This window comes from Peromyscus maniculatus, chromosome 18 (assembly GCF_049852395.1).
Source record: "Peromyscus maniculatus bairdii isolate BWxNUB_F1_BW_parent chromosome 18, HU_Pman_BW_mat_3.1, whole genome shotgun sequence".
NCBI classification, from domain to species: Eukaryota; Metazoa; Chordata; class Mammalia; order Rodentia; family Cricetidae; genus Peromyscus; species Peromyscus maniculatus.
The window spans coordinates 3,559,016-3,703,194 of NC_134869.1; the positions used below are offsets into that span (position 1 = coordinate 3,559,016).

Below are 144,179 nucleotides of genomic sequence, written 5' to 3' on the forward strand. Positions count from 1 at the left end.
GTGAATGGAAGCTGGACAGAATCTGAGCTGTTCTAGGGCCTTGAGCAGCAACGATGGGGTCGAGGGTGGGGTCTGAGGGCAGGATCCAGAGGACGTGCCGTGTGGGCTGCCCAAGATGAGTAAGTGAACAGGATCCAAAGCCAGCTGGAGACACGGAAGTCAATCCATGGGGAGAGGGAGGGGCCAGGGATGCATGTCTGAACTGAGGATTACAGCAATATGAGCAAAATCTCCAAATTAGATAGGAAAGAGACAATACCCAAAGCACCACCAGACAGGGGTCACCGGTGAAGAGCTACCGTTAACCAGACAGGAGTCACCGGTAAAGAGCTGCTGCTAACCAGACAGGAGTCACCAGTAAAGAGCTGCTGTTAACCAGACAGGAGTCACTGGTAAAGAGCTACCGTTAACCAGGCAGAGGTCACCGGTGAAGAGCTGTTAACCAGACAGAGGTCACCGGTGAAGAGCTACCGTTAACCAGACAGGAGTCACCGGTGAAGAGCTACCGTTAACCAGACAGGAGTCACCGGTGAAGAGCTGCTGCTAACCAGACAGGAGTCACCGGTAAAGAGCTGCTGTTAACCAGACAGGAGTCACCAGTAAAGAGCTACCGTTAACCAGACAGGGGTCACCGGTGAAGAGCTACCGTTAACCAGACAGGGGTCACCGGTGAAGAGCTACAAGCCACCATTAACCACTCAGCTTCCTGCACTCCTGCTAGGTAGCCGTATCATGTCTTATTCCCCTCATTGTCCGCACCACAAGCCTAGGAGGAAAACCGATGAACATTTCATCCACCCTTTGCCTCCTGCAGCTGAGCTCTCTTTTTCTAGCAACATGTGACAGTTTGGGATTATTGAAATCCCAGGATGGGTTGGCCATATGAGCGAACGTAGCCAAGCCAAAGAACATCCCCAAAGCCCCTAGCCTGGTGACTGGCTGGGGAGTATCTGCAAGACCTCACGGGCTCAGTGGGCCCCGGGGAAACTTTGCTGGGAAAGCTGAGACGTGAGACAGACAAACTTGAGTTTAATCAGAGGGTCCCAGGGAGTGGAGCCAGTGCAGCCTTCTTACTGCCATTACATCTGACAGCGTGGAACAGAGAGGTCAGAACAAAGAGGAAGGGGAGCTGTGTGACTCCTAGTGACGGGGTTCACTGCCAAGCCTGTCAGCCCGACCTCTGTCTCTGAACCCGCGTGGTGAAGGAAGCCTGACTTCCATAATTTGTCAATTGACTACCACATAAGTAACATGGTGCCTGCTTGTTCACACATATTAAATCATAAATAAGTGTAAGAATATATAGTGTAAATAATATATAGTGTAAAAATAAAAACATTTAAAAGTCGAGAGGAAAACATCAGATTCAAGTGGAACTTTTGAGTCCTAAATCTACACATAGGATTAAAATGGGAGCCTTTCCGCTCACGTGAGCCAACAGTTCTGTTTAAGATGAACTTTCTAGCATTTGCAGCCACCTGATAGAGATGGTCCTCATTCTCCAGCGGAAGTAAAAGGGGCTTTGAGAAAATAACAGGCCAGGGCGCCGTGCCTGTGATTAACCCCAGCTGCCCGGGAGGCTGAGGCACAGATCACAAGTCCAAAACCCATCTTGGCCATACAGAGAGACACGGTCCAAAAATTAAAATTCGGGCTAGGTTTGTAGCTCAGTGGTAAGCTGCTTGCCCAAGAGCCCTGGGTTCTCTAGAGGAAGAGGAAGGGAAGGAGGAAGGGGAGGGAGGGACAGAGAGATGGAGGGAGGCAGGGAAAGGGGGAGTCCAGATTCATATATTGAGGGAAGTGGCTTCTTCGTTGCACTTAGTGAGCTGTCAGGGAAAGACAAACTGACCGTGACAGGTGTAAAAGAATTAAGACACAGCAGGAAGATGGCTGGAGCGGACAGAGCAAGAGAGGGCGCGGTGAGCTCCATGTGAGAATCCACTCTAGCACATGTGAGTGGCGTATGGCCAGTCAACTGTGATGGCGAAGGTTCCGCGTGGTGTGAGAAATTCTCTAGGGTGAAGAGGGGAGCTGAAGAAGGAGGTGGGGGGCGGGGCCCAACAGTCAGGTTGAAAACAACGTAAAACAAAATCACAAACTGGAGAGAGTTTCCCTGGTGACAGTGGCCAGGAGGTAGACATCTCAGTTGTACTTAAGGGTAAAAGGCAGCGATGGGTACTTAAAGGTGTAGAAAAATGCCTTCTCTTACTCAAGAGAAGAGAACCGAGAGAAGTGTCCTTCGGGAGAGCAGGACAAATCGAAAGGGACACCAGGATACTCGGCATGAAATAAAGAGTATTGACCACTTGTCTCTGGCTGGTCCTTTACTCCAACTGCCCAAAAGGATGTCTGGGTCCCACTGTGAAGTGACCTGCATGGTTTCAAGTCCCTTTTCTACTCAGGGACTGCGCTGGCATCAGGCTCCACATGTCCTGCAATCCCAAAGCTCTTCCTCTCTCAATTTCTCTCTGGATGGTTGCTCTTTAGTTGCAATCTGGCTTGTGTTTTCCCAGGGTTCTTCTCCAAGGCGCCCCAAAAGAGTGGAGCGGGAGGCCTGCTTCCATCAGAGAGCCTTCGTTTTTTCAGGCTCACCCTCGGGTAAACATGCGCTTTTTTTATTGAAAATGCCTGCTCTTTTTCTTGACCCTGCTTTATCATACCCACCCCCATAAAGGTTCTTTTTGCTGGTGCTGTCTACACTGCTTCAGAACACTGTCCTCTGGAATTCCTACGAACGCCTCATTCTGAAACGCGGAGTTCCGTTTAATTACTGTGAGGATGCTGCCCCCTGCAGGCCATGGCCACACACAGCCCTCTGAAAGAAGTCGGATGGCACTTAGCTTGTGATAGTCATCTTGTTGGTTGGACTCCTTTGGTTAAATTATCTCATCTCATTCCCACAACAACCCACGAAGTTAAGGACTGTTATTATCTTCTTTTTCCGGAGAATAAATCTGAGCCCCAGCAAGATTAGGTAACTTGTCCAAGGTCCTCCCACTAACAAGTGACAGAAACGCTTTGACCCAGGCCACCTCTCTCCAAAATGCACCCTACCAACCTATGCTCTGCTGTCTCCCAGGAGGAAGACAGCTAACAATTCTTGCACAGTTGTACTGTGGCAAGCATCTTTCATACATTCTCTCATTTAATCTGCCAGCTGAAGTAAATGAATTGGGAAAGGGAAGCTAGTTGACTGTCTTGTGGCCACGGGGCCTTTTCTGGGTCCATCCGCAGAACTGTCATTATTCCATGGTGTTCACCAGATGCTCAGATCTCCCTGGGAGAGCCTTGCAGGATGGTGTGGTTGACTGACGTTCAGATGCCCCACCCTCAGGACCTCAGCAGCATGTGCACCCACACCATGCCTTCCCTGGGCTTCTCTGCCATCAACTGGCCATGAGCCTTCTATGCCCAAGGGGGATCCTTTGCTTGGAGGCTCCAGGGGCCTTGTGGGGCTCTCTCAAAACCACATGGCAGCTCTGCCCCTCCCTCCCTTCACTTGGCAGATGTCAAATCCACACTATGATCTGAGGTCTTCCCAGGACACTTCTCTTCCCTCCATCTTTCCCGGGCAGTTTGGGTATCCATCCCGGTGAAGGGCACTGATAGGATGCTCGTGTTGCTTACATCCAGTTCAGCCAAAAGCATCAGCAACCCTGGGGAGGACAGCCAGAGACAGAAGGCGGCGATGTGAAGGCAGGGTGCGGAGTTACGTGCTGGTCAGAGGACTGCATGGCTCGGGAATTGACTCCTCATCCTGGCTAGTGCCGCACTGAGTTTAAATGCCCTTGGAAAACTCATGCAGGGAGGAGTGAGAAGACGGCTCAGTCAGCAGAGCAAGCGGCCACCATCTGAGCACTGGTAAGCACTCACAGTCCCGGTACCGAGGGGCACACACAGGCAGACCTCAGGGCACGCTGGCCAGCTAGGCTAGCCTATTCCAAGCCAGTGAGATACTGCGTCTCAAAAAGACATTTAAAGGCAAAACGTCTAAGAACACCACTCAAAGATGTCCTCTGGTTCACACACGCACACACACATACACATGCACACACACACACACACACATGCACACACACATACACATGCACACACACACACATGCACACACACATACACACACACACACACACACACACGCACGCACGCATGCACGCACGCACACATACACACTTTGCCCTGACATGTAGTTGCCACTGTTCAGAGCAAACTTTTATGACTAGGCCCTCATGAACAGAGTATCACTTTTAGCAAGCAAGTGGATTAGTAGTCACAGGAATGGGTTCTGATGAAAATCTAAGTCATCCCCATCCCCAGTCTCCTATCCCTGCCTTTTCCTGCCATCTGAAGCCTCTGCCTTGTTATTCTGCAGCTCAGAGACCCGGTGGACACTGGCACAGAGCTCTTAATTTCCCAGCCTCCTGCGTGGTGAACCGAACAGACCTGCTCTTTATAAATTGCTTGGCCTGTGGTTTTCTGTTACAGCGACACAGAATAAAGAGCTGGGTTTGCATCCCTAAAAGGTCAGAAGAGTCCTATATGCTCACCTCATGTGACATGGCTCATGGCTAAGAAAGAGCTGGAGTGCGTCCAGCTCCTGGCTGGAGAACCTTGAGCAAGAGATGCAGCTCTGCTGTGTGCCACTGCACATCTCGTGATGTCGCCAGGACAAGAGGGACCTTTTGAGAAGAGTGTGTTCACAGCATGGCACGCACAGCCACTTGCCACCAGAGCCTCTGAAAGAGCTTCACAAGGACGGTGGCCAGGCAGAGTCGGGTGCTGCTGCTCTCACACCTGTCAGGAGAGTGAATGGAATTAAGGGGCCGAGAGTCCAAAGGCTTGCGGGGCAAGTACTCTTACCCATGAAGCCATCTCACGGCCCTTTAAAGAAGTGTTTACAGTCACACGGAGAAACAGGACACACACCCAGCCGGTGGGCATAGCCGATGACAGCCATCGGGTGCCCTGGGAAGCAAGGAGAGTGAGACTGCAAAGCCTCAAGTGCACCCCAGGGTGGACTGGGGTAGAGGTGGCAGGCAGACCCCTTAGACAAGGGAGAAGGGGACTCATTGCAGACACAGGAGAGCAGCGGGCCGGAGGCGGCACAGTCCCAGCCCAGGCTTCTTCACCTGTGCGAGCACTTAGCCAACGCAGAGTCCATTTTCCCAACCACCTGCACTGGAGTGAGGCTCACCCCACACCCTCCCCACCAGTGGTGCCTGATAGTTGGGACAGAATCAAGGGATGAAGCTGTGACATTGATGCTCCAATGCAGGGACTCAGGAAGGCAGTCGCTCCTGCCAAGCCCTCATGCAGAGTTTTTCACACCTCCGTGCACAGGCCTGCACACTCCCCACCACAGACACACTCTAGTGCTCTCACTCTCTTTTCCTGAGGCTTTGAGCTCCGTGGAGCAAGCTCTGCATGAGGGAGACCATTTGCACACAGGATCTATAAATAAGTGACTAATGAAGAACTGAATGATGGTGGCTTGAATGACTTCTAGGGAGTCAGTGAAATTCATTCCCTTATCCACAGCTCCTGTGCTTGTGTGTCCATCTAAGAGGGGCATAGCACCAAGCAGGCAATAGAAAGACCCTCCCAGTTCACACTGTGGCCAGACCAAATGTTTGTCAAGGCAGAGCTCAGAGTATCTGACTGACTTACAGGCCTGAGATGAGGCTGACGGTGAGGGAAATCAGTGTGTGACAGCCACCCCGAGCACCACTAAGCTGAGACATTGCTGAGGTTCATAACATTTTGGAGGATACTTTTATCCCCCTGAAAGCCAGCCAGAGGGGGCACTGTGCCTGAGACTGATCTCATGGCGCTGATAAAAAGTCACATAAAGACAAGAAAATTAGCCACAAATGACAAGAGATTTTTGTCCCCAATTTGCAAAAGTTCTTGGTGAATGCTAACTTCCTGTTTTTCCTGATCGTAGAGGCTGCTGGAGCCTGAGGGAAGGGTTATTCTCAAAGGCAAGGGGGCTTCCCGGGACACTGTTTTTTTGGAAAGCAACAATCCCTGCTGACCTCTTGGTGTCCCTGAACCTGATGTAGAAAATCCAATCAAATGGCTCCAAACAATGTCCAGAGCCTCGTGCAATCAGCAAAACCACGCCTTCCATAGACTATGCTGCTGACCAGAGACCTCAGATTGTCCTTAGGGAAAGGGCAGACTCATACCAAGGTCCTTTCTATTCTGTGGGCAAGAGACTGGCCACGACCAGGAAAGCCCCTATGTGCAGCCCTTCCCTGCTGGCTCAAGTGTTTGTTCAAAATATCTAGAAGCCTGGTCCCCAGTGGGAATGCTAAGAGGTGGTCGCCCCTTCATGAGGTGGGCTCTCACCCCCAGAAGGTACTAATGAAGCTCACAAGAGTGAGCTACACAACAAAGCAAACACACACTCTCGGGGTGTTCTCCTTTCTGCTTCTCTGCTGTGCTGTGAGCCATCGAGGGGAACCCCAGACTAGACATTGGTGCCGTGATTCTAAATCTCCAAAACCGTGAGTTAAATAAACTGGGTGGCACTGTGCTCGCACAGAGTGCCCTGGACTGACAACTGAGGAGCCATGCTTGTGACGGAAGTGTCCCACAAAGCCCATCTCAGGGAGCAGAACAGGAAACCATCTGCAGGACGGGGACCTGGAGTGAGAGAAACTTTCCTGACAGCCACAAGAGTTGAAGACAGAGATGATGAAAAGGGCTGCTCCAGAGTCCAAGGGCTCTTATCAAATTAAACATTATTTGGAGACGTCAATTTGCCATGGGGCAAATTTTTAAAGGAACAGATCAAATTGAGTGAGGTATCTTTGGAAGTAATGACAAAATTCCACGGGCTAAGCTGTCTAGTGGGCTTCAGCATAATCATGTGAGCACTGAGTGTGTCAGAGACAGAACTCATGGAAGTCAGTGCAGACAAAACTACACTCAGTATCTCCATGCAAACCCCACCCTAAAGTGACTGGCAAGCATAAAAATGATGTGAGAAACATCCGCCTATGTTAAAGGCTTCCCAACTTGATGATGTAAGAGAATGACTACGGGGTAAAGGTCAGATGCTAAATATCCGGAGTAAGGGGTCAGTCTTAGCTGTAGTTAATCTGTGAAGAAGTCTGTGGAAACTTCCGGCCAGAAGCACAAAGACGCAAACCTGCCGATACTCTTTAAATACGACTTTGCAAAAAGAAGGAGGAGGAGGAAGAAGAGGAGGAGGAAGAGGAGAGAGAGAGGCAAAATGAGGCAGGATTAGGAGTTTGAACAAGAACACCAAGGCAGACCGTAAGTCAGGGAGCATGAGCTCTCTAAAAGGGAACACAGGACACTTACTGGAGGTTTGGAGTGACTTAGATGCCTAGGCACAAAGAAAAGGATTTACACACCCTTTTCTCAAATCACAGTGAAATAAAATAGATTGATGTTGTCAGAGAAGCAATGATTCCTTTGAAAGAAAAAGCTATGGATGCAGACAACAGTGACCCACATAAAGGACAGAGAAAATCATACAGGATCAGCAAGAATCCCTAAACAAGTGGAGGTCAGAGGTCGCAGACTTAAAGGAAACAAAACAGGGAGACCGAGCGGCCCATGGGGCAGCTGAAGAAGGAAGGAAGGAAGACAAGGTTTGTTGGGGGGCGGGGAGGGGAGCCCAGGGTGCAGGACCAAGGAAGGGAGTAAGGATGGAAGCCGCGGAGAAGCATGAGAAAAGAGAGAACGGTGCCAGAGTTTAACAAGCGACGTCTATTCACGTTAGTTAGATTTCAAGCTGTCCCGTGTCTTTGGAGGCTTTTAAAAAGAAAGGTGACTAGGTCCACCTGAGTGTCCACCTGCAGACAAGGGGAGCTTTTCAAATGGGCAGTTCTGTTTGTGTTCAGGTGACTCACCATGAAAAGAAAGACCTTCCTCTTAATTTAGATCATAATACCAGAATGTATCAGTACAGACATACATAAAAATAAGAATTAATTAAAAAAACAAAGTGGAAACAAATTGAGGAAGACATCTGACATCAACCTGTGACCTACACACTCATACACACAAAAAAACATACACAAACACACACATGAACACATGCACAAACATATACACACAAAAAATACACAAACACACACACCAACATACACACACAAACATACATATACACAAACATACACATACACAAATCCACACACAAACATATACACACACATATACTACAAAAACTAAAAAAAGCAAAAAAAACCTGTACATTTCAGACTGATTAAAATTGTGGGGAAAATGCTATACACATTTTACCACAACTTTTAAAGAGTTATGCATTTTATGGTTTGTGTGTGTGTGTGTGTGTGTGTGTGTGTGTGTGTGTGTGTGTACTAGCAAGACAGTAAAGGGAGCATTATAAATTGTTTGTTTTTAAAAGAAAATACTTATGAGAAGAAGAACAAGGTGTCTAGAGTTTTACACCCTTGGTCTTTTTACAGCGTCATTTATTTTGTCTGGAGACTTTCTGGCACCCCTTGGAATATGCACAGACACCTAGGCATTGCCGATGAGGGGCCGGGAGCCAAACAGAAGACCCGAGGGACTAAGAAAATGCGCGTACATTTGAGTCTGAGAGAAGCACTGCCTAGGAGTCGGTTTGACTTGGGTCTGCGCTAGAGTCTGGGACCACTAACATTTTATGTTTATGGCTTCTCAATGCTCTGTGTAGTAAATGGAGGGTACTGCGGTGGGTGGGGAGTCAGGGGTCAGCTTGGCACCATAGGGTCTGTCTGTGTGAGTTCAGGTAAATGTCTTCCCTTCTCTGAGCCCTTCACCATCCTGTCATCCACGAACAGTATCTGCCCACTTCTATCATGATACCTTTTTTATTACACACTTGTGATAGCCAGACACTTGGAACACACATGCTGCTTCAAGCATCATTCAGTCTTCACAAGTGTCCTGAGAGTCAGGCGTGACCCCTGTCACACAAATTAGGAAACCAAGGTGGATGCCACCCTGTCTGCTCTAGTTTTGTTTGTTTGTTTGTTTTTCTGTTGTTGTGATTTAAAATAATTAATTAATTGCAAAAAAATAAAAATAAACCGACAAGAAGCCACTTAGGGGTTTATTTGACCTCACAACTCCAGGCTGCGGTCCACCGCGGTGGGGAACCACAGCACAGGAGCTCTGTCCAGGAAGCTGGTCACATCATCTGCAGTCGAGAGCAGAGAGCAGTGAGTGCATGCTCGGGGCTCCAGGGCATACAGTTCAGGAACCGGCCCAGGAAATGGTGCCTTTCACAGTCAGGATGGATCTTCCCACGAAGATTAACTCAGTTAAAACCGTCCCTCCCAGATGTGCCCACAGGTCAGTGGCTCAGGAGACTCTCTTGCCAGGTGACAGTAGGTTGTGTCCCGTTGATAAAGGTCACCGCAGGTGCATAGCAACCCCCTCCTTACTCACTTATTTGACCGCCTGTGGCTACCTGGTGTTATTCACAGGCTGCTCCAAGTAGCTTGACCACATCAGGTACCCCGGAATGGCCAGGGAGTTACAGACCCCAGGAAGAACACTCAGCCAACAAGAGCTGAAAGCTGGTGAACACAGCCTGGACCTTCTCTGCAAGAAGACAACCCAGGATGTTGTGTGCACAATCTCAGTGGCCCTGTAGAGTCAAGATCTTGTCATCCACCCTCTTTGTTCTGCTTCCTTCTCTCTCCAACCTGAGAGTGGTCCCCCCAACCCTGCCCACTCCAGATGGCCTTCATGCACTCAAAAGCTCCTTGCTTTTGGGCAAATGCAAAGTATGATAGCAGCTGAGGGTGAGAAACCTGCTGTTAGTTATTTACCGGTGCTCTTACCCTGCGAGGAAATGTCACGAAACACAACAGAATCCACTAACAAGAGTTTTATTAAGATAAGAGAGAGAGACAGATGTGCACAAGCCTACAGAAAACACACGTGAATAAAGATGGAGTCGACAATATGGCACCAGCTTATAAAGACTGGGCCGCGCCTGCGCACACAGGCCCATATGGCTATTCCATGCATGCATGTAGATCACATGGTTGCACTGTGTGCTTTACACAACCACGCAAAGCCATGGGGTCCTGGTCACGTGAGACATTTTGAAATGGCTGGGCAGAAGTGACTAGGTCGGCCGGGCATGCTCAACCATGCCCAACCGTGGGGGCCTCTGCTGAGTCCCTGGGAAAGTTGCACTTCTTGTCCTGGACTGCTAGTTTGGTCTCCTGGATTTTCTACCTTGTAACTTGCCTGGTTGTTGGCGAACCAAGTGGCACAGTCCAAATGAACAGGGGGTTTCCCTGAAAAGCAAGTGGTCACAGCCCTGTCTCTGGATCTTTCCATCAGCCCTGTGCAGACAGGCAGGTGAATTTAGTGCCCATCTGGCAGGAAACTGAGGCTTAGGGCCTCGTGAAAACTGACTGCCTACCGAAGACCCTGACGGAATGATTCTCCGCTCCTTCAGGTCCGCTCCTCTGCCCTTTGGAGCACCTCTCAATGACACCACTCAGGTCCTCTTATCCCCTGGCCTGCTTTTGGGCTCAACCTATAGAAGACCTAGGCAGAAAAGGAGAGGAAGGGGGTCCTTAGAACCCACATGCCTCCTCAAATGGGATATAATTTTAGCATTAGCTACATTCCTTTTCCTGAGCTGCAGCCCTACATCTAACTACCTCAACTGAAACAAACAAACAAAACCCCTTGGACTTGCATAAGTTATAAGGATGATGGGAACAAATGCTCTCAGTTTACTAAAAAACCCCAGAGCCCTTTGCAAGCATTTCTGCCGCAACCCCTGGTTCATGGCTCCAGATTTTCCCAGGGGCACTGGGAGCTCATCCTGTCCTTGCCCTACAGTAGGACAGGCTACTTAAAGCCTCTGACTGTTGTAGGGACCAGAATGCTCCTCGTCCCCTGCCCACACCTCAGCAAATCACCCTTCCCTTCATTATGTCCTATTGAATCCTTTCTGTTAAAACCCAGACCTGCCTGGAGGTCCTTGCAACCAGTAAGAGGGCAGAAAATCAAATATTTATGGAGCAGATGCCATTTTCTGGGCCATGTGCTAAGCCTGCTCCTTCCGTAATGCTGTGAGGCGGGTATTCTCGGTTCACAAAATAAACAACTTGAGGCTGAGAAATGAAATGTGGACCCAGCTCCAGGTCACATAGATTTGGTAGGCCCCTTCCCTCCCCCTCACCACAAAGACCACACTGTTTGCTGCCTTAACTGGCCTTTAGCACAAATAACCATAGGGACCAGATCCCTCCAACCTTGTCCTGGGTATGTCAGAAAAAGAGAACACCCCTGCCTAGGGTGAGGGTGTAGCATCTTTGCCGCAAATGGGCTTTCCATGAATGGAAACTGCCTTTCCCTTCTGCTAGAAGAGGCGGGATTTCACATGAATGTGTGATGCCTGGCCAGGAGCCAAGAATAAGAAGAGGAAATGGGAGACCCAGTGAGATAACCACCCTGGACATGGTGGGGAGGGGCAAGACAAACAGAGGCCATTCAATTTTGCAGAGCATCAGAGAGACCAGTAGATTAGGGAAGGCCTCTGGGGAGACCCAGAGACATTAGGGAAAGGGGAGGCAGCCTTGGCAGAGAACAGACTAATCACTGGCAGAGCAATTAAAGGGTGGGGCAAATGGGTAGGAAACCACAAGATAATCCAAAACCCAAGAGCAGGTACTTGAAATGTTAAAAAATCACAGTAGTACATGTACACACTGAGGCCAGTATTTGTGCTTAGCTCTGGAACTGACACAAAGACTTGGAATGAGAAACATGTGGGGTCAGAGGCACTGGGTTTAGCAGACTGAGACATGGCGTGTCCCTGTGGGCATTTGGAAGAAGGACGAGTACTTAGGAGAGAGAGAGTTCAGAATTCTAAATGAAGACATGAGAGTGAAGGAGCCCAGCCGGCTCTCCCCCAATATTTGACAATTACAAAGAAAGTCAAAGTTCTAGTTGGATCATGAGACTCACTGGGATCATGCCAACCTACAACAAGGAATGCTATAAATTCTTGACAATTTCCAGCCACTTAACGCCCTCATTCCCACCACTTCCCACATGTTCTTTCTAATTCTACCAACCACTCTGCAAGTTAGTATTCTTGTCCCCCTCTGACAGATTTGGAAACTGAGGCACATAGAGTTTACTGTAACTTATCCATGGTCACATAAGTCACTGACAAGTAGCCAAGGAAGGAAGTCTACCCAGGTCACCCTTTTTCCCTCTCGTGGCAAATCCCAAAATGTAGGCTTTCAAAATGGTCCAATCTTTTTTGATTTCAGAAAAGAAAACAGGCATGGGTCAGGAACAAATGGTCCCTCCAGAAGAGGTGGCCTCGGACTTCAACATGAGTCCAGTCTAGAAGGAGAAACCTTGCCAGCTCCTCAGTTCAGCTCTTCCATCTCGATTCCACCTCGACGCTTCTAAGCCTTGGAACCCCAGGCAGAAGGGAAGCACATAGTTTTTCCAAGCCCAGTAGCACATATTCCAACCATCCATATATTCATTTGTTCATTCAACAGACATTTATCAAACCCCTATTTGCTGCCAAGGATTGTACACTATGAAAATATTTTTCCGATAAACAACCAAGAAGTGCCTGGTTTGTGGTCGCTTAGTGTTTGCTATTGTTTGGTCATTTCAGAACATTTCCACCTAATTTGCTGCATCGGGCCCTCACATGCCTCCCCCCCCCTCAAAGCCTCAGCTCAGCTAATAATCAACGCCCTGCTCTTTAAAACATTTATGATGGCCTAACAGCCCTGTCCTTTTCCCTGCGGTAATTGCGTTCTCTCCAGTCACTCTGGCAGCTGTGAAGGCCTTTTCTTTACAAATATGAACAGTGAAGGCTCTTTATAATCTGTTCTCCGAACTGAAGAAGGAAATTGAAAGAGTGCTTTGTAGAAAGCTCTGGAGGGGGAAAAACCAACAACACAGATTTGACTGGTTTTATTAGAAATCTAAAAACCTGGGTGAAGGGCATGAAATAAAATTGTCAAATGCCAAAACATTCTGACCAGATGGGTGAGACCAAGTGCCAGGTTCATGTTGACCAACTGATGTCTGCAGAGTGGCTGAACATGGGAAACAGTCATCATTTCCCATGGTCCTGTGTGCCTGCTGGTGGTATCCACATGCTCCTCTGCCAGGGCCTAGATGGTCCAGGATACCATATGTGCGTGTCTGAGGACTCACCTGGGATGAGTGGAGCCCCTCCTCCAAGGGGCTAACCTGGGCTTCTTCACACCATGAGAGAGATGTTACTAGCAAGGGAAGGTGTAGCACGAATCCTAATTGGTCTTAGTAATAAAAACCCGGAGTCAGATCAGCCAGCCACTAGAGTTCTCTACCGAATCCTCAGCCGGAAAGAAACTGAGCTCCTGTCTTCTCTGGCCTTATATTCCTCTCTCTGCCCAGCCATATCACTTCCTGTCTCAGCCTCCCTAGTGCTGGTGTAGGGAAAAGGAGCTGGCTAGAGAAACCCACCCTGAACCTGGAGCCCAGAATTAGGGAAGGATGGCTCAGATAAAGCCAGTGAGAGAAACACAGTTTAGCTCAGATCAAAGCCATCTCTGCTCCTGTCCAACTAACTTGTGAAATCAACCAATCACACAGCAGGACAGCAGAATCCTGGCCCTAGGGTCCAGGACCAGGGAAAGAAACACAGCCTGTATTTGGGACCTGGTCCAGAGAAATGAACCAAAGAAACATGCCCTGACTCTGAAACCAGGACCAAAGAAACACTCTTGGCCCCTAGAATCAGAGTCAGTGAAAGAAATGTGCCCTGGCCTTAGAGGTAGTATCAAAAAGCCAAGAAAGGCCAGTGAAAGAAACACAGTTTGGCCCTGAAATCAGGGCCATCTCTGCCCCTTGCTCACAAAACTTGCCAATCCCTGGGCAGAAAATAAACTAACCAATCACAGTTGACTCCACCCCCTAGACATCCTATATAAACTGCTCTGCACAGTCAGTTGTGAGCTGTTCTCTCCACCCTGGTAGAAGCAGCTACTCTCCTGGACTCCTCCTTCCCAAATAAACCTCTTTCTCAAAAGAGTATTGGGTGAAGACCTTCATTGACAGCTGAACAAAAGAACTTTGCTGGGACGTTCCATAGTGGACTGAGCGAGAAAGAGCTGGTAACACTGAGCCAGAGATTGTAGCTCTCTAGGAGAGGAGCAGGATTGCTGTGTCCTGCGGGGAACCATCCCCCATCATACCATCATACCAGGTATATCCTGACCTTCCTGAAGAGTCAGGATACCCTTCCTTGCTGAAGCAGTTCCAGGCCTGATTCTCCCGAGAAGTCAGAAAACCTTCCTTTCCAAGGTTGGGCTGTTTCTTTGCAGTCCCAGCCATCAGAGCTGTGCTAAACAGCTCCAGGTGTCTGGGACACCTTCAGGGCAGAGCTCTTGTCCTAAGTAGCTCGAGGTGTCCGGGATACCTCACCTTCTAGGGCTGAACTATCTCCTTGCAGTTTCAGCCATCAATTTACTAACATTTTGGTGCCGAAACCCAAGACACCAAACACAGAGTTTTTGCAATTTACTTACAGCTGGGATTAAAGGCTTGTGCGCCTCCCAAGTACTGGGAGAAAAGGCATGAGATCCCAAGTGCTGAAATTAAAGGTGTGGGCCACCGCTGCCTGGCCCGTACGGCTAACTAGTGGCTGTCTTTGCTCTCTTATCTTCAGGCAAGCTTTATTTGTTAGAGCACATGCAAAATATCACCACAGAAGGGCAAGCAACAATGCACAAACGCTTTTAGAGACTTTCTGCATAGCGGTGCCTCCTGTCCCTTTAGCCAGATCAAATGACACAGGCAGCAGTAATCAGGTGGTAAAACTAGCTCCTCATCTTCACTGCATAGATTTGTGCCAACTGATACCTTCAAGCTTCAGCCCTCTCCAGAAACTGCCTCTAACATTTCCCCTATCTCAGGGACACTTCCTCTTCCTGGGGACATCATGGAATGGTAAAGACTGTCTTGGCCTGTTCTGGAATAGGAATAATAGAGTGCTATAATGCTCAGTGTGGTAATACTTAGTTTGTGCTGAGATGTGGTGATATTTCATTTGTGCTTTAATAAAGTGTGTCTGGAGATCAGAGGAAATAGCAAGCCATTTTAAGTAAACACAAAAGTCAGGCAGTGGTAGCACACTCCCTTAATCCGATCACTTGGCAGGCAGGGTTTCTGTGTGTTCAAGGCCATACTAGGGAACAGAGCCAAGCATGGTGACACACGCCTTTAATTCCAGTACCAATCATAGAGACCTGGAGGTCTGTACAGACAGGCAGTGACAAGGAAGTGAGGTAGCTGGGCTAAGAGCCAATGAGAGGGCAGAACAGCAAGGCAATAAAGGCACAGGTAAGAAAGGTAGCTTGCATTTGGAAGCTGCAGAGCTAGAGAGGTAAGGTTGGCTGGTGGCTCTCACTATTTCCCTCATCTCTAAGGCTTTCACCCCTATGTTTGGCTCCATGTTTTTTATTTAATAAGACCATTTAGAAATTTGTCACAGCTCAGCTCACAATAGAATTTTTTTCTCACAGTTCTGGAGAGCATCTAGAAGTCCAAAGTCCTGAAGGCCCCCCCTCCTTTGGATCAAAATAGCCTGTTTTCTCGTGTGTGTGTGTGTGTGTGTGTGTGTGTGTGTGTGTGTGTGTGTGTGTGGTGTTTAGTTGGTGTTGATTTGTTTGGGGGGATTTTTTTTATTTATAAACGTGTGTAGTGTACACATGTTCCAATGTATGTGGGCATTGAGAGAGTGAGTGTATGTGAATATAAGAGGTTGACATTCCAGTGTCTTCTTCAATTGATCTCTGCCTTGCACACTGTGGCAGGATCTCCTGCTTGAAACCAGAGCCTACCAATCTGACTAGACTAGCCATTTGTTCTGGAGAGACCCATCTCCAGCCCCGGGGGATCAAAAGCAGGCAACCACACTTGCCTGACGGTGAGTTCTGGAGATCAGAATTCCATTCCTCAGGTTTTCACGGCAAACCCCCACCAATGAGCCATCCCCACAGCCCTGTTTGTCTGTTTCATTCTGAGGCAGGGTCTCCAAATGTTAGCCCAGGCTAACCCCCCACTATTGATCCTCCTGCCTCAGCCTCCTAAGTAGCTGAGATTACAAGGCTGCATTATCATGCCCAACTCACCTTCTCTATTTTAGCGACCCCCTCAAGGAAAGAGAGCAAGTTTGGATAGGTCTCTTTTATAACCTCATTCACAAGGACACCCCCTCAGGGCATGTTCACCTTCTACTCTATCTCCAAACACCGTCACACTTCAGGTTACAATTTTGACATATAAGTGAGGGTTGGGCTAGAATGGACAAACATGTCCTTATCAGTAAATGAATATAAAGGCCTGGTCTGTTACCAAACTCAGGGCAACTCCTTCCAGCTTCAGAGTCCCCCTGAGGCTTTTGTGGAAACCATGTGAACAGTTGGATCCCACTCTCTGCTGGGGTGTACTTCCCACCCTGCCCTGCAGGTGGCCATCTTAAGCACACCCCAGAGGACCCAGCTCTCTCTGCTGGGGTGTACTTCCCACCCTGCCCTGCAGGTGACCATCTTAAGCACACCCCAGAGGACCCATTCACTCTAATCTCTTCCCTGTCTGCTCCCTTGGAACAGTGGATAGATAGTGCATGAGTACTTAGAGAAAGTAAAGGCTAAGACAGAACCTGGAGCTGCTACTCAACAGCCAAATCAAGGAGAAGCCCATCCTGTTGGTACATGAAGTTAACATAGCCCCTGACCTAAGATGGAGGTGAAACTGGTTAAGCTTCCGCCAGTGGTAACATAAGATATAGGTGAGGAGAAAGGCAGGAGCAGGGAGGGTCAACCTATCAGGACAACCCAAAAAATAAGAAGTGGGGAAGTAGTCACCGTAATGAGGCCAGCAGGACTGAATGCTGAACAGCAGCATGCACTTTGGAAAAAACCTTGTCAGAAGACCGACTGATGAGCAGCCAACTACAAACAGGTGAGAGCGCAAGAGAGGCTTCAGTACCACACAGAAAAACTCATCTGCAGCAACAAAGAGGTTCACGTCTCAAGATCTGCTGTGCAAAGCCGAGGATGGACATCGGGAAAGCATGAGACGAGAACCGGGCCAATCCTCCTAGGACTGCCTCTACAGTGCTAGTGATAGAACCGTGTGAATGCTAGGCAAACGCTCTACCAACTCAGTGATGTTCATAATTCTTGCGATGCCCAATCACTGTGTGCTTCCTGGAAAGTGTGCAAAAGCTCTCTCACATGGAGAATGTATGTGCCCTCACTTCCCCCCGGCATCCAAACCAGGTATGTTCCAACACATGGCAGCCGGGGAAGCACTGAAGAAAAGAGCAGCTTGAAGGAGCTGCTGGAGCTGACTAACAGGTGCTGGCTGGAGCCCAGAAGGTCCAAATGGAACTGAACTCTAAGGACACTAGCTCCAGGGGCAAAGGAATTAGAAAATAACATTGGGTAAGAGAGTGTTTATTAATGTGGGGATACTTCCTCTTGGTGTAGGATTGAACACTGACAAGGACCCAGAGACCAGGGCAAAGGTGCTGTTAAGGTGATCCCTAGATGCTTGGAGAAATGGCCCATACTAACACAGGGAATGCCAGGGCTTTATGAAAGATGGTGGAGAAAGATCAATAGGCTAGGGGAAGTGAGCGTGCTAAAGTGAGATGTCCTGGTTTGCTTCCTGACGTTGGGATAAACCCCATGACCAAAAGCAACCTGGGGAGTAAAGGTTCCTTCTGGCTTATACTTTCAGTCCAACCATGAGGGAAGTCGGGACAGGAACTCAAGTCAGGAACCTAGAAGCAGAAGCCGAGACAGAGACCAGTGAAGAATGCTATTTACAGGCTTGCTCCTCAGAGCTCATGCAACCTGCTTTTTAAAACGCAGCCACCTGCCCAGGGGTAACAATGCCCACAGCTGACTAGGCTCTCTCACAGCAATCGCTAATCAAGAAAATGACAAATTTGCCTGCATGCCAGTCTGATAGAGCCGTTTTCTCAGCTGAGGTACTTTCCCTAGCCGGTTTGTGTCAAGCTGACAAAATAAACCCCTAATAAATACGTAGATATACTATGACAACCTGGGTGCTCACTTGACTAGTGACCTTGGTCTGATGGAAGAACCAGAAGGTCTCCCATTTGCTGAAGTAGGAAGAAACATCTGGCACAATAGTATCATATCACTGAGCAGCTCAGTGGACAGACCAGGGACAACACAGGATGCCTTTACAGAGAGGGGCTCATTCTATCGATGAGAATGAAGATTCCAAAACAGTGTCCACAGGGTAGTGGGACATGCTTATCAAAAGCAGAATTGGCACTTTTTAAAAAAGTAACAAGATCAAACTGACTTCCAGGGAGCCTGACCCAAAGACAGTTACAGAGAAAGCTGGTGGAATGCAGAGTTCCTAGAGAAAAGATAGAGGGCAGCCCACAAGGGGGTCGTTGAGTCTATACAGCCAGAACAAACCAAAGACGCGGTAAGGGAGCTGAGGACAACTGCTGTCCAGTCTGAGTCAGCTGTCCACCCCATGTCTCCTACAGTGAGGTCTGACATTTCAGCGCTGTAGTAAATGTGTGACCATGGCTCCTCCCACCTCCCCATAGACATTGATGCTCATTTATACTCAGGAAAGGAGCAAAGCCACACATTTTGGAGAAGGACACAGGGTCTGTATTGACATTAACACTGGAAGACCTCAAATCACTTTCCCTCATGGAAGGTATGAGTCATAGTAGGTCTTCAGCATCCCAAGAGCTAACCAGTAGGCATCTACTCTGTCCCTGAATTACACATTACACACACACACACACACACACACACACACACACACACACACACACACATGCCCCTTGGTTTGTAGGTAAGAGATCTCATGGTATAAAAAGCCAAATAGAATGGATGCCTCTGCTGCTGGTCTAACCCTGAGCAAAGAGCAAGAGTGATCCTCTATGAAGACAAGGGTAGTCCCTCATGGGTGATGGATCAGAACACATCACATACTTAATTCTATGCATTTCCAAATCCTTAGTGCTCCTTGTTGAAGGATGCCAATGAACTCCTTCTGTCTTTCTAACACTCAAGAGGAAAGGAAAAGAGTCAAGCATCTACTCTGCTTGTTTCTGTTGCTGGGTAACCAAATGGCAGCTGAGGTGAAGACTCCTTGCGTAGTCCAGCTCACAAGTGAGGAGACACTGTAGAACCCAAACTTAGCCACTCAGAGGGAGGGAATATGCTGGGTGAATTATCATTGAAAAGTTTAGACAATTGCCTTAGAACCAGGGCACAGCCCAAGAGCCAGCCATTGTATAAGCCCCCATAAATTAAGTATTTATTTTGCATTTTTATGTGTGAGTTCTTGTGCATGTGGGTGCTCTCAGAAGCCAGAAGAGGGTATCAGATACCCTGGAGCTAGTGTTACAGGCAGTTGTGAGCTGCCCAACCAACATGGGTGCTAGAAAACAAATTTGAGTCCTCTATAAGGGTAGCAAGCACTCCTAACCACTGAACTATCTCTCCAGTTCCCATGTCCTAATTAATTAATAAATTTCAGAACTGATCATTAATAGCTACTCTATCTACAAAAAAGGTGCAGCTAGGGTCTTAGGGTTCCTACTGCTGTGATGAAACACCATGACCAAAAGCAAGTTGGGGAGGAAAGAGTTTATTTGGTTTATGCTTCCACATCCATAGTCCATCACTGAAGGAAGTCAGGACAGGAACTCAAACAGGGCAGGAACCTGGAGGCAGGAGCTGATGCAGAGGCCATGGAGGGTGCTGCTGACTTGATTACTCCCCATGGCTTGCTCAGCCTGCTGCCTTATTTATAGAATGCAGGACCACCAGCCCAGGGATGGCACCACCCATAATGGGCTGGGCCCTCTCCCATCAATCACTAGTTAAGAAAATGCCCTGCAGGCTTCCCTACAGCCCGATCATATGGAGACATTTTCTCAGTTGAGGCTCTCTCCTCTCAGATGACTCTAACTCATGTCAAGTTGACATAGAATTGTCCGGCACAGCCAGGCGTGTAATATACCTGGTGGAAGAGCCCAGCACCACTTCTGAGGAGGGCCAGGCAGGGAAAACTAACTGGAAATACAGGCTGACACAGCCATGTCCCTCTGGCAACTCTGCAGAACTAAAGAGCCGACTTCACAAAGAAACAGATTACAAGGAAAACAGCCATACAGACAAAAACCTGGAGATGCCGTCAGCAAATCACAAAACTCAGATCTTATGTGGATACAGACTCAGATTGTTTAAGAAAAACAAAAAGGGAGTCTTTAAACCATTTCTAAGACAACTGGAAATACAAACACCAGCTGGAATATTTGGTGGTATGAAGCAATCATTGCTAATGTAGTTAGGTGCAATAATGGGATCATGCTGACATGAGGAACCAATAGTTCTAGGTTTTAGAAATACATACCGAAATAGTAACAATGATTCCATGTCTGAAATGTTTTGAAATGGTATTGGGGGTGGGGATTACGAGCAGTAGATAAGACAAGTTTGGTTTTTACTCGATCATTGTTGAAACTCAGAGATGGTTACACACACACACACACACACACACACACCATATGGTTCTGTATGTTGTGCTTGTAAATTGCCATAGTGAAAGTTTAAAAGCAGATATGCAAAGGGCCTAGTTGGACTGGGGGAGGGGTAGACGGGTTCTTCAGAGTGTGTCTGTGCCTTCACAGCTGTGTGTCAGCAATTAGAGAGGATTTGGTCAGCAGGTGGTTGGGGCCGTGGGGAGCAGGAAGGAAGAGAATGTGCTAGGCGGAAAGTCAGGCTCCCTGTAATGGGGTGTTAGAACCAGGGTCCAAACAACAAGGCATGAACACATCAGGAAGGTTGAGCATGGTGGACACATAAACACTTGCCCCCTCGGCCTGCCAGATGAGTTTCCAGCCCCACCCTCTGGCAGGCACCGGGCACTGGATGTACTGCCAATGCTGAGCAGACTGATTCCAGGACTGAGTCTGCTGGTGAAGGTACCATCCCTAAGCCCAGCACAGGAGTAGACAGGCAGACCAGACCACCTGAAGTGCTCTTCACCCTTTCCAGACCGAGACAATATGGGGATCTTAGGAAGGTTCTATGGGTGGTGGTTACTGTTCTCCTGCTGTGATAAGACACCACGACCCAGGCAAGTAGAGAAGAGTTTGTTTGGGGCTTATAGTTCTAGAGAGTTAGAATCCATGACCATCATCATGGGGAACACAGCAGCAGACAGGCGTGACACTGGAGAGCTTGGTCCACATGCACGCAGGGGGTTGATAGACACTGGGAATGGTGCAGGCTTTTGAAACCTCAAAGCCCACCCCCAGTGACTCGCCTTCTCCACCAAAGCCACACCTCCTAATGCTTCCCAAATAGTTCTACCAACTGAGGACCGAGCATCTTAATATATGAACCTATGGTGTTATTATCCAAACCACCACAATTGCCCAACTTCAGTTTCTAAGCAGAGCTCTCCAGCCCTTCATGGTTGAGATAACTATGTTGGAGCCGCATGGTCCCACCACTCTGGCCACAGGTGGATGAACTGAGGATCTCATCTAATCCAAGTAGAGAACTGTCTTTCCACTGACCTCAGCCCATCGTTCTCTTCGCCAAGATTGAGAGCTGTGAACAGCACCTTCAGGAGATTTGGGGGACATGTGACCCAGATAGGCAATGGGGTCCAACAGAGGCAGGGCTGGCTCTGGGTGACTCTGGATTAGGTACTATGCTTCCATCTATACCTCAATACTCAAGTGACTTTATGTCTTACCACAGAGATACTAGCATGTCATTCTGTTCACAATAGCTGCAATGGAACTACCCAGATGGCCATCAATGAATGAAGGGATAAAGATACTGTGGTATAAGCACACAGGAATTTTACCCTTCTGTAAAGAAAAAAATGAAATAACGTTCATTGGAAAATGGGTAGAGCCAGAAATTATTACTTTAAAGAAGTAATCCAGACTCTGAAAGACAGAGGGCTCATGTTTTCCCTTATACATGGATCCTAGAATTTAACTTGTATATATGTACATGTGTGTGGGGTTTGTGGGGGGAGGTGTGCATATGTGTACATGGTGTATGTGCAGAGTGTATGTTGGTGAGTGTGAGCGAGTTCTGTGTGTTTGTGTGCTTATGCGTGTGTTCAACAGCACATGTATGGATATGCATGAGAAGGGTAAAGCTGTTTCCGCCAATCTTTTCTCCATTTTTTTTTATAGAATCTCTCACTGACCACAGGACTCACTGATTCAGGTGGCTGGGTGGCCAACAATCCCCAGGGATCCCATTTATTGGTGAAAGTATTAAGGCAACTCCCCGTAGTTAAAAGGGAGGTTTATTTTGTGGGGTAACTTACAAGTAAAGGGATAGGTTACAGGGTCTGGGAAAGGTAGTGCAGTCCAACAGCGTTCTCTGGAAAACTCTGCTCGATCTACCTCCAGCATCCAGGATCCAGGAACAAAGAGAGCCCGCACATCCGGATCTCAGGTCTTAAGGGCTCCTGTCTCAGCCCTGCCTCGTAGGCGTAGGCGGGACAGTTACCGGAAACCTCAATGAGGGCAGCACTTCCAGGGCAAAGGGGAAACACCTACCCACCCGTCTCCGCTCCCCACAGGCATGAACTAACACAGCCAGGTTTGTATGTCGGATCCAAATGCAGGTCCTCAGGCTTGCACAACAAACACATGATTGGCAACTGAGCCATTGCCTCAGACCTGGCAGAGTGATCTTCAGGAATGTAAAAAGCAAGTGTTTCAGGGATGGCGGAATGGCTCCATTAGTAAAGAGCTTTCTGGGAAAGTATAGGACCTGAGTTTGGACCACACACAACCTAAGAATGACACACAAGGTTGGCCGCTGGCCTCCACACACTCACACATGTGTGCACCTGTACACCCATGAACATAAGCACACACACACAAAGGACATGTGGTAAAAGGTCATTGCCAGTGAGTTAAAGGTCATATGACTGTGTCTATGTTCAGACACCTGGAAACAAGGAGAAACAGTAACAAGAGACAAATGTCAGCACCAGGCCCTAAGCCAAGCCACAGAAGGCCACTAATCCACCTAATCGCACTCACAGCCACATTGAGAACTGGTGACACAATGGGACCAGAGGGACAAACTGAGTTGCTCACTGAAACTTCAGGACATGATGGGGAAGACAAACATCACTGTCCCATGATGCTTCTTTATGCAGATGAGGAGACTCAAGAAGGCAGAGAGTCCCAGAGAAACTCGAGGGTGAGCAAACCCCTGCAATGGCTTGAACTGATGTGCAATCTGTGTCCACCAAAGCCCGACCCGTTCCTGAGAGCCCAAGCACCATCATTTTCCACTGAGCCAGCTTGAAATTAGCCCTTGACTGGATCCGCCTTGAGGCGGTTTCTGCCCTTGCGTCTGGGGAGAGCAACAGGAATCAATGTGTTCCCGTCATCTACACTAAGATCCTGTGTGTTAAACCTCTGCTTGGGTGGCCCTGAACCAGGGAAAAATCTTGAGCTGGGATTGTCTCAAATGTCAGGTTGTCGAATGGGACTCCATGCCATTCCTGCCCCATGGATGGACTCCCTGGATGGCATCCCTGTTCACCAGAAGAAACAGCGTCTATACAAAGAAGGCCTTGATAGAGTGTGGTCAGCACGTGGCCAGAATGAGATGCAGTGCAGATTATTCCCTTCTGAGAAAGTATCGCTCCTGCCACAAATTACAGAATAAACAGAGACTGGCCAAAACCACTAACTAACAAGTGAAAACAGGAAGCCAAAATGCTAAGGACAAAGGAAAGAGTTGCTGTAATGAGACCAGACCAGAAAATCGAGAACTTTCCCGCTGCTTTGCCTGATTTTCCACCCACCACCTCCAACCCTCAAGGATTTTAAAAAACAAAACCATAAACTCTCCCATCTGAGACAGCGTCATTAGCTGGAAGCAATGCATAACAAAGGCTACATGTGGGCGCCATGGGCCCTGACCCCCGACTGTGAGTGGCTGCTGCCTTGCTTGCCTGACCAGGTGTCCTTCCTATTCAGATTCCCTGCCGGTGTCCTTCTCGGCTTAGGATCATCGGAGAGCTTACCGGAGGTTCTTTGTTCCTACATCCTGCTTGTGATGTAAACAACTTAGGTGCATCCTGTATTTGGTGTAAACAACTTAGATGCAAGAATGCAGAACTTTGGGTCTAGAATGTAGACCATTGGTAGCGAACTTCTGCCCTCAGGGGATCCTCCATTTGTGTTGTAAGCCTGTATTTAAGGTTTCCTCCCTCTTTCAATAAACGGCATTCGACATCCAAACGTACGAATGACTCGCTGTCTCTTGTCTCTATTTTTTAATCCGCAGCCCTTCGCTCAGACATGGTGAACGGTTAGTGGTAACGCAGGCGCTACTGCTACAAATGGAGGTTCCTACCGAGATCTGAGAAAGAAAGGACCAGCTGACGGACACTCTTGGAAGGCCGGCCGGCATTTTACGGTAAGAGTGGATTGGAATGGGTGCTACTAGCTCACAGTCGCTCCTCGAGGAACAATTAATTGGACTGTTGAGGCGGCAAGGCACTATCATTAAGAGCAAGACGGCTAAAGATTTTGTTCAAATCCTCCAGAATGCTAGTCCTTGGTTTCTGGTCTCCGGAGGATTTAATATACCAGATTGGGAACAGGTCAAGGTTGACTTACAGAAATATTTGCATAAAGAAGGACCTGATTCCGTATCCTTAGCTACTTTTTCTTTGTGGCGCTTGGTTAAGGATGCATTGCTTAGTGATGATATTGAAGTCCAAGAACATTTAAATGAAGCTAAAACTGTGTTGGAGGAGTCTCAGATAGAGGAGGCTCTCAGAACCCTTCAAACTTCTGATGTTTCTGATTCGGCAGAGTCGTCTTCCGATTCTGCAGAGTCATCTTTAGAGGGTGATGATGTAGAAGTCAGATCAGAAAAGGATGCTAGATGCCTAAGAGGGAAATCACAGATTTCTCGCAAGGATAGACCTCCAACCTATAATCCTGACTTTTGCAACACGGAGGTCCTTCCTTCCGCACCCATGGAGGGATTGACGGGGGGAGTTGCTTACCCGGTTATAGAGACTCAAAATGCTCAAGGGCAGAGACAAAGGGAGCACAATCCTCTAGATTTTAAAAGCATCAAACAGCTCAAGGAAGCTGTGATGTCATATGGGCCCCATGCTCCTTTTACCATCGCTATACTTGAATCTTTTTCTGCCTCAAATTGCACCCCTAGCGATTGGATGCAGCTGTGTTGCGCCGCTCTCTCTGGGGGGGATTATTTAATTTGGAGGAGTGAGTTTCAAGAACATTGTCAAACTACAGCTAATAGAAATGCTGCTGCAGGCTTCCCGGCTCGTAATCTTGAGATGCTCACGGGTTCAGGGCAGTATGCCACTTTACAAGCACAGATTTTGTATGATCCTGCAGTTTATGCACAGATTAGTGTGGCCGCTACCAGAGCGTGGAAAGGGCTACCTAATAAAGCTGCTGGTGAACAACTATCTAAAGTCATTCAAGGGCCGTCAGAACCATTTGCAGAATTTGTAGATCGCCTGCTTCAACTAGCAGGGAGAGTGTTTGGGGATGTTGATCAAGCCATGCCCATAGTAAAGCAACTGGCCTTTGAAAATGCCAATAAATATTGCAAGGAGGCCATTAGGCCTCATAAAAATAAGAGCTTAAATGATTATCTTAAACTATGTAGAGATATAGATGGGCATCACATCATGGGACAGGTAATGGCCTCAGCCATGAGGGGGATTAATTCTGGAGGAAACCGCCCAAAAACCTGTTTTGGATGCGGCCAGCAAGGTCATGTTAAGAAAAATTGTCCTGGAGCCCAAGCAACGGCAAAGACACCGGGACTTTGCCCGCGATGTAAAAAGGGGCATCACTGGAGTAATGAGTGCCGATCTAAGGCTGATGCTCAGGGAAATAGGTTACCGCCGTCGGGAAACGGGCAGCGGGGTCCGCTCCGGACCCCCCAAAGCCAGGTGTACGGAGCCCTGGATACACCTGTCCCATCCCCAGTTTCCCACCATCCCATCCAGTTTGTTCCTCGAAGGAACCCCTTTTTGTCCAAGACCTTATCAGAGGCACCCCTGGAAGCGCAGGATTGGACCTCTGCTCCTCCACCAGAACAGTATTAACACCTCAGATGGGTCCCCAGGCTCTCGGTACTGGAGTTATGGGTCCACTACCTGCAGGGTCTTTAGGACTGATTCTGGGCAGGAGTAGCGCTCTTATGCAAGGTATTAGAGTAATTCCAGGAGTGATAGATGAAGACTCTGAAGGGGAAATTAGAATCATGGTTGAGGCTGGTAAAGGGGTGACTATTATTCCCCAGGGTGCTCGCATAGCACAACTGCTTTTGATGCCCCGCTTTCATACTAATAATCCTTTTCTTAAACCACACAGAGGTGAGGGCGGATTTGGCTCTACGGGCCCTCTAGCGTGCTGGGTTTCCACCTTAGAACAAAGACCCATGCTAAATTTAAAAGTTAATGATCACAATTTTCAGGGTCTTTTAGATACTGGCGCTGACACTTCAGTTATTTCTTTAAAACATTGGCCCGAAGCTTGGCCCCTTAAAGATTCTACCTCTCACCTACAAGGTATCGGCACAGCTCAGTCGCCATTACAGAGCAAGCTACTTTTAAATTGGAAGGATGAGGAAGGTCATGCAGGAACTTTTCAACCCTTTGTGCTACCTGACATTCCAGTGAACTTGTGGGGACGGGATGTGTTGGATGGCATGGGAGCGGTGCTTACTACACAGCCTGTACAACAGATGCTGAAGAGTCAGGGCTACTGCCCGGGCAAAGGCTTAGGGAAAATGTTGCAAGGAGACCCACTCCCTGCGGCAGACAAAAACTGTGTCACTAGGGGTCCTGGCGATACTAGAGGATTAGGATCTTTTCCGTAGGGGTCACTGCACAGCAGCCTTCAATAATACAACCGATAAAAATCACTTGGAAGAGTGATGACCCTGTATGGGTGGAGCAGTGGCCCCTTGCTAAGGAAAAATTGGAGGCTGCGTATGCATTGGTTAAGGAGCAGTTAGATGCTGGACATATCATTCCTTCCACTTCACCTTGGAACTCACCTATATTTGTTATTAAAAAGAAATCAGGAAAATGGAGGCTGTTACAGGATCTTAGAGCTGTAAATAAAACCATGCTTCTCATGGGAGCAACACAGCCTGGCCTGCCTGCCCCTGTGGCAATTCCTAAGCATTGGCAGTTAATTGTGGTTGACTTGAGGGATTGTTTCTTCACCATTCCTTTGCATCCTGAGGACAGTCCTCGCTTTGCTTTCAGTGTTCCTTCAGAGAATCTTAAGGAACCTTATCAGAGATATCAGTGGGTGGTATTGCCTCAAGGAATGGCCAATAGTCCTACTATATGTCAAATTTATGTGTCTTTGGCCCTAGCTCCAGTTCGAAAAGCTTTTCCAGGTGTTTATATAATTCACTATATGGATGATATATTAATGGCTGCTAAAGATAAAAAACTTGTTTTTGATGCCTTTTCTTATTTACAAGAGGTTCTTAGCTTGGCTAATTTACAGATAGCCCCAGAAAAGGTACAGGTATCTTTTCCCTATCATTATTTAGGTCATGAATTGTTACGCACGGGCATACGCCCACAAAAGATTACTCTGCGTATGGATCAGCTACGCACACTTAATGATTTCCAAACCTTTCTGGGAGATATTCAATGGCTTCGGCCCACTTTAAAAATTCCAACAGGTCAGCTTCGCCCCTTGTATGATGTCTTAAAGGGCGACCCTGACCCTTCATCTCCCCGTAAATTAACAGCTGAAGGACGTGTAGCCCTACAACGTGTGCAAGAGGCCCTGGAACAGGCTCACGTACAGTATATAGATCTTAATTCTCCCTTATTGTATTTGATATTTTGTTTTACTCATTCACCTACTGGAGTGTTTTGGCAAACAGGTCCTATTTTATGGGTACATTCCCCAGCTTCTCCAGCAAAAATCATCACTCCTTATCCACAAGCTGTCGCTCAGATTATATTTAAGGGAATCAAGATCAGTGTTCAAACTTTTGGTAAGGAGCCAGATATTGTGGTGACCCCATACACCCAGTCTCAAGTAGCATGGTTGCAAGCTAATGATAATGATTGGGCCATATTGACATGCTCCATGCAGGGTCAGTTTGATACTCACTACCCCTCCAATGATGTGTGTCAATTTTTTAAATTGCATCCTGTTATATTTCCCAAGATAGTACAAATGACTCCTATTCCTCAGGCCCGTGTGGTATTTACTGATGGCACTTCACGTGGTTTTGCTGTGGTGGTTTCTGGTAACATAGTAAAGAGAATAAAAGTCCAGGGCACTTCTGCCCAGGTGGCAGAGGTACAGGCGCTGTTGCTTGCTTTACAGATGTTTTCTAATGAGAGTGTAAATATTTATACCGATAGTCAATATGTGGCACATGCCATTATGCCTTTGGAAACAACAGCCTACATACCATCCATTTCTTCCATTCATGAATACTTATTGCAAGTGCAAGGACTTATATGGTCTCGCTCTCATAACCTTTATGTGGGCCACATCAGAGCTCATACTCAATTGCCTGGACCTCTAAGTGAAGGTAATCAGAGGGCTGACGCCATTACTCGTATGGCTGTCACATTAGTCTGTTCTGCCTTTGATAAGGCTACTCAGTTGCATCAGCGTTATCATCTTAATGCTGGATCTCTCCGTTATCATACAGGCATAACCCGGGAACAAGCCATCCAGATAGTTAAATCATGCCCTACTTGTGTGGAATTTTTACCTGTTCCTCATTTGGGAGTTAATCCTCGAGGACTTTTACCTAATCATGTGTGGCAGATGGACGTCACACACGTGCCTTCCTTTGGAAAATTACAACATGTCCATGTGTCTATTGATACATATTCTTCTCTAATTTTTGCTTCTGTCCATTCAGGGGAAAAGGTTAAGGATGTAAAGAATCATTGTCTTCATGCTTTTGCTTACATGGGAGTGCCAAAATGCATAAAGACTGATAATGGTCCTGCCTACAGTAGTACGGGATTTTCAAAATTCTGCCAAGATTTTTCTATTGTTAATAAGACTGGTATTCCTTATAATCCTCAAGGGCAGGCTATAGTAGAACGCTGCCATCGTACCTTAAAAACTTATATTGCTAAAGTAAAAAGGGGGGAGTTAGGGGCTCATCTCTCCTCTCCACATTCTATTCTTTCCCTTGTTTTATATATTTTAAATTTTTTATCGGTGGATTCTGCTGGAGTATCTGCTGCAGATAAGCACTGGAGGGCTCCTGTTGCAAATCATCCTCTGGTGCGATGGAAAGATCTTTCTACTGGCACTTGGAGGGGACCCGATCCAGTGTTGGTGTGGGCCCGGGGATCTGTTTGTGTCTTTCCGCAGGACAATGAAATTCCTCTGTGGGTTCCTGAACGCTGTGTACGCTCTGTGGCTGCTGCTGAATCCCAACATGGCAGAGACCTATTGGGCCTTCGTAAAAAACTCTCCCCTTCTGATGCCAATGGGGATTGAGAGCCCAATATGGCCAGCCTTGGCAAACATTATTGTAAGCCTAGGAACTGTAGCCATGTGGTTGGATTCTTCAGAAGGTAATGTATGGTAACTTTTTTCAAAAAACATTGAGAATGTATCACACCTTGGAGATCAAGGATAACTCTGAAGGTCAATGAACTTCATTTGCTAACAGTAGCATGCCAGCTAAGCTTTTCGCATTTTGCAACCCCCCTCAAGCTGGTGTAGTACCTACTTTTCAGGAATGGCTCTGTGCAACATTTATTTGCCTCCTGAAATTCATCTAGCCTTTCTGAAGATACCTCAAAATTTGTGAGCCTGAATGTAGCCATTACTGAGGCCATTAGTTCTGCTCCTTGTTTGCTGTTTTTGTTTTCTGTTTTCTTTATGTCTCTCAGTTGTTCTCTTGCAGACCTGCCAGCCTAAGTAGTGCTGGGATCAAGAAAAATGGGCCTTGGTGGTTCGTGTTCCTGGAGCCGTGTCCATGCCAGTGGACCGTGGCAGCTAGACACAGATGATGCTCACACGCTCCAGAAGAGACACTGACATCGCTGTTGCCACTGCTGCTATTGTTTCTGGGATTGCTATTTCATAATTGATTACTACAGCTAGCACAATGGAGACCCTGGCAGCAAAAGTAGCTACCACAGTTAGTTAATCTTTCTTCTTATTGGGCATGATAAATTTAATTCCACTTTTATACATTATAATTGGCTTTGTAAGTTGTAAATTATTTAAAACTCAAGTTCCATTTGCTCAGGATACCACCTTACAGGACTCCTATTTGCGGTAAGGCTCGTTTAAATAGGGAATGGTTCAATTGCCTGTAGCCCTCTGGCTATGGGTGGGTTAGGACTCCTGCTGGTCTTTTCTGTGTCGCACAGATTGCAAGCCCAGTGCCACTTTGAGATCTTTGGCGGCAGTCACTCTACAGCTCACATGGTTGAGTCTGTATGATAATGAGTATTCAGAGACGGGTAATGCTTGGGCCGCTGCCTCCAACCTAAGACAGAGCACTTGTGTGGCCTGGGCAAGTGTCTCTATGACGGGTAAGGTGGTCTGCTGGTCCCACGCAACCTAAGTCAGAAGCTCATTTAATAAAAAGGGGGGACCTGTGGGCGCCATGGGCCCTGACCCCCGACTGTGAGTGGCTGCTGCCTTGCTTGCCTGACCAGGTGTCCTTCCTATTCAGATTCCCTGCCGGTGTCCTTCTCGGCTTAGGATCATCGGAGAGCTTACCGGAGGTTCTTTGTTCCTACATCCTGCTTGTGATGTAAACAACTTAGGTGCATCCTGTATTTGGTGTAAACAACTTAGATGCAAGAATGCAGAACTTTGGGTCTAGAATGTAGACCATTGGTAGCGAACTTCTGCCCTCAGGGGATCCTCCATTTGTGTTGTAAGCCTGTATTTAAGGTTTCCTCCCTCTTTCAATAAACGGCATTCGACATCCAAACGTACGAATGACTCGCTGTCTCTTGTCTCTATTTTTTAATCCGCAGCCCTTCGCTCAGACATGGTGAACGGTTAGTGGTAACGCAGGCGCTACTGCTACAGCTACAGATTCTCAAGTATCTGGAGCTAATTCCCAGATTCACCCAAGAGAAGCCACCAGGCCCTCACCTCCATCTGCCCTACAGATCTCCATCTGGGAAACCACAGCAGTTCATAAACCAACAGGGACTTAAAAGGCAAGGGAGGAGAGAATGGGCCCTTCTAAAGAGGGCAAAGGCTGGAGAGATGACTCGGTGGTTCAGAGGACTTGGCTCTTCCAAAGAACCCGAGGTTCCATCCCCAGCACCCACTATCAGTCTCCAGTGGATCCAATGCCACTACAGGCCCCTTACACACGGTGCATGAGACCTACATGCAGCAAAATACCTACACGCAAAATAATAATAAAAAAAAAATTTTAAATAGGGCAAGAAGTGAGTGTAGCCAAGCCATGATGATGGAGCTTGCAGAGGGAAACTGTCACATCAGCATCAATGGCTCTAGGGCCTTCTCTGGACACTGGAGCAGCCAGGGACTCCAGCAAGTTCCTCAGCCTCTCAGCATCCCAGTTCCTTCTTCTTCGCAATTAAAGTGCTGAAAATAGAGCCTGCCTGAGAGCTGCCGTAAAGGCCCTCACATGACCGTATCAAACGCCCTCAGCAGGTAGCATTTGTAACTGTTTTGTGATTAGTGTGGGAAAGTTTATCCAGAGAAGTCTGGAAACAAAGTTGTCCCCAAAGCTTAAGAGCCTTTCTGACTCCGGAATCTGTAACAGCCTGAACTATGCAGACGTCCCCCAGTTCCCCAGATTGGAATGTGGAGACAGCTTTGGGAAAGGTGGGAGCCTCCTGCTGTGGCTCCTGAAGGCCCTTCAGAGCAAAAGCAAGAGCAGGAAATGGAAAGAGACAGGAAGTGGAGTTAGGAGGAAGGACAGGAGCTGAGGACTCCCTCAGTCTCAGAGATAGGGTTGAGAGTGATGCACACTGGTACATACCCACACTCACCTGTGCACCACCACATACACATCCTCACACACACATACACACAGGTACATACACATGCGCACACATACATCTGCATGTGCACACATACATACACTCACACACATTGCACACACACACACATGCATACATACACACACTAACACAATACATGCACACACACTTATACACACATACACACTTACGTGCACACACGTACACGCACATGCACACACATGTACACACGTATGCACACATGCACACTCACACACAATGCACATGCATACAAACACACATACATACACACACTAACACAAAACATGCTCACACACTTATGAACTCATACACACACACACACACACACACACACACGCGCGCGCGCGCGCGCGCGCGCATGCACACACATGCACTATGACTTCATCATTTATGCAAACGGACAACAAACAGGTACTACTAACATTCTCATTTGACGAAGAGCCTGAGATTCCCAGGCATCCTGTGATCTCACTGCAAGAAAGTGGAGGAACCAGGCTGCCCACCCACGGGCCTCCATGACCACACTGCACTGTCATGTGACCACACACAGCTGTGTCTGTTCTCCAGCCATGGGATGGCGGCTCATCTTCACTGTCAAGGTGACTGGATTTGGAACTACCTAGGACACTTATCCCCAGTGAGGGTTTCCAGACTGAGGAGAAAACACCCACAGTGAGTGCGGGCAGCACCATCCCATGGCAGGGATCTCAGGATGACTGACGGGGAATGAGAGAAAAGCTGAACCCAGCATGCACCCCTCTGCTTCCTGGTGCAGACACATGTGGCCGGCATCTTGTCTTCCCACACCATGCCTTTGCCACAACAATCAAACCATGAACCAAGATAAACCCTGTTCTTTTGAGTTGCTTTTGTTGGCTATTTAGTCACAGTGACAAGAAACATAATTAATAGACTCGGTTGATTTATCTGCAGAATGGGGCTTGTACTGAAGCCTTTGTCAGCACTGGTCTCACGAGATTATTTGAAAATGTCTCTCGGCATAAACGTCCAGTTTGTGTTTCCCAGGCCATATTGGTTTGTTTCTTAGCCTGATTACAGGTGAAGATGACTAAAGACACTATAGCCAGCACAGCATAGGTACACCCTCCTCTGGCTGTCACACAGGTGTGGGAGGCAGAGTCCCACTGCAAGGTCAAGGTTGATGCCGGCACACTGTGTCTGTCCTCTAACGCTGAGCTAGTCCTGCAAAGCTGTGAAAGAAAAGCAGAAACACAGAGAAAGATGTGCGTTTTCACAACCGGCCGGCCTGCGATCCTGAGAACCTGGAGCTTGCAGAGCCTGGGCTCCCGGCTTTGAACCACAAGAGAGATTCAGGAAACAAGCTGCTTTGGTTGAAGAAAGGGATAAAAGGTCTCAGTTTCCTGGTGATGCTGTCTACTCATGTTTAAAATGAGTCATCTCAGAAATTCTCCACCTCCAGCAATGGCCTCAGAACCTCCTCGGTCTCCATTACACACACAGGGAGAAAGAAGTCCAGAGAGGTCAGCCAACATTCCTAAGGACACACAGTGAGCAAGGAGCAAAGCCAGAAGAGCACCACAGCTGCATAGCCCCTTTCTGAAGACATCCCCCTGCCTCCAAAAGGTTTGCAAAATCCTATGAAGAGACTCAACAGAGCATAGATCCAAGGAGGCCCTCAACTCTGGCACTGAGTTCCCAATGCATAGAGGAAAACACATTGCATGAAGCAATGCGAGTCAAGGCATAGGCAGCACTCACTGGGGTGGGCACACCCATGCAGGGCACTCTCACTGACGGAAGCAACCCCGCCATGTTGTAAGCAGGATGCTGGGGCACGGCAGCCATGATAGGGACCTTCAGCCCTTTTGTAGGTAGCATAATAGATAAGATCCAGGGCCTATGAACTTGGACCAAAATGAAATAATCGAGGAACACAACACAGAGTAAAATTACCTTAAAAGAAGAGGAGAAACAAAAACAAAAACAAAACAACTAATCATGATATTCAGAGCCAACTTGTGAGATTAGATGGAGGAGGACGTTCAAGGAGGCACAACAAAAACCTCTATTTAGACAAGAGACTAAAATATCACTATAAAAGAAAATACAGAACCAAGTGGGAATGTTGGTCTAAACATCAAAGTTGATAGTATTGGTTAAAGCAGTGGATCAGACACAAATGAAAACAGGATCAGTGAGTGAGGTGGCAGTGTTTGCAAAGCCTCTCAGGGCCACAGGGGACTGCAGGGTTCTGAGAACAAAACTTCTTAGCACAGGAAGTAGGAATGTAAAGGATACAGAGAGTAAAAATGTGTCAAGTACTAGATCTTAAGAATCTTGAGAGGTCGAGCAGTGGTGGCCAATGCCTTTAATTCCAGCTCTTGAGAGGATCTCTGAGTTTGAGGCCAGCCTGGTCTACAAAGCAAGTTCCAGGACAGCCAGGGCTACACAGGGAAACCCTGTCTCAAGAAACCAAAAAAGAAAGAAAACTAGAAAAGAATCTTGGAAGAAGGAAACACACACACAAAGAAATTGTTTGGGTAGGAGATCCACCTCAGCCTCTGGCACGCTGGCATCCTATACCCAAAGAGCCTGGAATGTTCTGGTGGAAGATCCACCTCAATTCCCATCCCTCATTTCTTTCCCCAAACCTGCCCCTTCAAAGCCTGCCAAACATAGCTCCTCCCCCAGAAAGGCTCAAGACCACTCCCACAGGGTATTTAAGCTGCATCCCAGAAAACAGACAAGTGGTTTTCCAGTCTTTCATCCCCAGCTCCTCTCTGCAGAGCTGGAGAATCACCCAGGAATGCTTTACCCATTAAACCGGGGCTTTTTCTAATTGGGTCTGATCTGGTCTGATTTGGATTGTTGCAAAGTGGAAAGGCTTATCGTCGAGCAAAAAACTTACCAGAAATAACTGAAAGATAGGGGGAGACATTCTGGAAAACTCATAGAATGAAATCAAGACAAGGAGTCATCGCAGAGCAGAACCATAGCGATCTAATAGAACATTGTTGCCCAGATATATCGATGGTACTTAAAAATAATGAAGAAGGAGACAGGAAACAGAGAGGATGCATCAGTCTAGCTGACCCAGCAGTCAGACTGATATGACATTCAGTAGTCACGCCGAGTGCAAGAGGACCCTTGAACACCTTTTTAAAAGATGTATTTATTTTTATTTTCTGTGTATGGGTGTTTTGCCAACATGTATGTCTGTGTACCACATGTGTGCAACATCTTTGGAGGCCAGAAGAGGGCATCAGACTCCCCTGGGACTGGGGTTTCAGATGGTTGTGATCTGGATGCAGGTGTGCTGGGAATCAAACCTGGGTCCTCTGGGAGAGCAGCCAGTGCTCTTAACCATTGAGTTCCCTCTGCAGCCCCAGATGCATTTCTAAAAAGTAGAAGTGTTAACAGTTTGCCTCTGAAAACCCCTAAGGCTAGTGTTTAGACAACTGGATCGCAGCTCACACCACTGTTTGGAGACTTTGTGGGCCTTGCTATCAGGGGTCACTGGGACAAGCATTCAAAGATTTTAGTTTGATCTCATTTCTGTCCTGCACCCTGTTCCTTGATCCTCTGGGATGTGGAAGCGGTGAGCCACCAACATAGCCTGCCGGGCTCCATCCCCCCAAAAGGCTGGCCTGGGCTCTCCAGCTAAGGGGCTCTCACATCTTGGCTGGGGCCCCGATAGAGCAGAGACAGCTGCCACTGGGGTCCGTCTTTTATGCTAAATTATAATAGCACAGTATCCCGTTTCCTTATTTGAATCCTGAGGTCTTTTCCCGCTTCTCCTTCATCTCTCAGATGTGTGTCAGTATAATTGAGAGCTCTCTGTCTGCCCCCTTTACTTTTTTCAACAAGGTCTCACATATCTTCGGCTAGCTGGACTTACTGTGTAGCCAAGGATGGAAAGGGAGAGTGGGCAAAGCAGTGAAACTCAGCACCAACACAGCACATAACTTGTCTAGGGTTGCATGAGTAATTTTTGGTTTGGAGGGATTTATTGTGGTGGCGGTATTGGTTTTTGTTTTATTTCTTGTTTGTTTTATGGATTTGTTTGCTCCTGGAAGGTTCAAGCTGGCCAGAAACTCATGGCAATCCTCCTGCCTCAGCCTCCTAAGTGCTAGATCAGAGAATCAGAGCAGCCAGCCACTAAAAAGACTTCTTACCTCTAGGAATCCTCAGACTGAAAGGATCAAGCTCCTGTCTCCTCCCTTATCACCTCCTCTCTCTACCCAGCCATATCACTTCCCGTTTCCTCTTCCCAAGTGCTGGGATTAAAGGTGTATGCCACCACTACCTGGCCTCTATGGTTGACTAGTGGCTAGCTCTACCCTCTGATCTGCAGGTAAGATTTATTTATTAGAGCACAAACAAAACACCACCACATGTGTGTGTCAGAGTGCGCCTGTGTGGAGGACAGAGACAGTTCACAGGAGTCAGTAGTCCCCTTCTGCCATGCAGGACCAGTGATAGAACTCAGGTCATCAAGCTGGACATCAAGTGCCTTTACCCACTGAACCATCTGGCTGGCCCCAGAAGACGTTTTAATGACCCTCTTTTCTATCAGTGCATAATGGAATCCATCCAGAGATAGCAGAACACTTTGGGCAATGACAACCACTACCACTAACAATACTGCATATTCCTGATTGATAAGGTGTTGACTTAGGGGATTTACTGAACAAGATCTGTGGCCAACTTTTAAACTGAACATGGATGCACTGCTCCCACACAAAAGCCTACTGAGCTCTGAGAACCATACAGCTTTTTCAGCCCTAAGTCCAAATGCCACCACAATCCTCCCAATCATATGGTCTGGTCTGTCAGGGAGATACCCCATTCCTGGTACTAATTCCTGTCTTCATTAAGAGGTTCTATGCCGGTAGCCATGTCAAGGGGCAGCAGGTGACAATTGAGGTTCAGGGTGTCGGCCCACTAGGAGGCAACCTGCTGGTGGATATCTCAGGTAAGCAAGCCAAGCCCCCCTCTACGATCGCAGACCCCAGAATGTCGTTTGCTTCTGCTCAGTCTTTGCATGCTTGCTGTTGCTGTCTTTCTCTGTTATCTGGCATGGTTGAATTGGGTGTGGGGAAATTCCCCACTGCCTGTAAGGTATGTGTTGATCTCATTGGAAACATCCCATTCTTTTGGGTATTTTTACCTGTGAATTCTAAAGAAGATGGCTTTCTCCTTAAGCTGTACCTTCTAATTGATAATAATAACATTAGCTTATACAGAGACTTGATGAATAAAAGTTTATACAAAGATATGTTTTTCAGCCAAGACGCTTGAGTTCCACCTTAGAAGCTGCTTTAGATCACAGCTCAGCTTGATGCTTAAGGAGAACAATTGAATTCTCTAGGAGCCAAGCTGGCTCTAATTCTCTTAATGTTTAAAAGATACAGACAAAGGTCTTGGTGTCCTTGTACCCATTCCTACCCTTGATCCTCTGTTTTAAGAAACTAGTGATAGATGGGTATATACCCTGAATAGCTAAACTACAGCCAATTGACTGTCTTTTATTTACAAAAGTTTAGGTTTATGATTCCTTTAGGATTCCCTGTAAGATTAGCTTTCAAGGTAGACAGTAGAATTCTTTCATGGTAGTCTGGTACATGCCCTGCCAGCAAGGGAGCTGTCTGTAAAAAGATGCTTTCTGTCTGCTTATGCTCTGTTAAACTGCAGTAAGTTACTTAGACATAAATGTATATGGGATATTGGGGTGGATTTGTTTTTAATCATGTAAGGGAGATGAAAAACATGTTACCTGTTCTCTGTAGGAATTTAGCAAAATCACTGTGTGGGACAGAGATAGAAGGAACAGATGCTTTTCTTGACCTTAAAGAATCCTTGTGGAAAACAATGATGTTTCACTGAGGGGGCCTTGTGGCCATCCCATGACCTTGGTCACAGAACAGCTCAGGTACACCAGAGGCTCTTGTATTATTGTGCATTGCACACAATGCATAATGAAAGGCTAGAGCCATGGAGGCCTGTGATGCTCCCCTCAGCAAGCCATGTAAATTAAGGATGGGGACCTTGGTATGAGGAAATACCTTATGTAACAATCTATAAATATGCCTTTGTATGGCTGTTCGTGCAAGCAGAAGCCAGCCAAACCCAAAGCAGCCGAGTCCAGCCCAGTCAGTCCATCGGAAGAGGCTGATGAATATGGAAGGAAATAATCAAGAGGATGTGTGAGTGTCTTTTTCCTAACCCCCTCAGATGGGAAAAGTCTTAGCTTCGCCGGCTGCAGATTGCCTCCACGCCCTGAGCTGCCTAGAGGCTGGGCCCCTAGACAGCAATAGTTCTATGCTGTGATGAACACCAGGACCAAAAGCAACTGGGAAGAAGTTCATTTCATCCGACACTACCCGGTAACAGCCTAGCGCTGAGGGAAGTCAGGGCAGGAACCTGGAGGCAGAAGCTGAGACAGAGGCCATGGACGAATGCTGCTTACTGGCTTTCTCCTCGGAGCTTTCTGAGTCTGCTTTCTTGTACCCAGAAGTACCTGCCAGGGGTGGCACTGCCCACAGTGAGCTGGGCCCTCCCACATCACTAACTTTGAAAAGGCACCACAGGCACAAACCCTCCACAAACTGGGAGAGGCAACCCAGTGGGAGGAAGAGTCCCCAGGGCAGGCAAAAGAGTCAGAGACACCCCCCACTCCCACAAGAACATCAAGCTAACAACCATAAGGTCTATGTAGAAGACCTAGCTCAGACCCATGCAGGGTTCCGTGTCTGTCAATTCAGTCTCTGTGAGCCCCTATGAGCCCTACTTAGTTGATTCTGTGGGCCGTGTTCTCCTGGTGTCTTTGACCCCTCTGGTTCCTACAGTCTTTTCTCCCCTCATCTTTGGGGTTCCCCTGATTCCACCCAGTGTTCGGCTGTGGGTCTCTGCATCTGCTCCCATCATTTACTGGATGAAGCCTTTCTGATAACAATTGAGCTAGGCACCGATCTATGAGCATAGCAGAATAGCATTAGGAATAATTTCATTGTATTTTTTCCGGTCCTGTTTGGTTCTATCCTGGGTGTCTGGGTTGTCCTGCCTCTGGTTCCTGACCAGCCAGGCAGTTTCAGACATGGGCTCCTTCTCCTGGCATGAGTCACAAGTTGGACTGGTGTAAGATGGAATCTCAAAGTAGTTTTGATTTGCATTTCCCTGATGGCTAAAGATGTTGAACATTTCTTTAAGTGTTTCTTGGCCATTTGAGATTCCTTTGTTGAGAATTTTGTTAAGATCTGTATCCCATTTTTAAATGGATTATTTGTTGTTTTGATGTCTAATTTCTTGAGTTCTTTATATATTTTGGATATTAGCCTTCTGCCAGATGTGGGGTTGGTGAAAATCTTTTCCCAATCTGTAAGCTGTCATTTTGTCCTATTGATGGTGTCCTTTGCCATGCAGAAGATTCTCAGTTTCAGGAGGTCCCATTATTAACTGTTGATCCCAGTGTCTGTGCTATCAGTGTTCTATTCAGGAAAGTGTCTCCTATGCCAATGAATTCAAGGCTTTTCCCTACTTTCTCTTCTATCTGGTTCAATGTATCTGGTTTTATGTTAAGGTCTTTGATCCACTTGGACTTGAGTGTTGTACATGGTGATAGATATGGATCTATTTACATGCTGACAGCCAGTTAGATCAGCACCATTTATTGAAGATGCTTTATTTATTCCATTGTGTATTTCTGGTTTCTTCATAAAAAATTAGCTGTCCATAGGTATGTGGATTTATGTCCGAATCTTCAATTTTATTTCATTGGTTGATCTGTCTGTTTTTATGCCAATACAATATGGTTTTTCTTACCATAGTTCTGTAGTACAGCTTGAAATCAGAGATGGTGATACTTGGGAAGTTCTTTTATTGTATAGGTTGTATTGATTGATAGGGTGTATTGTATGGATTGTTTTAGCTATCCTGGGTTTTTTGTTTTCCCATAAGAAGTTTAATATTATCCTTTCAAAGTCTGTAAAGAATTATGTTGGAATTTTGATGGGGACTGCATTGAATCTGTAAATTGCTTTTGGTAGGATGGCCATTTTTACTATGTTAATCCTACCAATCCGTGAGCATGGAAGATCTTTTCATCTTGATATCTTCTTCAATTTCTTTCTTCAGACTTGAAGTTTATCATACAAGTCTTTCACTTGCTTGGTTAGAGTTACCCCAAAATATTTTATATTATTTGTAGCTATTGTGAAGGATGCTGTTTCCCTAATTTCTTTCTCAGCCCATTTGTCATTTGTGTATAGTAGGGCTACAGATTTTTTTCATATTTAATATTGTCTCCAGCCATTTCAATAAAGGTGTTTATCAGCTGTAGGAGTTCCCTGGTAGAATTTTTGGGGTCACATATGTATACTATCATGTCATCTGAAATAGTGATACTCCCTGATCTCCTTCAATTGTCTTATCCCTCCAGCTAGAACTTCAATTACTATATTAAATAGATATAGAGAGAGTGGACAGCCTTGTCTTGTTCCTGATTTTGCTGGAATTGCTTTGAGTTTCTCTCCATTATAGTTTGATGTTGGCTGTTGGCTTGTTGTAAATTGCTTTTATTATGTTTAGGTATGTCCCTTTTATCTTCAGTCTCTCCACGACTTTTATCATGAAGGGGTATTGGATCTTGTCAAAGCTTTTTCAGAATCTAGTGAGATGATCATGTGGAGTTTTTTTCTTCCAGTTTGTTTATATGGTGGATTACATTGATTGATTTCCATATGTTGAGCCATCCCTGCATCTCTGGGATGAAACCCAATTGATCATGTGGACGATCTTCTTGATGTGATCTTCGATTCAGTTTGGGGGTATTTTATTGAGTATTTTTGCATCTATGTTCATGAGGGAAATTCTCTTTCTTTGTTGGGTCTTTATGTAGTTTTGTATCAAGGTGACAGTGGCCTCATCAAATGAATTTGTCAGTGTTCCTTCTGTTTCCACTTTATGAAATTTTAGGAGGGTTAGTGTTAGCTCTTCTTTGAAAATCTTGTGGAATTCTGCTCTAAAACCATCTGCCCTTGGGCTTTTTATTGTTATTGGGAGACTTTTAATGACTGCTTATATTTTACTAGGTGCTATAGTTCATTTGAATTGTTTTTCTGGTCTTGATTTAACTTTGGTAAGTGGCACCTATAGAGAAAATTATCCATTTCTTCAGCTTTTTCCAATTTTGTGCACTTCAGATTTTTAAAGTAAGACTTAATGAATGTTTAGATTTCTTCAGTGTCCATTGTTATGTCCTTATTTTCATTTTTGATTTTGTTAATTTGGATTTTCTCTCTGTGTGTCTTTTAGTTAGTTTGACTAAGGGTTTGTCTATTTTGTTGATTTTCTCAAAGAACCAACTCTTTGTTTAATTGATTCTTCATATTTTTCTTTGTTTCTATTTTATTGATTATTTCAATCAAACCTCAGTTTGATTATTTTCTGCCATCTACTCCTCTTTGGTGAGCTTGTTTCTTTTTGTTCTAGAGTTTTCAGATATGTTGTTAGGTTACTAGTATGAGATCTTTCCAATTTCTTTATGCAGGCACTCAGTGCTATGAACTTTCCTCTTAGCACTGCTTTTATTGAGCCTCATGAGTTTGGGTATGTTGTACACTCATTTTCACTGAATTCTAGGAAACCTTTAATTTCTTTATTTCTCCTTGACTCAGCAGCCATTCAATAGAGAGGTGTTCAGTTTCTAAGAGTTTACAGGCTTTCTGTTGTTTCTGCTGTTATTGAAATCTAGTTTTAATCTATGGTGATCTCATAGGATGCAAGGGATTATTTCAATTTTAATACATCTTTTGAGACTTGCCTTATGACTGAATATATATATGTTCAATTTAGAGAAATGTTCAGTGAGGTTCTGAGAAGAAGGTATATTCTTTTGTGAAATGTTCTGTAGATATTTGTTAGCTCCATTTAGTTCATAACATCTGTTAGCTCCATTATTTCTCTGTTTAGTTTTTGTCTGGATGACCTGTCCATCTGTGAGAGTGGGGTATTGAAGTCTCCCACTATCAACGTGTGAAGGTTGATGTGTGACTTAAGCTTTAGTATCGATTCCTTTACAAACATGGGTGCCCTTGTGTTAGGTGCCTAGATGTTAAGAACTAAAAGATCGCCAGGCAGTGGTGGTGCACATCTTTAATCACCTGGGAAGGAGAGACAGGTGTATCTCTGAGTTCAAAGCCAGCCTGGTCTACAGAGTAAGTTCCACGACAGCCAGGGTGGTCACAGAGAGAGACCCTGTCTCAAAAAAACAAAACAAAGAATTGAAAGATCATCTTGGTGGATCTTTCCTTTGATGAGTATGAAGTGTCCTTCCCTGTCTCTTTTGATTAATTTTGGTTTGAAGTCTATTTTGTTAGATGTTATAACAACTACATCAGCTTGTTTCTTAGGTCCATTTGCCTGAAAAAGCTTTTTCCCAATCCTTTAATCAGAGGTAATGTCTGTCTTTGAAGTTGAGGTGTGTTTTTTGGATGTAGCAGAAGGATGGATCCTGTTTTTTAATCCATTCTGTTAACCTGTATCTTTTTATTGGGGAATCGAGTCCATTGATATTGAGGGATATTAATGACCAATGATTGTTAATCTGGGGGGGGGGGGCATTGTTTGTTTTGTTCTGTTTTTTCTTTGATAGTGGTGGTGGTGGTTTTGTGTGTGTGTGTGTGTGTGTGTGTGTGTGTGTGTGTGTGTGTGTAGGTGTGTGTGTGTGTGTTTCTTCTTTTGGTTAGTTTGGTTTAATTGGTGTGAGATTATTTATTTCCTGTGTTTTCATGGATGTAGTTGACCTCCTTGGGTTGGAGTTTTTCTTCATACACCTTCTGTAGGGCTGGATTTGTGGATAGATATTTTTTAAATTTGACTTACTGATAAAATATCTTGTTTTCTTTATCTATGATGATTGAAAGTTTTACTAGGTATAGTAAAATCTGGGCTGGCATCCATTGTCTCTTAGAGTCTGCAAGACATCTGTCCAGGACCAGGGCTTTTAGAGTCTCCATTGAGAAGTCAGGTGTTATTCTGATAGTTCTGCTTTTATATGTTACTTAGCCTTTTCCCCTTGCAGCTTTTAATATTCCTTCTTGGTTCTGTGTATTTATTGTTTTGATTAGTATGTGGTATGGGGATTTTCTTTTCTGATCCAATCTATCGGTGTTTTGTAAGATTCTTGTACCTTTGTTGGCATGTCCTTCTTTAGGTTAGGAAATTTTTCTTCTATAAATTTGTTAAAAAATATTTTCTGAGCCTCTGAGCTGGGATTCTTCTCCTTCCTCTATTCATATTATTCTTAGGTTTGGTCTTTTCAAGGTGTCCCAGATTTCCTGGATGTTTTGTGTTAGGGATTTTTTTTAGATTTGACATTTTCTTTGATAGATGTATCTATTTCTTTTATTGTATCTTCAATGCCCAACATTCTTTCTTCCATCTCTTGTATTCCATTGGTGATGTTTGTTCTGTAGTCTATGGTTCCTATTCACTTACCTAGATTCTCCATTTCAGGATTCCCTGAGTTTGTGGTTTTTTTTTATTGCATCTATTTCCATTTTCAGGTCTTGGATAGGTTTATTTATTTCCTTCAACTGTTTTGTTTTTTCTTGGCTTTCTTTAGGGGTTTATTCATTTTGTCTTTAGAGATCATCTTCATAGACTTGGTTTTAAGGTTGTTTTCTTGTGCTTCAATGCTGTTGGAATATTCAGGGCATGCTGTAGCTGGACTCTGGTGGTGACATATTGCCCTGGTTGTTGTTGGTTGCATTCTTACACTGGTGTCTAGGCATCTGGGTTTGGGGTAATTATAGGTCTAGGAGCCAATTTCTGAGTTTGTCTTTGTTGGATGGGTTTTTTCCCTTTGTTTCTGTTTTCTTCCTGGTCTTCTGGCTGGAGTGGCCTGTGGTTGAGTAGAGGGATGGAGTTCTGGCTGCCTGTGTGGCTTCTGGTCCACCCAGAGATCCTCAGCAGGAGTTGGGGGCCTGGATATGGTGATGGTGAGGGGTGGGGCAGTTGGTGGTAGGCTGGGTGGGCACGGATTAGGAACAGTGCTGGGCAAGCAGGCTACCTGCAGTTCTAGTGGCCTTTGTGTCCTCTGGTCCAGCGGGGTGCAGCATCAGAGCTGGGGGCCAGAATACAGGCTATGAGGAGGGCATGGCTGGTTGGGGATATGGTGGCCAAGAACTGAGAAAGTGGAGACAGTCCATCGGCCACCAGCCTACCTGGCATTCTGGCCGCCCAAGTGGTCTCTTGTGGGGCATGGGGCTCCCACCATAATTGTGGGTGGTGATATGGTCACAAGGAGAGAGGGGGATATTGGAGGAAGGCTGGGAGGGCACTGAGGGAGTGTTGGTTGTCTGTCAGCGGTGTGTCGGGGACTTTCCTGGGTTCTAGGTGCCACCATACCCTCTAGTAAAGCAGGGGATTCTCCTGGAGTTTGGGCTGGGATATGGTGATGGTGATGAGGAAAGGGGGTGCTGTTGGAGGTAGGCTGGATTGGCACTAAGGGAGTGTTGGTGGTGTGTGGGTGGGGGTCTTACCTGGGGTTCTGTGTGCTGTCATGGCCTCAGGTGAAGCAGGGGCTTCAGTGGGAGTTGTGGGCTGGGATATGGTGATGAGGAGTGGGGTGGTAGTTGGAGGTAGGCTTAGGAACTTTTTTTTTTATTAGTTATTTTGTTTTTTGTTTTTTGTTTTTTTGTTTTGTTTTGTTTTTTTGAGACAGGGTTTCTCTGTGTAGCCCTAGCTGTCCTGGAACTTTCTCTGTAGACCAGGCTGGCCTCAAACTCTGCCTCCTGAGTACAGGGATCAAAGGTGTGTGCCGCAAACTTACCAGATAAGAACTCTTATTTATCATTCTTCTTGTTTCCTGTGGGAAGAACTTTAGGTAGATTTCCCCCTTGGGCATGCTCAATTTGACTTTCCTCACAGGCACCCTGCCTACAGGAAGTGCAGCCTCTGTTTCTTTGGATGGGCAAGTCTATGTGGAGAACAGGCATACACAGCCATGATCTTCGGGCTGCTTGGTTGATCAGTTTGTTTCCACTGGATGCCTCAGAAAGTGTTCTCAATCGCATGGCTGAGCTAAAGTATTCCAGTTACAAGAATAAAGGCTTGGGGCTGGCAGGACGGATCAGCAGGTAAAGGTGCTTGTCACCAAGTCTGACAGCCTGAGTTCAATCCCCAGGACCCACACAGCAGGAGAGAGCAGACTCCATCAAGTTCAATCCCCAGGACCCACACAGCAGGAGAGAGCAGACTCCATCAAGTTCAATGCCCAGGACCCTCACAGCAGGAGAGAGCAGGCTCCATCAAGTTCAATGCCCAGGACTATTGGAGAAATTATTTTGGCCACTCCACGTAGTTAAAAGGATATTTATTTAATGGCGTAACTCACAAATTAAGTAATGGGTAGGTCGCAGGGTCTGGGGAAGGTGTAACGCAGTCCAGCGGTATTCTCCGGAGCTCTGCACAGTCAATCTGCACTGGTCAGCGTCCCGGCACCGAGAGAGCGCCCAGAGAGAGCGCTGACCCATCCAGCTCCCGGGTCCCCCGGCGCCTCCCCTCGCCCCGCCTCGTAGGCGTGACAGTTGCCAGAGTCTCAATGGGGGTTGGAACTTCCAGAACCAAGCTGGAATGGCTACCCACTACATCTCCCCCTTTTTGTCTAAATAAGAAGGTTCTAAACTAATACAAGACTATATACAAAGGAATGGTTATCAAATATTGTCCAGAAATAATGACAGATAATGACCTAGATAAGATGTAACTACAACCAATGCAAACAATATCAAGCAAGAAACACATACTAAAATCCAGAGAAGTATAGAGCATAGGTAAACAGCATGTTATAAAGATCATTCAAAGGTGTCCTATCCTAAAGAACCTGAATCTAATACTTAATATGTTCTATCTAAGATATTATATATACTAAGTTGTAACTATAACTGCTAGTCTTCAATCCCATCAAAGACCTGAGAAGGAACATAATGGTACCTGAGAAATGGTAGATGGATGCAAGCAACTTTCGGGAATCTTGCAAGAGCAGACCAAGACAGCTGGCAGCCTGGACAGTCACCTAATATTTCTCAGCATTGTTGGTGCATTCAAATTGGCTACAGGCCTAGAGTATCTGACAGACCATTTTCAGAAGCAGGATTTCTGAAAGACCATCTTACCCTGTCTTGGCAGAGTACAGTGGTCGCTTTCCTTGTGTCCCGCTTGTCCAGAAAGGACAGCATTGCATTTGTACTGTCAGCCATCAAGGCAAGGGCAGTTCTTTGCCCAGTAGGCCATTTTGTGCCAAAAAGACAAACTTCCAAATGGAAATGTCTTAGAAGCCCAACATTCTCTCGGGATCAATTGGTGCAGCCAGGAGCAATTGTGTCTCATGTCAACAGAATTCTAAGTTATTTAAATGCCATATTCTCTAGGTCTATGAAGTGTTTGAAGATTACCTGCCCATCTGACCAATGTATCTGTAAATCTTGATAACCTAACTAACGTAACTATAGAGATAACAGGCATAGGCGACTATAAGCAAATGTATGGTGAAGAACGATGACTTCAAAATTGTGACAATACACAAGATATTTATAACAGAGGTAGGAATATATAGTGCGATATGCAATATGACAATAACCTTAAATATATATCAATAAACCAAATATCCTAAACAGAAGTAGAACATATATAAAGTATGACAGATATAAATTTACATTTGTATCAATATAAATATGTTTCAAATGAGAGTAGAAATATATGTACATTATAACAAATATAGTTCTGTATTTGTATCAATATACAAATTATCTTAAACAGGAGTATAAAAATAGTTTACATTTGTATCAACATATAAGAATCTATAACAGTACAAATTACAGTGCAAATTATCTAAGGTTGCTATTTTACTAAGTTTGTTTACTAGTATATACAATGATTTACCATCATATCTTATACCTATCTGTTCCATTTCTTCTCCCCCCCTTTTTTTTTTACAATACTGAGTTAATATTTTCTTCCACCCCCAACCCTATAACCGTCATCCATAACCCTGAGAATTATGAAACCTAAGGGAGAAGGGGCGTCGTTTTCTTAGAATTGCTTCCTGCCGTTTAGGGGGTGATGTTATCTGTTGAGTACTGTGAGAAAGCTCAGATAGTTAAATCTCAGTTAGACTAACTGTAGGTTCTGCAGCAAGTTTTAGAGTAATGGGTAAGATTTCTGAAATTCTGGCAAGAAGTGTAGTATGATGATGATTACCATGGCATCATTCTGGATTGGGTAGAGTTGTTGTTGTTGGGGCCCCATCTTCCTTCTGGTGACTTCTGAGATTGCTATTGGAAAAACTTATTTGTTATCAAAAATGGGAGGTTTGGATTTAAAGAGGACATAGCATGTAAGAAAGGATTCTGAGAAATCAAGAGTAAGCATGGAGAGAATTAGAATTTAGAAGACAATGGTCCCTTTTTATTGGTTTCCTTCTGTCTCACACCAGAGGGCTCTTCTGATATGGGACTGAAGAATCTCTTAAACTTTTCTTTTAGCAATATGCTTGGGTTTAGAGAAGGAGTGAGCCAATTCCATCTCCAAAGCCAGCTTGGCTATAATTGAATTGGAACCACAACTTTTCTAGATTGATAGAAAGATGTTAGACAGTGAGATTTTACCATGTGTAGATTAGTACCAATAGATTCTTCCTTTCTGCTGTAAACATCCGGATATCCAAGGCCTTGTGAGTTTTGGAAGATGGGTATTTCCATTATCCTGGAAAGACAAAAACAGAACCCTACCCCACCCTTTGATTGTTAAATTTTTCTTACAACTTGTAGAGATGTCACATTGGTGGATGATCTTTTACTTCTCTTCATCAAGGGGTTTTTCCTGTTCGAATCGGATTTTTATTAATTTTGTTGGTATCCATAGCTTTTCTTCTCCTGCAGAAACAAAGGCAAAACCCCTTCCCCAACGTAGAACATATCCAGGTTTCCATTCTGAGGTCAGCACATCCTTGAAATAAACTGGTTGGTTTAGCTCAGGAGTTTTGTCTGTCATCCAATGTCGCTCCGCAGCTGTTGTTCCTTTCTCATTAGCATTGAGAAAACTCAAGGTTAATAAAGCACTATGCAGTCTATTTCTAGGAGTCATTGTTACCTGTTGCTGTTTATTTAGCATATCCTTTAAAGTTCGATTGGATCTCTCTATGACTGCTTGGCCTGTGGGATTATGTGGAATACCTGTAACATGCTTTATATTGTAATAAGCAAAGAACTGTCTCATTTTATTGGAGACATATGCTGGGGCATTGTCTGTCTTAATTTGTACAGGTATTCCCATGATGGCCATAACTTCTAATAGGTGTGTAATCACAGAATCAGCCTTTTCAGAACTCATAGGAGTTGCCCATTGAAATCCTGAATAGGTGTCAATGGTATGATGTACATACTTTAATCTTCCAAATTCTGCAAAATGAAACACATCCATCTGCCAAATTTCATTTCTTTGTATACCTTTTGGATTACTCCCTGCAGGTAATGGAGTTTGGTTATAGATGGAACAAGTAGGACATTTTTTCACAATATCCTTAGCCTGTTGCCAAGTGATGGAGAAATCCTTCTTCAAACCTTTGCTATTTATATGGTGTTCCTTATGATATTCTGAAGCTTCTAGCACATTACCTATTAGTAACTGATCAATCTCATCATTACCTTGTGCTAAAGGTCCTGGCAGACCTGTATGGGATCTGATATGTGTTATATATATAGGATGTTCCCTTTTTCTGATGATTTCCTGCAATTGTATGAATAATGAAGTTAATTCTGTATTATCAGGAATAAATTCAGCAGTTTCAATATGTAAAACAACTCTCTCTGCATATTGAGAGTCAGTGACTATATTGAGGGGTTCTGTGAAGTCCATCAGTACCATAAGAATGGCATACAGTTCTGCCTTTTGTACAGAGCTATATGGACTTTGCACCACTTTACTTAAGTCTCCTGATTTATATCCTGCTTTCCCTGATTTATTTGCATCAGTACAGAATGTGAGGACTCCAGAAATTGGCTTTTGTCGTACAATGTGAGGAAGGACCCATTCAGTCTTCTTTATGAATTCTATTCTCTTGCTTTTGGGATAGTGGTTGTTAATTTCTCCCAAAAAGTTACTGCAGGCTCTCTGCCAGTATTCATTATCTTTCCATAGTGATGAAATTTCCTCATTAGTTAATGGTACTACAATTTCTGCTGGGTCCATTCCTGTCAACTGGCGAAGTCTTAATTTACCCTTTTGAATCAAATCAGAGATCTTTTCTATATAAGTCTTTAATTTCTTATTTGGTTTACGTGGTAGGAATATCCATTCCAATATAATATCTTCCCTCTGCATCAAAATACCTGTTGGGGAATGTCTGGAGGGGAATATGACAAGAATGCATTTAAGTTCTGGATCCACACGATCCACATGTGCTTCTCGAATTGTCTTTTCTACTAGAGCCAATTCCTTCTCAGCTTCGGCTGATAATTCTCTTGGACTATTTAATTCTTTGTCCCCTTCTAGAGTATTAGCCAAATTTTGTAGTCCATCTTTGGGTATTCCCATGATACCCAGTAAGTTGGAAATGCTTCCTAATAACTTGTGAAAATCATTAAGAGTCTTCAATCTATCTCTTCTTAGTTGTACCTTTTGGGGTCTAATTCTTTGTAGCTCTATCTTATATCCTAAGTAATTAATAGAATCTCCTCTTTGTATTTTTTCAGGAGCAATTTGCAGTCCCCAGTGAGGCAAAACTTTTTTTACTTCTTCAAACATGCTTTCCAATGTATCTAACTTTGGATCAGCTAATAGGAGATCATCCATATAGTGATAAATTATGGATTGTGGAAACTTTACACGAATTATCTCTAATGGTTTCTGCACAAAGTATTGACACAAAGTAGGGCTGTTTAACATTCCCTGTGGGAGGACCTTCCATTGATATCTCTTGACTGGCTGAGAATTATTATAATTAGGTACTGTGAAGGTAAATTTTTCTCTATCATTTTCCTGTAAGGGTATGGTAAAGAAACAGTCTTTTAAGTCAATAACTATTATAGGCCATTCTTTTGGTAGCATAGAGGGCAAGGGCATCCCAGTCTGTAGGGAGCCCATTGGCTGAATTACTTTATTAATAGCTCTCAGATCTGTCAGCATTCTCCAATTACCAGATTTTTTTTAATAACAAATACAGGAGAATTCCAAGGACTGGTAGATCCTTCAATGTGTTGAGCATTTAACTGCTTTTGAACCAGCTGTTCTAAAGCTTGTAGCTTCTCTTTTGTCAAAGGCCATTGTCCAACCCAGACAGGTTTATTAGTTAGCCATTTTAAAGGTAAGGCAGTTGGTACTTCTGAGAGTTCAACAACAGTCGTGCTCTGTTTGTGAACAGCCTGAATGGTTGGTGACTGATTTTTATAGCATGTTATGATATTATTCCTAGAAACATGCATTGGTCTGTATTCCTTTTCTGAAAGTGTAGGAATTTTAATCTGGGTATTCCACTGTTGTAACAGATCTCAGCCCCAAAGATTTACTGCTACATTTGCTACATAAGGCTTCAGCCTTCCTCTCTGTCCTTCTGGCCCTATGCATTCAACCCATCTCGAACTCTGTTTTATCTGAGATAGGGTGCCAATCCCTAACAGTTGGACATCTACCTCTTGAAGAGGCTAATTCGGATGCCATGATTTTGGTGTAATTATAGTCACATCTGCACCTGTGTCTACCAGGCCCTCCAGAACCAGGCCATTAATTTGAATTCTAAGCTTTGGTCTTTGTTCATTTATGGAAGTCTGCCAAAATATTTGTTTTATAGTGTTCTTTGTAAACTGTGATCCAGCTATCAAAGCTGTTTTATCATCCATTGCAGTATCGGTTTTTACATTAGGCATTGGTTTATTCAGTTGTCCTGGAGAGGAATTTCTTCCACAGTGGCAGGGAATGTTCGTACTATGTTTGGTTTGGGGGCCTGCAAGAGGCCCCCTGAGGCGTTTCCCGCCAGTAAAGGGTTGTCTTGTATATCTATTTTTGATCTGCACTCACTGGTCCAATGTCGGCCTTTGCCACATCTTCTACATAATCCAGGAGGTGGTTGGGGTCTCCTGTTTAGGCTATTCCTAGAAGGAGTATTGCTTCTAGGAGTACCCCATGTACAGTTTTTACTTATATGACCTGGTGTACCACACTTAAAACATTTGGTAACACGGGGCCTTCTTTCACCTCTGGGATTTGTCTCTCCTATCCAAGCCTCATTACTGTAGTTAAGAGACTGAACACCATTAGTATATTGAATCCATTCTTCCAAAGGAGCTGATCTGATCTTTAATGGTGTAAGTATTCTTCTGCATTCTGCATTAGCATTGTCGAACGCCAAGGACTCAGTTAATACTTTTCTTAATTCTTTGTCTGACACAGCTCTTGTTATAGCTCTGTTCAGTCTTTGTAAAAAATCAGTGAAGGGTTCATGCGGTCCCTGAAATATCTTTGTGTATACCTCAGTTGGTTTTTCAGGTTCTGGAATTTTTTCCCAAGCATTTAGAGCTGCTGTACGGCATAGGGATATTGTATGCTCATCATAAGTGGCTTGTACATTCCTGTCAGCGAAACATCCCTCACCAAGTATTTGATCTTGGGAGATCACAAAACCTCTGATTTTACCTTGTTGTTCTAAATTTTTTGCCTCTTCTCTCAACCAGCTTTTCCACTGTAACTGCTGACTATATTCTAGAACAGCTGAAATTAACTGATGCCAGTCATCTGGAATGATTCTATGTGAGGTAGACCACGAATTTAACATCCGTTTTACATATGTGGGTTGTATCCCATACGTAACTACTGCTTCCTTTATATTTTTAAAGTCCCTTGTTGAAATTGGTTGTAATGTATATGTCATATATGGCTCGGGGTGTGTGTCATCTGCTGGCTTCTCATGGACAATAACAGGATAAGCCATTGTATGAGAGCCATTTGGAGATGTTACAACCTCTATGGTCTTGACCTTCTGCTTATTAGTTCCCTTGTCATGTTTACTGAGAGTTTCTTCTAGGGCTTGCAAACGAGCACCTAGGTCTGTTCTAGGGAATGAACCTCCTCTCTTGCAAGGGACTCCATATTTCTCATGGAATCATAGAAGTTTTTATGTTCCTCAGAAACACATGATTCCATGGACCTTATCCTATCAATTAACGATAATCTTTCTTCCTTATATACTGTCTGAGTAGCCACAACTTCACTCTGGAGAGTTAGTGTTCTATCCATTAAATATTCATATTTATTATCAATAAAATCAATTTTGGGTACAAGCCTGTTTTGTAAATCCTGATTAGCAGATTCTAGAGAAAGAATCTTTTTCTCTAAGCCTTCATTGCTATCTTTGAAAGCAGATTCCAGAGAGAGACTCTTTTTCTCTAAGTCTTCATTGCTATCTTTGAAAGCAGATTCCAGAGAGAGAATCTTTTTCTCTAAGCCTTCATTGCTATCTTTGAAAGCAGATTCCAGAGAGAGAATCTTTTTCTCTAAGCCTTCATTGCTATCTTTTAAAGCCTGTATCAGTCCCAATAATGACTCATCTTTGTTCTTAAACCAGTGTTTGAACACTGTGTGAATTATTATGATGAATGCCAAAATGGTATAGCCCAGATATGCCTTAGGAATGTCGTATATTTCCAGGAAGATGTCATTCATCATACAGGCAAAAAGGTTTTTAAATTCTTGTGAGGTAATGTTGTCGGCCATATTACACGAATTACTCAAAATTTGTTAGTCAATTTTAAGGTGTAAAATTATCAAGTACCTTTACTTGAAACAATATGCTTACCTTTCGTGGGATTGGGGGCATGTAGTAGCACTTTTCAGCCAGCAGGTGGCGTTGGTACAGCTCCAAAACAGGGTCTACTGGTGATCTTGGCTGGAGTCGGAGGGAGATGGCGGAAATGGCGGAGATGGCGGAAATCGGAGCTAGCACTCTCCTGCCTCTTTCGCTGGTCTAGGGCTAAGCTAGGGAATTGAGATCGGACTAGCTGCTCCCTTTTTCGGGAATGGAACCGTGTAGGTGTTCCCTGGTTATATGGAACTTTGCAGGCGGGGTTAGGTACCCGCCAGCTAGGGAGGAGACGGCGGGAGCCGCCCAGGCCTTTGGAGTTTGCCCCACGTGAGCGCCAGATATTGGAGAAATTATTTTGGCCACTCCACGTAGTTAAAAGGATATTTATTTAATGGCGTAACTCACAAATTAAGTAATGGGTAGGTCGCAGGGTCTGGGGAAGGTGTAACACAGTCCAGCGGTGTTCTCCGGAGCTCTGCACAGTCAATCTGCACTGGTCAGCGTCCCGGCACCGAGAGAGCGCCCAGAGAGAGCACTGGCTCATCCAGCTCTCGGGCCACCCGGCGCCTCCCCTCGCCCCGCCTCGTAGGCGTGACAGTTGCCAGAGTCTCAATGGGGGTTGGAACTTCCAGAACCAAGCTGGAATGGCTACCCACTACACAGGACCCTCACAGCAGGAGAGAGCTGACTCCACCAAGTTCAATCCCCAGGACCCTCATGGCAGGAAAGAGCAGACTCCATCAAGTTCCCCTGGGACCTGCACACACGACCCATAGCACAAATGCCCCTTGCCCTTACACATGTAAATAAAGTGTCATTTTACTTAACAACAGCTAGGCAGTGGTGCTGTACACCTTTAATCCCAGCACTCGGGAGGCAGAGGCTGGCCGACCTCTGAGTTTGAAGCCAGCCTGGTCTACAGAGCAAGTTCCAGGACAGCCAAGCCTGTTCAAAAATCTGTCTGGAAAAACACAACAAAAAACTGAAACAACAGAAGTGTGTTATTTTTCAGTCTAGAGGCTGGAAGTCCCAAAGCCAGGCATGAGCAGGGCTGCTCACTCTGAAGAAGGAAGGCTTGCTCTCCTCAGCTCCCAAAATTCTAATCCTCCCTTGGCCTTCGTGACCTCATTCCAGGTCTGCCTCTATCTCCGCACAACGCTTTTCTTGGGTATCTGTTTTCTTTTCTTGCAAGAATACAGGTCACAGACCAGACACAGCTGCCCTCGTCTGTCATAACCTCATTTCCCCTGGTTACCTACGCAGCTTCCAAATTGGAACACATGGGAAGGTTCTGTGTGGACATGAATCAGGGGCTGTTCACCTCAGCAAAAAAAAAGATGGTTCTTGCCCAGCTGTGTGGCCTGGAACTCTCCAGTTTCCTCTTTCCACCTCCAGGATGTGCACTATAGACATGCACCACTGCAGCAGGCCCCAGGTTGTGCACTATAGACATGCACCACTGCAGCAGGTTTCAGGATGTGCACTACAGACATGCACCACTGCAGCAGGCCCCAGGATGTGCACTACAGACATGCACCACTGCAGCAGGTTTCAGGATGTGCACGATAGACATGCACCACTGCAGCAGGTTTCAGGATGTGCACTACAGACATGCACCACTGCAGCAGGCCCCAGGATGTGCACTACAGACATGCACCACTGCAGCAGGCCCCAGGATGTGCACTATAGACATGCACCACTGCAGCAGGCCCCAGGATATGCATTATAGACATGCACCACTGCAGCAGGCCCCAGGATGTGCACTATAGACATGCACCACTGCAGCAGGCTCCAGGATGTGCACTATAGACATGCACCACTGCAGCAGGCCCCAGGATGTGCACTATAGACATGCACCACTGCAGCAGGCCCCAGGATATGCATTATAGACATGCACCACTGCAGCAGGCCCCAGGATGTGCACTATAGACATGCACCACTGCAGCAGGCTCCAGGATGTGCACTATAGACATGCACCACTGCAGCAGGCCCCAGGATGTGCACTATAGACATGCACCACTGCAGCAGGCTCCAGGATGTGCACTACAGACATGCACCACTGCAGCAGGCTCCAGGATGTGCACTACAGACATGCACCACTCTCATGCAGCAGGCATAAACAATTTTTTCATTAAAAATTAATATTTTGGGACAAAGGCATTGAGGGAGGCAAGATGGCTCAGCCAAGCCTGACAATAAAAACTGAATCGCAGAATTCATGGGGGGAAAGGAGACAAACAATTCCAGCATGTTTTCCTTTGACCCCCACACTCATGTCCATGCATATACACCCGTACGCTGACATGGAAAAGAAATGAAATACTTTTCTCTTCCCCATCCAATTCCAGACCTCATCTCTATACTGTGGCCCACTGGGACAGAGATGAAGGCAGACATTTATCACCCGAAACTGCCACAGCCATCTTCAGCGTCGCCCATTGCAACCCGCCGCTCACTCTCTTCTCTTCCTTGGTGTTTTTAGCCATCCCTTTGGTGGATAGCTCTGGAAAACGCTTCCAAGCTGTGAGAGAAAAGCCTTGGGATTATGCTCGCTGCTGGCTACCGGGCTCTACAGGCCAAACCCTTTGTAGATGGTGTACGAAGGCCATTGGTGGAGATTTGAGACAGCAGCTCTCCCGTCTACCCGTCTGCTCCTCAGAAACGTGGGCTAACAAGCATCACAGAGAGCACCCAACACCACTGAAGGGGACGTGTCTTGGTGAAGGGCTTGGTGAACGGCTCTATAGGAGCAGTGCTTTGCCGTGGATCCGGAAATGGCTCCTGGACAGCCCTTCGTTAAAGACTGGTCCAAATCCAGTGGTGTTACAGGGGTGTGATGGACTCTTGGAGAGGTGAGGCCTAGTGAGAGAATTTTAGGCCATTGGAGCACACCACCAAAGCAGATTGTAGGAGCCCGATTTCTTCTCTCGGCTCAGGGCCTGCCATGTGATCTTGGCTCCACCAATCAGATGCTTGCATTCTCACGGACCAACGTGATAAGAGGGATGTGGCTCGGGTGGGCAGCTGCGGCCAAACCTCAGTGTTCAAGTGCGTCTTCCCTGAATTGGAGTTAAGACTGCCTCAGTGGCCCTCAAGACCAAAGCCACAAGAACCTGTGGAGTCCAAGGCACTTCCGGACGAGTCCAAGGTGCTTCCGGAAGCTCCTGTCCACCAGTGGTGGATCTCAGGACCTCGGTGGTCTTGGTTCTGAACACACGAGGTATAACCTTCCTCTCTGGCTCCCTCCATGATGCTATTTATCATCTATGCAGCCCTGGGGCCTTAACCGGGGCTCAGCAGTCTTGGGCCTCCAAAGCAGTGAATTAAACAAACCTCTTGCTGTAAAATGTCCACAGCTTAGTGTATTCTTTCACAGCTCCAGAAAATGGGCTAACACAGGAATACACTCTCTCCTCCCTTCAGCCGGTATTTCTCCAGAAGCAGGAGGCCCACACATCTCCCCTGGGGAAGTGAGGAATCATGGCCCAGCTGAGAAATGTGCCTAGAAAGCATGCAGACATTAACATAGCGGCTCACAAACTGACGGTTCATTACTCAGGAGACCGTCGAAAGTTAAGAACGTCAGTGACCCGGATGGAGACGGGTCCCTGTCCTCCACAGCCATGTCTGTCAGTCCTGTTACCGATGCAATGATACCGCTGCACACTTACTTTCTTGTCCACGTATTAAGTCATTTCACCCTGGAGCTAGCTGTCGGTGGGCCCTTGTTTTCCTTTCTTGTAGGATATAAATAGCTGGTCCTCTAGGGCAGTAGTTCTCAATCTGTGGGTCATGACCCCTCTGGGAGCCTCGACCAACCCTTTCACAGGGGCTGCCTAAGACCATCGGAGAACAGAGATATTTACATTATGGTTCATAACTAGCAAAATTACAGTTACAAAGTAGCAAGGACAATAATTTTATGGTTGGGGGTCACCACCGCGTGAGGTTGCGGCATTAGGAAGGATGAGAACCAGTGCTCTATATAATAAGACTGCCCTGGGAATCCAACAGGTTAATACTAGCATGTACCAAGCATTTCATACATAGAATTTGTAACATTTTATTATAAACACTGTGTCTGGAGAGAACAAAGCCAAAGGAAAGTTAAATAAACTGCCCAACAGTCAGAGCTGGTGACTAGCAAAGCCTGCTACCCTAGAATGGAAACCAGGAATGCCCCTATCAAAAGAGAAAAACCAAGCTGCTATTCGATGTTCAGCCCACCAGAGGGCAGGAGATACATGCATTGGAAAGGCATGATTGGCGCTCACTGCTTTTTTTTTTCCTTGTCTGTTTTATACATTAAAAACTGCAAGTTTTGCCTAACGTGGTGGCCCATGCCTGTAATCACAACACTTGAGAGGTGGAGGCAGAAGAATGAGGTTATCCTCCACTACGTAGTGATCCCAAGGCCAGCTTGGGCTACATGAGACTCTGTCTTAAAAAAAAAAATCAGAAACCTCAAAGTTTTATCGTAGATTTTATACCAACAGTTAAAGAAGTTGGCTCAACACTTTTTCTATCACCTTAAAGAGTAGTCACTTGCTGTGAGTATCCAATATGACCACCATTATGTCTAGAGAGCTGTCCAGCAGATGAATGCTGCCCCCAACATTCAATAGCAGCTTCACTAGGTGAGCCCCACCTGGGCTGAGCCCTCAGAGTACAGAATGAATTCACTGCGGACTGAGAGACAAGGACCCTCCCTCCATCCTGCCTAATTCTGATGTGGTCTGCAGCGCTGGAGAGGGAAAGGTACGGGAGGACTCAGAAAACCCTTGGAATAAAGGTATGCAGCTGAGCTTGCAGGGTCACGCGGTGAGTGCTTGCTTGGGGTCACCACACAGTTGGTGATGGAGTGCAGGACTGGCAAGGACCGAACCTGCCAGGAGATGACAAGGTCACTCAGGTCTTAAGAGATGAGGAGGAGCTCTGCATGTTCCAAGAAGAGAGAGGCTGTTCTGGATCCCAGTGTGGAGTCCTGTAGTGAGGACTCTACAGTGTAGACTGCCCTGTGTCTTTGGAAAGAAGGGGAGGAAGAGAGATGGCCTGTCCCTGCAAATGTCACTACAAGCCTGAGAACAAGCATTTAAAGTACGAGCCCATGGGAGACACTTCAGATTCAAACCTATAAAAAGTGGGGCCCGGCTGGTAGGAGCAGGTCACTAAGGGCGAGTCTTAGGGTTCATGTAGCTGCTGGCTCAGGCCCCCTATCTGTCCCACCACAGCATAAAGAGTCCTTGTTGCCTGTTCTCTCCTAACTGAATTCCCTGACTCCCCAGTTTGAAGGAGTGAAATCCCCCCAAAACTATGAGGCAAAATTAATCTTCTCATCTGGGATGGTTAGTTTTTAATCAATTTATTTTTATTTTATATTCATTGGTGTTTTGCCATGGGTGTCAGGTCCTCTGGAACTGGAGTTGCAGACAGTTGTGAGCTGCCCTGTGGAATTGAACCTGGGTCCTCTGGAAGAGCAGTCAGTGCTCTTAACCACTGAGCCATCTCTCCAGCCCCTGGGATGGTTAGTTTTTACCTGTCAATTTGACACCCATGATAAAGTCTTAATTGAAGAATTGTCCAAATCAGGTTGGATTACCGATGGGGGCAGGGAGGGGGTTGTCTTGTTAATTGGTGTGGGAACACCCATCCCACTGTGGGTAACACCACTTCTGCATAGAAAGCAGCCAAGCAGGCATGCATGCGTTACCCTGCTCTGCCCTTGACTGTGGGTAGGTGACCAGGCTCCTGATTCACTTCTCTGCTACGATGGACTGTAACCTGAAGGTAAAAGCGTAGCACCCCCCACCCCCTACCAGCCTCGGTTGTTTCCTGTCCGAGTATCTTATCACAGCAATAAGTTAAGCCAGAGCACCTCCCTCTAGGGGTTTGTCAGATACGTGGTCCCAGTGACCCAAAAGTACCAATAGATAAGTAAGGGAAGCTCTCGTCTGTGGACCCCCAATTCCAGAGGATTTGATGCTGTCTCCTGGCCTCTGTAGGTACTCACACTACACACACACACACACACACAAACACACACACACACACACACACACACACACACGCACGCACGCACGCACGCACGCACACGTGCGCACACACACGTGCGCAGAAATAACTTGAACTTTAAAAATTAAAACTAGCCGGGCGTTGGTGGCGCACGCCTTTAATCCCAGCACTCGGGAGGCGGAGGCAGGCGGATCTCTGTGAGTTCGAGGCCAGCCTGGGCTACCAAGTGAGCTCCAGGAAAGGCGCAAAGCTACACAGAGAAACCCTGTCTTGAAAAAACCAAAAAAAAAAAAAAAAAAAAAAAATTAAAACTCCCCTTGCATGAACTTTATATGCATGGTCTCTCATGTTTTCTCTTCCATTCACCCAGGTCCCAAGACCCGAATGGCTGCCGTGGATTTGTTGATGCTCCGACACCGCTGTGGTAGATTCTCCTCCTTCACTTCCCCTCCCAGGATTCACATGTTCTATGACAGTATGTGTGTGAATGAACTGAAGCTTGAAAGGCAGTCATCTGCTGCTGAACACGCCCTCCCTCCACCACTCCTCTTGATGAGGACCACCTCTGTAGGACATTAGAAGGGTTTAGCAGTCTTTGCAACTGAGTGACAATGTCTCCTTGCTCTGAAGGCTTAAGGAGTCCTTTCTTCATCCGACAGCCTCCTAACCAGAAACGCTCTGACACACATGTCCGCTATCCTTTTACCGATAAGCTCGTGTTGTCTGAGAAGGTGTAAACTCTTACATTTCAGGCATTTTAAGCTTCACCAGTGCAGAGTTCGCATTTCTTTTGCTGCAATAAAATACTGATGAAAACCAAGCTGGGGAGGAAAGGGTTTTCACTTCATCTTACACGTCCAAGTGATGGTCCACCATTCAGGGAAGCGAAGGCAGAGACCATGGAGAAATGATGCTTTCTGGCTTGCTCTCTGTGCCTTGCTCAGCCTGCTTTCTTATACAACTCAGGACCTCCTGCCCAGGGATGCTCAGAGAAGGCTAGGCCCTCCTATGTCAACCATTAATAAGGAAAATGCCCCCACAAACACCCCCACAGGCCAGCAAATAGAAGCAATTCCTCAGTTGGGGTTCCCTCTTCCCAGATGAGTCTGGATTGTGTCTAGTTGATCAAGCTAAGCAGCACAGACAGCTCCTGTTCTTCTTCCTTTTTAACTTCCACATTAATAGTTTATCCTCTCTGTCTCCCAGATTCTTACTGTACCTTATAAAGATGTTCATCATTTGCCTTAAGACACAGGAGGTGGGTGGCTGGGTTATTAACATGTAAGATTTAGGAGGCTCTAAATGTAGCTGATCCCTGGTGGAAGGAAAATGTTAAAACTTGTCATAATATGGAAGGAAGTGTTCATTTGTAACGGAATTTGATGGAGTTTTAACTTTTGAATACCTTTATTTTGTGGCACTGCTCATTATTGAGAGTCAACCTAAGTGGGGAGAGGGGTGTATAGGGAATGTCAGAATCTAGCCTGAAAAAACTCCCAATGGTCAAAGCTAGACAAAACTAAGAAAGCATGGCATTAGTAGATTGCAACCTGAAGAGCAAGAGAAATACTCATATATTCTTATTGATATCAATAAATAAACACTCTAGGGAATACCTAGTAGTACCTATTGAAGGAATGAGGAGAAAAAATTGGGGATTGGAATACCCAGGACCTATGCTACAGGCCCCAAGAATGGGTCTTAGGTGTAGCTCAGTGTATCTGCCTAGCACACACAAGGCCCTGAGTTCAATCCCCAGGACCCCCGGGAAACAAGAGCCAAAGACGGTGTTCATATTAGCTACGGGAACTTTAAGGAGAAACAGAACACCTGCAGTCTCCAAGTGGCTCTCTTGAAATATTCAATTACCAGGATTTTTTCCCCTCTAGCAGAGATTTTCTCTCTCTCAAGCCATAAAGTGTACACTATACAATCTATCAAAATGTATACATGGCTGATGCAACTAGGAGAACTCATTTGTTTGCACAAGGTAAAGGAGTCCATTACCCCAAAGTTCCCCTTTCCTACATGAGGGGACAGCTGTCGTTGAGGTCCCCAGGGGAAGGACCATCAGGTGAGTCTACGCTAGCCTGAGCGCGCCCCACAGCTGTCTTCTCTGTGACCCAATGTGCGAGCCATTCGGGGAGATCAGTGATTCTCTTGCAGGGAGCTGCGGAGAGGGGAGCCGAATGGTGATCAGCTTAGTGTACACACTGGAAGCACCATCTCCCAGATACCTAGACAGTAACTGGAACTCTGGTGAGAAGAAGATCGTCAAATGCTATCAAGCTTCTAATAAACACCCCCAAATTCCTCCAGGGGGTGGAGCACAACTCCTGTCTTGAACATGGTCTGAACTCATGAGTCACTAGAATAGTGGTTCTCAACCTTTAGGGGTTGAAATGACCCTTTCACAGGGGTCACCTAAGACCATCGGAAAATAGGTATTTACATTATATTTCATAACAGTAACATAATCACAGTCATGAAGTAGCAATGAAATAATTTTATGGTGGGGGTCGGTACAACATGAGGGACTGTGTTAAGGGGTCACAGCCATCAAGCTGGCTTAGAGGGATCGGAAAAGGTAAATTAAGAACTATGGTGCAGAAAGCTGAGACCCTCAACCAATCGGTCAAGGTCAGTGTCACCAGTAATGAGTTGGGATCCTGAGATCTCACAGTGTGATGTGATGAGGGGCCATTCTGTCTCAGTGGAGTCTCGCTCAAGATCTATGATCCCAGTCCAACAGATGATCCCACAGATAGATCCCACAGATAGATTCACATTAGGGGCATGCTCCAAAATTCCTCTACAGTAGGCTTCAACAGGCTGGCGGCCATGGAAAACGAGGAAAAGCTGAGGAAAATGTCACCAGGAAGAAGAGGGAACAAGAAAGATCTATATAGCCAGGCAGTGGTGGTGGCACACATTTAATCCCAGCACTCGGGAGGCAGAGCCAGGCAGATGTCTGTGAGTTTGAGGCCAGCCTGGTCTAAAGAGCGAGATCCAGGACAGGTGCAAAGCTACACAGAGAAACCCTGTCTCAAAAAACAAAACAAAACAAAACAAAAGATAGATCAATATGATTGGGACATAGTATAATCTGGGGTTGGAACATAACAAAAGAGGCCTAGGAAAACTAATGGAGTTCATTTGGAACTGAACTGTATCCCTAGTCCATCCTTACATTCTTCTATCAATCTAAAGCTATTTGTTAATTAAATTTTCCAAAGTTATTATTTAATGACTTTGAGACAGGGTCTCATGTAGTTAGTTCATTCTGGTCTCAAACTCACTGTGTAGCCAGCCAGCCTTGAACCCCTGATGCTCCTGCCTAAGGCTCCTCGGAGCTATTATTGTTAATTACATAAACATTGATGTCCCCCCTACCCAATGCCATGGGTATTAAGCTTGTGGACATTGAGGAAAATATTTGTCTCATAAGTTCTTAGGAATTTTTACTTTTTTGTTTTGCAATTTGATGGCTCTACAATTATCTTTATCAACCAACTAGAGAAGACAGAGCTTTCCACTTAGGTTAAACCTCCCACTTCTCATAATAATCTATTTAACCAGTGTTATCTGTACACATTGATGTACTGTATTTACATATGATAATATTACATGTGACTTCTCTTGAAAATAACTAAGAAATCCAGGTAAAGGGGGATAAAAATATTTAATTGTTGAAGTACACTGGTAAACCAAGTCACTTACAGCAGTCATAAGTAGGTATACACGTTGTCAGCAAATCAGGAACTTTACAGAAATCCCACTAAACATCAACCGTAACACCTTCGAGATGGTAGGGAATTAACATGGTGAGATGCTCTGATTACACATGGGGAGAATGGACAACTGGGCAGATGGAGATCACTTATAGTCATATAAGCTTCAGACTAAAGAAAGCGGGAATTTAATTCACACGTGTGGATGGCATGCAATCTTAACTAGTTCATTTCCAAATACTGAGATGCTCTCAACAGAGGGAATTCTCTTACATTTAAATAAAAATTTTAAACCAGCTAGTAAGACAGGGTGATGGTTCTGAGACTCTTTTTTTTTTTTTTTTTTTACCAATTTCACAGCTAAAAACAACAAAGTAGAAACATCCAAGGACGAGGCAATATATCACTTCAGATAATCCCTTTATACGGCCCTAAGATCATGTTATAAATACAATAAGGATTGCGTTATATAAAAACTATCAAAAGAGTATCAGTGAAAAGACATGATTTCTGTGGACTGTGTTGAATGGCCAGGATGGGAAATGCTATGATGCCTGGTGGCCCAGGCCGGTAGCCACAGCCTTTACGGCCCTCAGTGGTGGACGACACGAAGTCCCCCCATTGAGCATGAAGTCTTGACAATTTCCTTCCACGGCCACAATGTCCAGTATGTACCCGAGGCTTTAACTACACGCTTAGGATTTGGGGGAGCTGGCACAGCAGGGGACACCTTTCAGAATTTGTCTGAAGACACAATGTCCCTGGAGCCAAATTCCTTCCAAATTCATGAGCAGGCTGTGAAGAGAAAAAAGAAAAGAGGGGGGAAGAATCAGCACACTCAAATATCACAACTTAGATAAAAGCACGTGTCTTAAGCCTGCAAATTATCTACTGGATTTGCTTTTAAGCAGATTGCATGTTCAATAGCCAATCAACAGCTACTTAAGGTTTATTACTGGGCAGCATGGTTCTGAATGGTGGTAATATTTATATAAAGAGATAAAATTGGATGCTGGGAAACTTATAAAAATACAATTAAAAATTAAACTACAGAATAACAATGGTCAAATCAGGCTGTGTGCATATCAGCACCACATTCATAATACAGATCACCAGTCATAATGCTATCCCTTTCCAGCATTAAACTAGAGAGAGGCTCCAACCACAGAGCCTGTGGAGCTCTCCAAGGGATACTGATGGAGCTGGTCCACACTGGCATCTAAGAGCCATCACATAAGCTCCTTTTGAACTAGCTTAGTTGAAAGTGGGCCTATGCGACCACTTCCCTCCTGGGTAGAAGGTGCCTCTGAAAAAGCCACAGCTACGTGCGTGTGGCTTCCACTCTAGAGTCAGGTGTATGAGAAATTACATATCCATATTCCCCAGATGCTGAAGTCATTCCTTGATTTGGTCCAAAAAATAGCCACATGAGCTCACGGCATGAATTCCATTCAGAAAATGGAATGGTGGTGTTAGCTAAAAACAGTGTAGCTTTTTCTTTGTTTCAAAAGCCCCCAGAGGACAGTCTTCCCATCAAGATTCTGCCCAATGACTATCCTGCAAAGTCACAGGTGTAGGTGTGTCACAGACAAGCGGAACGATGGACACATAGCCACTCAGGAACAGGGATGGTCAAGACTTTTCAGGTAATTCAAAGGCCAGGCAAAATGGAAGCCAGAATCAAACTGACTACTTAGAGATGAGATCAGAGAACAGAGACAACAGAGGGGGTCAAAGAACACACGGGATCCATGAGCAGCGAAGCGGTATTTCATCCACTATGTACAACCATGTGGGCTGTGAGCAGCAACTGCTAAACTATTACTGCGGGAACTTCTGACCCTCACACAAAGGCAATCAGCTATCAAGTCTCATCCCCAGTGAGAAAGCTGAGAGGCCCAGCAGAACTCACCTGGGGTCTGTGTGCAGCAGAGGTGACCAGGTGCAGCAAGCCACAAGAATATAGTATAGAGATTCAGCTGCATATAATAAGCTATACCTTGATAAACCAAGGAGTCCTTGAAGAGGGGAGCCATTTATCAAGGAATAGTTGGTGTTATTCAGCTTTTAATATATATCAGCTGTCTTCTGCTATGAAACTCTTGTGTGCTCATACACTACTAGGCCATATGGCAAACAGAACAAGCTTCTCAGACCTGCTGCTGATTCACTAGGTAACATCCCTGCAGGGCCTAGAAGACAGGTGGGCTGTAGATGCATAGCTTTGTTTCTTGTGCAAATGAAGCTCAGACCATCCCTTGCCTTCAGGTCTAGTAGCATCCAAGAGCTATTGATTCAGGACAATAGGGCTTTTTGCATAACCAGGTGCAGTAAAGATTGGAGCAGAATTCCTGGTGAGGCAGAGCCACTGGAGAGAAGAAAAGGCAGTTTCTCAGAGCCAGGGGTAAGGAACAAGGAAGGAAAGATGGAGGATGAAGGAACAGAGGACGGAGATGAGGTCGAAAGCACAGGAGATTAGTTAGGTCTATGACAGGCAGGCCCAGTAGGCACAGAGAGGAGCTGAGTGTGAGGACGGAGCTGAAGCTGTGTAGATAGGATTTTGTCATAGAAAAATAAACAGATGAAAGAGCTTTGGTGTACATAGATTCTTTTCCCTCAGATAACCACACGCCAGACGTAGTGTTCTTCCCCAGGACTCTGGGAAGGATTTTCTCAGGGCAGGCCCCTGGGAAAATTCCAATAACTAGGTTCCTGGGATTGGACTACGGGACACCTCTTCTGCTCAGTTCCTACGCGTCTGAAACCCTTCACAAGAGAAATGACAGGCTGGTGTTCCCCTGGCTCAGCTTACACAGGAGGCAGATCACACACATCACACACTTGGGGCGAAATGGCAGCAAACCCAGAGCTCTATGTGGGAAAGGGATTCGCTCTATTTGCATACTAGACTTAAAAAAAAAACCTTGGTGGATTTTGGCGAGTTGGCAGTGGGAACTCCAGGCTGACCTCTGTGATGCCTCTCTGCTGAGCCACGCTCCACAGAACGATTCCAAGGCTGCTGTGGCTTCCGTTAAGAAGCAGGCTGTGTGCCCCAGCCCTCCTGCAGGGAAACATCTCAACTTCTGCCTGTGAGCCTGCCAGCCCACCCCTTCCCAAATACCCACTCCAGAACTGACCCTGGAAAAGAGGTTGCTTCAGCATCAAAGACCTCTTGTTTCTGGTCTGCTGGAGTCTGGGTTCTAGAAGGAGAGGTAGATGAAGAGGGGGAGGGGAAGAGGAGGAGGCAGGGGAAGAGGGAGAGAAAGGATGAGGAAGAGAAAGCAGGAGTGAGAGGATGGAAGCAAAAGCTGCCGCTTATTTCATTTACTCCTAACAACAACCCTGAAGTCTAGGCAAAAGATCCATTCTATTGATTGTAAGACTGAGGCCACGGAGGAAAGGTAACCTGTTCAGCCAGCCCGTAGAAGAGGCTGATTCCAACAGAGAATGGGCTCTCTCAGGGAAACAACACTGGACGTGGAGGATGCAAAAGAGGCTGCATGTGTTTGGCAGGAGCGGCACCGAGTGGAGAGCCAAACACACGATGTGCCATGGGACCAAGTGAGTAGACATTCTCCCTCCCCACATACCTGCTCCCGTGTCGACCAGGACAACTGCCCATCCCAACCGGTGATGGACGCATCTCTAACTCTGCTGCTATACACGGTGTGTGAATCCTGATTCCTAGACAGAGATCTCCCAGCTGTCACTCAAGTCCTAAGCCCTCCCATGTTCTGGGGAGCCCTGCTGTTTTGGGCAGGCACGCAGCTTGCTCTTACTAAACAAATTACCCTGTGTTTGTGGAAGGGTGAAGTGAAACTGTGGTAGATAAGAAGAAAATGGAGCTAACGTCCATCTCTTTAGGATGAATCACAGTCATGGGAGGAGACACTCGCCCTGGCATGCAACATCTGTGAGCTGTACATAGAAACATAAGCAGCTCCTTCATCATCATCATCAAGACGAAGCACATGGACAATTCAGGAAATGCACAGTACCTCTTGAGTATCCAGTCATCCTGTTTTCTTCCTCTAATCTTCGAGAGGAAATTAAGAACAGTTAGTGTTTAGATCGTTTCAAAAGCTCATTATAGTTTCCCACAAAGCTATAAACAATAGCCACACACACACACACACATATCCATCCATACACACACATACACACACATACATAAGCACATACCCATACACACACACATAAACACATACCTATACCTACACACACACACATAAACACATATAAACATACACCCATACATACACATACACACACACACACACACACACACACACACACACACACACACACACACACTTCTTTTTGAGGACATAAGCCCCATGTGACCCTTGCTTACTTTTCCGTACTGTCTTGGCTTGACTAGACACCATGCTGGCTGCTTCGGAGGGCAGGCCAACGTACACGCCACCGTAGTTTCTTTAAGAAAAGAAGTGAGATCAATTTAAAGCCTGCTAGAGAGAGAAGCATCAGACAGTAAAGCGTGGACCACTCCAAACAATTACACGATCACAAAGGTAACTCAGGACCTTTCAAAGATTCTTGGTTTTCTGTGTTAAAAGGAAGCTTTGGGAACAATGGCTCTATTAAGTCAGTGACATTTTTAAATATTTTACTTGTAATGAGAAAGAAAAGAAGTGAGCTACAGTGATGTGTCAAGTAAGGTGACAGGTGTCAGTCACCGTTTATACAAATTCTGAGATCCCTGTGGCATTAGGCAATGTGGACATTCAAAGGTCACTTCCTCACAGGGAAAGACGTGCAATATGACACAGAGAGCCCAGGAATGCAGAGCAGGGCAGAGGGAAAGTGTGAGAGGAACATGAAGCAGAGGTGAGGAGGGAGTCATTGACTCAAGGCAGGCGGACGGCACAGAGCCACACGCACACGACAGCACAAGCTCGCTGGGTCGCAGCCGAGATTCTGACCGCACATCCCCACTAGCATCCCACCTGATGGAATCTGTCATCGTCCTGTGCTGGTGTGGGTTACATCCATGTACTATGACCAAAATCACTCACGTGAAACTGGCTTCAACAGCACACGTACCTCCTCTTGTCGTCGTCTGTTATGGAGTCTTCCGTCCTGAAAGTCCAGAAACACCTGCCATGAGCCTGTCCGTTTACACCAGACACCTCCTCTTCGGTTACAGGCAAAGTTGCAGTAACAGCGCCCTTAATGCACATTTATTACCACCCTGTGCATCTCCAGCACTGGACTCTGCCTGACCATATACTAAAGACTGCACAATATTCTTTCTTTCTTTCTTTCTTTCTTTCTTTCTTTCTTTCTTTCTTTCTTTCTTTCTTTCTTTCTTTCTTTCTTTCTTTCTTTCTTTCTTTCTTTTTCTTTCTTTCTTTCTTTCTTTCTTTCTTTCTTTCTTTTCTCTCTCTCTCTCTCTCTCTCTCTCTCTCTCTCTCTCTCTCTCTCCCTCCCTCCCTCCCTCCCTCCCTCCCTCCTTCTTTCCTTCCTTCCTTCCTTTTTTTTGGTTTTTCGAGACAGGGTTTCTCTGTGTAGTTTTGGTGCCTGTCCTGGATCTTGTTCTATAAACCAGGCTGGCCTTGAACTCACAGAGATCCGCCTGGCTCTGCCTCCTGAGTGCTAGGATTAAAGGTGTGTGCCATTGCTGCCCAGCCCCTAAGACTGGGCAATTTTTTACATATCAACATAGATAAATTCAGCAAATGCTAAAAAGCCCAACTGTCAGACCAAATAGAGGACAGATGTCAGAAGGCTGTCACCTGCTCCCCAGATGAGTGACAGGGACAAGTTGCCTGGACCTCAACCATGAAGGAAGAGGTCTAGTATGTGTGACCTGGAAGTCCTTGTACCACTTGAGAGGTCCAACTGCAGTAGTGAGAGGGTTAAATGCCAATGTAGTCAAAAGTTTTCTCTCGTCCCACCCGACCCTGCAGTCCCACAGCCACTTATAAAATAATCACTCGAAGGCTTAATATTATTTACAAACTATATGGCCTATGGCAGGCCTCTTGACAGCTAGCTCTTATATCTTATATTAACCCATTTCTATTAATCTATGTTTTGCTACGTGTTCCGTGGCTTACTGGTCGGCTGGTGTGTTGTTTCTTGGGTGAAGTCTCTAGACTCCGCCTTTCTCTTTCCTGTCTCTCTCCTTGGATTTCCCATCTGCCTTACCATAGGCCAAAGCAGCTTATTTATTAACCAATGGGAACAACATATATTCACAGCGTACAGAAAGACCATGCCCCAGCATTCCAATTTCATTTCCCTTTGTTCAGAAGATGAGACATTTAACACACATTCTACTACAAAGAGGGGAAAAGCGTTCTAAAGGAACTTCGTAGGGCATAGTCAGTGCTGGACACATAGCTCAGTTGTTCAAGGGCTTGGGGTGCAAGCAGCAGGACCCACGTTTGACCCCCAGAAGCCAGACATGATGGTGTGTGCTTGTAATCCCAGCAGTTAGAGGGCAGAGGTTGCCCAACCCCTGGGGATTGCTGGCCAATCAGGCTCGCCATATTGCCAAGGACAGACTGTCTCAAAAAACAAGATGGAACCCCCCCCCCATAAAACAATGCCAGAGCTTGACTTCTGGTCTCCACATGGATGTGTGCATGCACATACACATGTACACACACACACACACACACACACACACACACACACACACTGTTTACACGGTACGTTTGCATCCTGGGCTCAGCTCAATCACACCCAATCTCCGTATCACTTTTACTCAAAAAGAAAAAAAAAAAACCAAAAAACTGGACACCTCCTATAAAAAAACACCTGAAACTGACCTCAGGCCTCTGGATGCTTTTATCACACTTTGTCCTTGTTCAAAGGGAACGCACATTCCACCAAAATTCCTCTGCCCGTCTTTAACAGAAGCCCTGGTTAGCACACATGGGTTGCTTTTCTTAGAGAAATACAATACCCATGACAACCTCAGGTCATCTGAAGAGGCCTCCATCAAAACACAGCAAACCCCGCAAATCCCCTCCCCGAGTCTTCTGAGTCTAGAGGCAGCCTCAGTCCAGTGCCGGCTGCTTTAACAACAGCTGGGCACGCTCCTGCTCTCCTGTCAGTGGATCTGACCATCACGGATGAACGTGGCCAGTGAGCACAGAGACACTGAGATCCAGTGTTAAGTCCATCCTGAGATGTCACTTACCGAACTGAGCCCAGTGTTTACACACCACACAATCATTAGCTTCAGTCACCCTGGCTCAAGAGTCAAATCCTCTGTCATCAAGGCGTATCGGAGTCACACCATATTAGAAATGGCGTTGTGCATATTGCTGTGGCCTAATAAGGTGGTATTTACTACCTTAATTAAAATGGACTCATAATCTGCAGCACAGATAAAGGGTAAAGAGTGATGAGAAGCTCGGTGGCCACGACTATCAGAACTGTTTTCTGTGGCGCAGAAGGGCTCTGTGAAGCCCTCGTTTGTAAAGCTGTGTGTCACTGGTAGGTTTGGACACATGTGATGTCTCACGGACTCAGCCACAGCCTTTTCACATCCAGTTTCCACTTGTGTGTTTTAGCTCTTTCTTCTTTTGCCTAACTCTGGCTCAAATTTTAACTTTCCCAAATACAAGAAAACAATTTTAAAAGATTTACTTTTAATGTGTGTGTGTGTGTGTGTGTGTGTGTGTGTGTGTGTGTGTGTGTGACTGTCTGTGAGCATGTGCACATGAGTATAGGTAGGTACCTTTGGAGGCCAGAGGCATCATCCATCAGAACTGGAATTAGAAGTTGTGAGCGTCCAAAGTGAGTGTTCTTCATCTCTCCAACCCATATTTTATTTTACTTCCAACCACAGTTTCCCCTCAATCCCCTCCACCCAGTTAACCCAAGCTCCCCTCTCCCCACCACCCATCCACACCTCCACTGTTCCTCTTCAGATCCGGAGGAGCCTCCCATGGTATCATCCACCAATCAAGCTGCAGTGACACCCGGCACCTCCTCTTCTATGAAGGCTGGATGAGGCAGGATCCAGCCCATATTTTAAATCTCTCTCTTATCAATTGTGTAAAGCCCAATCTGTGTTCTCAGTATAAACAACCTGCACACATATGACTGGCAGGAAATGATGACACAGTTTCAGATGTAAATTTTCTAAAAACACATGTATAATGAGTTATAAGACACCCAATGTCAGGCTGAGGAATGGGAACTCTGTGCATAAAGTGCTTGCCGTGTGAATGTGGGGGCTGAAGTTTGGATCATCAGCATTCATGTTCAAAACGGGGCAGGTATGCCGCAATGCCAGAGCTAGGCAGAAACATGGAACTTCCCAGGACAGCCTGGCTAGAGCTGGAAGCAGGGAGCCTGCATTCAGTGGAAGACAGTGGAAGCCTCAATAAAATGAGGAACAGTCCAGGACTGTGCCTGATGTCATCTTCGGGCCTACACACACACACACACACACACACACACACACACACACACACACACACCATGTCCACTCTTCTAAACCTTCAGAGAACACTATGAAGTCTGGCATACACATCTGTGTGTATGAGATTGCCAACTCATCCATTTTCCACACATAATTACTCTTAATTCTCAGACTGGAGCCCTGGATTTTAAAAAACGCCTCAGTGGGGCTAGGATGGAATTGGTTGATGAAATGTCTGTCTCGTGTGCCTAGGTCCAGGATTTGATCTCGGAACCACACACACTGGGTGTGCTAGCACACACCTGAACTCTGGCACTTGGGAAAAGGAGGGTCAGGAGTTTAATGTCATTCTGGGCTACACGGTGAGCTTAGGGCAAGCCTGGGACAGGGAGACCTTGTGCCTAAATTTAAAACAAAACATGCCAGTATCACCCAGTCCCTCCAGGGTATCATGAGATACGTCTGTGCTCTTGCCCATAACAGCTCTGAGTTTCTACAGAAACTAGTGCAGAGAACCTGGAGTTCCAATATGTTGTCACTTGGAGAGAGAGAAACCGGAAACCAGGTTCAGGAGGACATCACTGTGGGTTTCTCCGAGGTGAAGCTGCCTCCGTGCCTGCCGAGCTCAGGAAGCAGCCAGCTCAGGAGGCACCCAGCTCAGGAGGCACCCAGCTCAGGAGGCACCGAGTGTCCCTGGCTCACACCTCCCCGACTCCCCGGCTGCTCCAGGGCCTCCGTGGGTCTTGTGGGGACTAAAGCCACAACAGAGCAGCTGGAGCCTGAACCATCTTCTCACAAAGTCCTTTTCCCACCCCCAGGGCTGCCCTGAAGGCTGTTTCCATAGAACCTTCTGGAAAAACCAGGTCCGAGCTGAGGCAGAGCAGAGCGGCTGATTGATGCAGAGGAACCTCCTGGGGGAGTAGGAGCCGCCACGGCCATCACCAAAATGCTGTCCCCGCCACGGCCGCGCGGGGGACACCCCGGGCCCCATGAGTCTGTCTGTCCACGGTCACATCTCCACTCTCATTTTGGGGTCTCAATTCCGCCCACCTCGATGGCCCTGACTTCTCGGGTCAGAGAGCTGATTGTCGAATCTAATAACTATGAGGACGCTGGAGCCGCTGTTATGGAGACTAAGTAGGCCAAGCAAGGCGAGCCCTGCCGCTCCCACCCCCGCCCCAGCGAGGGACCCCGGGAGACACTGTCCATCAGCAGCTGCATGGCAGGCGCTTAAGGCTGCTGGCTGGCAGAGTGACGCAAGAAAACCAGCTGTCTCCGTTCATTTCACCTGTTCTAATTTAGGCCCGCCCAGCACTCTTGAGAGAGGAAACCACATATGCTGTCCTTTACCGAACCAGAGCCTAAACGGCTTCCGGACACCCCAGCTGCGTGGGTGGCACAGAATCTAAAGCTGCCCTTTAGTTTGTTTGTGGTGTCAGATCTGAGGTTTGGGAAGCGCTGTTGTTGTTTGAGTCTTTTGGCTTGGGGTTTGGGTTTGTGCCTGATGGATCGAAGGCGGGGCTTTGCCCACGCTAAGCTGTGTGTTTCCACTGAGTATGCCCCACTCCCAACTTGACACAGTTTTATGACCATATACCACAAGCCCACCTTGATTTCTATCTCCCATGCTAAGCACAGAGTAAAGGGGAGATGAACAGAGTCCTACAGGATGACCTTGTCCATGCAGTGATCTCAGTGACTGCCCATCCGAGTACTTGTAAAGATTACAGTTGTGTTCTTATTTCTGTGTGTGAATATGTGCACATGCAGGTCCTGGTGTGCAGAGGAGATCGGGGACAACTTCCAGGAGTCAGTTCTCTGTTTCTATCATGTGGGTTCCAGGAATCAAACCCAGGGCCTCAGCCATAGTGACCGGTGCCTTGATTAGCTGAGCCATTTCACCAGCCATATTTCAGTAACTGTAAAGGCTTAGAGAGGTGGAGATTTGAATGGAGTTTATCACCTGTTGGCTGGCCAAAGATACAAATTCAAGTCAGCCATTATCAGTCATGAATGTCTCAGTCAATAAAGGGAGAGGCCAGACAGCAAGAGACAGGGAAGAGCCCAGGGCCGGGAACCATGAGCTGCCTTTGGTGTAAACATCTACAGCTGCACCCAGAACCCATCTTACCAAGAAGACTTATTTCTCCAAGAGCAAAAACACCAAAGGACTTGACATCAGTCTTAATGAGGTATTACTCCATTCTCTAGTAACACATAAACAACTAAGCTAGAAAATAATGTGGATGACACACTTCTTCCCCAGATGGAGCATGACACTTTTTCTTGTATCAAAATTGTGGTTCATTTTTATCATCCCCACCCTTTGAAAACTATGTGGAATGTGGTTTAATATTTGAAAAAAATGAGTGAAATATTCCTAATCAGTTTATGAGGCAAGCCTAAAATGTTCTAAACCATAGAAACATTTCAAAGAATCAACCACTAGCCATTGGGAACCAAGCTTAGAAAATACATTGAGCATTTCATTGAAATGAGGTCTCTCTTTGTTGGCAACAACTTAGCTTCTTTTTACCAAAGAATACGTTTTCAAGGAGAAAGATGTCGAGGTTCAAGTCGCCCACTGAGTATAATAATCTCCAAGATTAAGATCACAAGCTTCCAGAACTCTGACTCAGAACTCCAGTCACAACGTCAGTGAGACTGTTTGCAAAAACAGGTATTACTGAAAGTAGAGCAGACCACTGTAACTCAAATCCCTCCTGCTTTTAACATCTTGGGATTGTGGGAACATGATTCACTCTGCCGAGTACCGGAGCAACCATCTCGTCTAAGATTATAGATGGTGCCTATTGATCCTGCTTGCAGCTACTTCCTGTGAGCTTGCCAAAGCCAGCATGGTGCTCGTCTTCTCCGTCTCAAAGTCAATCATACATTGACCCAGGGGCTGCAGATAATTACACACCCCTCTGCTCCATCCTCATCTTGTAGGTTGTTCCTAAGTGAAGCAGATACTGAACGTCTCCTTGGTCATAAATAAGCTCTATTTTCTGGTAAGCTGGCTTCTAGAAGATAGACCACCTCCAACTGGGCACAGACCGTGGCTGCTCAGCAAAAGGTGGGCTTCCCTCCACCCAGCTTTTCAATATGTATTTTGTACACAACCGTTGAAAGACAGCCATCTGTAGACACAAAAAAAACCTTTCAATCATTTTATACTATGATTTTCATTCTATCAGCAACTAGCACATTCACCAAAATAAACTTTATTCAGAATTAATCCATCAAATATAAACTATAAGCAGGCCTGGAGACCCAAGTACATTTTCCCAAATACTCGAAAGAGGGGCAGAGGTTAGAGGGTTACAAGTTCAAGTCCAGCCTGGGCTACTTAGTGAGACACTGTCTCAAAACTGAAAATAAGAAGAGGGGTTGGGCTATAACTCAGCTTGCCTAGGATATGCAAAACCCTCGGTTCAATTCCCAGAACCGCCAATACACAGACATACATTTTTAAAATATGTGTACACATCATTTTTTTCTTCACCAGTAATATCTGATAATCAAAATATCTTCATCATTGTATTTTCTTGGCTTTGCAGTTGAATGAACTACAGTTAAAAGACCAAAGCCTTCGATAGTAAAATCATGAAACCATGTCATGTTCCCAAACAAATGGCAAATCACTAACACAGCAGCCATTCCAATGAATGATCTCTAATTCCTCCTCTCCAGTTTGCCTGGAAACCAGGAGGCTCTCACTTCCCAGAACAAACATTTACGGGGCAAAAACATAATATGTTTTTTTTTTACTTATTCATCAAGAAAAAAACGTTCTAAATATAAAGCTCTGCTTACAGAGCTGCTCTGAGAAGCAGAAAAACAAGCCATTGCCTGTGCCTCCCTCGTCCATGACTGTGGCACTGTGGAGGCTCACCTCACCTCAGTTTGTAAACAGTACAGATGTATGCAGAAGCTGCCAGAGCCAGCACTCCATTCTGGTTGTCTGTTTTTTATTTTCCATGATAATCTTTTGAAAGAGTTTTTAGTTTTGTTGAAGGGGAGGTTGTTTTGCTTTGGTTTTGGTTTTGGTTTTTGAGACAAAGTCTCACATGGTAGCCCAGGCTAGCCTCAAACCTTCTGTAACCCTTCTGTTTCTGCTTCTGGAGCATTGAGGTGGCAGGCATGAACATCACAGCCAGCTGGAACAGGCTTATTAATTAACAATACATTTGCTTCCAAATTGTATTTGCTATAATTATACTATAATTCTCCATGTGCAAACCTAATCATTTCACTTTCTTTAGAATTTTCCATTAATGGTGCCCCCTGCTCCTCAGGTTTGAACCTGAAATTGACCCCCAATAGGTTTATGTTTTAAACACCTGTGCCCCGCCCTGCCTGAAGGCACAATTTCTGGAGGCTGTGGACACTTTAAGAGGTAGGGCTAGCTGATAGAAGGAGTGGACCTTTGAAGGCAGAGCCACCTCTTGTTCCTGCTTCACTTCCGGCTTCCCCGTGATATGAACAGGCTCTGCCCACGGTCCTGCCACCACGCCCTCCCTGCCAGGAGGGACTAATGCTCAGCCAACACCAGTCACGAGAAACGTAACCAACACTGTGGTTCAGGTCAAATCCACCAAACGGTTATAGGTGATTTCAACTGAATTATTCTGCTGCCACGGACTGTACTGGAGCGATTCATTAAAACTTCAAAACTTCTTTCAGCTCCTCTAGCTCTCACTCTTTTCCTGGACGAGCTCCTCAGCCAAGACTGGCTGCATTTTTTTCTCCTGGTGAGCTGAGGTCAAAGCCAGGCCTTTCAACCTCTGCCCAGAGGAGAGAGATTCAAGAGCTAACCAGCATCCCCAGCCTTCCCCTGATGCACTGATTGCTCTCTCCATGAGGAAGACCTACCGCGTTAGGGGTCATCTCAGGTGGGTGACAGAGGTACCAATTGCTCTGAGCAAGGCAGGAAAATGCTGTCTCCTGACCTTCAGAAACCTCGCCTTTCCCTCTGCAGGACCAGTTCTGCTCAAACCCTCAGGGACACAGCTGTTTTCAAATAGCCTAGGATCTCCAAAGACAAGACCGAGCCAAGTGCTCCTAAGCTCCTGAGCTTCAGACAGGGCCCATTCCACCAACACTCAGAACATCCCCTCTTTGGAGTCTTGCTCCTGCTATAAAAACTCCAAAAGCACTAAAGATTCTGGCTCTTACCCAAGCCTGTCTCTCCATCACTGGCTCTATTAGTGTTGAAACCCATGAAAATCATCCAACCTTTGTCTCACGATTTAAGCCCCTCTGTTTTCCCTTTTTTTCTTAATTATTACATAAATCACGGGAGTTTTAAATTATTTTTTAAAATGACAAATACATTTACACATTTATAGAGAACAGTGTGACATTGTATTGCCTAGTGTTTTGTCAACTTGACCCAAGCTAGAGTCACTTGAGAAGAGGAAACCTCAATTAAGAAAATGTCCCCACCACACTAGCCTGTGGGGGCATTTTCTTCACCCATGATTGATGTGGGAGTCCCCAGCTCACCATGGGAGGTGCTCTTCTAACACCTGTCCCCACCCCACCCTCAGAGCATGTGGTCCTAGCGAATGTAAGAAAGCAGGGCACGAGGAACAAACTGGTAAGCAACAATCGCCCTCAGCCTCTGCTTCCGCTCCTGCCTCCAGGTTCCTGCCTTGAGTTTCTGCCCTGACCCCCTCAGTGACACAGTGTGGCCACAAATACCCTCTTCTTCCCAAGTTGCTTTTGGTCATGGTGTTTTATCACAGCAATAGAAAGCCTAACTAAGACAACTGTGCTACTTGATCACCAAGACCCGTTCATCAGCACACCCATCACAGGTTTTTAAATGTTCCCACAACACTAGTGACACCATCCCATTGCTGCCCCATGGGGTTGGCTCATGAAACTACTTCACATTTTGGAGTAAAAAATCCCACCCGAAGGCAGAAAACAGTTTTCTCTCTGATCTTCCTAGAGTCATGCTCTTAGCTCTGCCTTCATTTCAGTCCATGTCCACCACGTCCCATTTCCCCCACACATCAGCCCTCTGGAGCCCATGTCCCCCATGTCCCATTTCCCCTATGCATCAGCCTTCTGGAGACCATGTCCCCACATCCCATTTCCCCCACACATCAGCCCTTTGGGCTCCCCTTCCTTTTCTGCCTGGTTTGGCTCCATCCCTAATGATCCTCTCTCTCTGTCTCTGTCTCTCTGTCTCTGTCTCTGTCTCTCTCTGTCTCTCTGTCTCTCTGTCTCTCTCTCTCTCTCTCTCTCTCTCTCTCTCTCTCTCCCTCCCTCCCTCCCTCCCTCTTCCTACTCTACTGGGTCCTACTTATGGAAACCCAACAATGACGACCAATGAGAATTATGGCTTCCACTCACAGCAAGGCCTTCCTTGTTCTGTGCCTTCTGCCATGAGGTATTCATGACAGAACCTCAGATGATTGTGTTCAACAGTCTTTAAGCCCTTAATAATTATGGCTACCATTCACCAGGTCAACGCACACTGAGGCCATGTATCACCTCCCAGCCTCTTTTCTCCCCAGAAATTTTCACACAACTCTTGGTATAGAGGTATATAAAATAAATATACAAATAAAACATTCACTGATCATAAATAAGTATATTTAAAATAATTATTTGATATAAATGTAATTTAAGTATTAAGATGAGTATAAATCTGTATACATTTGAGATGAATGTGCTTTCATAATCTTCCATAATGAATTAAGTCCTGGCTGATATTTGATATTGCAGAACACAGAATGAATGTATTAGTCAGGGTTCTCTAGAGTAACAGAACTCATAGGATGAATATATATATATATATATATATATATATATATATATATCCATCCTCTTTATAGAGGCTGTGGTCTAGCTAATCCAACAATGGCTGGTTGTGAAGGAATGAACTTTCCCTGAGAGAGCAAGAGCAAGCAGGCTAAGAGCAAAAGCTGCCTTCTTCCTTGTCCTTATATAGACTTCCAGGAGAAGGCATGACCCGAATTAGAGTTGGGTTTTCCCAGCTCAAAAGATCTGGATTAAAGACATGTCTTACTGTCTCAAAAATCTAGATTAGAAGTGAATCTTTCTACTTCTAATTAACCAAAAATCTCTCAGTTATGTCCTCCATTTTTAGGTTTTAGTTAATTTCAGGTGTACTCAATTTGACAACCAAGAATAGCCATCATACCGAACAACTTTAATGTGTGTGTGTGTGTGTGTGTGTGTGTGTGTGTATTCACTCATGGGTGCACATGAAGAGGCCATGACATTGACATTAAACGTCTTCTGCAAGCATGAGGACTTGAGTTTAACTCCCCCCCCCCCAGGACCTTTGTGAAAACCTAGACATGGCTCTGTGTGTCCGTAAGCCCAGCACTGGGGAGGGGACAGGCAGATCCAGAGAGCTTGCTGGCCAGCCAGCCTAATAAAACAGTGAGGGAGATCTGTTTCCAGACAGAAAGGCAGACAGTAATAGGTAGGAACACCTGACATCTTGCTGACTTCCATGTGTATGGGTGTGTCACATGCACACACCACAAAGACAGACAGACAAGACACACACACACACACACACACACACACACACACACACACACACGGCACAAAACACAAATCAAGATTGGATATTCATAATTTAATTTTTAAGGCTACATGTCAATGTGTTTTCTGAATATTTTTTTCTATATTCGCTACTTTTAGTGGCAATAAAATAGCTTTGTTTAAAAAAGAATCATAATAAAATTTCACTCTCTAAGTTTTAAGTGAAAGAACTTGAGTTAGCTTGTTTAAATCTGAAGGCTATGATTTTTTGTTTGTTTTCAAAGGCAAATATTAAATTTGAGTTAACTTATTTAATAGTATCTTCTCTGAAACATTCATAATAGTCTTACAAACAATGCTTAATCTTTAAAAATCAACATTCTTGAGCAATGGCAAGAGAGGGTAACAGAAAGTGAATATGATCAAAATATATCATACACCTTTGTGAAGGTGTCATAAGGAAACATTATCATACACAATTAATATATGTACTAACATTAGTATCACTAATATTAATACTAGTAATACTAATGTAATAGTTTTGTTAATCAAATGCCTTTTAAAGTATGAAAAGTGACAGACATTGGGAACACATCGACGCTAAGGTGCAGAACTGCCCCCTTTTTCCCGCGCCACCACATTTCATTTGAGAAACCTCCACTCCCCAGCCTTGGCCATGTGGTAGATGAGGCTGTCCCAAAATCAAGCACATGGCCTGGCCCTGGCCCTTGAGAATTCCACATTCTCCAGGTCCCTGACTCAGACCAGCAAAGTGTGCCCCCATGAGGTCTCAGATGAAACTAAAGGAAAGGGGACTGCTCCCACAGGGTTGCTAAGCTAACAGGGCACCAATGGTCATCTCCCCCGTGGCCTGGGAAAAGCTGTCAGCAACCGTCAGCTAGGGAGAGCGGCTTCCTGGGTCTGAACACCTGCATCCAGCTGTGGCTGAAGCCAGACCCCTGGAGCCTGTCCACCAACACATGCCAACGGATTCCTTTGTTTGTTTTGACCAAGTTTAAGCTGGACTTCTGCCATGGCCAACCAAAATATCCCAACACAACCTATCGGTGCCAAGTAGCTCAGATAACACACTAAATAAAAGAAAAAAAAAGCACATTTGATTTTTGCAAGTGTGTGAATCAGCCAAGGGAATTACAAATATTTTGTTATTTGTCGCTGCACAATGATTTAAAGAGACAGGAAGCTAACCAGTAAAAGAGTTTACATCTGTAAGCAGGTATGTTTCAAGGAGATTAACCCTCTAGATACCTTCACACAGGCTGTCACTTATCTATGGTTTACGTTTTAATTCCTCAAGCCTAGGACCTACTTCTATCAATTACTCTCTCCAGCATAGACAACCCTCAGCCCCAACTTAACAGCTTTCTTACTCTTTAGCCTGGAGGTCTACACACATCTCCTGTATGTAAAACAAGGAGCAGTTACAGACTTCAATGTCAAAAGCCATGCACGACCACAACGAAACACTAACAAAATCTGTGTTTAACTGTTCCAGTGTTAACCGTGTTCATCATGGATGTCTCTAGTGGTCATGGCATAGCTGATTTCTTTCGCTTTAAAAAAAATAGTATTTTTCTATGGTTTCCAAATCTTCCTGATATTCTTGCTTTTTGTTCTGGTTTTGGTGGTACTGGGATGGAAGGTTCATGCATTTTCTTCTTCTTCATGCAAGCATTCTACCATGGAGCTACAGAAGCCACAGCCTCAACCTGCTCTGTACATTTTTTTCTAGGCAGGCTCTCACTAAGTTACCCAGGATGACCTTGAACTTGCCATCCTTCTGCCTCAGCCTGTCAAGTCACTGGGGTTACAGGCCTGAAACATCAATTTGAACCTGCTATTTCTTCTGGAGTAAAGCTACGTATGTTAAAAGTGTTTCTCCTTTCAATTTGACTCAGTTATTACTCGCTTCACTCAGCTGAAACCGCCATGCTGAGGGGATGGATGTGGTGATGGCCACAGCCAGCTGGTCCCCTTCTTTTACCTATCCTTCTGCCCTCTTTAGAGCAATCACCACCCACATCCCTGGCTCAAGTCAGAAACTGTTCCTTCTCTTCCTTCTCCATTTGGTCATTCAGCACACGGACTGTCTCTAATGCACTGTGATGATACAGCCCCTCTCCGTTCACGGCCCGCTTGCTGGCTGACCTCTGTGGCTCCAAGTTCAGTACCTCCTTCTTCCCCATATCACACAATCCCAGAAGTCAGCACCCTAGACCACAAACAGAACCATTTAATTCCTCCCACTTAATACTTTCAGTGGCCCTTGAAACATTCACAAATGAAGCCTAATGACTTGCCTGTTAGGAGAGACCCTTCACGGGCCACTCTCAAACCCTTGGCCCCATCTTACACCTCTCCCGTCCTGGACCAGAGGCTCCAGGGGGGCTTAGAAGATGGCCAGGCTCTGTAAGCCTGCACCCTTTTTTCATGCTCCCCTCTCTGCATGGCTCACCTTTCTTCCTCTTCTCTGCATGAACTCTTGCTCATGCAGGAAGCCCCAGCCCAGCATACATTCTGCCTATTTTCATGAGGAGTCGTTATCACTATATCTTGGCCACCAGTAGACAGTGGTCGACTAAAGTACCTTTTGTTATATTGGATTCTTGCACACAGAAAACAGACAGCAGAATAGGAAAAGGGAAAGATGGTAAGAACTAGAGGCCTTCCCTAAAGCTAGACTTCTAGAACATTTTCTATTTGATGTCCCCTTATGCCTAAGAAATCGTCACGTGACCCCAAGTATACTGAACATAAAATAAGTGTACAAACATTCACTGATTATAAATTTTAAAGAAATTTATTCTTAAAGTTCATTTAATTTTCCCATATATTAAAAAAAATTGGTTCACTGATGAAATGGGTGTGCTTATTTATTTTTATCTAAAGAACCAAGTCTTGGGTCAACAAGATGGCTTAGCAGAAAAGGTACTTACAGACAAACCTGAAGACCTGAGTTTAGTCCCCAAGGCTGATGTATAATGAAAGAACCAGCTTCTACAGGTTGTCCTTTGACTGCCACATGTCCATCGTGATACGCAAGTGCACATGCGCGCGTGCGCGCACGCGCGCGCACACACACACGTGCACATGCACATAAATAAATAAACGTATTAAAAACTTTTTTTAAAAGGCTATTTGACACTGCAGGATATCCAGCATCCTCAACAGTTTCCATTTTATCATATTCTATTTTATAATAATAAATGCCACTTAGACTGCCACTTCATTTAATACACAATATACAAGGACAGAAATGTATTTAGAGTAATTTCAGAAACCACTGGAAACTTAAGCACTATGCCGGGAATTTGAAGCAAGTGATTTCTGCTTTTTTTGTGCCCAAAAGTCTCATAGGAAATGGCTACTTAATTCCCAGAAGTCTTTATAACCTCACTCTAGTCTTCTCTGAATTCTCCTTTGTAATTTAAAAAAAAAAAGTCTGACTATTTTTAATACTGGACAACTGACAGTTTTCAAATCTCATCCCTCCCCCTCTAGCATGATATCTGCACAAGCTGTACAAAAGCCTGGACATTTCCCCTGGCCTTCAGGAAAGTCAAACCCAGTCTTTGTGTAGGATCTCTCACCCTAACCATTCCCCAACCACAGTACAAACCAAAGGAATGCCCATCCCTCACCCAATCTCAGTGGACCACTTTGTGTGCAACCCTGTTCTCCCCAGAAAGTCTCACCAAATAAACACCAAACCTTTGCATCCTCTCTTGACGTTGCATGGCTCCATCATCTAACTAATTCGGGATGGGAAGGTGAATCCCAACCTTCATGGTTTCGGTTTGAATGTGAGGTGTCCCCACAGGTTGGTGTGTTTGCAGACTCAGTCCCTAACTGGTGATGCTGTTTGGGAGGATTGTGGAACTTTCCGGAGGTGTAGCCTCATTGGAGGAAGTGCTATCCTGGGGGTGGGTCCCACTTCCTATTCCTTCTGCTTCCTGAGTGCTGATGCACGGTGACCAGCCAGTTTCCTGTCCCTGCGGCCTGCCTTCCCTGCCCAGGCAGACTGTGTCCCTCTGAAACTGAGTCAAAGTCACACTTTCTCCCTTGAATTGTTTGTCAGGGTATGTTATCACCACAACAGAAAGGAAACTGGGGCAGCACTGTAACCAGAAACCCCCTGAAACAGTGAGCTCCTGTCCCAGCCTTATGCTACCTAGATTACAGATACAGTTCAGCAGAATGCAGAGAAGATGCAATGGAGACACGGACAACATTCCCAAGCAGGAGAAACCTCACACTGAGGAGCCTGATTATTAAGTTCTACAGCCTGACGATCAGTTCAACACAGATTATACAGAAGGAAACTGATCCAGTTTCCATGGCTGTAACAAAACACCTGAGACCCTTCAAATAATAGAAGTATATTTGGGTTGTGGTTCTGGAAGCTGTGAGGTCCAAGAGCACAATGTGGCATATGCTCAGCTTCTGCTGGGGACACCGTGAGACAAAGACACACTTGGTTGGTCTCTCTTCCCCTTCTTAGAAACCCACTAATGACAAGAAGGGGACTCCAGCATCAAACCCCATGAACCCTAATTAGCTCCCCAAAGCTTCCAAGTATTAACACAGGAATCTGAGGACTGACTCTCCAACACATGAACTCTGGAAGACCCCCCCCCCCCCAGTGTATCTAGGATTGTCTAGTTATTACCACCAAAACAAGTGAGTGTTCACATGAGTAATCTTTCCTCCCTGGACGGCTCTCAGACACAACAGAGTCCTAGGGGTGACATGTTAGGTTGTCTCATCATCACTTGTTGCTAACTCAAGTCTCTGCACATGCTGAGATGGACAAACATATTCCTTCTTATTGACATGCTAAGTGAGAAAGCCAGTGTAACTGAAGGGCTAACATGAAAAGTCACAAATAGTAGTAACATCCTTCAAATCACACTGAGCTGTCAATCAAATGATGTCTACAAGTGCACAGCACAGAAAATGTCCCATGACTTTTCAGTCATATCTAGACTCCTAAAGGTCAGAATCATGAAAAACAGCCTTTCTCAGAGAGAGGGGTTATAATAGCAAAATGTCAAGTACTTACGCATCTTTAACTGCTCCTGTTGGACCTAGGGGGAAATGAAAAGATTTCCGTTAATGTGATAGTACCTCTACAAATTAAGCCCAGTACCTAAATGGATTGAAATGTGTGTGCATGTGTGCGTGTGCATGTGCATGTGCACGAGAGAGAGAGAGAGAGAGAGAGAGAGAGAGAGAGAGAGAGAGAGAGAGAGAGAGAGAATTTGAAGATGACACACAACACACAACTCTGGCTGGTGGCCTGGAACTCACTATGTAGACAAGGTTGGCTTCCAACTCACAGAGATCATCCTGCCTCTGCCTCCCAAGTACTGGGATTGGTGTGTGCCACTACATCTGGCCCAAAACTACTTTTAAAATAATGTTAAAAAAAAACCAAAACAAACAAAAACAAAAAAACCTCTCCATCCGTTTCACCATTTCACTGGTGTCTACTTTGAACTACTGGGGTCATACTACACACTAATCATGAAACAAGACAGAGGTGATGGACACAATGACATAAGCCGTGTTGACACCAGCCTGGCCCCAGGACTCGGCTTTCCCTTGACTCTAGCTACAGATCACACACAGCCCAAGGCTCTTCTGTGTCCTGCACCCACCTTTACCTGGAAGACTCAGACCTTGGTTCCTGCCCTTACTAGTTAAGACATCACATTGTCCTACAGCACTTGAGATCTAATTTTCCCTCTTGAATCGAACAAGGGCAAAAAGACTGCCCTTCTCAAAGTGAATAAAATGGGCTGTAACAGTCACAGCATTCCCTAGAATGGAAGGTGTGTTTACAGAGTAGGTGAATATGGAAGAGATACTGAATGCCATGGAACCAGACAGGGTTGAAACAAGTTTTGTGTCTTCCATATATATATAGTATGTACACATATGTGTGTGTATACGAGTGTGTGTGTGTGTGTGTGTGTGTGTGTGTGTGTGTTGGGGGGAGAAAAAGGGGACAGATAGACAAGTGGGCAGAGACACTTTGTAATTTAAAATCCTTTAAAACATCACCCTAAAATAAAAAAATAAGACTATAATATCCAGCGACAGGGTATTTTGATCATATAAATAAATAATAAACAATGCCTCAGAAATGTGCTTTTTCAGAGTTAAAACAAGCAGAGGATCTCGAAGAAAGGCCAGAAAGAAATAATAACCTTAGTTTTATTCATGGGAAGGGGAAAAGTGGTTTCCTGTTCCTTGTGGTGGGGGAGGGGACAGCTAGATGTGTGGGAAACTGTGATTCTCAGAGTCTTACAAAGAACACACATCGTGAGTCCACAGTTGCTGAAGAGACATTGGACTATTGCGGATGGGCAAGCATCAGAAGTCTCCTGCGGCGTCTCAGAGGTGTGCAGGGCAGGCTCAGCACAGAAGCAGAAGGCAACATTCTGACCCACATGGTGTCTGTGTCCTCGCTAATGTCTGTCGAACAGTCACTAAATTACTATGCTCCCGTGTCCAGTGAGTGGGGACATGTTGGACAGACCGAGCAGCTTAGGGCACAGTGCAATAGCGTGTGTGGACCAAGGATTTTAAAAGCTGCAGCATGTTGTGTAATCAGTCAGTACTCGCTTCAATCAGCCACCAGGAACTCTCCATCTGCTTCACCCTGATTGCACCAGGCCCTGGGTGCCATTAGAGAGTCTCCCTGCTGGGCTCACTGCTGGGCAAGCTAGCAGCAGGCTCAGTGGGAATGAGTGGTGTCACCTTCCGGAAGGAGGGCCAGGCCCCTTTCTTCTCTAAGATGTGCCTCACTGGGAAAGGCAGCTTGTTTAATGACTGTGGCTGGGGTGAGGGGGACCGAGCCACACTACATCAAGTGCAGGCAGGATTGTCAAGTGCACCTCATTTTCAGATGGGGAAGGAATCACGTTTCTGAGAAGCCAAGTAACAACCAGGGTAGGGAGAATATGACTCCACACACGCTTCTTTTCAGAGTTTCTTTTTTTTTTCCTTAAAATAATTGTACAATGTTTGGAAACCTAGGACGAAATTATCAGAGCACATAGGTACTTGAACTGTGCCATTCAAACCTGCTTTATCCTAGAAAAGTGACAAATCACAAAATGATGAAAAAGACAGTGGCTGCCCTGCCAGTAGCCTTCCCATCCTGCTTTGCTTAATTACAACAAACTAGATCAAGATCTCTCATCTAATCTATGTCAAAAATGCTTTGACAAGAATCATTCAGAGAGTGGCAAACAAAACAAAACAAACAAAGCCCTGTTGCTTTAAACCATGTCTCCAAGCCATTTGATTTGTAATTGATTCAACAAATACTTAGAGTGGTGCATCAACCTCTCCATGGGTCCCGGGCATCCCTCATCATCCCTAGAGATCCTTCAAACATCATGGATCTCTGTTAAAACAACCTCATTTTCTGCCAGACTGACTTGTCCCTGTTAAAACACAGCATTTGTGAGTTGATGTCACAAGCCTTGGAAAAGGCAAGGGGTAGGGAGGGGCTGAAGAAACGCCTTAGCAGTTAAGACCACTGTTACTCTTGTAGAGGACCCAGGTTCTATCACCTGCATCCACATGATGGTTCACAAGCATCCATAACTCCGGTTCCAGGTGACATGATACCTCCTGACCTCACAGGACACCAGGTAAGCACGGGTAAGCACACATACATTCATGCATCCACCTGACCAGCATTTAATTAAAGCTGCTTTAAATTTGGCTTTAAACTATGGTAGTGGGCTTATTCTGAGCCGATGGGATTAACATTTTCTGGAGCCCCCAGCAAGATTCAGACCACCCACCCAAATTCTAAAGCTGGACTTTCACCCCATCCGGAGTTGAGGGGCTGCTTCAGGAGGCATGAGCCTTGAGATGTTCCAAGGCTCCAAGGCTCCCTTCAGTCAACTGCCACACTGAGAAATGCAGCATTTACAGAGGCCTCCTGGTGAGTCACAGGCTGGTTCTGTTCTGTGAGATCCCTATCTGGGACACGGAGGGGGTTTGACAGGGCCCCGCTGTTCTCTCATCCAGGGCAAACAGTGAGATGTCGCCTGCCCACCTGGGTCTGGTTGGTTAGAAAATTTTGTTTGTTTCCCATGGAAAGTTTTGTCTGTGTGTTTCCTGGTGTGTCTGTAAGTGTTGTTGCAAACTTGGAGCTGAGACAGAAATGGGTCGGATATTTTTGCTGTCTCTGTTGCCAGCCACCAGTCACCACTGCTGCCATGGCTGCATTTATGGCTGGGACTCAGAGGCTGCATTTATGGCTGGGGCTCAGAATTTATCTCTGAGCTCTCTCGTCACTGGGTTTGGGTTAGTGTAGCTAGAGAGCTTCTCTCCAGGTCCCGCCAAGCCCCCGCAGTCGCATAACCCACGTATAAAATAAACACACAGATGCTTATATTATTTAAACTGTTTGGTCTAATGGCTCAGGCTTCTTGTTAACTGTTCTTATATCTTAAATTAACCCATTTCCATAAATCTATACCTTGCCACGTGGCTCGTGGCTTACCGGCATCTTCACATGCTGCTTGTCATGGTGGCAGCTGGCAGTATCTCTCTCTCTCTCTCTGCCTTCCTGTTCCCTCAATTCTCCTCTCTGTTAGTCCCGATTATAGTTCCTGTCTGGCTACTGGCCAATCAGTGTTTTATTTATACAGAGCAATATCCACAGCAGGTTAGCAGGAGTTCAGATGTCTTTTTGGTGTGGATGGCATTAAATCTGTTTTATGCTGTTCTACTTCATTGGAAAGCTGGCTCTGGAGTTGGGTTATAGCTCTCCCTTCTCCAGACCCAGGCATATTTAAGATCTGCCCGCTGATCTACCTGACACTCTGACAGGGGAAAGAAAGTGAAGCAGAACAGTCAGAACATTCGACTTGGTTTATGTGAACATTCTGTAAATTACAAATCAAGATTTATAAGTTTATATTATTGGATATGGTTAAAAATCTGTAACATCTGTGAAAAAAGTTAACAAAACTAGTAACACTGGGATTTAATAGTTAAAAATCTATACTTCTATGCATAGGCAATTTTAAAGGAATTATGTGGCATGATTCCATTTTGGGATATAAGTAAGACATGGATTGCCACCATCTTTAGGCAGCCACATTGCTGGCAGCCATCTTTGCTATGATTGGAGAAGATGGATGTCATGTGATTTCACTACCATCTTGATTAAAGGTGACCACATGGTGTGGACTACCAATGAGGCAATGACAGTTCTCCAAGGTATTTTGGATTAAGATGGATTTTTGTATAATTTCTGTCCTGTCCTAAAAACAAGGCTTATGAAAGAGAATTTAAAAACAATGCTTGTTTAATAAGGTATTAAGGCTGCAATTCAATACTTTCTTATGCAAGAATATACCTTGTGCTGGCAGCCAGACTTTATAACATAAGAGTCACCCAGGTGATATTGGTTTTAAAGACATGAAAGGGTCATGGGGAACAGCCAAGGCTTACCAAGGTATGGCAGGGCTAGAGTTCCTAAAGAGAGTACAGTTGCAATGGTGGACCTTAGTAGTTTTGGAAATGCTAGTGCCATGTGCTAGTCACCAGAAGCACCAGCCACAGTGAAATGGAGCAGGCTAAGACCTAGAAGGTAGGCTATGTGTGTGCTGAGGGTGGAGCCAAAGAGGTAATCCAAGCACTTCCAGAAAACCAAAAGGTGTGAATGAATCCCAAATGTCGATCTTTGAATTGTTTGCACTGTTGGAACTTGGTTTTGCCATACAGATTATGGTTGTGCCCTGTTGTCTCCTTCTTTAAGTATATAAAGGTACTTTATATTTGATATTATAAGAGCACATGGTTGAGAGAATTTAAGCTTTTTTAAGAGAAAATTTTGGAGTTTTAGAGAAAATTTAAATAAAAAACTGGATTTTTTTAAAGGAACAGCTTTAAAATATTTAAATTTAAAGGCTATGGGACATTTTAAGTTTATAAAATGTTTCATATTATTAATATTTGAAATTTTAAAAAGGTAAAAATTAGGACCACAGCTATGAGCACCAAATACTAAACACTAGAAATTGGGATGTTCCTATCTTATGATGCAGTAGGATGATGATATAAGCAGTCTGGCAAAGGGCTTGGAGCAGCTTCTCAACCTACAAGTCTCGACCCTTTGGGGGTTGAAAGACCTTTTTACAGGGGTAGCCTAGGACCACCTGCCTGTCAGATGTTTGCATTGAGACCCATAGCAGTAACATACAGTAACATAGTAACCCATAGCAGTAACATAGCAGTAACTACAGTTATGAATTAGCAACGGGAATGATTTTGTGGTTAGGGGAGTCACCACAACATGGGGAACTGTATGGAAGGGTTGAAGCATTGGGAAAGTTGAGAGCCACTGGCTCAGAGAAATGTCTCTCCTTACCTAAGGTCTATTTACACTTACAAATGTCTAGCCTCCTTATCTTTGCTAACCTTATTAAGCTTAAGCTATTTTTTTATTAAACTGAGTCATATAAGAAACTGTTATTCTGTAATAGTGTACTATAAAAGAACAAGAAAAGTTCCCAGTCTATCACTGTGTTTATATGAGTTAATTATTTTGTTTGTTTGTTTTTCAAGACAGAGTTTCTCTGTGTAGCTTTGCACCTTTCCTGGAACTCACTTGGTAGCCCAGGCTGGCCTCGAACTCACAGAGATCCGCCTGCCTCTGCCTCCCGAGTGTTGGGATTAAAGGCGTGTGCCACCACCGCCCGGCATATATGAGTTAATTATTTTGATACTAAAAGGAACTTAAATTCAGAAATTGTTATTTTTAAAGGCTCAAACTTAACAGAGATAAAGCTATAAAGTCCTATTCTTATAAAAGCTTATAATTATAAACTGTTAAAGATAATTAAGACATGTAAGTTAATAGTCACCTTATAAATGACCAAATTTATTTAATGTGTTCAGAACTGTACTTGTAGTCATGCTAAGCACTAATGTAATTAACTACAGGAAAAAGCTTTATTTAGCTTCCTGTATGTGTTTTCAAGGTTAAGCCTAAAGCAAGTAACTAAAAACAAGCAAGGTTTGTTTAGCTTAGATATACTAATAGATAATGGTCCTCAAACTTGTCAGAGATCTGCTGAACATGGCCTTTAAAATATTTAATGGAAAAACTTACTGTGACAGAGACCCCAGCTCCTAGCAGTGACCCCACGGTCTCCAAAGGAGATGATGTGGTGCCATGAGGATTCCACCTGGATTTGGTAACGCTAACCACAGGGCAAGAACACCTCAATGCCACACCTGTTGCCAGAACCTGGCCCAAACTGTGGACAAGCAGGACACTTTGCCTAAACAAAATAAGATCAGTCCCCACCATGTTCCTTCTACACAGGAAAAACTCTCACCTTATGGACCTGGTGGCTGAAGACTGATGTTGTCCTGGCCTCTTCCCCCAACACCATGGAGACCACAGCAGCCTGGATGACTGTCTAAGTAATGGACTAGTCTCTGTCATCTTAATTGATATATAGGCCATTTGGATTATGCTTTCTACTAGAATTTATCCTTCTTGGATCTCTGATGGTATTGATGGCTAGGCTACCTACAGCTTTGTCAGCTCAGCAGCAGCAGACAACCAGGTTCTTTCCCAAGGCTGCTGCCATGTTGTTAGCTCATTTCATATGTGAAAATCAAGCCTTACTTTTTCTGTAGCTACTAGGTCTCCTGTTGAGAAAAGGCAGATAGGTTTGTCTTGCTAACAGGCTTCATATTAAAAGATAAACAGATCACTAAAGGAACATGCTTTGCAATGAATGTTCTCAGTAATAACTACTTGTGTCTCTAGTAAATGATTAGATGGAAAGAAAAAGGTCTATTCAAGTTTTGAAGGTCTAAGAAAATGTTTTAAGATGTATAAAGGTCTGAGGTTATGAAAGCTTAAGTTCTGAGGGTCTCAGAAAATGATTTAAGGTGTGTAAATGCAAGTTCTAAAGTGATTAAAGGAATGTGAAAATGGAAATGTTTCATATTTCCTCCCCCTTCCTATGCTATTGTTACACTAAGATTTCAAAAGTTCAGAGTTTTAGTGTTGATCAATGGAGTTCTGATAAGCTGGTGGAGCACTGACTACCTACAAGCTCAAGATTTTAAATTCTTTTAGGTTGTCTTCTAAGTATAGATTTAAGGTGCTTCTCTTCAGGCTAAAGACATTGTTGTCTAATCTGTATCTCGATCTCTGGAAAGATGAAAAAATTTCATGCTTTTTAGCCCAAGTCTATAGCTTTTGCTAGAACTCAGAGGTGTGAGTCTACTCCTGCTGTTTTACAGACACCTGTTACCTGCTTTTTCTACAATGTGGATTTCAATACATATTAGTAATGTTAATATATCTAAAACTTTTATGTCTGTTTGTAAACTGAAAAATTCATGTAAGTTTCAGAGAACTGAGGAAGTCATAAGACTTGGATCCACCTCTCACATGTCAAATGGACTCTAGATAAGTACAGCCTGAGTTTCCTCACCTGTCTATTCTTGAGGATTGGATCTCTCTCTCTCTCTCTCTCTCTCTCTCTCTCTCTCTCTCTCTCTCTCTCTCTCTCTCTCTTTCTCTCTCTCTCTCTTGGGACTCCTCCCTTCCCCCAACTACCAGAACAATGGACCTGAAAGTTCCAAATGTAATATTTTCCTTTATGTTCCTAAATTTTAAACTTCTGTCCCTAGTCTATATATCTCTCTCAGCAGATTTCCACTTGGCTGACAGACACCATCCAGGAATCAGCTGCTGACTACAACCTGTTCCAAATGACTGTAAGCGCTGGACTTGCTGAAAGCTGATGTGGACCAGTCCAGCTGATGTGATTTCTCCCTGTCTCTTCAGCTGGGCCAGAGAATCATGTGTTTCTGATGAATGCCTCATTGCCTGAGTTCCCTCTCCACCTCTGACCTCCAGCTTCCTGGACCCTGACAACAACATCCTAGTTTCAGCAGGAAGTAGTTACAGAAGACAGTACTTCACCCCAACAGGCTAGAATATTAGCTCCAAAGGAAACTCTCTAGTATGGGGGGGGGGGCGGGGAAGGCTACCTATAGTGCCTATGGCATACCAGGAAAGGTACCTGTTAAAAACAAATAGACCCAGATCTATCAACAGATAGATTTATTGGCTGATATAGTTCTACAATATAATAGGGTACTCAACTTGCTCTATGTAAAATAGTTATTGTATAGTTTTAAGAAAATTGTTCCTATATAAACTATTCAGAAATCATTAGAAATAATTTTGCTGTACTGAAAAAAAAATCATTGCATAAAAGGGGACCTGAACATGAAGTAATTGACTGGTCCCCATTCTCATTTCCAGGCTTCTTCTAGATAGTAACTCTGATGTCAGCCATCACAAGGCCTTTGGCCCTTCTGCTTATGCTAATTGCTGTTGGCTCTTGCATCATCGATGCCTTAACTAAATAATTCCTGTCTGGGTACCATTAAGCTGATGTTTATTAGATCCAAATATAAACAGGTACCCATTACAGAGTCAAGAATTTGACTCAGGATACAACTCAAGTGGGGAATGTGAGAGTCAAAGCTACATTTTAAGTTTTAATTATTGTACCTTAGAGATCCATGAAGCAAAAAAGCCTCTGACCTGTTAGCCTCGCCCAAGGACTGATAGTTCCTGAAATGCTGGAGGCTATTGTTTGTGGGAGATAACAAGCCACATGTTTCCACTCCCCTAAACAAGTTTGTTTGACCCATCTGCACCAGATGAACTTGATCACACATGGGTGGGAGGTACATAGGAAGGAAATGTATCAGGAAATAAACACTTGCCCCTGATTGGACCTGATGGAAAATACTTTAAGACACTGCAAACCATGACTCAGGGCCATTTCCTGGGAACCTAAGTATGGATCTGGCCAGAGCCCATCCACCTGGCCAGTATTTAATTAAATTAATTTAAATTTAATTAAAGCTTGCTTCAAATTTGGCTTTAAGCTGTGGTAGTGGTCTTATTCTTGACCAGTGGGATTAACATCAGCATCACTAAATTAATTAGTTAATTAATTATTTCACTTTGAGAAAGAAATTCATGGGAAAATTCATATTTGGAGGAACTACATTTACTGTGACATGTCTCACATTCCAGGGACACAAACAAAATGTTATTTGTAGAGAACCATTAGGCCAGCAAGATAGCATATCAGCCTGGTAGCTGGAAGAAACATATATCACCTTGGTTCCAATGGGCAGAGGCCCCTTTGAGGCTCCTCCATACAAAGTAAGTATGAAGAAGAATGAGTCAGGCTACCCAGAATATTCTTAATATTGTTAAAATTTACACACTTGTTAATATGAGAAATTCCTCATGCTAGCCAAAAGAATACTTGTCTTCCCTCCCACTTCAATATGAAGCATTGGGCAGCAAAAGTAGACCATATGCATTGCCAGGCAGGAGAATTGTCACCCAGCAACACCCCAGCCCAAGAGGTCTACCACTGAGCCACACCCCAGCCCAAGAGGTCTACCACTGAGCCACACCCCAGCACAAGAGGTCTACCACTGAGCCACACCCCAGCACAAGAGGTCTACCACTGAGCCACACTCCAGTCCCTTATCAGTTCTAAGAGAATGACATACATTTATTTTCACATTAGAAAAAGATCTAGTACAGCCTCACAAACCTTAGAATAGAAGCAATAAGAAACCCAAACCCAAATTTGGTACTTTGGGGAAAAGATAAAGAAGTGCAGAATGTCTCACTCTGTTTTCTAAAAGAAATATCCTGCTGAGAACTGTGTAATCTACAGAAAAATAAACTTTCTCTTTAATATTAACATTTTTTTTTTCAAATTTGGTCCCTCTGACCAGCAATGGTTCTAAATCTAGGTCATATTTTCAGTTTGGCCAAAGGAAATAAAACAACAGCTCATTTAGTTCAAAACAATTTTTTTTGTTTTTTTTGTTTTTTTTTTTTTGGTTTTTTGAGGCAGGGTTTCTCTGTGTAGCTTTGCGCCTTTCCTGGAGCTCACTTGGTAGCCCAGGCTGGCCTCGAACTCACAGAGATCCGTCTGGCTCTGCCTCCCGAGTGCTGGGATTAAAGGCGTGCGCCACCACCGCCCGGCTGTTTTTTTTTTTTTTTTAAGCCAGTAAAAACAATACCGATTCATAAGCTGTATTTCTTCCAATAATGAGGAGAAAATTTCAGGTCAATGTGTCCTAGAAATAGACAATTATGTCGATGAGTGTGGACACTTTCACAAAAAACTCCATGTCTCTAGGTTGTCCTTCTTAAACACTTTAATTTTAGATTGGTAAAACAGAAAAATAAACAAAGGCAGGACTAGGGGAATAGTCTAGTGGGCAAGAGAGCTTGCTACAAACCCATGTGGACCTGAGTTCAAATTCCCAGCACCACATAAGAACAGGGTGTGGCCAAGTGTGACTTCAACTCCGGCACTGGGGAGTGGGAGACAGGTCGATTCCTGTAGCTTGCCAGACAGCCAGTCTAACCCAGGTGACAAGCTTCAGATTCAGTGAGAGACCCACTCGAATGAGGTAGAGAATGAGAGAGCAGAGTATTTGATGTCTTTCTCAAGCATCCAGGCACACCACACCATACACACACACACACACACACACACACACACACACACACACCCCAAAAGCAGTCAGATAAGGCAACACAATGACATTTAGCTGCTGTAACATAACTTCCATAGCAAGTCCCTCATAGTGAGACAGGTTAACTCAGCAGGACACCTTTAGGAAGCTCTCACATGGTCACAGTGTCAGCTCTGGATGACATGAGTGATGGAAGAATATCCTGGTTCTGCCCATATGAGATGACTGCCAAGCAGAAGTAACCATGTCACTCTTCATCCTTGCCATTTCTGATGTGTATATATCCAAGAACAGGCAGATCTCTGTCCCTTCTCTCTGTCTCACCGTGGGCAGCACCTCCTTCCTGTTCCCCAAACAGCTTTACTTACTTGTTCCCTCCTCCTCCATCGACATCTGCATCCCTCTTTCAGCTCTGAGCTCAGGACCTCCACCCCCTGGCCTTGGCCCAGATGCTCTCAGCATGAATCTTACCCTTCTGTAAGCACACACTTTCTGTGGTTCTCTCTCCTTCAACGCCAGTGTAAATGCCTTTCCTATAGAACACTAATGAGTGCACTCAGCACTTTCAATGGAGGAGGCTCGGTTCTCAACAGTGCATAAGCATGAACTCATTTACAAAGACTTAGTTATTTACTTCCCTGTATTAGAGGTGGAGACACTGTATCACAGATAGCTTAGACAGGTTGGCCAAGGTCACAGCAGAAGGACAGCAAAAGCAGGGCTCCTCTGGGCTCCAAAACTCGCTCTTAGTGATGAGGCCTCAGTGCCTCTCCATCCGCACACCACCCCAATCATTTCTACTTCTGTCCCATCACCAAAACCAACTGAACCGTCTAAGCCAGGTTCTCACTGCCTAGACGTGACCCACAACCACTTCTTCTGTCTCCAGAACACCGGAGGACACTATAGACGCCCTCCAGCCAAAGATGGGACTCGGCAGTAAAACTCTTGCCTAGCGTGTGGGAACCCCTGGGCTGACTTCTGGACCCCTATACCCTAGAAAGGCCACAGCCAAAAGGTGCTCTCCCTTCCATATTCTATTTATTCCCATTTTACAGATTGTTCAAAACCCATCAGGTCCCGCCTCTGGCAAGCAGGCTTTCCTGACTATTCACGGTTTCATCTCATTCCCCCAATTACTTCATCAGTCACAGTGTGCTCACACAATTTAGAACTTCATTTTCCATCTTATCTGTTTCCCAAACATACTCATTCATTCAAATAGATATTTTTAGAAAGCTAAAAAAAAAAAATTCCATTGGAAGTTTTGAGGTTGAGGAGTGTGGGCAGATGGGCTGCACAAACGTAAGGAATTTGACCCATGCAGAAATCCGGCACAGAAACACATGCCTGTAATCCCAGTTTTGTGGGGAAGTAGGGTCAAGGGTTCTTGGAAGCCAGTCTAGTTCAAACCTGCACCCCAGGCTCAGGAAGACTGTCTTAAAAAGTAAGGTGCACGTGTCTCATCCCAGCTCTCTGGAGGCTGATGCCGGCAGAGTTCTGTGAGTTTGAGGCCAGTCTGGTCTACAGAACGAGATCCAGAACAGCCAGGGCTACATAGAGAAACCCTGTCTCTGGCTGGGAGATGGGAGAGTAAGGTGTAAACCAATAGAGGAAGACTCCCAACATCTGGCCACCATATCTGTACATGTGCACACATACACATACACACAAACAAACACACAAATTAAATGACTAATTGATTGCTTGATTAAAATACAATTATTTAAGTTTAGAGATTGGTCTAGAAGCCAAGGATACTGCTATGAATAAAATATAAGGGGATCTCAGGAGGATATCCCATGGGGGAGGAGAACACAAGAGACAAGAGATCACAAAACAGCAGCTCTCCAGCAAAACGTGCTTTCCAGGGAAAATGAAGAGCAGCTGCTCACAGAGCAGAAGGAAGTGCCACCGGCCCTTCCAGCACCGGAGGCAGGAGGAGAGAGTGAGGTGGGACATCAATGACCACTGTGATGACATCATCAGGGTCTTCTACCATCCCCACCAGGCATCGGCTAATGCTAAGCACCAGCAGCCTCGCTCCAGCACCATCAAGCCAGCTGCTGTCACCAGCCAAGGCTAGACCGTTGTGGTTACATGAAAGGGAACACAATTCCTAGCTAACTGAGGGCAGTGTGAGAACTAAATAATGGGACCTGATAGCATTCTATCAACTCCCCAGGTACACGGATAAAATGAGGTGATTGCTAAGCTCCTCCCCTTCTGAGTACTCTCATCTACAAATCAGAAGCATTGTGACAATAAACTGCCCACAGAATTAAGGCCAGATGGTCGCCCATTACCTACCTCTGGTAAAATTGCAGCTGGTTCAAATGTCATACACCAAATGCATCTAAAATAACTGCCCAGAAGGTAAAGAATTAGTCTGCACTGAAATGGAGCATTGCAGATATCTAGGAATGCTGGGACCTTTTTCACATGCATGTGTGTGCACGTATATGCACACATGTTTGCATGTTCATGTGTATGGGTACACATGCATGTGGAAGTCCATGGTTGATATAGTGTCTTCTTCTCCACCTTATCACTGAGGCTAGCCAGCTCGCCTGTAACCCCAGCATTGTTGGGGGGCGCATATACAGAGGCAAAAGGCTCATTGGGGTTTCCAGGCCAAAACAGTGAGCCCCAGGTTCAGAGAGAAACTTTGACTTAAAAAATAAAGTGGAGGGCCAGGCAGTGGTGGCACACACCTTTATTCCCAGCACTTGGGAGGCAGAGCCAGGCGGAACTCTGTGAGTTCGAGGCGAGCCTGGTCTACAGAGCGAGATCCAGGACAGACACCCGAACTACACAGAACAAGCCTGTCTCAAAAGACAAACAAACAAACACATAAATAAATAAATGAATGAATGGATGGATGGATAAATAAATAGATAAATAAATACATAAATAAATAAATACATAAATAAATAAATAGAGTGGAAAATGATGGAAAAAGATGGAAGAATCGCTAACTGGAGCTACAGGTGGCTGCCACACTCACCCAGCTCTTATTTGGGCTCCAGTTCTCACACTCATGTGGCAAATGCTCTAACCACTGAGCTATCTTCCCAGGCTCCCCCTGGAACTTTTATTGACTTACATAAAAAGGGATTTTCTTGCTTACATTCCAAAGACTCACTTAACAGGATATACCTATGTGACTTGTATGTGTGAGTGCACATGTGCATGTGGAGGTCAGAGGTCAGTCAACCTCAGTTGGTTCTCCTCAAGACTCATCTATCTTTATTCACAGGATCTCTCACTGGCCCGGACTGACAAGGTATGGGGAAGTGGAGGCCAGCAAGCAGCAGAGACCCCGCTGTCTCCTCCCCCCCAGTGCTGGGGTCATGCATGCCACCAGCCTCTAGCTTTCTTTACGTGGGTTCTGAGGATCGAACTCAGGTTTCGGGAATTGCAAGGCAAGCATTTTACCTGCTGAGCCAAGTCCCCAGCCCTCCGTGTAATTCTTTCCTTTCATTTATTTATTTAATTTGAAGACAAGATGTCACTATATAACCCTGGGCTGGTCTAGAACTTGCTGTGTAGCCCAGCCTAACCTCAGAATCACAGGGATCCATCTGCCTCACCTTTCTCTGCCTCCCGAGTGCTGGGATTAAAGGAATGTGCCACTGTGCCGGCCCTCTCCGTGATTTTTTTTAAAGAGATTGAGTAACCCCTGTGTTTGGGTGGGAGCTCCACCTCAACCCCTGGCATCCTGGCATCCCTAACACTCAAAGAGTCTGGAATGTTTGGAAGCAGTCTGGTGGAAGATCCACCTCATCTCCTCTCCCCGTATCTTTCCCTAAACCCACCCTTTCAAAGGCGGCCAAACACAGCTCCTCCCCCAGAGAGGCTCAAGACCACTCCCACAGGGGATATAAGCGGCATCCCAGAACACAGACATGTGCTTCTTCCCATCTTGTGTCCCCTTTCCTCTCTGCTCTGCAGGGCCAGGGAATCACCCCAGAGCGAGCGAGCGCTTTACCCACTAAAGCTGGGCTTTCCAATTCAGTCTGATTCGGTTTGCTCCATCAGCGGAGAGGCCTTCAGGAGGCCTAAAACTTACCACCCTGGACTTCAGTCTTTGCCTCCTGAGGGAAAAGCTGGAGGCCAAACGCACAGGAAGAGTTCCTGGCTGCTTGGACAGGGCACCCCCAAAGCTCCCTGTATTGGAATAAATACCAAACACCTCCAGACAGACCACTTCATACAGAGGTTTCTCTGGAGACATGTGCTGAAACATCACAAAATGGAAAACATAAGCATCTGCCTTCTATAGCTCCGCACTGAGAAAAATCAAATTCCTGCAAGGAGAAAGTGCTCCTACCAAAACGTTAAGATGAGCCGTGCCTGAGAGGGATGGGGAAATTCTGGAACTCAGCATGTGGAGACCAAGGCAAGAGAATGAGGGGATCCACAATCAAATAAGCAAATAGATAACTCCGCAAAGTGGTGGTTGGTACAGTGCTGGCCTAGCGGGTACAAATGAACAATGTCCCGAGTAGGATGGACAGCACTACAAAGGAAAAATGAAAAACAAACCAAAAATGCCCTTAAAACACAGAGCTCCCCCAGGCTGACAAGGGTCTCACATCTGCATCGACAGCTCAAGCCCTCCTCCAGGAAGCCTTCTCTGGTGAGCCCCAAATGCGGATCTTCTCCATGTAGTCTACTGTACACTGCTCTGCAATTGCTCTCTCACACTAAGCCTCCATGTTTAGCCCCTCAACAGCCAGAAAGCTTGACTCCATTCTCCAATCCTCTCTTGCTGGCTGCCCTACCCCATCCTAAAGTCTACAGCAGAGCACTCTGCACAGAGACGTGGACCACGGGTAAGCTTGAACCATGAAGAGGCTACGATGTGTGTCCTTCTTCATGGCGACATACCAATCTGCTATATCAGCTAAGTTCACTAGGCCACGGCCAAGAAAAGCGATGGTCCAGATAGCTTCAAGAAAAGAGAAATAGTTATCTGGATCTGCCTGAATATGTAGGGAATAAAATAGGGTTTGTTCAAGGCTAGCCCGATGAACATAACAAGTTCCAAGTTTCAAGTGAGCCAGAGATACATGGTGGGACTGTCTAAAAAAAAATTATAATGATGTTTATAATGGTGATTTCAGGCCTGTTGAGACAAAAGTAGATTTGTCATTTTCTTTTAGAAAAATATTCACAGAAGCCATCTTCTTTTCAACATACTAATAACTTTTTACTGCAGTATAATAATCATTTTACAGTGTTTCCCTCCATTATCTGAGTTGAGTTTCACACTGGCCCTAGGACACAGGGTACATCCAATTATCCCCAACAATATAGATAAAGGAACCAGGGCTCAGGAAGAGCATCAAAGCCAAGTGAGCCTGACTCCCCGGGTCCAAGGTCACTAGCGCTCCTTCACCTCTCTCTGCCTTTTCAATTATTTAACTGTTTTCAGTGTGGCTCCTGAAAAGTATGAAATATTGAAAGCAGGATTTCTGGGACATTTTAGAAGCTGTGCTCTGTTCATACCTAGAGGTCTGGGACATCATCATCTATTCACCGAATCTCACAGGCTTGGGACAGGTTCGCAGCCTGGTCATTAGGGACTATGACACCAAAGTCACAGATCACGGTTGGGACCGATTTATCTCTGTGTCAGGGCATTCCTCTCTGCCTTTCCAGCTCTCATCTTGATGCATTTCCTTTCAGAAACTCAAATCCCTACCACCAGCTGACAGAAAATAACAATGACCGAATCCTGAAACCAGCCAGCTGGACACACTGGCTGGGGGTTACTTGGGAACAACTTCTCAAAGCCAAGGGCAGAGCCTGCTCAGAGATGATGCAGACACACCCACTCACGGTGCCTTCCTTGCCCGTGAACAGCGTGTACGCCCTACCCTGCTCTCTCTGAACGTAAAGTAATTTTCAGTGAAGAGCAAGCCAGAGAACAGCATGCTCTCGCATGCTCGTCCTTCACAAACAAAAGCGATCGTTAAGGACATGCACTTTGAGGGATTTTTTTTTCAATGTAACTATATTTTCCTTTACCCAACAAGAGATCAATTCAAAAAGAAAAAGAAAAAAAAACCAATCGAATATTTATAAAGAGAATCACAACCCCTCCCCAGAAATAGTATTCTTTTTTTCTTAAGATACAGTTCTGGCTGCCTGGAACTCCTCATATAGACCAGGCTGGCCATGAACTTGGAGCAAACCTCCTGCCCCGGTCTCCTGAGTACAGGATTACAGGCACAGATTGCCAACACTGGCAGAAGAAACAGGATTCATGGTTTGTTGGGGTTGGGGGGGGGGCACGTTTGTTTCTTTTTAAGATAGCTTGAACCCACTACAAAGTGAGGGCCAACTGAGATGACCTTGAACTTCTGATCCTCCTGCTTCAGACCCACACCCCATGCTCAGTTTATGCTGAAGATAGACCCCAGGGCTCTGTGTGTGCTAGGCAGGTACTCTCAACTGAGCTACATCTTCGGCCCCAAATACAATTTTTAGACTGCTTGGCCACACTGCCACTGAAATGCAATTTGCACCTAATCATGGGTCCAGTTCTCACTTAACAATGATATTTCTCCCTCTACCCCAAAAATTAGGCAAGGGGTCTATTAATGAAAATGTAAAAACACGGGGAAGTTAGGAACGTTACTGGTCTTGCAGAGGACCCAAGTTTGGCTCCCAGCACCAACATGGTGGCTCACAACAGCTTGTATCTAAAGTTCCGGGGAGTGTGGTGCCCTCTTGTGGTTTCTCAGGCACCTGCATGCACATAGCACAGACACAGACTCACAGACACATGAATAAAAATAAAAACAAATTCTTTAAAAAAAAAAAATGTAATGCACTAAACTTGCCCCACTTTTAAGGAAATCTGTTATGGATCCTTCTTCCAGTTTCTGTGGGTTTTTTTTTTTGTTGTTGTTGTTGTTGTTGCTTGTTTTTTAACATTCTCAACCATTTTTCCCCCAGCCTAGCACATATGCGATAGGTTTGTATGGGACCTGGACATACACAATTGCTGAGGTTGTGACACTTTCCTGACTTCCACCTTGCAAGGAAGCTCAGCCACTCCTGGCTCGAATCCTGCTCTCATCCGCATATGACACTAAGCTGAGTCACTGCTGTAGGAGATCTAAGACTGGCTTCCCAGTGGCTGTCTACATAACACAGAGGCAGACCTTAACTCAAGACAGTGAAGGCCACACGGACAGATAACTTTCCTGGGCCTAGACTTTCAAGTGTCTTAATTGTGGCTCTTGAAACGGTCCACAAGTATGGCACCGACAGCCAAAAAGGATAGACCAAATTTGGTCAATGATCTGGGCAGATTTCCATGCTGGCTCCCATACTACAAATGCTGAAAGTTTAGCCAGGCTGGCTTTTGTAGGCCTTTCATCCTGGCTCATGAAAAGCTGGTCCAGGAGAACAGCAAGTTAAAAGCCAACCTGCACAGCAAAATGAGTTCAGGGCAAGTCTGGACAACTTGGTGAGACCCTATCTCAAAATAAAAAGCAATGCAGGGAATAACGGCTCCATCGTCAAAGCCCTGCCCGACATGTGCAATATCAGACCTTGAGTTCAAGTCTGAGTTCTTCAATCAATGAAAATAGTAATAATAATAATAATAATAACTGCCAAGTCTCAAGGCCTTGACTAAGGGAACTGGCAGCCTCAAGGTTTCAAAGTCATTAGCAGGGCATCCTCATCAGCTTGATAAACAGTGCAGGGTCGGAGCACTGTTTGCACTTGCTGGTTAGGGTGGACTGTGGCATAACTGAATTCAGCTAGAGAAGCCAGGGAATCCTGTCCAAAAACACGCTAAAATACGTCAGCAGAGAATACCTCTAAACAAAGCCAACATTGGCTAGTTTAATCAGAGTACTGAATCTTACAGTAAGTCATTTGATACAAAGCCTGGCTTAGCCAGGGAATCTCGAAGCCCTGCCCTGCCAATCAACGAAATGAAGCAGTGCATAGACAAGTTTGGATACATGAAAATATATCAGTATATATGTATGCCGAAGCTCTGTCACTCGAATCGGAGCACCTAGCTAGGTAGCTTCTCAGTGGGAGCCTAAGCGCGCAGCCCGGTGGATGGATCTTAAGCAAGCAGACCCACAGGATGCTTTTCTGGAGCCACTGGCACTCGGCCCCACCCCCATCCCCAGAAAAGTCCTGACTCGCTCAGCTGCACTTTTCCAGGTGCAGGGTCGGGGAGCCAAGGGGTCGGGGGCATAGCCTGGAGGCGCGCCAGGGAAAGGGGAGACCAGGGACCCGAGACAGGTCCCCAGAAGGGTGCAGAGTTCGGTTGCAGGACCCAGGCGACAGTCCTCGCTGAATTCGGGAATGACCGCCCCCGCATGGGGCACCGGCTCCCTCTCGGTCTTTCCAGAAGCAAAGGAAACGCTCCAGTCTGGAAAATGGGGTTGGGGCAAGGGACCCGTGCGCCCCCCGCTGCGGCCGCCTCTCCCGCGGGACCCACGCCCCGCCGCCCCGCTTACCTCGCCCCGCGCCCCCGCTGGTGGCCGTGGAGTTCCCGCAACCCATCGCGCCGCCCGCCCGCGGGGAAGCCGCGCTCCGGACCTCACCGCCGCCGCAGGTCCCGGAGGCGGAGACCCAGACGGAGGAGGCGCCGGGAACCAGGGACAGCCCTAGCCCCGCCCCGCGCGGGGACCCCCACGGACCCACCCGTCACCGCGGCAACCGCCGTGTTCACCAATCCGCAGCCTCCTGCGCGCTCCTCGGCCGGGCATTGGTGGTGGCTCAGAGGGGGCGGGAGTTTAAAGTGGGGTTTGGGGTACCAGGTCGAGGCCGAGGGCGTGGTCCGCAGCAGGATCACTAAGCCTGGGATGCTCACCAGCCTGCCCTCCCTCCGCTGCGCCTTCCCCTTTCTTTCCTCCCCTCCCCTCTCTGTCCCCAGGATGTGTAGAGGAGAGGGCGTGACAGGGAACATCTGCTTTGAGCATTGTGGATGCCTGTCTAGTAAGGCTAAGGTTGACAGACTAAACGGTGTTCAAATCTGAAGACGGAAACCCGAACCTTTCCTGCTTTCCAAGAAAGCAGAGACAGCTCCGTCCCCACAACCTCATCCCCTAGAAAACCCACTTCCCCCACCCCCAGGTTGGTCAGACCCACGTCTTCCTCAAAATCAGTGTCTCCCAGACCTGAAACTAGAGGCTCACCCGGCTTTCTGATTTAAGGCAGAGCTGCGAATGTCCATGGTCCCGTTCAACCTAACTGTTGGGCACGTGCAACTGGGATCACAGCCCCTGACAGCTGTGTGGCTTCAGGAGTGGTAGAATCACAGATGTGTGTAAACTACTGGCTCAACGCCTGTGCCCGGTCATTGTCAGCTGCTATTATGGATCCCGGACTATTGAACAGGAATACAAATTCCTTAAAGATGAGGATCCTCCGTTTCTTACTGTCCGCCTGGCTCACAGTGCAGAATCAATAACCCCATTGAGAGGTGAACTCAAGCCAGGAAATAATGCTCCATTTTAAACTCGCTTGGTATTTATAGAGAGCCCAGGATGTGCCAAGTTCTTTGCTAAGTTCTGGGGTTACAAACACAAGGGAGACAGTCTCCTCAGAGGGACGAGTATAAACAGATTAGCTACATTGCAACGGGGACACCAACAGAGTGATTCAGGGAGGGAAGGCTTAACACTATAATATATGTGCGTCACTTAAAGTTGCACCATGATGTAGATGTCTGGGGGAAACACATAGACCAGAAGCTCCGATGGACTTCTGAACACGGTCTTTGTGATACCAGGCCTTGGGAACCCTATTATTCAGGATACGAAAAATGCTTCCACCTCCATTTGAAACTTAGGCATCTGTGACCTTGGGGTGAGATGCTGTTTATTCTTGGACAAAATGGGGGCACTTTTTGGTTGGCTTCTGGAAGAAAGCTATGTATTACTTTTCTTTTCTAGTCATTGTGATAAAACGCTTGACAAGCAGCGACTTAAGAAGCCAAAGTTTTATTCTGACTGATGGTTAGATGGGAATAGAGTCCATTTTGGTGGGGAAGGGTTGGTGGTAAGAGCACATGAGATTCTTGCAAGCCTTAGGAACAACAGCCTTTCTCAGCCAGTGGGGCTTGACCCAGGGGCTTAAGGTACCAGACACTTAACATCACCAAATGTCCACCTGAGGCAGCGAGCCCAGGGTCATTGTCTTATGCCAATAAAGATTACAGATGCAGACACTTGAAGGAGTAAGAAGGTAAACGTCATTAAGAGATACACAGAACAGTAAGAGATAAAGAGAAAACGAGGCAGGCTCCCAAGATACGTTCAGTAAAAAGGGCCAGTACAGCTCTCAGCATTGCCCTGCGGATGTCCTAAAATGCACATCCTTCCAAGGTCCCTCTGCCCTCACAGCTACCAAGAAGTGGCAGCAGTGTCTGTTTCCTGTCTACCAGATAGATAGTCTGGTGTCTCGTGGAAGCTATCTAACCAGATTACCAAGGCTGGTCTTGTTCCTCGTGGCTTGTCTGCCTGAGTCTTATCAAGTCCTCCTGACTGTTCTAGCTACCCGTGTCTCTGTCTCTCGCACTCGGTGTTCCTGGCTTCACTGTTGCAAACCTCGCATTCCATTTGAACTCTAACATCCATTCCCACTGTAACATACGTCACTTGGAGTTGCACTATGAGCCCTCTTCCCTTTGGCCTGCTGTGAACTAAACTGCTGCCTCGGGTGGCTGGTCTCACTGGGTCAGCAGAGAGCAGACAGGAAAAGAGGCTGGGCTGTAAGATAACCTCAGGGCCTGCACCCTATGACCCACTTCCTCCAGCAAGTCTCCGCCTCTTAAAGGTCCCACAGCCTTCCAAAGTAACACCCCACCTGAGACTGAACCACAGCGTACTGGTTTCCTCCTTGGCCTCCGCTGTCTGGGTTCCGTGACCACCCTTGAATAAATCCTACATTAGAAGGGTGGGACCACACCAGCGAGCCAGAGGAATGGCTGTTCCTTAGTTCTACGGTCTCTGACACTGGGCTTCATTCCGGAGACACCTGTGAGAACAGTGAAAGCAGACCAGGAGATCCAGAAACTGGCCCAACACCCCCAGCTAGTCCTCTGCAGTATCCACTCAGTGTGGTGGCACAGCAATACCACCCAGGCTATAACTGAAGATGAGAAATACAAACCACAACCTTGCAGTAATCTTGCCTAGGTACTGCCAATGAGTCACTGCATGATCAGAGAGCATGCCCTGTCCTGGCAGTATGAGCGGCTGCTGCCACCTTACCAACTGCTGAGAGTTTGTTTCTAGGTCTAGTCTTCCTGACCTACTTAGGAGGTGTATTCAGAACATCCATGGGATTGTTCCTGCTTCCTGACAATATCCAACCCAGAAAAAATAAAATAAAATTCTGCTTCCTAAATCCCAGCAAAATGACTGTTAAAAGGCTTAGGAGCAACAGAAACCTAAAGTTCTAGTGAGTTCCTGTAAACTCTTGCCTCACAACCTCTTATGGATGGCTCTCCATGCAGCTAGTGTGTGTGTGTGTGTGTGTGTGTGTGTGTGTGTGTGTGTGTGTGTGTGTGAGAGAGAGAGAGAGAGAGAGAGAGAGAGAGAGAGAGAGAGAGAGAGAGAGAGAGAGAGAGAGAGAGACAAAGAGCAGTCATAGACCCAACCTGCTCAACTATAGATACACTCCTGGGGATCTTTAGAAGGATGTAACTGACCCTTGCACTCCACCTGAAAAGGTTGTAGCCTGTGTAATCTTTCCATTCTTCTGACAAACACTGCTCAGTATCTCCTGCAGGGCAAGCCATCCCTCTACGTGCTTCAGAGGTGGCTGAGAGCAAGACAGAGGAAAAAAATCTAGGGAGAGCACATGAAGTCAAACCAAATGAGGCAATTTCAGATACTAGAAATCCGATGTAGGAAAAAGTACAGCGAGTCACTGGAATAGAGACTCAGGTTGGAGAGAGAAGTGGCACCATTTTGAGTAGGTGGTCACAGAGGCATGGGTATTTAGAGAGTCTGATGGATGGGAATGTAGTCTCCAAGATCCATGAAAAGAAAAGAATGAGAAGTGTGGAGCCCTGAGGACAGAGAGTGCTGAGTACGCTCCCTCAGTAGAGAAACCAGGCTAGAGGCCAGGTGAGGACAGGAGTAGGGGCTGGGGACCGGGGAACAGGGGGTGAGGCTGGGGAGCAGGAGTAGGGGCTGGGGAGCAGGCATGACCTCATGCAGCTAGTACAGGTGTGGATCATTTGAGAGACAATGCATGAAAAGTTCTGAAGGGATGAAATATGGAGGGAAGAGCAAGCACAGTGCCTTTCATTCCCCCTTTAGGGATGTGTTTGTTTTGTTGTGTCTTGTCATCTTATAGATAAAGGTTTGCTGCATTTGGAATGCTTCTAAACATAATTAATCCAAAGAAAATCATCACTGCACGCCCCGTTTGCCAGCTTCTTTCTCTGTGGTGGGAAAACCACACCATCCAACTGTGGTTTCCTGCCTTCGAACAGCAACTGCTTTGTGCAAAGGAGAGAAAAGATTTTGAGTCTGCTGAGTAGGAGACAAGAAGGTGTGAGGCACAGGGAGTCTGTTTTCCTGATTCTCCTCCCCAGACAGGACTCCCCACCATGCCGGAGGGCTTGGATTTTGTTTACATTTTTCTTTCTTTGTTGACAAGTTGCAAGATGGCTGCCTTGGCTGCTATGAATGTAAGACACTCTGTAAATCAGAGTTCCTATTCTGTGTACACTTCAAAGTTGGGAGACCCCAGCATACTTCTCCATCATTCTTCTTCTGAGGGATCCTCAGAAGGTCAGTAGCCCCAATGTCTCTCATTCATCTTGTCGTCTCTACGGTGGTTCCATCTCACACCCTCACAAGGAAAAACACCAACATGGCATGTGGAGCCACAGTTGAGAACCAGGGAGAGCACGCTCACATCTTATGATGATTAAAGGTGATTAAAATTGTCCTCATTTGGGCCTGGAGAAAGGGTTTGGTGTGAAGAATACTTGGTGTCTTTGCAGAGGACCCAGGTTCACTTCCCGGCACACACATGGCTGCTCACAAACATTCATGACCCCAGTTCCAGGTGAGGGAGGATTCAGTTCCCAGAACACACACACATGGTACTCACAACTATCCAACTCCAGTTCCAGGGGATCCAATGTCCTCTTGTGACCTCCATGGGCACCAGACATGTACATGGTGCACATACATGCAGGCAAAGCATTCACAAACATAAAATAAAAATCAATAAATGCTTTTAAATCTTTTAATGTTCTATTTTGTTATTGGTTATTGGTAAGCTCTCAGTGTGCTTTCTTTTAAACTCTAGTGCTTGCACGCGTGCACACATGAGCGTGTGTGTGTGTGTGTGTGTGTGTGTGTGTGTGTGTGTGTGTGTGTGTACCATCTATGAAAAACATAGACAGAAGAGCTGTGCTTTCAGGCATCCACAGGAGTCTTTGATAAGATAGACATAGATATAGCAACTACTGTAGTTAATTTAGAGGGAGGATTGTTTGAGACAGGGTCCTGTGTAACCCAGGCTTCTCTCAAGTTTGCTGTAGCTCAAGGCTGACCTTGAACTTCTGGTCTTTTCTAGCCTCCCAAGGGTTTGGATTTCAGGCTTCTCCACCACACTCAGCTTCTACCACCCACACAAACCCAACGCCACCTGTTCTAAACCACATGCTACTCTCTCCAGATTCAAAATCCCAAAGGGAAGGCCCAAGGTGAACGCTTTCTGAGGTCAGGAAGAAAGACAAGCTGTCATCCCTTAAATCAAAATGTTAGAGGACCAACGGTGACTTAAACAGGACAAGACAATCTTCCCAAACCCTTAAAAAAAGTTCATTTTCTGGGTAGTTAAAAAGGCTGTTGCCCCATAGTGTGTAATGTTGATTTAAGAACACTGACTCTGGTACTGTCGTCTGAGCATGAGGAAACAGAGGCCCACAGAAGTCTCACTCTTGGTTGACCCCTCATTTAGAGCAAGAACTTGAACCCAGAATCTCCTGCAACTTGTCCACTCAGACTGTGTGACTGCTGAGAAGGAGAAGGAAACAAATGGTAGCTCGCATCCAGGCACAGGAAGTCCTTCCCTTGGCATTTCCTCCTACAGAGAAGCTCCTCAGATGCAAATCTCATTGAATTACCACTTCCTGCTCTCCTCACATCTTCTCTAGCTCCCATGATTCTTAGGAGCAAAATAAACGTGCCTAGCTGGGCGATAAGCTCATATCCATCTCTCCTTCCTCCCATCATCTTTTAGCTCCTTAGACTCTCCATACTCTCCCACCGCTGTGCCTCAACACAAAGCTGTCTCCTGCCTTGAATATCTATCCCTCTCTCTTCACCAAATTAATTTCTGCTCACACTTCAAGCTTTGCTTGGGAGTTATTTCTTCTGAAAAACTTTGTCCCACTTTCCCAGTGACAGCTTGAACCTGAGGGCGGTATGCATTCCTGTCAGTGTGTGACTCTGTTTCTCCCAGTGGATGCCAAGACCAGGATGGTTGGCTTCTCTGTGGTCTCACTAGCATGTTGCCAAGGCAGGACCTCAATAGTGGAGGAGAGCCTTTATCTGGCTCCCACCAAGGCCACCTTCTAGAGGAGACAGACAAGAAAACAAAGAAATACAAATAGTGACTTTAAACCACCTTGTTGGAATGAGTGCATGGAAGCTATTTGGCCACACACAGGGCTAAGATTGGGAATACAAGGTCAGAAGGCCATCAGGTAGTAATGGGGACATTTAAAGAGACATCTGAGGATTCAAAGAGCTAGATCAACAGTTCTTAAAGCCCCTTGGCTCTTTTTTAATCAAATGATGCGCGCGCGCGCACACACACACACACACACACACACACACACACACACACACACACACACACACCAGGAGAATCCAGAATGCAAGGTTTGGAACCACAGCTCAGGTAGACCCTGATAATGGAGAAAAAGAGATCTAGGAAGTCATCCAGAGTTCTGACATGAGATGCCTGCTGGGATTCCATTTCAATCCCACAATGTCTAGGCAGTTGTCTACTTTGTCCCCATGGTTTGCCATTTCAGAAAGGGAAAGAGGAAAGTGGAGTGCCAAACCAGGCAGTAGACCCCTCACCAAGCATCTATATCCTTGTATCGCCAGCCCGCACAAGTTTGCAAAGCATAAATTAATCAATGTGAAGTGTATGCCTCAGTGGCATTTAGCACATCCTCAACGTTGTGCTTCCAAAGTCGCAATCTAATTCCAGAACATGGCCACCTCCCCCAAAGGGAGCCTGGTACCCACCTACTGTGGGATGTCTTTCTGTATGCTGTGAATATATGTTGTTCCCATTGGTTAAGAAAGAAGCTACTCTGGCCTATAGTGAGTCAGGTTATAGCCAGGCAGGAAATCCAGGAGAGAGACAGGAAGAGGAAGGGCAGAGTCAGGAGTTGCCAGCCAGACACAGAGGAAGCAAGATGACAAGGCAGAACTGAGAAAAGGTACCAAGCCACGTGGCTAAATATAGGTAAGAATTATGGGTTAATTTAAGTATAAGAGCTAGTCGGTAATAAGCCTGAGCTAATGGCCAAGCAGTTATAATTAATATAAGTTTCTGACTGATTATTTTATAAGCAGGCTGCAGGAACTCGGGGCAGGGTGGGACTGGAGAAAACTTTCGACTGCACCCACCAAGCAATCATACCCCACCCCTCACTCCACACTCACCAATCCACTTTTTGTCTTGATGGATTTGCCTGTTCTGGGTGTTTCATACAAGTAGAGATGCTGCTACATTTTATACGTGGATCATGTGGAATTTATACCCTATCAAAGCTGTATATTGTTTGTGCTCCTATGAACTCACTGACTCTCAGGGCAAACTAAGATCTGGAGTGAGAGGTTTGTCCACTGTCGCTGGGCTTCTCTAACAGGGGAGTGGAGAGAGGAAAGGAGGGGATGGTTCCCAGCAGGCAGCTAGACAAACCCATTGCCTGGTTCCACTCCCCACCTGGATGAAGGTTTGGCACTCTTGTAAGATAAATGACATCATGTCCTTTTCCTGGAAGTAAATTACTTGGGAAATATTCCTTTCTGAGGCATTGAGAGCATGTTTGCCTAGGCACTGGATGCTCACCATATAATAGGCATGGAATCTGGAGAATTATCAAGCTATGATTCAAACCAAGGACAGGAATGAATTTGCCTGAACATTTTTTGTTTACATTTTTAAATTTTAGCTCTTGGTTACATTAAAAATTGTTCATGCATGTGGTTACCATGTTATATTTCAAGACATGTGTACATCATATAATGTTTAAGTCATGGTAAATGTACTGGTCTCCTCACACACAGAATGGAACACATTTAAAATCTTCTATTCCAGTGGTGGAGCATGCCTTTGATCCCAGCACTCGGGAGGCAGAGGCTGGCAGATCTCTGTGTTCCAGACGGCCAGGGCTACATAGAGAAACCCTGTCTTAAAAAAAATCTTTTATTCTAATTTCTATTTATACATTTTCACGTGTTATTGTGGAAGATTTAAAATATGGTTGGATAATTTTTAATGATAAAAAGGTACAAAAACTCATAAATTTGTCTATATAATACATATATGTGTGTGTCCATTAACAAATTTAGTATTCAGCTACAACTATTTACTGAATGTAGCCTTTTCATTTGAATCTCATTTTAAGCTCTAATATTTAAAGAGCAAAATACTACGAAATCTTAAAAGGAGCCTGAGCAGTAGCTGGAATGCACATGCGCTGAAGTCTTTATCACAGTGTTTTGTCATTTTATAAGTTCAGTTTTCAAAAACCTAATTTAAACAGCTGCATATTCGTCTCTCTAAGCAGGACAAGAAAAGAAGCTTGGTCCTGAAACTCTGGAACAGGCGTTTCTCCTGGAAAGTCCTCCTCTCTCAAAGGACTCCCTCCCCCTACATCCTTATATCATAGGCTACTTTAAAGGAGACCAAGAGAGCGGCATTCTCACCCTCATGATTGCCTTACAAGTGGGTTTGCAAATGCATGTGATGGAGTCTTCCTTTGGCTGCCACACCCTCATCAGCCGAGTTTTAGGAGCTGCATGGAAATCAGTCAAACGTTTATGCTAGAATCTCATAAATTCGCCTCACACAGCCAGAATGTCTATCGTGTCTGTGTTGCTAATTGGCCTATGAAATGGCTCTGTTGCCATGACTAAGTAAACAATGTTCGGGGACAGTGATGATTAAATTGCTCGGAAGGGAGGAAGGAAAGGTGGAGAGCTGCCACTGAGTCATTAGCAGAAGGCATTTGGAGCCCTGAGTCGGGAACCTGGATTTAGAGGGATTTCCGAAGGAAGCAATTTCCGAATTTAGGCAGGTCCTGTGAGCAGAGGCGACAGGGCCGGGTGTAGAGGCAGAATGAGGACATCCTTCTCGAATCTGAAATGCTACAGCAGATGTCGGAGAGCATAAAAGGACGTTGATGTTAAACCACTGCAGTGTCCCCAAGCTTAGGGACCTTAAAAGGTGATTCCAGACCTGTCTCAGGCGGAAAACCCTAGATCAAAGCTTCCTGCTTCTGAGTCCCCATGCCTCTGTGTGCTTGTGTGCGCATGCATGTGTGTGCGCGCGTGCATGTGTGTACTCATGTACCCATGCAGACGTGAAGATGCAGGCACACTTGCTCATGTGTGTGTGGAGGCCAGAAGTCAACATCAGTCTTCCTCTATCACTTCACCCCTAATGTTTTTTGAGACAGGCTGTCTCATAGAACCTGGAGCTCACTATTTTAGCTAGATGGCCTAGCTCCTGAGCGTTGGCAACTGCCTATCTCCACCAGCCTCAGCACTGTGCCTGCTTTTCACCAGAACCCAGCAAGCACTGTACCTGCTGAGACAGCTCCTCAGCCCCAGAGTCTCTACCCATGTCCCTACAGACTCAGTTTCCCATCTTGATTTTCTTCAGCCCCCCTCACTGAAGCTTGTAAACAGCAGTCAGAACCAGCTGCTTCTATCCCTATCGTGAATCAGCTTTCTCCCTGTGGTGCTTTATTTCAGTTGAAATCCAGTTTCTGAGTGTCTCTGCAATAACCCTGGTGATTGCTCACATTATGTTTACACTAGAACAGGGCAGGAAATTGCAGGCTTAGAACTTGGGAGCCACAGAGACGGCAGTCACCACTGGTGGCAGACCGACCTACAGTCCCTCTGCTCTTCTGCCTACGGCGTGGACAGAACCCGTGAGACCAAGACCTCAAGAGCCAGATCTCCTTGTCCAAATTCTGACCTCACCATCTACTAGTAAGTTACTTGGTCATTCTGTGACTCGGTTTCCCTATTTGTCAAAAGGGTAAATAAGTACCTGCATCAAGTTCTGAGAATTGGGTGGGTTTGTAGAGGTCACATGGTAAATACCAATGAGGATTTGATTGCAGGAGAAAAGTATTGTAGGGATACGGTTGCCATTACTAGCCATTGTTTTGTGTGGCAGCCCACAAATGGTAAACATTCCATCATTTGTGGTTGCCATGCTCATATGACTTCAGACAATCTCAAAGAGAGAATCATGATTCCCATTCATTTGAGAAGAAATGCTGTTATTGAGCCGTTAGTAATGGAGGAGGCCGTTTCAGGAGGCCAACTCCCCGGCTGCTGAAGAAACAGATACAGGATAAAGTGTGCTCTCATATGCATGCACACAGGACTCAGTAGAGACCCACAGGAGGCGCTGGTGGTAAGAACATGAGGTCAATCAGGCAAGACTCCCTCCAGGAGCCACACCAACTGAATGGTGTTAGCCACAGGACTGGTACCCCTGGAGAGGAGGCAGCCACAACCCGCCTGCCTTTGTCCCACCCCCAGCCTTTCATGAGCTTCTGTAGCTCCAACAGCCCTTCACTATCACCTCTGCACTGGCACAGGAGCTCCTGATGGGTGTGTTTTCCCTTCCTTCATCCCCAGCTTCTGACCAAGGCCACGCGCTGAGTGAGTGTGAAGTGTTCCCCACAGACTCATGTTCTGAAAATACAGTCTCTAGTTGGTCACACTGTTTTTGGAGGCCATGGAAACTTTGGGAGGTGGGGGGTCTAACTGAAGGAAATGGGTTACTGGGTAAAATCCTTGGGGTTATCTGTCTCTTCATCTTCAGTCTCTACCCCCTCCCCTCCCCTTAACTTCCCCTTCCTCTCCCCACCTCCTGCCCTCCCCTCCCCTCCTCTCTCCTTCTCTCCAATCCCCTGCCCTCCTCTCCCCTCCCCTCTCCTCCCCTACTCTCCCCTCCAGTGAGGTGAAACAGCTCCTTCACATGCTTCTGCCCCCACCTGTCCCAGAAATATGGAGCCAAGTGACCATGGACTGAGCCCTTTGAACTGTGGGCCACAAAACAAACAAAACAAAAACCAAATTTCCCTCTTCTGTTTATTTATGTCAGGCATCCATCACAACAACAAAAAGCTAGCACGGGTCATCAACTAATCCCCTCACTGGCAAGTCTTCTATCCGGCCAGGAAGAATTAATTCCTCTTCCCTCCATGTCTTAGGTATATTCTTACCACACTGTAGCATCATATATTTATTTCCTTTCAACCTCCAGCCCTAGTGAAACTGTGAATCCTACAACATTAAGGTTTTATTTGATTTTGCATTCCTAGAACCCCAGGCACATGGGGAAGGGTCAAGCAACTTGAGCTATTATTTCTCAGCTGAACAAATCTCCCTGAGACACGGCATCAGTCCAAAGAGAATGTGTTTGAAGACGGAGTCAGTAAACTAGATCAAAGACTGTTCAAAGCAATCTTGTTCAGGGAAACGGCAATTTTGCTCAGCAGCCCCTGACTTCCTCTCTTCTTAGGATCCCAAGCACTTGCTTTTTGAAATGTACAACCAAAAAGAAAAAGTAATGAGAGCAAAATATACTTTCAGAGTCCCACATCCCTGTCAAATACACAATCTTGGTATCTGAGCATCTCTTGCTGTCTAGTGAACATTTGTGGGTAGTCAGAGATGCTAATCTAGGTTTCTTTGCACAATAAATTGGAAGCAATTCTGCCTATGGGCAAAAGAATGAAATTGTTATCCTCTGTAGCTTGTCAGGTCAATACAAGGTCAATTCTGGCTCTGCCATGAGGAGGGACTTTGCCTCAGCCCCTCCCCTCCCATACACACACAGCGAATGGTGTCACTACAGTGAGCCACCAGCAGACAGCCTGTGGCAGCAGCAGTGGGATAAACTCAGGCAAGAATTTCCTGCTCCATGACTCTAGAGGTACCATTCCTATTGTGTGCCCTGTACACGGCACATCTGGATCATCTGGCATGTAAGCTTTGCAGTTAGTTGTATAATACATCAGCACTAGTCAGCTGGGCTATTCGGTAGTTCAGAATTTCCAATTCAGTCATACTGATGGGCTTGGGAACCCACACCTTAAAGTGACCCGTGAGCCTGCCCTACCCCTGTGTCCCACCAGATGGTATGGTGGGATACAGGGGTCTTATTGGTCCTGGTCTTATTGTGACACTATGCTGACCTAGCAAGTACCTTGCTGTGACAATGGTATGACTGATCCCATAGCCCTCTCCCTTCCCTAACTTAAAATGATTACACACTTAAAAATCAGCAAAATGAATTTCCTCCCTCATTTGCCAGGTGGGCTGCTGAGCTGTTATAATGTAGCCGTCATTACAAAAAAAGAAGAAAATAAGATGAGCATTAAGAACCCCACATGGGTGTGCTTATGTATAACTTTCTGCAAGTTGCTAGCCCTCCACCTATACCTTAAGCTGGCCATTCCCAACCTGTGGGTCATGACCTTTTCGGGGGTCCAACAATCCTTTTACAGGGGTCGCCTAAGACCATCGGAAAATGCAGATATTTACATTATGATTCATAACAGTAACAAAACCCCAGTTATGAAGTAGCAACAAAAATAATTTTATGGTTTGAGGTCACCACAGCATGAGGAACTGTATTAAAGGGTCACTGCAGCCTTGGGAAGGTTGAGAAGCCCTCTTAGGCACTTCATTTTGCCAGTGAAGAGGTCTCACATTATTCACTTTTCTCTCTAGGAAGAACATCAGTTTTGTTCACATTCGCAAATGTAAATATGGTCCCAATTATGAAAAGAAAGTCCATTTGATCCCTGTCTCTACCACTCTCTCTAGCCTATCTCCTTTCCCCAATTTATGGGTCATCTCTATTTCTCCATGATCTGGTTCCAGTCAGTTCCGTGATCTGGATACAGTTGATGAGTATTTGGTGGCATCTTCTTGGGGGTAGGATATTAGATCTCTGCTGTTAAGATTTCTCTCCATTCTTGCTGTTTTCCATGGAAAGTGTCCTGACACTCGGTACAGGTTTCCTATGCACACACAACCTTGAGGTGAGCAATTTCCTTTGCCATTCATTTCTGCTGTGATATACTGCCTAGCCACCTGCCCCAAAGTCAGAGGCATGATTGAGCATGGACTTGAACCCATGAAACTATGAGCTAAGTTGACTGGGGTAAGGTACCTTGTCACAGGGATGAGATTTGACTAACATGGTCGTTAATAATGACAGAGAGAGATCTTTTAAAAAATTATTAGGCTTAAGTTGCAATTATTTGAATTAAGAACACACGCCTCTATTTTGTTTGTTCGTTTTATTTTTTTATGAGACAGGGCCTCACTATAGCCCTCACTGGCCTGGAAATCATTATGTAGATTAGGCTGACCTCAAACTCTGAGAGCTACCTGCCTCTACGCCCTCAATGCTGGGACCAAAGGCGTGTGCTAACCTGCCTGGAGCAGAACATGCAGCTCTATGGAGGCATGCAAAGGAACTGTGCATGCCACATACAGTGATGTCTGACAGGCAGCAGCCTGGCAAAGCAAGCTACAGGCAGAGTAGACACATCTGTAAAGTGTGTAAGTTCCTACGGTAAGTTCCATATGAAAGGTCTTGGAAAGCAGTGTGTGGAGTTTGTTAATAGTAGAGTTACCCCAAGAAGCAGAAAGAGAAGGATTTTGTAAAAAGTGTGTAATGCTTTTTATCCTTCTGCACAATGTCAAATTATTTTACTCAGCAGCATGTGCTACTCTGTAACTGAAATGAATTCAATGGGGAAAAGTGCTGGGGATTGTGCTGATCACCCAGGTTCAAGGACCATTGCGTCAGGCAAATGAGATAAATCCCATTAGTTTAACATCTCAGTTAAAAGAATTAAGCTTTCCATCCAGAAAGAAGATCTTCCAATTACCCTGTAACCACCAAGCCTCAAGCAATGCCAGCACCTGGGAGTCCTTGTCTATGCAGTAAGTAATCAAATATGATGAGGGTAGAAAAGACAACTAATTGGAAACTGGAAACGGAAACATAAATGGGGAGGGAGTAAGGGTGCCTAAAACCACTTACCGGGACAGCAGACTAGAACATTATATTTTGGCCCACCACCTACACTTCCAGGATACATGATAATTTGTTTCACTTCTGTAAGTAAAAAGATTCATAAAGCAAACTAAAGCTTATGCTCCAATTCCTTCTGAACAGGCTAAATTTTAATGGTCAAGTGGCCAATATATTAAACTTCTCATTGAAACATGTAATTGTTTATCATTTCAGTATCTATCTCAATAAAATGCACTGAGTCAGCCCCAAATACAGTATTCTTTAATATTCCATTGGCTGAGGGTATAGTTCAGTTGGTAATGGGCTTGCACAAAGGCATGGGGTGAATCTTCAGCTCTGTGTAAGACTGGGCCTGCTGCTGCACACCTGAGATCTCAACACTTAGGAGGTAGAGGCAGGGGAATGTGGGTTCACGTCCTTGCTTCTTTGTCCATGAAGGGAGAGAGCCTAAACGAGTGAGCAGGGTCAGGCGGACACAGCTCTCCCTCCGGGGAGACATTTAAGTGTTACAGCTCCACTTCATTCCAGGAAGAAAAGAGAACATAAAGGCTGGGCACGGTGGCAGGGGTATCACCTAATTTTCATTAAGAGGCACGCTCCTATCATAAGGCTCCTAGTACACGCAGCAAATAAGGCTTCCAGCAGGAATCTACGTCAAGGTTCAAGCCAAAGATAAGTCAGGTATCTGGTTTGGAGACAGCTTTCAGATAAGGTCAGTCCTCCAGGCCCAGGACATTCTCCAGATAAGGGCAGCCAAGAGCAGGAACTTCTGCTGGAGGAAGGGAGCCCTGTGTTGCCGAGCCACTGAGATAATCTGCCTTGGGGAGACTTCTACCAGTCAGCAAATATCTTCCAACAGAGGATCAAAAAAAGTTCAAGGTCATCAGCAGCTACAGAGGGAGCATGAGACCTTGGATGCACCCCCCAAAAGGCTGTAGTTTAATATTTTACATAAAATTCCTCTGCCACTATTCAAAATTAATGATGATGATAATTCTCCATCCTTAAATTGTATTTGAGATACCAGATCTTATACCTTTTTTTCTTTCTTTCTTCCATTCCCCCTTAATGCTGGACTCTCAACATAGCACTCTTAAAGAGAAAAGCAACTTTACCAGAAGGTAGAGGAACATGAGTGTAGAAACTTCTTCCTTGGCTGGAGAGATGGCTCAGCCATTAAAGGCTAGGCTCACAACCAAAAATATAGAAAACTTTTTTCAGTAGGTATTTAAAAGCTGCAAGTGACCCCCAACTCAATTATCTCACCAGATAAACATGCAATGCCAGTTCCACATCTGGACTCCTGGTGACTATACATGGGATTGTCAGTGATTTGTGGAATCTGGCAAAATTTCAAAACAGTAAATATCCCTTGATATGCGACATACATTACTTGCTATAAATAAGTTATGATAAGATCTACAATAAATTTAAAAGGTTTGCAGCCTCAAAACCGTCACGTCTTTTGGTAGTTATTAATTCAGCAATTGTTTTTTTATTAAGCAAATGGCTTTTGCATATATATTACCTTCTTGCTTCAGAACACTGAAGGGTATTCAAAGCAGGACAGCCACATTCTGCCCTGGAACTGGGGCAACAGACATCCACAAACCCCAAACTCTTATGCAGCCAATCAAGTGCCAGAAAGAGAGGGGAAAACTGGCTCCAAAGAACCATGCAGAAAAAGTGGAAGTGATACTGGTGGGGCAATTTTCTAAATAGTTTACTTTTATTATAAACAAATCAACAAATCAACAAATAAATAGAAGGTCTGTTTCAGCAATTCAAGCTTTTGGGAGAACTTTTTCCTAACTAGAGCAAATAGTAAGTCTATTTTGGAACAGGGCAGGCTATTTATAAAGGGGTGGGAGGTAAAAAGAATATTTGTGTAAGAAAGCAAATGTTTCCACAGCCAGCCCTCGGTTTCAAATTTCTCATTATTTTTCCCAAATGACCCATTAAATCTTAAGTAAATACAAAGTTAGATTCCAGATCATTCCTTGAACCATGACTCCCACATGCAATACAGGTGATTTCCCCGTGTCGTTTGAGAAGAAGGAGCCTCAACTGAAAGAAATGTCCCCACCGAACTGGCCTGGGCCACTGTGGGTGGTGCCATCCCCAGGCAGGTGGTTCTAGATGGTATAAGAAAGCAGCCTGAGCATGCTATGGGAGTTAGCCTCCAGGAGAAATAGTGTTTCTCCATGGCGTTTGCTTCAGTTCCTGCTTCCAGGTTCTTATTTCCAGGTTCCTGCCTTGAGTTCCTGCCGTGACTTTCTTTAAGGATAGAATGTGATGTTGAGCTGTAGGCTTAAATAACCTTTCCTCTCCAACTTGCTTTTGGTCATGGTGTTTTACCAAAGCAATAGAAACCCTAATTAAGACACCTGCCGTGCTGTGACCACAGTAAGTACAAAACAGCCAGAGGACAACCATCAGGAACCATCACCTTGTTTTCTTGAGGCAATCTCTTACTGTCTTGGAATTTGCCAAGCAGATTGGGCCGGCTGGCCAGTGAGCCCAAGACTTGCCTGTCCACCTCCCCAATGCCAGGACTACATGTGGCTTCTTTAGGTTGGTTCTGGGGAGTGAACTAAGATCCTTGGAGTTGCCAGGCAAGCAGTCTACCATCTGGGTCATCTCCCTAGTCCCCGGGTGTATACTGTGGAAAACCCTTAGTTTTATTTAAATGTGTGTCACTTATCAGCCACACTTTTCCTGTCATACATCAGCTCACTCTCTTGTCCCTAAAAATAGATAAAACCATCAATTTCAGGGTCAAAATAGACAGCATCTCCTCAGTCATGAATACTAATGACAAATACATTTGTAAGCAAGACCTCATGATGCAGATCTGTTTAAGGTGTCCCCTGGAACTGCCAGAGAATTTGTAACATCACATATTCTGCATCTTTCTCTGTCCTGCCCTTTGGACTGGTACAAACATGTATGTGGGAGCATGAATTTCTTTTCTACTCAATATCTGTGCTCCAAGAACTAACCCTACCCCCACTCTTGCATGCTTTATCAGTGACTTCTGATTACAATATTAGAGGAGACACAAGACCCTTCAGAAAGTTCCAGGTTAGCCACTGTGGTAGTTTGAATGTAACTGATCCACATAAGCTCATAGGGAGTGGCACTATTAGGAGATGTGGCTTTGTTGGAGGAAGCGTGTCACTGTGGGGGTGACCTTTGAGGTTTCCTATGCTCAAGATATGCCTAGCTCAGTTCACTTCCTGCTGCCTGCAGATCAAGTTGTATTACCTCATGGCTCCTTCTCTATCACCATGTCTGCCTGCATGCCACCATGTCCCCCCATGATGATAATGGACTAAACCTCTGAACTGTAAGTCAGCCCCAATGAAATGTTTTCCTTTATAAAAGTTGCTGTAGTCGTGGTGTCTCTTCACAGCAATAAAAACCCTAACTAAGACAGCCATTTGTAGTGGCATACAGGTGTAATCTCAGAAGCCTGAGGCAGGAGGATTGCTATAAGTTCAAGGCCAGTCTGGGATCCATAGTGAACCCAACATCAACCTTGAATAAAAAGTGAAACCCAATTACAAAAAGCCAAATCTGGGTTGGTGAGTGACTCCGTGGATAAAGGCTCTTGCTGCTGAGCTGGACCAACCGAGGTCCCCCAGAGCCCATGTGGTGGAAGGAAGCAACAGACTTTCAAAGATTGTCCTCTGACGTCTACACGAACCACACACACACACACACACACACACACACACACACACACACACAAAACTTTAAAAAGAAAAAGCAAACAAATAAAACCTACTGTCCTCTTGATCATTTGGCCTTTATTATTATAAAATCACTATGGTACTTCTTTATGGCTGATTGTACTCTTTGCTCAGAAATCTAATAGGTTATTCATAACAATAGATGTATCCAGAGTAGTGAAGACCAGAGTTTGTATGAATTAACGACTTCAGAGTTTTGGTTGGCGAGCAGGACAAGGACTAAGTGTCAGTCAATATCAAGAAGCATTTTCATGGAAAGTGACCCTGGAAGTTACCACTGACCTCCGTTCTATCCTGAGAAATACAGGTTTACATTTTTCAGATGCTCATGAATTCTTGAGGCCTGACCATACATGGACATTAAATATAGCACTCCACTACATGCCAGTGCTAAATCACATTCTTCCTCTTAAAATATTTTTAAATCCCTTTACTGGAGCTGGAGAGAAGGCTCAGCAGCTAAGAGTGCTCATTGCTCTTCCAAAGGATCAGAGTTCAGTTCCCAGCAGTTCCAAGCACCCATGTCAGACCACTCACAGGCACCTGTAACTACAGCTCCAGGAGACATAAAACCCCCTCTGGCCCCAAGGGCAACAGCACTCACGTAGTGATACATACATGGGCACATACACAAACACATAAAATCCCACACCTTAAAAAAAATTATAAAATGTATATAGCCAACAATTTATTATCTTAACCATTCTTATCATAACCATTTTAAGTATTCACATTGAGGAATGAGCTCCAAAACTTGACAAACTACACTCACTTTTTTAAAAAATGTAGTCCTACATAGCCAGGGTCTGTGTTGATGTCTGTGGCTTCTGTTGCCACAGAAGCCACATGGATGCCCAAGGTCTGGGCTGCCACCTATGGCCATGTTGGTGTCCAAGGGCTGTGCCACCACCAAGGTCATGCTGATCAGAGTGGCCTGCACTGCTTCCTGGGGTCATGGTGACATCCAGGCCTGAGCTGCTGCTGAGGGCCATGTTCAGGTCTGTGGCCCTACACCAGCCAGGGTCTGAGTTCATGGCTGTCACTTTTGTTACCACCGAGGGTCATGGGGATAACTGGGATCTGGTCAGCCATTTAAGGCTATGTTAGTGTCTGAAGACCATGCTGTCACCAGGGTCATACTAATCTGGGTGGCCTGCGCTGCTACCTGGACCATGGTAACATCCAGGCCCAAGTTGCTGCTCAGGGCCATTTCTGGGTCCATGGTCCTGTTGCAGCTGGGGTCTGTATTGATTTCCGTGGTCCATGCTACCACAGGGAGTCATAGGAGCCATGGGTGTTGAAATCCGAGGGCCAGATGAGACAGCACTGACCATGGCTGGCCGTGGGAGAACTAGCCCTGCCCCTTAATGGCTCCTCACAGGGAGAGCTGGCCCCACCCTCGGGAAAGATAGCCCCACCCCTCACCACTGGAGTGGGAGAGCTGTCGCCATCCCTTCTCTGAAGGGCTCGACCCATTGGCCCAGACTGGCCCAATCAGCTACCACCAGGGCTTTGAGTTGGCCCACCGCAACATCTTCCCCACCCATGACCTGCTGGAATTTGTGAAGGGACTGTTCCTGCAGAACCATAACCAGGATCTCCATGACTCAGGGCAACAGCAGGATATCCGAGAGGAGTTTTGGTGAGGGTCCAGTATTGATGGTGTTCCAGAAGCCAATGGTGTTGAATTTGACCAACAACTCATTACACAATGAACACTTGCAAGTAAAGCTGTTTGGACAAAAGGGTCAACTGTGTGATACACAGCAGCTCCCAATGCCACTAAGATAAATGAAGAGGTGTTGGAGAGGCAGGAAAGACAGAGGGGCAAAGTGGGTTTTTGTTTTTTGTTTGTTTGCTTGTTTTGTTTTGTTTTCAGTTTTGGGGGGGGTGCTATGGGAGTGATGGGTGGATATGGAAGGACTGGGAAATGAGCGGGATTGGGGTGCATGATGTGAAATTTCCAAAGAATCAATAAAAAATTATGTTTACAAAAGTTGCTAGTCTGTGGTGGCACATGCCTTTAATCCCAGCACTCAGGAGGCACAAGCAGGTGGATCTCTCTGAGTTCAAGGCCAGCCTGGTCTACAGAGCGAGTTCCAGGATAGCAAAGGCTACACAGAGAAACCATTTCTTTCTTTTTTCTTTATTTTTAATTTTTATTTTTATTTTGAGACAGGGTTTCTCTGTGTAACAGTCCTAGCTGTGCTGGAACTCAATTTGTAGACCAGGATGGCCTTGAACTCACAGAGATCCATCTTCCTCTGCCTCCCACATGCTGGGATTAAAGGCATGTGCCACCATCACCCAGCAGAAACCCTTTCTAGAAAAACAAAAACAAACAAAAAAAGTCCCTTCACCCATCTCATCCATACCTATTACCATACTATTTTCTGTCTCTATTAAATCTGAGTTCCCATTACATTTTGAGCCACATTTAATTTTCTTAATTTCAAAGTATACTATTACTTCTTACATAAAGTTCAGACAACCTGGAAATGCATATGATGGAACACTAAATTCTTCCCATTCTCAACCCCACAACCCAGAAGTAGGTCATAACTATTAACAGTTTCAGGCACACACTGCATGGATTTTTTCCTATGCATCTATTTGGTGATTGGGAAGGATGTGAATCACATATCCTCTTGTGTGTGTGTGTGTGGGGGGGGTGTCTCTTCATCACTGTGCCTCTAAATCTCATGGACCACTCACTGTTATCCTCTCACTATGGTCCCATCTGTGTGTGTTGTGCTTTTCATAGACCACAATTCAAAAACTCTACCACCCATCACTCCATTATGGGTAATGAGCACATGCTATGGTTTACATAAGTGTCTTCCAATGACCCATGGTCTGAAGGCTTAGTCTCTAGTCTATATTTTTGGGAAGAGGTAACACAATCTTCAGAAACAAGGCCTGGCAGAAAGAAGTTAAGTTATAGGAAGTGTGACCTTATAGGAACACTGGATCCCAATGCCTTCTTATCTCTTGTTTCACTTCCTGTCTACAATGAGACTGACACACCTCCTTTGTCATACATTCCTACTGTGATATACTATAGCACTATGGTCCATATCGACAGAGCCAATTGACCATGGACTAAAGCCTCCAAAACCATGAGCCTGAATGACTCTTTTTTCTTTAATTTGATTGGTTAAAGTATTTTGTCACAGTAAGGGAAAGTTAATTAACACACAGCCCCTGCAGGGATGAGGAAGCACCTCAAATAAAGACTACAAGTATGGACCTCATTGTGTACATCTAATCTCAATACTAACTCAGAAAAAAGACAGTAGGCTTTACCTTAAGGGGAAACAAAAGATTTTAAAAAACTGGCAATAAATAAAATGGTTTATTTTGGCCAAAGGCATCCCATAAAAATCCCCAAACAACCCAGACCATTGCCAAGATAATAGGTTGCTCTCCACAAACTGACAGCAAGGCCCCATTCCTAAGACAACACCTACACAACTCACTGAACATGGGGAGGTCAAGGTGGTGCCTATGTAGAGCCTTCACCCCTACATCCTAGTGTCTTTGGTATGGGAAGGTACTAAGCAGGCTTCAAAAGAGAAACATAAACAACAACCCAGCCACAAAGCCTTTGACCTACAATTCTGTTCTTCCTACAAAATACACTAGGGCAACAGTGGCACAAACCTGGTGGGAGTAGCCAACCAATGTCTGATCTGACCTACAGCCCACTCCACAAGACAGAACCCATACCCAACATTGCTTGGGTAATCAAGAACCAGACTAGACAGCCAAGAGACCTAGGGTAAAACAAAATACTGCTATTTTTTAAAAAAAAAGTAGTGATAAAATGATTCCTGGTATTCTGCTATACTCATAGATCAGTGCCTTATTCAACCATTATCAGAAAAGCTTCCTCCTGAAACAGGTGGGAACAAATACTGAGACCTCCAGCAGAGAGAGAAAGACCTTGGAACACACAGCTCTAAATGGAACATCTCCATTAAATCCCTCCCCTCAGAGTTCAGGGAACCCATGGTAGAAGAGGCAGAAAGAGCATAAGAGTCAGAGAAGACACTAGGAGAACAAGACCCTCTAAATCAACTGAGCAAAGGTTATACGAACTCACAGAGATTGAGGCAGCATGCACAGGGCCTGCACAGGTCTGCACCAGGTCCTCTGAGTGTATATTATAGTGTTCAGTTTAGTATTTCCATGAAATTCCTGAGTGTGTGAACAAGTGGGTCTCTGACTCTTGTGCCTTCTCTTGGGTGGGTTTGCCTTGTCCAACTTTGATGTGATGCTTTTTGTTTTATCTTACTGTATTTTATTTTGTCATGTTTGGTTAACTCTTAGAAGCTTGTTATTTCCTGATGAGAGACAGAAAGGGAGTGGATCTGGAGGGGAGGGGAGGTGGGGAGAAATGGGGAGGAGTAGAGGGAAGGGAAACTGTAACCAGGATATAGTGTAAGAGAAAATAATCTATTTTAAGTAAAAGGGAAAAAACAAAAATAAAACGAACCATCTACTGACTATGTTAAAAGAAAAAGCATTTCCTGTCAAGTTCCTGTCAGCCCTTCACAAGGTCTCCCACGTGGATTCTTCCTGTTCCTTCTCTTGTTCCCTGGCCTTGATGTTTAAGGCCATCCATCGTTTCTAAGCTGCCTCTCATCCAACACTGACACATTGTCTCCCATCTAAGCTATGCAAGCCAAAACAACATTTCAGAAGTCCAGCAAGTTCATTCCCAGGCATTGCACATGCTAGGTGTCACCAACTCTACAAGTCACAAACACATTTCAATATCCCTCCACATTTCCAGTTTGATGAGATGAATCCATTATGAACACATGGTCACCCTGTACCGTGGTCACCACTTCTGCATCATTTCAGAGGTAACTCATGCACCACTAGGTGCTGTGACAAACACACCCCAAGTCTCACTCATGTGACGTATGAAGCCTCATGAGGATGGTGTTGGTTGGTAGCCACCAACCTTTCCCTGAGGACCACTCCCTGTTTCCAAGTCCCTCTTCAAATACTGAAGTACAGCAAGCTATCTCTGCTCCAGCAACTCCCATGTGCTTCACCATCATCCCTTCACCCTCTCCTTCTTGCTTCCCATGTCCCTTTCACTTGGCTTGGAGCCAAGGTCTGCTCTTATTGCCACTCCCTTGTACACCCTCTACTCCCCTAGTTTTCTATTTGTGTGTCTTAAAAGTCTGTTGACATCTGAGTGTGGTGGTACACATCAGTCATCCCCATACCTGAGAGGAAGAAGCATAAGTGTTGTAGGATATTAGTTGGAAATGTGTTACATTTCTTTATGCTGTGGAACATTTGTTTAATAATGCAAAGATGTGTTGCATTCTTTTATGTTGCATTTGTTTAACTCCCTGAAGCTGAGTTACTTTCCCTGTCTAAAACACCTGATGGTCTAATAAAGAGCTGAATGGTCAATAGCGAGGCAGGAGAAAGGATAGGTGGGGCTGGCAGGCAGAGAGAGTATATAGAAGGAGAAATCTGGGAAGAGAAGGTAAAGAAGTGAGAAAAAGAGGAGGAGAGGACATCAGGGGCCAGCCCCCCAGCTGTATAACCAGCAACAGAGAAAGAAAGAAAGAGAGAGAGAGAGAGAGAGAGAGAGAGAGAGAGAGAGAGAGAGAAGGGAGGGAGGGAGGGAGGGAGGGAGGGAGGGAGGGAGGAAAGAAAGAAAGAAAGAAAGAAAGAAAGAAAGAAAGAAAGAAAGAAAGAAAGAAAGAAAGAAAGAAAGAAAGAAAGAAAGAAAGAAAGAAAGAAAGTCCATTATGAACACATGGTCACCCTGTACTGGAGGGCTGGAGAGATGGCTCAGTGGTTAAGACTGCTCTTCCAGAGGATCCGGCTTCAATTCCCAGCCCACATGGCAGCTCACAATTGTCTATAATTCCAGTTCTAGGGGACCTGACACTCATGGCAAAACACCAATGCACATAAAATACATAAATTAGAAAAAAAAGAAAGGAAGGAAGGAAGGTATATAGACTAGAGAAAGATAAAAGCCCTGAGGCAAAGGGTAGATGGGGATAATTTAAGAAAAGCTAGCTAGAAACAAGCCAAGCTAAAATGCTAGGCATTCATAAGAAAGAATAAGCCTTTGTGCATTTATTTGGGAGCCGGGTGGCAGGCTCCCCAAAAGAACAAAGAGTCAAAAGAGTTAAAAAACAACTACATGGGAGAGTCAGTTCAACACTGTCTTTGGCTACAAAAAAAAAAAAAACAAAACCAATGTTGATTCCTTAAAATTAACTCTATGAACTGGCTGGGGTATAGCTCCGCAGCAGATTGTTTGCCTAGTATAATGAAGCCCTGTATTTGATCCTTAGCAAATGCAATAACAAAAATCTCATGAACCCTGAGCCCATGTAACTAGAGATGTATACATATAGGGGAGCAACTAGCTCAGGGCCTTCCACCTCAGTGTTGACTTAAGTCCGTGTTTATCCACTGCTGCTGTCATGGCCTAAATAATCCCCAGGAAGAAATAAGTGATCCCTCCCAAGTGTGGCAGTCTATAAGCGTGTGAACTTTTGGGTTGGTACCAACTAGGGCTATTAGTTCACTCCTTTAACGTAAGTACATCTCTTCATTCCTCACCACCGTTTGCTCTACCTGTCCCGTATCTGCCTTTCCTGTTCCTACCTACAGACCTTTACCGAAGTAGTGACTACAACCCAAGCTGACAATGGAATATGAGTCAGAAAAATGGAACATCTTAAATCAAAGAACAACATAAACATTCAACAGTGACCTCATGAACAGCAACACTGAGGAGAGGGGACCTGTTCTGGGGACAAGCAACAGCCAGTGGTCAGAAACAATCTTAAGTTTCTAAGAAGTATGAAACTAAGTTATACACTTACAATAATAAAAATTGTATTTTTATGAGCATGGGCATAACAAGATAGACATATTAACCGAATACAACAGGAAGTCTACAAATCTACCCAAAATTATATGACATTGTAGTATTCTCAAAAGGTGGCATTTCAAATCAATGAAGCTGGAGTGACAGCTGTTCCTGAGAAGACCAAGGTTCAGTTCCCAACACCTACATCAGGAGGCTGGCCCCGCCTGTAACTCCAGTTCCAGGGGATCTGAGACCTCTTCTGGCCTTCCCAGGATGGCCACACATGCACGTGCCATACACTGACTTAGGCTCACATGTGTATGAATTAAATAGAAAAACAAGCCTTCAAATCAATAGGAAACAGAATGATTACCTAAGTGTGGGAGTGGAGGACCACTGGGTAGGTACCTGTAAAAGCCAAGCAGAAGCTCTGTCTGGGACTAGACGTAAATTAGGAGGAGAGTTTTTTATATGTTGAACATGAAAGTTTTGCCAAACAAGAAACAATCCCCAGAAGTCAAGAAAAAACGTTGAATTCCATTTTTTTTTCAAAAGACAAGCAACAATTTTGTGGCATGTGGTATTGCTTGAAGAGGAAAACAAACAGTCAGAAGTGAACGGCTGGAATAAAGACTGTGTTTGTGTTGGCAGGGTTTGCTAGCGTCGCTGACCTTCATTTGACCGTATGCTATGCTAATGTGAGATCGAAGGGTGCTGTCTACAACACAGCGGTGCACCCATTTTGAGCTTTGTGTAATTCATAAGCTATTTCAAGATGCAAAGGTTTTGTTTAAGAAACCTATATACACAAGCAATATGTACATTTGTGTGTATTTGCTTATGACATCATAAACTATCAGGAGGGCAACTCTTGACCAGCTATTGATCTTGCCTCGGATGGGAACTGAGTGGCACTAACGGAAGAAATTGCTTGGTTCTTCATAAATTTCAAACTCTTGTTTTTTCAAAAGACAGCTTTTCAAAGGCGGCTCTGAGCAGTGAATACACAATGCAAACAGAAAGACAATCAGAAATCCTACAGGAACATTCGCTTTCCACCCCTGGTTCCTCAGAATGTGATTGGCAGCTGTGAGAACCTGGTCCCCTTCAGACTGCAGAAGGAACACGCCTTCCTTCCCCGGGGCTCTCTCTGTTCCTTCTCTGAGAATGGTTTTCTGAGGTGAGCATTTTTATAACAATTTATAACATGGAGTGCCTAGCAAACGCCTCAGTGTGAAGGAAGTTTGTGCATCAGTGGAATTATCAAGCCAGCTTTCTCCCTTTCCACTGTTAATTACAAATTGGGGTTCCCACCACCCCGGGCTTTACATAGGAAAAGCATTATGGTTATTTTATTTTGAAAGTGGGTCTTCTGTGTGTTTTGTGAACACAGGAAATTCATATCTAACTTTTTTATTATATGGATTAATTTGTTTCAAAAGCACAAATCCTTTTTTAGAAACAGGGAACGTTTGTGACATTGAAAAATAATCCCTTAAATGGGCAGGCACTCTGTCAATCTTTCTCAAGTAAACATTATCATAGACACTAAATTCTCTCTTTTTTTTTTCCTGGCTAAACTTTTAAAATCAGCTTTAATTCTCTTGCTTAATAACTTACATGGAGGCAGTATTCCTCCCCAGCACTATCTATAAAGGAGGCAGTCAGGTGGACAACTGAACACAGCCAGGCTGGGCTCTTTTTCTATAGAAAATGGAATGTAAACTTCTGGCAGTGAGGAACATTTCATTTTGAAATTAAGAAATGCAAGGGCCAGCAGAGGGCATTTAAAAGCTCATGCTGGCCTTTCACTGTTTACTATTAACCCCAGTGAATATTCCTGAGTAAATTATTGGACTTGTACAAGGCTTTTTAACGAGATTAAATCTTTGCCAGCTGGAGACCATGAGCCTCAGCCATTCCTCAGCAAGAAAAGATTGCCTCCTGTCATGGTTATTTTCCTGCTACTGTGGTAAAATGAGTGACAAAGTGAGATCCAGGACAGGCACCAACACTACACAGTGAAACCCTGTCTCAAAAAACCAAAGGGGGCAAAAAGACCTTAGCCAAAGGGAAAAGGGTTTCTTCTGCCTCATGGTTTGAGAGGACCGTTCTGTCACAGCCAGGAGGACAAGGTAGCAGGCAGGGAACACAGGCTGGGAAGAGCAGGAAGCTAAGTGATCACACTGAATCCACGCTCAGAGGGTGGGCAAGGCCCACCTCCAATGACCCACTTCCTCCAGCAAGGTTCCGCCACCTTCCTAAATGACACCCCAGCTAGGAACCAAGTGTTCAAGCCTATAGGAGATTTCACATCCAAACCAAAGCAATCCCGAAGAGCCCCGGGAAGCTTCCTTATACAGTCTAGGACCACCTGCCTAGGGATGGTACCTTCTTCAGCAGGCTGGACACACCTACCTGTAGCTGATGTTTTCTCTCCAGGTCCCGCCAATCCCCGGCAGTCCGACAGCCCACTTATAAAATAAACACACTGACGCTTATATTATTTAAACTGTTTGGCCAAATGGCTCAGGCTTCTAGCTATCTAGTTCTTATATCTTAAATTAATCCATTTCTATAAATCTATACCTTGCCACGTGGCTTGTGACTTACCGGCATCTTCACATGCTGCTTGTCATGGCGGCAGGTGGCAGTGTCTCCCTCCTTCCTGTTCTCTCAATTCTCCTCTCTGTTAGTCCTGCCTATACTATCTGTCTGGCTACTGGCCAATCAGTGTTTTATTTATTGACCAATCAGAACAACACATTTGACATACAGACCATCCCACAGCACCTACATCAATTAACGATGAAGGCTATCCCTCACAGACATGCCCACAAACCAGCTTGATAAACACAAATTACTCAATTGGGACTCTTTTCTCTTTTTTCTAGGTTATCCTGAGCTATGTCAGTTTGACAGTTAAGGCCAGATAGGACAGGTCTTGTGGAGCCCAGGCCTTGAATTCATGATGTAGCCAAAAATGATGTCAGATCTCTGGTCCTCCTGCCTCTCTGCCTCCCAAATGCTAAGTAAACAGATGCAGGCTACACGCCCCCCTGCCCGAGTCTTTGTGAGAACTCACTTGGGGGGGTGAATGTCTCTATTCTCTAGGTGGTCCCAGTTTCCATCTCTAGAACTCTCTCTGCGTTTTGTCTAATCCCTTGACCTCACACACTACCTTAGCTGGGCTTGGTGGCTCATACCTATGGTGGTTGAGAGGTTGGGGCAGGAGGATTGCTGAGTTACAGGTCAACCTGGGCTACACAGTGAATGCTATGATTCCCGTCCAGCCTAGGCTACATAGTGAATTTCAGATCAGCCTGGGCTACCTAAACAAATAAATCCTCACATGTCAATGTCCATGGTTCTAATTCCCACCCCTCTCCAGGACACTGCATCAGCTTGGAAGCAGAGTAGTTTCCAGCTGAACAGAACCAAAACTGAATCCTCACTCAACCTTCTGCTTTCCCAAAATTGCACCTCCACACTCTCAATTGCTCAGACCCAAACCTGGAGCTTGTTGAATTTCCCCTCAGCACCAGTCTTGCACACTGCCTTTACCCAGCAGATGTAGGAAAACCATTGTCTTGTGCCAAATCATCACTTGAGCATTTTTGCCCTTGCTCTGTGTTGCACCCTATTGTGCCCACATTTCAAGACCCCAGAGAAAGACCACTGCAGAGCTGATATCCATCAAAAAATACACAGGGGTTTATTGATAACAAGCAAGCCTGGGCTTGGTCCATGTCCAACACAGCGACACAGCAGGTGGAGGAGGACAGTGTGAGCTCTCAGGGTGAGAGATTTTTAAAGGGAAAACCATAAGCAGGGTGGTAGAAGCCTTTGTGTCATATGATTGGGTGAGGGTGTGTAACCTTTGAATTTACTGGTTGAGGGTTACAGTTATCATTTTTGGGCTGGCCTAGACAAGTCCTAGGCTTTGTCCTTGAGCTGCCATGGAGGCTGGCTGGCCTCACACTTTTACATTGACCCACACACGTAGCTCTAAGTTGGTGAGGGGTCCCAGACAGTAAACAACTGGCTGAACCTTGAGCGGTCAGAGCACGTGCAGAAAGGGAGCTACTGCAAGGACTATGTCATAGCCCTCCCAGAAACTGCTTGTTTAAGACTCAGGAAACTGAAATTGAGGCCTGATCTCTGAGAGAAGACTGAGCAGCCTGTTATGGCATCTGCTTGGTCCTTTCAACCCCTTTCTGCAGAATTGACTTTTAAGAACTGCTTCTTGCCGGGCAGTGGTGGTGCATGCCTTTAATCCCAGCACTCGGGAGGCAGAGACAGGTGGATCTCTGTGAGTTTGAGGCCAGCCTGGTGTACAGAGTGAAATCCAGGACAGACTCCAAAGCTACAGAGGAACCCTGTCTTGAAAAACAAAACAAAACAAACAAAAAAAAAGCCTCCTTTTTTTCCTCACTAATCTTGGATTTTTAATCTTGTCTCTACCACTTCACACTGGTGTCTGTCTGTCTCTTCTCTGTTTGTGTTTATCATTATAACTGGAAAGAGGGACAGATTCCTGGAAAAGTGACACCCCTCAGAAAAGCTTTATTAGGAGGTGGACCTTAGAGGGGAAAGCAGACCTTCCGATCCAAAGAGAAGTCACATTAAGAGAGATAGCCAACATGTATAGCATTCGGGAGTCCTGAAGACAGAGCCAGACCCTTCAGATCACAGATATCTGCTGAGTATTCATCATGGTCACAGGCAGACATAACAGGCCCTTCGAGTACACAGAGCAAAGGGGGTCTAAAGTCTAAGTTTTCAGGGGGGAGCAAGCTTCCTACCATATCATCTACTCTAGCCTGGGCTACATGCCAAGGAGCAGAGAGGCAGGCACAAGGTGGGGCCCCCAGGGGGAGGGTCTGCAGGCCAGGGTGCAGCCTGGCTGTCTTATCAACTGTGTTTAAGAGAAAGCTGTAGGGGGTGTGGCCTATCTCTAGGGGAAGAAAAAGGTGGCTACAGAATCTGTCACCTGTCATTTATTGTTTGATTCTTCAGGAAGCAGAACCTGAGTCCATTGCTGCTATAAACAAAACAAACAAAAAAAACCAGTTTCTGTGAATCAACATGCACTTGCCTGCAACTTTCTGCTTCCTAATCTTACCCTCACTTTATAATTTAGACCCTAAGCCCATCAGATGAGCTCGCTTTCAGCTAGAAATAGCAAACTTTACCCAGACTTGACTGGTGAGTTGTGTATTTTTCTGACTGGATAAGAGATCCAAAGTCTAGAGCAGGTGCAGAAGCTGAGCAATGCAATTTAAAAATTACCCAGATCTTCCTGCTTCCCTCCTCCCTACTCCTGGCACGGTGACTTTGACCTTTCCAAGATGCGCAAGGTGGCTGCTGCACCTTTAGGATCACATCCAGGAGAACAGGACAAGGAGGAGTTTCGGCCAGGTCTTATATCTGGGACAAGTTCTGTCCCACGTCAACTCTGTCAACCTTTACACCTTTTTGAAGTCTGTTGTCAATCTTCTAATCCAAAAGAAATGAGATTTTTATGAATATCTTGACCCATCATGACTCACAACTGCAATGTAGGGCCACTTTGGGGAAAGCATATCACACCAATAAAACAGATCCACGTTCTGTTGGCAGGAAGAAGAGGTGGCTCCTAGGGAAACAGTGGCATCTGTGGAAGAGAGGCATGTGGAGGGCACGGGCATAGCCAAGAGTCCAATCCAGCCAGTGTAACCGCTCACCTCCCAGCTTAGAAGAGGAACCAGATGTCCAGGACCAAGAAATAAAACTAAGCTCATGATTGAGTCAGTTTTGTAGTCTCAGGGCAAGAATGGGAATGAAGAAAGGGAGGGACACCAGATCCCCCAGGAGACCTGGCTAAGTTAGGTCCTTTCCTGAGGAAGTCTTCCATGATCCCCAAGAACTCAAGCAGGTCCCTGCCAACCCATGTTGAAACCATATCTTTTTATGCATGGCTTCTAAGAGCTTTGTGGAAGGGGACTGAGGAAGGAGCTAGCAAACACTGTGATAAGGAGTGTGTGAGCTGTACTATAATTCACTCTTTTGTCTTCTTGTTGGCTTTAAAGGGTGCTTTTTATTTGAACTTTGGATGCAACAATATTTCTCTAAAAGGATTCTAGATTACTGCGTAATCAAATGGGAAAGGATTTTGTGTCTCCAGGAGCTTCAAACTTATTCAAACTTAGGAAGACACTCAACCACTTGAAATCCTTCCTTGAAACAAGACATATAATGAAGAACATATAAAATTTCTGTTTCTGTATTTAAAGATTGCTAAGTTGAGGTTTAGTCCATGCAACTCAAGTCAACAAATAGTTACTTGCTGTGGTAAAATAAGACTCTTTACCAGATACAAAAGTGAGTAATTCTACCAAGAAGAAGAAGAAGAAGAAGAAGAAGAAGAAGAAGAAGAAGAAGAAGAAGAAGAAGAAGAAGAAGAAGAAGAAGAAGAAGAAAGTTAAGGAAATCTATAAGCCATAAATTTGCTGTCAAAATAGCAAGGACTTTCTTAAATGATGCAAGAGATCTGATAGACTTTCATCACATTCTCAAGGGTACACAAATGCGTCTGTGATTGCTGACTCACTGAACAGCTTGGCCTCTGTATAGTGTAAGATATGACTACAGTCAGCCCAGGTGATGACAATCTGCCTCCCAAGATGGGCAGGATTATTTCTGTTCCAGGAGAATCATTCTCAGTTATGTAAAGATCCTTCAGTCTATGGACAGAGATGAGACCTTGGACCAACCCCAGAGAGATGAGGTCAGCAAGACTTCAGCCCCACAGCCATGCTTCAGCTCTGCCAGTTGGACTGGACACAGTGGGGTTACCCTGGAAGTCAATGTCTGCAGATCGAGGAAATCACACCAAACCAATGAATTCCCATTTTGGAGACAACTGAAATTTCACAATCTTAGTACTATGCAGAAGGGCCAGTTCACACACAGCCATAGCTCCCACATCAGTGTTCACTGAGCTTACAGTAGCCTTGTTTACTTATTCTCTGTGTGTTCATTGACAGTATATTGGAAGCAAATATTCCATTAATATGCCCAGGTAGTTGGCAGTTAAATAGAATACATTCCAGAATGACCAAAGCCAGATGATGTTTCGGGATGGTTTTATTAAAACAAAACAAAACAAAACAAAACAAAACAAAACAAAACAAAACAAAACAAAACAAAACAAAACAAAACAAAACAAAAAACAACCTTGTGCTGGCTAAAAGAGAGTCTCAAGGTACCACAGAATACTTTCCTCTTTATCTAGAGTTCCCTGTACAGCAAGTACTAGGCCATTACTGGGCTCATAATCATTTGGTCCTTGTTAGTTCAACATGTCCCAGATTTAAAATGGTACAATGTTGCAGCCTTGTTACTGTGATCATCCATTCCTGGTACATCCAAGTACAAGAAAAACCACATAGGACTGGAGGAACATCTTGGTCCCTAGAAGCAGTGAGGGAGGTAATGGCCTTGCATTAGGAGGGAACATTTGAAACAACAGCTTATAGGCTCTGCCCTCCCCCCACCGACTTTGTTTCCTCTCCTGTTATTCACCAGAAGATTGGTAAGGCTTTTTTTCAGGCTAAAATTCCAATATATACAATATATATGATTTATATATTATATGTATTGATTCCATATATATATTATCCCATAATACACACATAGACACACACATATATCATCCTCTCATTCACTACAAATGACTAACTCTCAGACTTTTCCTAGTTCAGAAATAATACTTTCTATGCAAGCCTGTAGAAAGACACACATGAGCAAAGTGCAAACACTTCTGCTGTGGGATGGTCTGTATGTCAAATTGCTCTGATTGGTCAATAAAGAAAACACTGATTGGCCAGTGGCCAGGCAGGAAGTAGGTGGGACAGGGAGAGAGGAGAATTCTGGGAAGCAGAAGGCTGAGGTAGAGAGACACTGCCAGCTGCCGCCATGACCAGCAGCATGTGAAGATGCCGGTAAGCCACCAGCCACGTGGCAAGGTATAGATTTATGGAAATGGATTAATTTAAGCTATAAGAACAGTTAGCGAGAAGCCTGCCACGGCCATACAGTTTGTAAGCAATATAAGTCTCTGTGTTTACTTGGTTGGGTCTGAGCGGCTGTGGGACTGGCGGGTGACAAAGATTTGTCCTGACTGTGGGCAAGGCAGGAAAACTCAAGCTACACACTTCAGCTGTGGAACATCTTTTCAAATGGACTCGTGGCCTGCAGGTAGCTCAGCAGTTATGAGCTTCTCTTATTCTTCCAGAGGACCAGAGTTCAGTTCCTGGCATCCACATCAGGCAGCTTGCTATCACCTGTTACTCCAGCCCCAGGGGATCTAACACCCTTTTCTGATCTCTGCATACATACACACACAGACACAGACACAGACATACAGACATACACAGAGAGACACACACACAGAGACACACACATACACAGAAATAAAAATAAACCTTTTTTTTTTTTTCAAGAAGAGGTCTGGAGAGATGATTCATTTGTTAAGAGCACTTGTTCTTCTTGCAGAAGACCAGGTTCAGTTCCTAGTATCCACATGGTAACCATCTGTAACTCCAGTTCTAAGGGATCCAGTGCCTTCTTCTGGCCTCTGTGGACACTGAACATACATGGTGTCTATGCACACATTTCAGGCAAAACATTCAGACATATAAAAATGAAAATAAATTTTTAAAAAGAAAGAAATCTCAGCTGGAATTCCAGGATATAACCCTGTAGCTACATAGGTTGGTAGTGGTGCAGGACCCAGAGAGAAGAGACTTGGTCCCCTTAGTACAGCTCTTTCATATGGTATCTCTCCTGGTTTATAGCATATGCTGGTATGCTCGACAAAACACAGAAAGGGGTTTCTGACAAGCCCAGAGAGTTCTGAAAATTCTGTGTCCAATCTTGTCATAGACTACGTGAATCCATCAAAATGACAATCTGCACACCCTGTCAACATTATTAATTCTCTAAAACAATCACTAGACTCATTACTTTGAATGAAAAACAAAAACAGTAAGTTTGGCATCCTCTTTCTTCCATGATCCTACAGTTTATAAAATAGAAGGTTCATGGAACCAGTGTAGTAATTGAGTTAGGGCAAGATTTCAAACTAAACTCAAAGAGCTCAGGGCAATAAGTGAGCAGCTGTGGTATTTAAGATTGGGAAGTTTTAAGCAGTACATCAATCATTGCCATCAACACCATTGTCATCAAAACCATCATCACCAATGCCATCATCATCAGCACCATCTTCACCAATTCTGTCATCATCAGGACCATCAGCACCAATACTGTCATCAGCAGCAGCAGCACCATCGTCACCAATGCCATCATCATCAGCACCATCTGCACCAATACTGTCATCAGCACCATCTGCACCAATGCCATCAGCAGCAGCACCATCATCACCAATGCCATCATCATCCGCACCATCATTACCAATGCTATCAGCACCATCATCAACAATACTGTCATCAGCACCATCAGCACCAATGCCAGCAGCAGCAGCACCATCGTCACCAATGCCATCATCATCAAAACTGCTTTTTGCACTAAGCCCATGATGGGCACTATGCCACTGTGCCATGTGCATTGTCTTGTCTCATCCTCGCTGTGGCCCTCTGAGGGAGAAACTGGAAACATGCCTGAAAGAGTGCCTTGTTTCAGGTCACACAGCTAGTGAGTGGAAGAGGACTGTGAGCAATCACTGAAATGTGAGGGTCCCCAACACCCAGAGCAAATCCCCTGTATAATCTACCATGGTGGGAGAGTGTGGAAGCAGGAGCATGAGGCAGCTGGTCACATTATATCCATCAGGAAGAAAGGAATGCTGGTGCTCAGCTCTCTTTCGCCTTTCTTCAATCCAAGACTCCAGCCCATGGGATGGTGTCACCCACAGCTAGGGTGGGCCTTCCTACTTACTCAGCTCAAGCTAAAAAACCCCTCACAGAAATGCCCAGAGTTTTGTCTCCACAGAGAGTCTAGATCCTATCAAGCTGACAGTTGAATTTAGCTATTGACCAAAGGAGGGGTTTTAAAAGCATGATTGAAGTAGCTAACACTGAGAGGCTTTTATTATACAGTTTCCTGACATTGTATCACACTACCCAGAAGGTAGCACTCCCAGCAGTAGGTACTATCATGTCCGCCATGCTAGGAAAGAAGAAATGTGTTCAGAGTGGGTAAGAAACTAACTGAAGATTGCCCAGTGCAGTGGTTTTGATCCTCCCATGACCTTGGGCTATACAGCCCACCCAAAGGAGATGGTGCTTTTTGCTGTCATACATGACCTCTTAAAAGGAAAGGGAGAGGGGTCACAAGGTCCCTTCTTTCTGCTTGCTGGTGTGATCAAGCTGCCAAGTGAATTCAGTCCTGGTCAGAACAGAGGACAACTTCAGCTGTTTAGTTGGTTCTGTGTTTGTGAGTGTATTTCCACAATTTATATCTTAATAAATCCCAATTACCCATTAAATAGACTCATGTGGTTGATCTTAACAGCCAGCCTGCTGAAAACAGCCAAGGTTTAAATTTAGCCCATTTTCCTTCTAATTTGTGCTCTTAACTTGCCCCAAACCAGCCATGTCTGGTGTATAAAAAGATCGTGTTCCAGTTTGTTTAGAATCAGAGAATGTTTTCTCACAGAAATAATTTCTAGGTGATAAAGCGTCCTGATTCAGCCCCAAAGGCCCATTTAGACCATGATATTGCTGAAATTCTACCCATTTGCAGGAAAAATACAGAGACGAGATGTTTCAAAGAGGAAATGAAAGTAAATAGGAAAGGAAGAAGAAGGAACATTTTTATTGCACTGTGTGTACTTCCTGTGTGTGTGTGTGTGTGTGTGTGTGTGTGTGTGAGAGAGAGAGAGAGAGAGAGAGAGAGAGAGAGAGAGAGAGAGAGAGAGAGAGAGAGAGAGAGAATAAAAAGTAAGAAAGAAATTATTATTTTATGAACACGTAAGAACACTAGTACAGGCTCAGAGGAACAGACGCCTTTCAGGAAGGTGCTGGACTGGTCCAGGTCTAGCCATGTAGGACAAGAAGACAGTTAACGTGAGCCTCTACTCAGCCTACTCTTACATCAAACCAGGAAGCAAAATCTTGGCCCTGGACAAGATAATTCAGGGGAGGAAAACACTTGCCATGCAAGCCAGACCACCGAAGTCTAATCCCTGGAACCCAAGAGGATAGAGGATTGTCCTCTGACCTACACACATAATCACACACTCATATACACTCAAACACTCAAAAAATGCACACATACACACTCACTCATAATTATTTTTTTAAAAAGCTTGGTCCTGGCCAGGCAACGGTGGCACATGCCTTTAATCCCAGCCCTCGGGAGGCAGAGGCAGGCAGATGTCTGTGAGTTCAAGGCCAGCCTGGGCTACAGAGCAAGATCCAGGCCAGGCACCAAAACTACACAGAGAAATCTTGTCTCTGGGGGAAAAAAAAAAGCTTGGTGCTTTCCTTACACAACTTAAGTAAAACACAGCTCTCTGAACAGATAAAAGATAGGTTTCTTCTGTGTCCCAGAATCTAATCAATATTTATATGTATAATTTAGCTATTATTTGGCTTAAAAGGGATTATTGGGAAATTTTATCATTTTTACTACTTTCTGCAGAGAATATTTTCCAGTTTCAAATAACCTTGGTCTTTTGAATTATAACCTGTTTTTATGTTTAAAAAAAAAGAGTCTGTATGTTGTGTGTTTTCTGTCTACCTCCTATAATAAGAGAAGCATTTCTTAAAATTTATTTTGTTCAGTGATAGGATTCTCAAATATGTAGAATCGTGCTTTGTACAAGGTTGACACTTGTATTTGTTCAATAAATAAATTAAGACACTTAAAAAAAAAAAAAAACTCTACCCAGAAGATAGTGCAGTCCTATCTCAAAAACTGTCTCTAGGAAATGACTTAAAAACTCAGTGACTGTCCATTCTTATCGAATGTTTCCATCTTTTAGTTTGCTCTGTTCAAGTGGACTTTCAGTGATGTCGTCTGGAAGATGGACAGGCTCTAAAATCCAAACACGACATTCTAGAATCACTGAAACACACCTCTTTTCAGCCCAGTTTTAATATAAAATAAAATGTCTTTAAACATGACAGGCCTTTTCTCAGCTTGTTAAAAATTCCTTCTAGTAAAAAAAAAAAAAATAAACAAAAAAACCTGTAAATTTTTACTGTCTTTTGTACAAAAGGTAATTTAAAAAAGATATTTCATTTTCCTTTGAAAAATAGGCACACAGGAAGTCAACAGTTTTTAGGTGGTTGTTTTAAGAATTTTTTGCAAAACAATGAAGATTTTTCTCTTTCGACAATTTTCATCTCATAAAAGAGCTATCCACCACAGGAGGATTTCATTATTTTAGGACAAACCTGATGCATGGCCACGAACGGAGAACAGGCAAGAAAGAAGCTGTCAGGTGTCTTACGGTAAATGGCTCCCTTGGGCACCTGCCACACTCTGCTCCCCCTTCTCTGCTCCCACTGGCTTGCCAGGTACTGTAATGGATGCTCAATCTTCGCACTCAGTGAGATGAGGGAGGTGGATTGCAGCTCCAGGGCACGCTGACACAGCAAGAGCCCATCTTAGGAAACAGAAGGAAAGGCGCTGAGAGAGAGCGCAGTCAGTAGGGTGCTTTCCACCCAGACAAAGGGCCTGAGCGTGATCCGCAGAGCCTGTGGATGTGATGACCTGCACTTGCAATTCTAGCACTGAGGAGTGGGGACATGCAGGTCCTTAGGATTTTCTGGCCAGTCAGCATAGCCTAAGGGACAAGTTCCTGGCCAGTGAGAGACCCTGTCTTAAAAATCAGGGTGGAGAGCTCCTGAGGTTGACCTCTGCGGTCACATGTACATGTGCACTCACACACAGACACAAACACTCATGTATACCAGCATACACACGAGAGAGAAGGAAGGATGGTCTTGCTTATCGGATTACACCCAAGCTAAGGCCTGAGCCAGGGCCAGGTACCAGACGCTGCTCTGGTAATAATCACTTACTATTCCGTGCTCAATTATGGGATAATGGCCAGACACCCAAATGGGCCGTTCCTTCCCCAGTGTGACTGACAAGTTGCAGCGCTAGGTGAACCTTGCCAAAACACAATGAGAGGGCAGTGTGTTTCCTTTGCCTAGCCCAGATTGTGTGCATGTATGTGTGTGTCCTGGAGTTGGCCAGTAGGATGATATTTTCGAGGATGATCACTTACAGCATAAAGCTGCAGCCCTGTAAGCCTGCCTCTGGTTGCTTTTGTCTCAGATAAGGCCTAGAAGCCCAACTGAGATCCCACAAACAATGGCAGATGACACAGAATAGACTCTGCTCATTATAAGAGAAAATCCTCTACCCAAAGACACTTTCTCCTATCTTTTTTTGTTTGTTTGTTTTTGTTTTTGGCTTTGGTTTTGGTTTTGTTTTTTGTTTTTCGAGACTGGTTTGGTTTCTCTGTGAAGTTTTGGTGCCTGTCCTGGAACTCACTCTGTAGATTAGGCTGGCCTCGAACTCACTGAGATCTGCCTGCCCCTGCCTCCTGAGTGCTGGGATTAAAGTCATGCACCACCACTGCCCGGCTTTTTTTTTTTTTTTTTTTTTTTTTTTTTTTTTTTTTTTTAAGGATTTACTTATTTTTTATGTATACAGTGTTCTGCCTGCATGTATGCCTGCAGGCCAGAGGAGGGCACCAGATCTCATTATGGATGGTTTTTTGTGACCACGTCGTTGCTTGGAATTGAACTCAGGTCATCTGGAAGAGCAGTCAGTGCTCTTATCCCCTGAGCCATCTCTCCAGCCCTCACCCATCATTTTTAACATAAAGATGTCTGAAGAAGCATGACCACTAACAACATGCTCAAGAATGCCGGTTCTGACAAATGGCTATTATATGCATTCACTCTCTGTATCACGCAGAAGAATTCTGATGCCCTGAAAGTCCCTCTGTGTTCTGTCTGTTCACCACTACCATCACCATGACTCCCAGATCTGGCAGCCATTATTCATGCTTTTAACCATTTTCAGACACAATTTTTGTCTCTTTTAGAACATAACACATCTGCAATCATACAGCATGTAGTCTGTTCAGACAGTTATTTTCCCACCTAAGAATGTCATTTTCATGCCTTGATAGCTCATTTCCGATGAGCACTGAATAATACCCCATGACCTAGACATGATAACTTCACCCCTTTTGTTGAAAATAGATTCTTTTCTCATACAATGTATCCTGATTATAGTTTCCCCTCCCTCTACTTCGTCCATCTCTTCTCCACTTTTCCTCCCACTCTGGATCCACTCCCTTTCTATCTCTCATTAGAAAAGAGCAGGCTTCTAAGAGAGAACAACCAAACAGGACAAAATAAAATATAAGATACAACAAAAACCATCAAGGCTGGACAAGGAAGCCCAACATAAGAAAAGAGCCCCAAGAGCAGATACAAGAATCAGAGACACACTCGTTCTCACACTCAAGAGTCCCATAAAAATACTAAGCTAATAGCTCTAATGTATACCCAGAATAGCTATAATATATATAATACATACCTGGTGCAGGCCCACATCAGCCCTGTGCTAGCTGCTTCAGTCTCTGTGAGATCATAGGCACCTTGCTTGGCTGATTCAGAGGGCCTGTTCTCCTGCGTCCTCCATCCCCTCTGGCTCTTACACCTTTTCTGCCTCCTCTTCTGTGAGATTCCCTGAGCTCTAAGGGGTGGAATTTGATGGAGACATCCTATTTAGAGCATGTGAATGTATGTAATGTCTGACTGTGGGTCTCTGCATCTGTTTCCAGCTGCTTCAGGAGGAAGCTTCTCAGAGATGACTGGATAAGGCGCTGATCTGTGAGTATAGCAGAATATCATTAGGACATTTTATTGGTATTTTTTTCTTGAACCTGTAGTGTTTGGTTTTACCCTAGGTCTCTGGGCTGTCTAGTCTCTTGTTCTTGGTCACCTGAGCAGTGTCTGGTATAGGTTCCATCTAATGGAGTAGGCCTTAAGTCACATCAGATGTTGGTTGGCCACTCCCACAGATTCTGTGCCACCAAGGCCCTCACTTATCTTGCAGACAGGACAGATTTATAGGCCAAAGGTTGTGACTGGGTTGGTGTCTACATTTCTCTTTTGATAGCCTGCATCCCACACCAAAGATACTAGAATGCATGGGTGAAGGGTCCATGTAGGCTCCAGCTGTGCTTCTCCATGTTCAATGAGTGGTGTGGGTGTTGTCCTCGGCAATGGGGTCCCCACTGTCAGTGACTCATTGTCTTAGCAACAGCCTGGGTTGTTTGGGGATTTCCATGGGACCCCCTAGGCCAACAACTCAATTGAATGCAGCCAAGTCCTGCTACTGAAGTCTCGTTTGGTGACAAGACATGGCCATCTGGGACTCCATACCCCCCATTATTAGAAGACCACATTGGTATCACCTTCATATATTTTAGCAAGTTTCCATTGCACTAGGTTTCCATGACATCCCTCAAATGACCCTCAATTCTGTCTTTCCCCAAATTCCCTCCCTCAACCCTACTTCCCCTCTCCCAACCTGATCCTCCCATTCCTGTCCCCCACTCATCCCCCAGTCCATCTATAAAATCTGTTCTACTTCCCTCTCCCAAGGAGATCCACATGTTACTCTAGTCCCTGCCTCTACACCTAACCTCTCTTGGTCTAGGGATTGTAGATTGGTTGTCACTTACTTAACAGCTAATGTTCACTTATAAATAGTGCATACCATATTTGTCTTTCTAGGTCTGAGTTACTCAGGATTTTTTTTCTAGTTCTAACCATTTGCCTACAAATTTTATGTCATTCTTTTTAACAGCTGAGTAAATCTCCATTGTAGAAATATATCACATTTTTTATCCATTCTTCTCTTAAGGAACATCGAGGTTGTTTCTAGTTTCTCACTTCTGTGAATAGAGCAGCAATGTAACATGGTTGGGCAAGAGTCTCTGTGGTAGGATGAAATGTCCTCTGAGTATATGCCCAAGAGTGGTAAAGCTGGATCATGAGATAGATTAATTCCCATCTTCCTGAGAAACCACCATACTAATTCCCTTAGTGGCTATACAAGTTTGTACTCCCACCAGCAACAGATGAGTGTTCCCCTTATTCCACATCCTCTCCAACATAGGCTGTCATTAGCGGTTTTTATCTTCGCCATTCTGATAGGTGTAAGATGGGGATCTCAAAGTAGTTTTAATTTGCATTTCCCTGATGACTAATGATGTTGAACATTTCTTTGTTTTTCAACCATTTGAGTTTCCTCTACTGAGAATTCTCTCTGTAGATATGTACCCCATTTTTATTGGATTATTTGGAGTTTTTTATATTTAGTTCCTTGAGTTCTTTATATATTTTGTGCATTAGCCCTCCATGGAGTGGAGTTGGTAAAAAGCATTTCCCATTCTCTAGGCTGCCATTTTGTCCTATTGACTGTGTCCTTTACCTTTCAGAAGCTTTTCAGTTTCAGGGGGTCCCATTAATTAATTACCAATCTTAGTGTCTATACTACTTGTGTTCTATTCAGGAATTTGTAGCCTGTGCCAATGTGTTCAAGGCTGTTCCCCACTTTCTCTTCTATCCGGTTCAGTGTATCTGGTTTTATGTCAAGGCCTTTGATCAATTTGGAATTGAATTTTGTACAGGGTGATAGATATGGATTTATATATGTTCTTCTATGTGCAGACATCCAGTTTGACCAGCACTATTTGTTGAAGATGTTGTCTTTTTCCAGTGTGTCTTTCTGGCTTCTTTATCAAAAATCAGGTGTCCATAAGTGTCTGGATTTATTTATGTCTGGATCTTCAATTTAATTCCATTGATCAACCTGTCAGTTTTTATGCCAATACCATGCAGTTTTTATAACTATAGCTCTGTAGTAAAACTTGAAATCTGGAATGGTGAGATCTTCAGCAGTTCTTTTGTTTTTCAGGATT

The 144,179-nt window shown here is 45.1% G+C and overlaps 1 protein-coding gene across 1 annotated transcript; it reads right to left on the minus strand.

Moving 5' to 3' along the window:
* Positions 1 to 62,626: 62,626 nt before the first annotated feature.
* Positions 62,627 to 102,921, minus strand: C18H12orf75 (chromosome 18 C12orf75 homolog). The gene is made up of 6 exons (XM_015986574.3): positions 102,751 to 102,921; positions 83,718 to 83,742; positions 67,759 to 67,794; positions 67,049 to 67,128; positions 66,693 to 66,730; positions 62,627 to 63,489 (listed from the first exon to the last, which is right to left on the minus strand). Exons 1-5 carry the CDS (start codon positions 102,794 to 102,796, stop codon positions 66,726 to 66,728), a joined length of 192 nt encoding a protein of 63 aa, XP_015842060.1. The 5' UTR covers positions 102,797 to 102,921; the 3' UTR covers positions 62,627 to 63,489; positions 66,693 to 66,725.
* Between the last annotated feature and the right edge of the window lie 41,258 nt (positions 102,922 to 144,179).

Coding starts and splice junctions, on each gene's coding strand:
- C18H12orf75 (XM_015986574.3), bottom strand. CDS start 102,796: ATGGGTTGCGGGAACTCCACGGCCACCAGCGGGGGCGCGGGGCGAG. Junction 83,743..102,750: donor CAGCGGGGGCGCGGGGCGAG/GTAAGCGGGGCG, acceptor ATTTCCCCCTAG/GTCCAACAGGAGCAGTTAAA. Junction 67,129..67,758: donor ACAGACGACGACAAGAGGAG/GTACGTGTGCTG, acceptor CTTTTCTTAAAG/AAACTACGGTGGCGTGTACG.